The sequence below is a fragment of the Mustela nivalis genome, assembly GCF_964662115.1.
Source record: "Mustela nivalis genome assembly, chromosome: 6".
Classification (NCBI taxonomy): Eukaryota; Metazoa; Chordata; class Mammalia; order Carnivora; family Mustelidae; genus Mustela; species Mustela nivalis.
This window is the reverse complement of record NC_139025.1, coordinates 133,249,890-133,394,068: the sequence shown is the minus strand read 5'-3', so window position 1 is coordinate 133,394,068 and position 144,179 is coordinate 133,249,890. Positions and strand designations below refer to the sequence as shown.

The window sequence follows — 144,179 nt, the reverse complement described above, 5'->3', positions numbered from 1 at the left end:
TCTTAAAAAAAAAAAAAAAAGATCCCGGTCTTAATGCCAAATGTTGATTTGTGGAACATGTTTCATATTCCTGGTGGATATTTTAGGTACTTAATATCTTAAATAATAGTTAAAATAGATTTCAAGAGGTGGCTGGGTGGCTCATTTGGTTAAGCATTGAACTCTTGATTTTGGTTTAAGTCTTGATCTCAGGGTTCTGAGATTGAGCCCCTTGTTGGGCTCCATGCTGGGTGTGGACTCTGCTTGAGATTCTCTCTCTCCTTCTTCCCTTGCCTCCCCCACTCTCACACTCTTTCTCTCTCCCCCAAGAATATATGTGTGCATATATATATATATATATATATATATATATATATATATATATCAAAATAAATAAAAGGTAAGAAGTAACAGAGGGAAAGAGAGCAACAAAGATGGAGAAGTTTTGCTGATGATTCTAATGATCACTTACAGAGTTTACTACTGGACAGTCATTTTTATTTTTCTAATCCATCCCCATATTCACAATAGCCCTTTGAAATTAAGAAATATAGATGCAGAATGCTAATACAGAAGTAAAAATCTATTCACCTTAAATTGCTTCTGTGCAGTATGTGTGTGATGTGTGTGAGTGTGTGTATGTGGTGTGTTGATGGGGTCGGAGATGATACCTCTACTTAGGAAATTTCCTCTCTCAGCTAAGAATGTGCTGTTGTGGGTAGAAATAGCCTCCTTTCTTTATTCTTGTCTGTCATTGCTCTTCTGTTTCAACAGTAGAGCTCCCACATAGGTGGACACGTGAGCTACCAGTATTCCTTGAATTCTGCAACTCCTTTTATGCTTTCTGAGTATATCAGTAGGAAAATAAAGTGGAAAAATCAGAGTTCTTAGTTTTCTGTTCATAACCCAAACACAAACTCACTAGTTTTGAAGCAATCATTTTCTATTCTTTCTTAAGGTCTGCAGCGTACTAGACTTAAAACATGGTCACCAACATTAATTCATCACCCAGTGAAGACTTTCCTTTTTGTAATGTGACGGTGAAATTCCATAAAATTCTGGGTTGATAGGAAACCTGAAGGTCATCGGGATGAAACTTCCAATGGAGATTCTTAAGAATTCATGTGAAGAAGAGTTTACTATTTTGCAAGACACCCATCTCATCAACAGAAATTTAAATCAAATTCAAGAATGTGAGGAATCTGAAGGGATTACCATAATTTTCAAGTATTAATATCTGCCCTTTTCATAAGATTTCTGATATTCATGGTGTATTCTCTTTGAACTCTTTCAAAAATGTGAGATAAGCCCAATTCTTTGTTTGTTTGTTTTATGAGTCTCTCAAATCACTGAAAACCATTCTTTGGACCTCCTCTCATAACTAAAATATCATTTCTCTGTAGACTGTGTGTAACCAATTTCACTGTGTTACACATGTGATAGATTTCAAGATCTCTCACTATCAAAGTTGCCCTTCTCTGGATGATTCATGTAAGATACAGGAAAGGAAAAAAATAAAAAAAGAAAGACAGAGATACAATACTTCAGGTGTGACTGACAAATACCAAATAAGGACACAGAGCAGGGTCAGGGCTCATGTACTTATCAACTTTACATCTTTGAAAGCATTACTTAGTTACCCTCAAGTGCAGATAGTTCCTTGGGAGTTAGATGAACAATTTGCTAGGACCTCACTAAGCTAAAAAAAAAAAAAAAAGTTCTAGAAATTTACTAATAAATTTATTAATCTGGATACTCAAGATTTTAAAACAGACAAAATGCGTGTGGTTAGTTCGATTCTGCCATTTTGTGTGTTTGTTTTTGTTCTGTATCCATGGAAACTGTATATACATCTCTGGTTAACCGACAGTCTTGGATTTTTTTTTAATTGAAGCATAATTGAATACATTATATTATAGTTTCAAGTATACAACATAATGTAGATAACCTAGCTATTGTATATATTGAGAAATGATCACTACAATAATTCTGGTCAACATCTATCACCATACAGGGTTACAGACTTTTCTTGTGATGAGAAATTTTAAGATCTACTCTCTTAGCAACTTCTAAATATGCAATACTTTATTTTAACTATTGTTGCCAATGCTGTACATTCCATCCCATGATTTATCTATTTTATAACTGGAAGTTTGTACTTTATGACGTCCCCCACTCCCACCCCAGACTATGGCAACCACCAATCTATTCTCTGTATCTATGACCTTGTTGAACTTGGGATTTTTGGTTTTGTTTGTTGTAGATTCCATATGTACAGGCGATCATACAATTCTTACCTTTTTCTCTCTGACTTATTTCACTTAGCATAATGTCCTCAAGCTTTTTTCTTTTGTTTTTGTTTTTGGTTTTTGTGCTTGTTTTGGATAATTTTCCTGAAAACGTGATTCAGCAAAGAATCCTCTGCATGAATTGAACAGCTACATACATTATCTCTATGAGGGTTATGGAGATATAGATATAAAATATAGATATATAGATACAAATACTATAGTAGAAATTTAGACTATTTTCTGAACTGTCTCTCTCCTTGTCGACTTGTGTTTTAACTGAAGTTCCTACAGGAAAAAAAGAATGAAATCTTGGCCTTTGCAACAACATCAATAGAACTTGGATTTTTTTTTAATTCATTAAAATAAAATGTATGTAAATAAAAAATTTATTTACAGAAAATGTCCTCTTTGATATACAGTTCCATGAGTTTTCATAAATGTAAACAAGCAAGTAACTATCAATACAATGAAGATACAAAGTGATCTACCATCACAAGCATTCCCTTGTGCTGTGTGGTGATGAACACTCCACCCCCTCACTTCCATAGCCTCTGGAAAACTCTCCTGTAACTGTTCCTTTCCAGAATGTTGTATGAGCAGAGTCATGTCCAGTCTTAACAATTATGGATAAAGGAGCTATAAACATTGTGTATAGGGTTTGTGTGAACCAAAGTTTGCAGGTCTCTCTGGTAAATACTACAGAGCAGTGAGGGGTTGATGGGTCATATGGTAAATAGATGAATGGCTGATTAAGAAATTACCAAACTCATTTCCAAAGTGACAGTATCGTTTTTCATTTCTACCAGCAGCATATGGAAAGATAGTCCATATCTTTTTACTATCTTTTCAGTGTCCGTGGGATCAATTCTTATGACTCTCTTTTTATTCTGATGGTGGGGTACTTTATGTCTCCTCCATCTTTGTGTGGTTAACTTGGCTAGAAAGTAACACATTTGCTACTACTTTCAAGGAAATTGCTTTCAATTTGATTTCCCTTTTTGCTTTCTTGTTTTCAATTTCTTTCCAAATGAGTATTTCCTTTCTGATTAGTTTAGATATGGTTTGTTCTTTTTTCTCTAATTTCTTAAGAAGAAAGCTTCTCTCTTTAAGATTTATTTGTTTACTTGACAGAAAGATAGAGAGCACAAGTAGGCAGAGCAGCAGGCAGATGGAGAGAAAGATGCAGGAACCCCACAGAGCAGGGTCAGTCCTACGTGGACTTGTTCCCAGGACCCCGGGATCATGACCTGAGCTGAAGGCAGCTACTTAACAGACTGAGCCACCCAGGTGCCCCATCTTCTTTCTTGACATATCACTTGTATTTAATTTTTTGAGAAATTATTTTCTACTTGTAAGATATATTTTTTAATTAATTTAGGTCTACCTTAAATGACAATATATCATTTCACAGGGAGTACAGGTAATTTATAAAAGACTCTTCAAAATTCCTCTCTCCTATTCTTTCTGATATTGATGTTATTTATTTTAATTTTCCATATGATATGAATATCCAAATACATTGTTACTGCTACCGTATTAAACATCAGTTACCTTTTAAATCAGTTAAGAAGAAAAAAAGGAATATTCTTTTCAATCTGAAAAAATATATATTTTTTTACACTTCTTATGGGAGAGCTCTACTGATAAGGAATTCCCTGTTTTTGTTGCCTAAGAAAACCTTTAATTATCTTTCTTTTTTGAAGGATACTTTTTTGGGGTTTTCTTTCTCTTTCTTTCCCCTTTCAACGCTTGATAGATTTTACTGGAATTTCTTTCTGCTTGCATGGTTTCTGATGAGCATTAGCTCTAAATTGTATCTTTATTCCTCTGCAGGTAATGTTCCCAACACTGCCCCCTTCCCCCTTGGTCTGGCTTCTTTGGAGATTTGAACTTTATCTTTGGTTTTCTGAATTTAATACCCTATGCCTAGGCTATGGATTTTTGGTTGTCCTTCTTGGTGTTCTCTGAGCATCTTATATCTGTGGCTTGGTGTCTGTCATTAATCTTAGAAAGTTCTTGGCTATGATTTCAAGCATTTTTTCTTACCTACTGCTTTATTTCTTTTTGATATTCTAGTTGCATATATGTTATACTTTTTAATATTATTCCATAATTCTTAGATGTTCTGTAAAGTTTGTTTCATTTTTTAATTTTCTCTTTGTGTTTCAGATGGGAAGTTTCTATCAACTTATTTGCAGATTAGCTGGTTCTTTCTGTGGCTGTGTCCGTTGTATTCATGAGCCTCTTGATGGCATCTTCATTCCTGTTACTGTGTTGTTTTTTTTTTCCCCTTAATTTCCACATTGCTTTTGATTCTTTCTTAGAGTTGTTGTCTTACTACTTGCGTTACCCATCTGATCTTACATTTTGCCCATTTACTTTCATTAGCTCCTTTAACACACGAATTGCGCTTGTGTTAAATTACTTGCCAGACCATAGCAGTATCTGTGTCATACCTGAGACTTGTTCTTCTGATTACTCTGTCTCTTCACACTGAGTTTTTCTTTCTTTTAGTGATGTTTTGCAGCTGTTGTTGAAATTTGGGGGTAACAGAAACTTAGGTTTAAAAAAACAAAGCCTTTAGAGTGAAGATTTATATTAATCTAGCTAAGGAGTAGACTGTGTTTAATGATTGTAGCTACAAGCACAAAAGCTTCTACTACCTTCAGTGTCCTTGCTTTTATCTGCTCTCTTATCTTTCTAAAAAGGCTTCCTTTTTTACTGTTTCTCAGAAACAGTCAGTCTTGAAGAACTTTCTGTCATAACTACTTTTACTGGTGGTTTGGTAATGTGGTGGTAGGGTGTAGCAAAAGGAGTTAACATTTTTATGTTATGTTAAAAGTCTCAGTCTTTTAATGGGCTCATTTCTTTTTTTAAAGATTTATTTATTTGCTTTAGAGAGAGAGAGAGTGAGTATGCACAAAGGGAGAAGGGCAGAAGGGTTGAGAGAGAGAATCTTAAGCACACCACCCTGAGTGTGTGGAACCTGATGTAAGGGTTGATCTCACCACTTGAACCAAAACCAAGAATTGGCTGCTTAACCGATTATATGACCCAGCAGTCCCTACTGGATTCATTTCTTAGAAGTGTAGACTTCAGAGAAATTTCGTCCCTCCTCCAGGAATAGAGCTATTTCTCCATCTTTTCCCTCTTGTCCTTTTCCAAGCTACCCCAATCCCAATCTATTTCTTTCGAAGCCTTCTCCTCTGTTAATTATGGTTATTGTTTATTTATTGTTCCTGAGATATGACAGAACAGTTGGTGCGGGCTGGTGTAGGTCTCTTTCCCCAACTGGCCTAAAGTTTCAGAAGCACCCTTTGGAAATGTCCTACCCCATGGAGATCAAGCTTTTTAAGGTAGAAAAGTCTGGAAGGGTTTCATTATGGCTCCTCTTCCTCTTCTTTGACAGGGCAGCTTGGGGAACTTTTACCTATATTCACCATGAAAATGTGATGGGGTTCCTGGAGTGATTGTCCATAAAAGTTTGAAATTTCACCTGTGACTGTGACGCTGAAGATCTTCTCCCTTTCCTACTTGTCCGCACTCAAACTCCTCATTTTATCCAGTCCAATAAAACACCCTTGAGATATTAATTATTGTCAGCTCTATTGAGTTCAAGGACAAAGATGCTAGAGCAGAAAGACCCTAGAATGGAAATCTCTTTGCACAGAAAACTCCAGCTAATCCCTATTTCCCCTTTAACAACTCAAATGAAGTCTTACTCTCAGTCACTTCCAATAGTAGAAACTAACTCTACTGTAGTTAACCTATCTTATGTTGCTTTGAAGGAGTAGGAGAGGGAATGAGAGACTTTACAAGGCTATTTAACCCAGAATTTTCTTACTTTGTTGCTCTCCTAAAGAAGTTTATGGATTGTCATATTTTATTTTTGAAGATACCTTCACCAGAACTGGGGGGACAGGCATTGGTTGTCTCTAGCAATGTGGGGATGAAGCAGAAGCTGACTCTTAATTTTTTCCCCCTGTATTTTCCCACCACAGCTTTCCATGTGCCTCATGTATCATCTTCTATGCATAAAAAGTAAATCAGGGTTCTGTTTCTTCTCTGGTTTTGCATAGTTTCCATTCTGCTGTTTTGTCTCCATTTTTCCTCTGAGAGAAGGGAACCAACAATTTTAAGGACTATTTGGTTAAATAATAGTTGCCATGTTTACAGATGTATATCAAGAACTTTTGTGTGTTGGGCAGTCTTTTACGGTGTGAAGACAAAGGGAAAATGAAGACGTTGATCCACTCCAAACTCATAGAAAGTTTGCCACCTGTTGGAGAAAAGATATAGATAAATACATAATTGCTATAGTTACCAGCAAACATTTTTGAAAACTCAATACTGTCTTCTTCCAAGACAACAGTATTGCCTGGGAAAATTTGCTTTTGTCAAATCTCAGTGACACCTGCTTACTTTGCTATTGCTTATATTCTAAATATCAATACATAAATATCTGAGGTTGTTCTCATCCATAACTATAATTCAGTGGATCTCAACTTTGGCTTTACATTATAATCACCAGGAAGTCTTTAAAAGAAAAAAGAAAAAGAAAAAAACCAAAAAACACAAAAACACCACAACACTTTCCAATTTCAAATATTCTGCCTAGATAATTCATATTCTTAAAAGCTCCCCAAGTAGGGGGAGGAGTCAAGATGGCGGAGAAGTAGCAGGCTGAGACTACTTCAGCTAACCGGAGATCAGCTAGATAGCTTATCTAAAGATTGCAAACACCTGCAAATCCATCCGCAGATCGAAGAGAAGAAGAACAGCAATTCTGGAAACAGAAAAACAACCACTTTCTGAAAGGTAGGACCGGCGGAGAAGTGAATCCAAAGCGACGGGAAGATAGACCCCGGGGGGAGGGGTCGGCTCCCAGCAAGCGGCGGAGCAACCACGCACAAAATCAGGACTTTTAAAAGTCTGTTCCACTGAGGGACATCGCTCCAGAGGCTACCCGGGGCAAAGCCCACACGGGGTCAGCGTGGCCTCAGGTCCCACAGGGTCACAGAAGGATTGGGGGTGTCTGAGTGTCGCAGAGCTTGCGGGTATTGGAACGGGAAAGCCGGCTACAGAGACAGAGCCAACAGTAAACTCGCAGCTCGGGGTGACCTTGAACCCGTCGCAGGCTCAGTGAGCTTGGAGCACGGCCGAGGTCAGGCAGATGGGAGTAACTGGGCGCTGTTCTCTGAGGGAGCACTGAGGAGTGCGGCCCTGGGCTCTCGGCTCCTCCAGGCCGAAGACCAGGAGGCCGCCATTTGTATTCCCGTCCTCCGTAAGGAAAGCGCTCAGGGAACAAAAGCTCCTGAAAGCAAACCAGAGCGGATTACTCACCCCAGCCCTGGGTAAGGGCGGTGTAATTCCGCCTGGGGCAAAGACACTTGAGAATCACTACAACAGGCCCCTCCCCCAGAAGATCAACAACAAATCCAGCCGAGACCAAGCTCACCTACCAAGGAGTGCGGTTTCAATACCAAGGAGAGCAGCAGAATTCCAGAGGAGGAGAAAGCCAAGCACGGAACTCATGGCTTTTTCCCTGTGATTTTTTTTAGTCTTTCAGTTAATTTAATTTTTTTCTTTTTCAGTTTTTGTTTTTTTTTCTCGCCTTCGGGTAAATTTTTTTTTTAACTGTTACCTTTTTCTTTTTTAACGATTTTTTACTAGTTTATCTAATATATATATTTTTTATTTTTTATATTTTTCTTAGGTGTTTTCTTTTTTTAAATTCTTTTTTTTTCTTTTTTCTTTTTTTTTCTTTCTTCCTTTTTGAACCTCTTTTTATCCCCTTTCTCCCCCCTCATGATTTTGGATCTCTTCTAATTTGGTTAAAGCATATTTTCCTGGGGTTGTTGCCACCCTTTTAGTATTTTACTTGCCCCTTCATATACTCTTATCTGGACAAAATGACAAGACAGAAAAATTCAACACAAAAAAAAGAACAAGAGGCAGTACCGAAGCCTAGGGACCTAATCAATACAGACATTGGCAATATGTCAGGTCTAGAGTTCAGAATGGCAATTCTCAAGGTTCTAGCTGGGCTCGAAAAAGGCATGGAATATATTAGAGAAACCCTCTCGAGAGATATAAAAGCCCTTTCTGGAGAAATAAAAGAACTAAAATCTAACCAAGTTGAAATCAAAAAAGCTATTAATGAGGTGCAATCAAAAATGGAGGCTCTCACTGCTAGGATAAATGAGGCAGAAGAAAGAATTAGTGATATAGAAGACCAAATGACAGAGAATAAAGAAGCTGAGCAAAAGAGGGACAAACAGCTACTGGATCACGAGGGGAGAATTCGAGAGATAAGTGACACCATAAGACGAAACAACATTAGAATAATTGGGATTCCAGAAGAAGAAGAAAGAGAGAGGGGAGCAGAAGGTATACTGGAGAGAATTATTGGGGAGAATTTCCCCAATATGGCAAAGGGAACGAGCATCAAAATTCAGGAGGTTCAGAGAACGCCCCTCAAAATCAATAAGAATAGGCCCACACCCCGTCACCTAATAGTAAAATTTACAAGTCTCAGTGACAAAGAGAAAATCCTGAAAGCAGCCCGGGAAAAGAAGTCTGTAACATACAATGGTAAAAATATTAGATTGGCAGCTGACTTCTCCACAGAGACCTGGCAGGCCAGAAAGAGCTGGCATGATATTTTCAGAGCACTAAACGAGAAAAACATGCAGCCAAGAATACTATATCCAGCTAGGCTATCATTGAAAATAGAAGGAGAGATTAAAAGCTTCCAGAACAAGCAAAAACTGAAAGAATTTGCAAACACCAAACCAGCTCTACAGGAAATCTTGAAAGGGGTCCTCTAAGCAAAGAGAGAGCCTACAAGTGGCAGATCAGAAAGGAACAAAGACCATATACAGTAACAGTCACCTTACAGGCAATACAATTGCCCTAAATTCATATCTCTCAATAGTTACCCTGAATGTTAATGGGCTAAATGACCCTGTCAAAAGACACAGGGTATCAGAATGGATAAAAAAAACAAAACCCATCTATATGTTGCCTCCAAGAAACTCATTTTAAGCCCGAAGACACCTCCAGATTTAAAGTGAGGGGGTGGAAAAGAATTTACCATGCTAATGGACATCAGAAGAAAGCAGGAGTGGCAATCCTTATATCAGATGAATTAGATTTTAAGCCAAAGACTATAATAAGAGATGAGGAAGGACACTATATCATACTCAAAGGGTCTGTCCAAAAAGAAGATTTAACAATTTTAAATATCTATGCCCCCAACATGGGAGCAGCCAACTATATAAACCAATTAATAACAAAATCAAAGAAACACATCAACAATAATACAATAATAGTAGGGGATTTTAACACTCCCCTCACTGAAATGGACAGATCATCCAAGCAAAAGATCAGCAAGGAAATAAAGGCCTTAAATGACACACTGGACCAGATGGACATCACAGATATATTCAGAACATTTCATCCCAAAGCAACAGAATACACATTCTTCTCTAGTGCACATGGAACATTCTCCAGAATAGATCACATCCTCGGTCCTAAATCAGGACTCAACTGGTATCAAAAGATTGGGATCATTCCCTGCATATTTTCAGACCACAATGCTCTAAAGCTAGAACTCAACTACAAAAGGAAGTTTGAAAAGAACCCAAGTACATGGAGACTAAACAGCATCCTTCTAAAGAATGAATGGGTCAACCGGGAAATTAAAGAAGAATTGAAAAAAATCATGGAAACAAATGATAATGAAAATACAACGGTTCAAAATCTGTGGGACACAACAAAGGCAGTCCTGAGAGGAAAATATATAGCGGTACAAGCCTTTCTCAAGAAACAAGAAAGGTCTCAGGTACACAACCTAACCCTACACCTAAAGGAGCTGGAGAAAGAACAAGAAAGAAACCCTAAGCCTAGCAGGAGAAGAGAAATCATAAAGATCAGAGCAGAAATCAATGAAATAGAAACCAAAAAGAAACAATAGAACAAATCAACGAAAGTAGGAGCTGGTTCTTTGAAAGAATTAATAAAATTGATAAACCCCTGGCCCGACTTATCAAAAAGAAAAGAAAAAGGACCCAAATAAATAAAATCATGAATGAAAGAGGAGAGATCACAACTAACACCAAAGAAATACAAACTATTATAAGAACATACTATGAGCAACTCTACGGCAATAAACTTGACAATCTGGAAGAAATGGATGCCTTCCTAGAAACATATAAACTACCACAACTGAACCAGGAAGAAATAGAAAGCCTGAACAGACCCATAACCAGTAAGGAGATTGAAACAGTCATTAAAAATCTCCAAACAAACAAAAGCCCAGGGCCAGACAGCTTCCCGGGGGAATTCTACCAAACATTTAAAGAAGAACTAATTCCTATTCTCCTGAAACTGTTCCAAAAAATAGAAATGGAAGGAAAACTTCCAAACTCATTTTATGAGGCCAGCATCACCTTGATCCCAAAACCAGACAAGGATCCCACCAAAAAAGAGAGCTATAGACCAATATCCTTGATGAACACAGATGCGAAAATACTCAACAAAATACTAGCCAATAGGATTCAACAGTACATTAAAAAGATTATTCACCATGACCTAGTGGGATTTATTCCAGGGCTGCAAGGTTGGTTCAACATCCACAAATCAGTCAATGTGATACAACACATCAATAAAAGAAAGAACAAGAATCATATGATACTCTCAATAGATGCTGAAAAAGCATTTGACAAAGTACAGCATCCCTTCCTGATCAAAACTCTTCAAAGTGTAGGGATAGAGGGCACATACCTCAATATCATCAAAGCCATCTATGAAAAACCCACCACAAATATCATTCTCAATGGAGAAAAACTGAAAGCTTTTCCGCTAATGTCAGGAACACGGCAGGGATGTCCATTATCACCACTGCTATTCAACATAGTACTAGAGGTCCTAGCCTCAGCAATCAGACAACAAAAGGAAATTAAAGGCATCCAAATCGGCAAAGAAGAAGTCAAATTATCACTCTTCACAGATGATATGATACTATATGTGGAAAACCCAAAAGACTCCACTCCAAAACTGCTAGAACTTGTACAGGAATTCAGTAAAGTGTCAGGATATAAAATCAATGCACAGAAATCAGTTGCATTTCTCTACACCAACAGCAAGACAGAAGAAAGAGAAATTAAGGAGTCAATCCATTTATAATTGCACCCAAAACCATAAGATACCTAGGAATAAACCTAACCAAAGAGACACAGAATCTATACTCAGAAAACTATAAAGTACTCATGAAAGAAATTGAGGAAGACACAAAGAAATGGAAAAATGTTCCATGCTCCTGGATTGGAAGAATAAATATTGTGAAAATGTCTATGCTACCTATAGCAATCTACACATTTAATGCAATCCCTATCAAAGTACCATCCATCTTTTTCAAAGAAATGGAACAAATAATGCTAAAATTTATATGGAACCAGAAAAGACCTCGAATAGCCAAAGGGATATTGAAAAAGAAAGCCAACGTTGGTGGCATCACAATTCCGGACTTCAAGCTCTATTACAAAGCTGTCATCATCAAGACAGCATGGTACTGGAACAAAAACAGACACATAGATCTATGGAACGGAATAGAGAGCCCATAAATAGACTATCAACTCTATGATCAACTAATCTTCGACGAAGCAGGAAGGAATGTCCAATGGAAAAAAGACAGCCTCTTCAATAAATGGTGCTGGGAAAATTGGACAGCCACATGCAGAAAAATGAAATTGGACCATTTCCTTACACCACACACAAAAATAGACTCAAAATGGATGAAGGACCTCAATGTGAGAAAGGAATCCATCAAAATCCTTGAGGAGAACACAGGCAGCAACGTCTTCGACCTCAGCTGCAGCAACATCTTCCTAGGAACAACGCCAAAGGCAAGGGAAGCAAGGGCAAAAATGAACTATTGGGATTTCATCAAGATCAAAAGCTTTAGTACAGCAAAGGAAACAGTTAACAAAATCAAAAGACAACTGACAGAATGGGAGAAGATATTTGCAAACGACATATCAGATAAAGGACTAGTGTCCAGAATTTATAAAGAACTTAGCAAACTCAACACCCAAAGAACAAATAATCCAATCAAGAAATGGGCAGAGGACACATGAAAAAGTGCTCCATATCACTCGGCATCAGGGAATTACAAATCAAAACCACAATGAGATATCACCTCACACCAGTCAGAATGGCTAAAATAAACAAGTCAGGAAATGACAGATGCTGGCGAGGATGCGGAGAAAGGGGAACCCTCCTACACTGTTGGTGGGAATGCAAGCTGGTGCAGCCACTCTGGAAAACAGCATGGAGGTTCCTCAAAATGTTGAAAATAGAACTGCCCTATGACCCAGCAATTGCAGTACTGGGTATTTATCCTAAAGATACAAACGTAGTGATCCAAAGGGGCACGTGCACCCGAATGTTTATAGCAGCAATGTCCACAATAGCCAAACTATGGAAAGAACGTAGATGTCCATCAACAGATGAATGGATCAAGAAGAAGTGGTATATATACACAATGGAATACTATGCAGCCATCAAAAGAAATGAAATCTTGCCATTTGCGACAACATGGATGGAACTAGAGCGTATCATGCTTAGCGAAATAAGTCAAGCAGAGAAAGACAACTATCATATGATCTCCCTGATATGAGGAAGTGGTGATGCAACATGGGGGCTTAAGTGGGTAGGAGAAGAATAAATGAAAGAAGATGGGATTGGGAGGGAGACAAACCATAAGTGACTCTTAATCTCACAAAACAAACTGAGGGTTGCTGGGGGGAGGGGGTTTGGGAGAAGGGGGTGGGATTATGGACATTGGGGAGGGTATGTGCTTTGGTGAGTGCTGTGAAGTGTGTAAACCTGGTGATTCACAGACCTGTACCCCTGGGGATAAAAATATATGTTTATAAAAAATAAAAAATTAAATTAAAAAAAAAAAAAGCTCCCCAAGCAAATTTCTTTCCAGTTAAGAAACACAGTTACAGATCTTTTCATGTCTCACCTGTTATCTTTTCTAATATTAGGTTCTTCTATTTTATATAATGGTATTCTTTTTTTTTTTTTTCCAAATTTTATTGTAAAGTGTTCTTGCCCAACTTGGCAAATTACCTGCCAAGCGTCATCATTCTTGTTGGTTTTTTTGAGATATCCTCTATTTCCCTGTTCAGCAGTACTATCTATGGGTACAGAAAACAAATTTTTAACAAACCCACCAAATTTCAGTACAGAACTTTCTGAAGTATTTGACTATATCAGACTTCTGTCATCAAGAGAGTGTTTTAGTTCATCTTTTCAGTACATTATCAGAAGTATTATATGGGGAAATATCTGGGTGGCTCAATTGGTTAAGCATCTGACTCTTGATGTCCACTCAGGCCATGATCTCAGGGTGGTGTGATTGAGCCCTGCCTTGGTCTCCACGCTGGGGATGGACCCTGCTTAAGATTCTCTGTCTCCAGGGTGCCTGGGTGACTCAGTCGGTTGGGCACCGAACTATTGAATTTGGCTCAGGTCATGATTTCAGGGTCCTGGGATTTAGTCCTGTGCTAAGCTCTAGGCTCAGCAGGGTATCTGCTTAAGGATTTCTCTCACTCTCCCTTTGCCCCTCCCTTTTCTTGTGCCCTCTTTCTCTCAAATAAGTAAATATATCTTTAAAAATGTTTCTCTCTCTCCCTTTGCCCCTTCCCCCCTCACTTTGAGTGCTCGCTCTTTCTGAACAAAATTTTATGGGAACCCAGTTGACCTCTTAAGTTCTGTAATTTATACAAAAATCTCACACTGAATATGAGTGAGGAGAAATATTTAGTTTCTTGGGATTCTTAGAAAAAAAAAAAAGAAGGTCACAGTTCTCTTCACAGATAGTACATCATGGATGATCAGAAGATGTATGGACACAGATATTCACCAAAGTGTTCATTGCAGCCAAGAATAAATTTTACAACAACAAATCTTAGACATCTGTGCCACCTTGCTAATGGCATAAAAGCCTCAGTGAATTTATATATGTCCATCTGATACTCTCACTTGTGTTATTATAATTACAGCTACATTTCATAATGAGCACAGATTGGTTATGCAAATCATTGCTAGAAAAATCTTATAGAGAAAATATGTGCTGAAAAATAAACAAGAATTCAAAAGTAATAATAATAAATAATAATATATAAATCATATATAAATAATAATAAATAATTCAAAATGTGTAATAATATTTTTACTATTATAATACTATATGCATATTATAATAAAATTATATATTATCATAATATTATAATAAATAATATAGAAATAATAATAATAGTAAATAATTAAAAAGAATTCAAAATGTGTCCCTAATGAATGGACAATGAATAATAATGAATAATGAATCATAATGAACAATGAATAATAATATGATTATCTGTGTTGTACCAATATAGCTAGATAGATTCAAGAATAACTTCTTTTTAAAAAAATATATATATATATGATATTTGTTTTTGTGGGGAGAGATATACCCAAGTTTCATCTTAGTATATTTTGAGCTAGGCAACTATAAGAGCTCATCCAGCAAAGAATACAAGTCATATTAAATTTAACAGCTTGTAAAATCTTCAATGTAACACTCTAAGTAGTGTGTGAATATTTGTATATTTTGGCTTCTGGATTTCTCACTTGTTTTTATTCAGCTAATAGTAATAGTAATGGGAAATATCTTCTTTGAATTTATGACAACTTATTTGACTTTTCTTTCTGGAACAGGAAAGACTTCTATGTTTTATGACTATTAAAAAAAAAAGCAGTAGTCGTTCAGATGATAAGCCCTCTTTTTGTGATACAACAGGTCTGAACTAGCCATATACAATAAGGCAACAATATATTGGAAGTTCATGTATTTCCTGATGAGGTGAAGCAAGGTTTATTTGCAAGCTCTTTGGGCTCATTTACTTTCATTGCCTCTCCATCTGTTTCACTTGGTTTGTCATCTCTAGCACAATGGAATGGCAGCCTATCTAATTTAACCTGTGGTCCTCACTTCATTCAACTAGGTCAATGGCTGGTTATGAAAGATTTTATTCATTCTCTTATCTTTTTTTTTTTTTTTTTTAATGCTCACTGAGATACACTGGTCAACTAGTAAGAAGTAAATATGTCTCAGAGAAAAAGTGTTCTTTATAAATCCTTGGTAAGTTTCAAATGATTTAGTAGGGTTTAATTGGAAGTGTCTTTAGTATTAAGCTATGATAATGTTTTCTTAAGGCCCAGCCTAGATCCAGACTCTAGACTATCACTTTTCACTAAAGGTAATTAAAAAAAAAAAAGAAAAAAAAAAGATCATGGATAACTGTTAACAGCAGTTAATAGGAGTGGAAATGAAGGAATACTGTTTTATTATTTTATGCTGTACTATATTGTTTGAGCTCTTAAGCGATGAGACTTCTTATATTTGAATTATAAAATAAAGCAGAGGGGAACCTGGATGGCTCATTTGGTTAAGTGTCACTGTCTTCCACTGGGTCATTATCTCAGGGTCCTGAATTTGAACTCTGTATTGGGGGGGTCCAAGCTCAGTGGGGAATCTGCTTCTCCTCCTCCTTTGGCCCATCCCCCCATTTATGCACACACTTTCTCAAATAAATAAAATCTTAAAAAATTAAATTCAACAGAAAAGATAGTTCAGGATAGATATGGCTTTATGATGACTCTGTGTGATAAACAGGAAGCCAGTGCATATGACAGTAGAACTGAAGGGGGCCACATGCATATCACTTCCTTTGTGTTCCACCATTTTTGAACAGTTGTGAGAAACCCTGAACCCTTCATTTCCTGCCTTTTACTTATTTACCTTTCTCTCCTTTGTTACTCCTTCTGCTCACTAAGGAAGGAAAAGCCACAGAGTTAATCATTTCAAAATGAGCAGTTTAGCACCATATAGTACATTCACAATAGTGGGCAACCAACATCTCGATCAAGTTTCATAACATTTTCATCACCTCAAAAGTAAATCCTGTCTCAAATAAACAGTTACTCTCCATTTCTCCTCCTCAGCCCTTGGAAACCACCAATCTACTTCCTGTCTTGATGGATTTCCCTCTTGCAGAAATTTTCTACAAATCAAATTACTCCACATAGGGCCTTTTGTCACTGGCTTCTTTCACTTAACCTAATGTTTCCAAGGTTCATGCATGTTGTAACATGTATCAGTACTTCATTCTTTATATGGTGGAGTTACATTTCATCGTATGGATATACCACAATTTGTTTTATTGATTCTATCTTTCAACTATTATGAATAGTGCCCTATAAAAAATCAATGTACAAGTATTTGATGTTTTTTGTTTGTTTGTTTGTTTGTTTTTAGTTCCTTTGGGTATATACCAAATAGTGGAATTGCAGGCTCAGATAGTAATTGTATATTTAACTTTTGAGAAATCACCAGGCTCTTTTCTTACAGGATATTACTTATTTTGAAATTTTCATGTTTTTTCTTCCATTCCCTTTTCCTTAGCTGAGTAACACTGTTTTTGCTAAGGGAGGCAGTTGTAGAGAGGACACTTGACTTGTGCCTCAGGACTGCCTCTTACTCGGGCAAGTCGTATATTTCTCAAAGGCTCAGTTCCCTCACCCTATAATGAGGACACACTATAATTTAGGATAATGTTTCCTTCACAGGGTGTTAGAAAGAGTAAATGCTACAATGTAGGTAAAGCACTTGGACATTTAGGCATTCAGTACTTACCAAACATGAGTAGACTCAATTCTATAAGGTGTGGGAGAGCATTCTGCAATCTCTTGAACACCTCCCTCTCTACCCAACTCTTCAGTGGAAGTACACATCAGCAAAAACACAATCATGCAATTATAAGCATATTCAAATTTAGGTGAGAAAGATGTAAATGAAGAAGAATGTCTACATCAGTTCAGTAGTGATGCTTTATTCAACGTTATTGCTTATAGGACTAAAACATCAGTCTGTTAGGAAAGAAAGCTCAATCTTGAGATTTTGCAAGTTCTGAATGATGAAAATTTGCTTTCTAGGGATCCCACTCTGTATTCATATAAAATCATCATCACTCTCTGCTGACAATCCTCAAAGGGTACCCCATCTTTTGGGAAGAAAATAGAATCATAACAATGGTCTCAGAGGCCTCCGTGATTTAGTTGACACCCAATCTCTGACTTTACCCTCAACCACTGGCCTCCAAGGTCATCCTGCTTTCATGGCACTGCCCTTCCTACCCCATCTCCATGTACCTGCCAATACAGCCTTTGCATTTCTTCCTTCTGGAATATTCCATCTGTAGACAACAATATTACTAGTTCTTAAGTTCTTTCAAATCAACAGTCAATTAGTACCTTAAAAAGAGTTTTCTCTGAACATCTTATATAAAACCATTTCCTTACCCTACTGCTACTTTTATTTTCTTGAATTTATTTTGTTTCCCTTTGTCATAGCAGTGGCTATTGTCTGCAGTTTTATGTGTCCACTTATTTATTTGTTTTATTGTGTATCTTTACTTCCTAGTATATAAGTTTATGAGGAACCCCCCTGAACACATTTTCTTTTGTTCACTTCTTTTCACTCAGCGTCTAAAATAATGCCTGGTACAGAATGGATGTCTCAATAAATATTGTGCAAAATGACCATTTATATAATTAATAATACCACAAAATCTTAAATTGCTTTCTCTGAAAACTTACCATCATTCTGCAAAAATAAATTGCTCATTGATGCTAAATTAAAACTTTTGTCAAACTCTTCCCTTATTTTCAAGAAAATATAAGAGATTTAAAATGCAGAATATGTGTTTATGTAAGTTATAAACTCCCACATGGCTGAGATTCTGTCTTTTTACATTTATTATAGGAAATAGCCTATTATGAGTGCTGAATTAATATAGATCATGATTGATTTAAAATGCATGGTGTTTTGCCCTGGTATTCAGCCAACATCTATATTCAATTAAATAATCATTACCATTGCCTGTGTTTGTGTATCACACTAATGGTAAGAACTATACTTAGGCTGGATTGTATTCTGGGATGATGTAAATGCCACCCTAAGTTTGGGTAAGATGCAGAAATGTTCAATTCTGTCCTCAAATATTGGTCTGTGAAGAATAAGGATCAACTCACATGAGCACCTACTTTTAAAATCTTATACACATAAAAGAAAACAAAGAGATCCTCCGTTTCTATTGAGCTTGGGGGGATGATTTGGAGATCTGGTTTGCATTAAATTTAACTGTAAAATGTGTCACTCCTCCTCCTAGTTGAATCTGCAGGCAGCATATCGTTCTGTAGCTGACTCACCTGCTCTGCCAGGTGTCCTCACCCACCATATGTATAAATATTTGTCTAAATTCTTCCTTTTTTATCATTCTGTTTTTGTGTATATTAGAAGAACCAGAGCCAATTTGTTAGGGAAGAACAACTTTTCCAGTTTTCTTTGGCTGTTGATGACTTGGGACTCTCTGAATAGTCCCTCTTGTACTTGGCTGATATGAGACAAATTTCTCTGAGCTAAAAGGAGACTCAGGACATTAAAAAAATAAAATAAAAAGATAGCCTATTTTCCTTCCAAGTGTCTTAAGTTGGGCAGATGTGTGAGCTTCTTTTCCACATGTTTGTTTCTCTGAGAATCATTTCACACTTAACCATTTTTATGTGGTGACAAGGTTATTGGCTTTGAAGTCGGATGGACTTGGATTTGAATTTCACCTTTTTCACTCCATACTTTTGAGACCTTGAACAAATTGCTTGATCTCTCTAGACCTCGGCTTGCTCATCTATCAAATGTGAGAAAATGCAGTGCAGAGTTGCCGTGAAGCATTTCCTTCGGATCACAGGTTGGAGAGACCTTCCCTGATGACCCATTGCAAAAGCATAGCCCTGCTCCAGTTCCTGGGAAACATGTGACATGGTGTCTGCTCCCCAATGGTGGCTGAATTCATAAATCCAGCTTTATCTTGAGAAGCTTACAAAAGGGGATGCTGAGACCCTAGATCCTGATTGGTTAGTCATGTATTTTACTAGATTAATTCAAACAGCTGCAGGTCTAAAACGGACATCCATATTCTGGAAAATAAGATAGAGTTCTCCTTTTGGGCAGATTTTACTGAAAAAGTGGATCTCCCAAAACTTAATAAGCAAGCAAATGAACAAAAAAACGAAACAAAATCAAAACACAAACATACACACAAAGCAATCCTCTAATAATCAAATAAGATCACTAAATAGTTCCTGATTTCTGGTTTACTTTTTTGCAAGGAAGAAAGAATCTTACCTACAGCACTATTATTATTATTTTTAATCAGTGAATTTGGTTTTCATTTGGATTTTGTCTAGAAGCAGTTTGGCATGGTAAGCAGCCAAAAATGAGAAGTTCTGTTCCTTCTTCCACTAATTAGCCGGGTGAACTGAAGAGGATTTGCAAGTCCATGTCCTTGAAAAATAACCTTGTCTCATTTAATTTTTAGTCATTATTATTATTTGAGAGAGACAGATGGATGTTTGGACTGTTTCATCTTATAGGTCCCTAGCAATTTATGACTTCCCTGCTGATTTTGATCTTAAAACTTAGGGGGAAAAATTCAAAAAAAAAAAAAAAAGGGATATGGTTGTTTCTCAGCCATTTTGACCTCTCCTGTGTAAAGAGGATAGAAGAGTTCGGGTCTATTTTCTGAGGTCCTTATGGTAGCTCTTCTAACATTGAATTACATCTGCAAGTTAAGCAAAAATGTCCTCAGAGGCAGAGAGGACATTTCAAAAATCACTGGTTTAGGGGCGCCTGGGTGGTTCAGTGGGTTATGCGACTGCCTTCTCTCTGGTCATGATCCCAGAATCCCAGGATCGGGTCCCACATCGGACTTCCACCTCCATGGGGAGTCTGCTTCTCCCTCTGACCTTCTCCCCTCTCATGCTCGCTCTCTTTCTTTCAAGTAAATAAATAAAATCTTAAAAAAAAAATCATGGGTTTATTTGTACAGACTTGGAAGTCACTTCATATTTCTGAGTTTCGCCTTTCTTATCTGTAAAATAGGCACAAAAATGTCTGACTTTCAGATTACACATAGAATTAAGCTACTGTATGCCATGTATTCAGCTCAAAGTTCCCGGACTATTTCTACCTTATTCTTGCTTTTCTTTTGCTTTCTTTCTTTTTTTTTTTTTTTTTTTTTTTTTTAGTTTTTATTAACATATAATGTATTATTTGCTTCAGGGCTACAGGTTTGTGACTCTTCTGTCTTCCACAGTTCACAGCACTCACCAGAGCACCTACCCTGCCCAATGTCGATCACCCTGCCAGCCTCTCTCTCCCTCCCCATCCCTCAGTTTGTTTCTTGAGATTAAGAGTCTCCTATGGACAAACCACACCTTATCCTTTCTTAAAAGAAAGAAAGAAGCTGCTACAAGTATACATTACATTATATTGGAACTGTAACCTAGTAATTTGGTTTCCTGTAGACTTTTGGCTCTTGATTCCTAATAAGATACTATTTGATAGCTGTATTTAACCTTTACCACAAAATGCCCAATTATGCGCATGTGTTCAAGTCATAGAAACTTGATAGTAAAATAAGAAAAACATAATCTTGCAGGCAGGCCAAATGCTGAGGTGGAACTCTTCCTGTATACCTACCTAACTGCCAAGGGATTTGTTTGTATTTGCTAATATAAGGTGGATGATTTGATCTTTTTTTTTTTTTTAAGATTTTATTTATTTGACAGTGAGAAAGAGAACACAATCAGGGGAAGTAGCAGGCAGAGGGAGAGGGAGGGGCAGGCTCCCTGCCTAGCAGGGAGCCAGATGTGGGGCTTGATCCTGAAACCCCAGGATCATGACCTCAATCAAAGGCAGATGTCCAACCAACTGAGCAACCTGGGGGCCCCTGATTTGAACATCCTAATATTGCATATAGACTTGCCTTTTATTCTTTTGTGTAGTCTACTCAGTATTCTCAAGCTTCATGTGCATAAGAATGCTTCCTTAAATTGTATATAGGAATTTTGTAAGACTCTCTCATCAGTGCTCTTTATTATAGCTGGTTTTCACCCTTTATACAGATTTCAGAATTTAATGCAGTTCTAGGATGTAATGTTACATCCAAATAATGGCAGCAAATAATTCCTAGTAAATTAGCTCAAATGCCATGGGAATAAGTGTTTAGCATTTGTTAAAGAGTCTCACGGCATAGGCTTCAGTTAGCATAAGTCCTTTTTGAGGTTAGGCCTATCTGACTCCCCCCCCCCTCCGCCCATTTGGCCGAGATGACACTTTCTAGCATTAAGCCATTCTTCAATCTTGGCTACCCTTTCTTCTCAGCTCTTGCAAAGGTTTCCTCTTCTCTTCTCCTCGAATTTAATTCCTTATCTTAATACCCTTCACATATTCCTGGAGACTTGTCTTGATTTTGCAGCTACTCACTGGTCCAAGGACTATGCCCTCCACTGGTCCAAGGACTATGCCCTCCACTTCCTGCTGGTTCCTACCAGACAGGACTTACCTGCATCTTGTCAGTGAGGTTTTCTGGAACTCTGCATATTCTTGTTTCTGGATTCCCTGTTGATCCCATTAGCTCTGCGGGAATGTCTTTGAGGCTCTGCCAACCTCCTGCCTGGCCTACACAAATACTCACCTCTGTATCTGATACTTGAGAGAGGAAGATAGATCCTGGAGAATGTTTGAATTCTCTTGTAGGCTCATCTTTCCAGTAATTCTACTTACAAGTAGAATAAGGGAACCCTACTAGAGAGCTTTGCAAAAGAGTAAACATCTGACAACTTCAGTAGTGCAGCTCTTTCTGTAACAGTAACATGAGTGACTGAAGCAGCCAAATTCCAAAAAGAAATATATTTGACTTTGATTCTCTTAAATCCATCTGTTCAAACTGGCTATAATACAGCTAGCTGCATGGAGTTTTAAATTGGAGCACATTAGGAAATGCAGCTTTACAGCTAGAGATAGGCCTGATACTAATGAGAAAAAATATTCCCTGTTTCCCATAGCCCCTCTGATACAGTAATCTGGGCTCCTGGGGTAGGAGAGTCACAGTCTAAAAGCTCCTTGGGAAATCGCTTCTGGTTAGAAATGGAACAACACCTAAACAGGTCCATTTCTCAAAAGCCTCAAACAAGGTCTATATAGGCTGTTACCTTTATGATGACTAACCAAGATGCACTGGTTACAACTCCTTAGTTACTCTCAGTTTTCACATTTAGATGTCTTTCTTTGCCAAGTTTAAAAAGGAGGAAAAAATAAATTAATCCTCTGGAGCTGAAACAGAAACATTTGGTCTTCTGTAATCCTCAGTTCTTAACCTAATGTGGCAGCTCATAGGGAAACTGTCGGATCTGCAATCCTAATTAAGCAAAGTTGCCTCCCATGTGTACACATGTAACCGTGAGGAGTGAATGTACATCGACAACTCATCTTCTCTGTTGCATGGTTCCAAACATCCTTACTGTTTACGGGGCTTTATCTCTGTGAGTCTCCAGTAGGCTCCATATGGATGCTTAAGTCATTGTTGCCAGAGCAGAAACTAGCCTATTCTGAGAATGTCCCTAAAGGGTGTTGAGACAAGCATGAATCAACGGGATTAAAATATTTTGTGAAACATGGGTGGCATGAGCTTCGTTGACTGTTGTTTCTGTTAGGCCACATTTACTGAGATTATGAAAAGCAAAGGACTAAAAAACAAAGGACCCCACTATACACATTGCACCAAAAAACTCTATTGACTTCTTAAAGAAAAAAAAAAAAAAAACAACAACCAAGGAATGTTCACATTGACAACTTCTCCCGTAATAATTGAGTATGCTCTATTATTCTTACCTTGAAAAATTCATATGGTGTGTGTGTGTGTGTGTGTGTACAGGTGTATATACATATAGACATGTGTACATATACACACAAACACACCACAGGTACTACTACTAAATCATTGTGGGCAGATGGCAAGTCATCAATCAAAGCTTGCTGAACAGAAAATAATACCTCATATAACTGACCTGCTAAAACAAATATTTTCTCATTTTACTCTAATTATAATTGGTGGAAGGATTTTAATAAAATTGATGCAGTCAATCACACTGGGGAAGAAAACCTTCTGAATCCAGAGTATTGGTAATAGGTAAGGAATTTAACATTTATTGCAGAAGGATTTGGACTTTTTGTTCATGATATCCTTGAAAAATTGTGGTTTAGAAGACAGGGACATTTCATTTGCTAATCAACAGATGATTCCTTATTGTCCACAATAAACTTAGCAGGTGTCCTTCATAACATGGCAAAGTACTAATAAGGCTGCCAGCTCTGGAAGTGTTTAAAATTAGATGGAGAGGCGCCTGGGTGGCTCAGTGGGTTAAGTCTCTGCCTTCAGCTCAGGTCATGACCTCAGGGTCCTGGGATTGAGTCTTGCATCAGGCTTTCTGCTCAGTGGGAAATCTGCTATTCCTTCATGCTTGCTTTCTCTTGCTCTCTGTCAAATAAACAAAATCTTTCTTAAAAAATAAAAATAAAATCAAATGGAGAGGAAGCTTTTCCATCATTATTTCTGCTATTTTCCTCCCCACATCCCTCCTCAGTATTTAAATACTCAGTCCTTGCAGAAAGCAAATGTTCTTCCCAGGACCATCTCAATCTTTTCTACTAATTCCTCTAATAGCAGAGGAAACCAGTTTTGTTCTCTAGGAGGCAGGGGGGGTTTGGGCGTGTCCTGCACTCATCTTACCACAACAATAAAATTTATCTCAAGTCTTGTGTATCATTTTAATCATATAATTCATGTAATTTTAAAATTCAACTTTCTTATATATGTGTATACTTTTCTTTCTTTTTTTTTTAAGATTTTATTTACTTATTTGACAGAGATCACAAGTAGGCAGAGAGGCAGGCAGAGAGAGAGAGGAGGAAGCAGGCTCCCCGCTGAGCAGAGAGCCCAGTGTGCCTGAGATCATGACCTGAGCCGAAGGCAGAGGCTTAACCCTCTGAGCCACCCAGGTGCCCCTGTGTATACTTTTCTATGAGCTCCCTCTACCCAGCTGAGGGAAGTGGATTATTTATGACAGTTATTTGGTGAATTTTAATATGTTTTGGCAGTGGAATTAATATATGTTAATCTTAAACTTTGCCTAATTCTAGCTTCTCATCTTGCTAGGCACTCACCACAAATCAACTCTGTGATAAACACTGGGCTGTGGGTCCATCACCAAATATCCTTTGCTAACCAACCCAGTCTGGGGCTCAGTTCCTACTCTGCCTTACCACTGAACTCCAACTTATGACAAGGAAAAAGTAGACTCTAAAATCTTATTCAGATGCAAAGGAAGTTGTGCCCATTTGGCATGCTTTTTCTGTGGGTCAGCACCAAATGATCCTATACTATTGTCAGGCAAGAGCCCCTTGACAGTTTTGGTTCTATTTGATGAAAACTCCCCCTGTGGATCCCCATGGGGCCTGCTGTAGCTGAAGCCCTTTCTGGTCCCATCAGAAGCAGTGCATAGAGCCCGGGTGAGAAAACAGTAGGGCTGATCAACGCAGAATGAGTCTTTTCAGCTGTGATGCCATGTATTTCATCTACACTAACCAGCCTGTTGAACTGAAATGCATTCACCAATTAGTTCTCACTTAATAAATAACATTGACTGATTCATAGTGGGATTTATATGGCTTCCCACTTACCGAAAATTCTGGAGGACCCACTTTTGAAGATGGCCTGTATTACCTGTGCTTGATGGCGGGTATCTTGCAAAGTGAAGATAGAGTTGTTCAGAACAGAATGTCTGAATCATCTCTTTCTCTCAGTCCCATGGGCTCAGGGTATCCCAAATGAAGACCACCCTAGACATGTTGCTGTGTTTCCACATTTGATTCTATTTATTTGCCCCATACCCAGTCTAGCTGCTAACTTTAACTCCTCAGGTTGTTGCACTAAAAACCTACTTCACCAAGTCTTACTGAAGTTTTGACCTGGGCAGAGGTCTACCATGTACCTCATAGCTTTCTTGGGCAGTGGAAACAGAAAAGTTAAAAGTGCTGACTCTGGAACCAGAATTTGTAAACATTTTTTAAAAAGATTTTATTTATTTATTTGAGAGAGAGGGAAAGAGAAGAAGAGGAGCAGAGGGAGAGGGAGAAGGAGGTTCTGCACTGAGCAGAGAACCTGATGCAGGGCTCAATCCCATGACCCTGAGATCATGACCTGAGCTGAGAGAATCAGACACTTAACTGACTGAGCCACCCAGTTGCCCCCGGAAGCCGAATTCTTGCACTCCCACTTCCTATGTGATCTTAGAAAAATACTTAATCTCTCCCTTTAAAATACTTACTTTAAAATACTTAGAAAAATACTTAACTTCTCCCTTTAAAGTGGGGACGCAAGTAATTTCCATCTCAGAGTTGTTGTAAAATGAATTAATTATTAGATAGGAGGCATATGGACCACTCCTGATCCCAAATAAGGCTTCAGCGTCAGTCATTTTTATCATCTCATGGGTTTCTCTTTCTCTTCCTTCCATTCTTTTATTTCATTATCCTCCAAAATCAGGCATATGTTTTCTTTTTCTTCTGGGATACCCTCACACAAGGTTTTTCTTAAGTAACCATATCCTGAGGATCTCACCAGTTACCCAAGAAATTTATGAAAGTATTTATTCAGGTCCGTCAGGAAACTATTCTGGAAAGTAAGGTTGCCCCTATGAAAAAAAAAGGAAGTTCCTATGTCTGCAGAGGCTTCAAAGGCATGGTCATATTGTTTCGGGGTGTCTCAATCTCAGCATACGATAGTTACTTTTTTTCTTCTCAGTCTCTTCCCTGGATATACCTTACATATTCTGGCCTGTCTCTCCACACACATTCCAATATTCCTGTCTGAAAGGCCAATTCTGAAGTTTCCAAATGGCCAAGTTATACACATCCTTTATGACCCCTTCCATATATTAGCTTCCCACTCATAAATTATCCTCTATTCCCCAATTCAGTGGCATTGCATAAATCTAAAGCAGTGTTTTTACTTTGTTTTATAATCAGGTGTATATATACTTATTATGCTTTTTGAACTCCAGGCATCTTAATGGCAAGGACTTTGGGTGATCACCTTCATTTTACAACGTCAACTGTAGTGTACACACTCAATAAGTGTTTACTGAATGAATAAATACCTGTGTGTGAAAGGGAGTGTTTCAATTTCCCCTACTGGGCATTGGGAATAGCCAGTAATAAACAGCAATTAGAAATACATGGTTTGTGGTCAGTCTAACTTTTGCATTCTTCTGTCAGAACCTAGGTGATCAGATGGAGCAACTCTGCATGGCACACCAGTATACTGATTTCTCACTGTGCTTCCAACAAACCCACACTTCAGCTGAAGGAAACTCTTTCAGTGACCTGATTGCATCCAGTTATTTTGTGTCTCTGAGGAATAAATACCTGTCATTATCTAGCTCAGAAAGAGACAAGGACTTCACCTTTCTTCTCTATGGTCCCAGAATCTAACAGTGTCTGCTCTTACTCAATGCTCAATAACCACTTGTGGTTGGGAAAATGAATGGATCCACATTCCCAGTTGTTATATAAATACAAATTTGACAACACCATGACGAAAAGGTAGAGGAAGAGAGTTTGGAAGTGTGTCATGAAATGATTCTGCATTATAACTCAACTGACTACATCCAACTAGGTGGGGAGGAGATGTTGAATACTTTGGTATAACTTGTAGACACATGACATGGATGTACTTAGATGAGGAACATAGCCTTTTTTTCTCCTTGCTGGAAGGATCTAGAGCTGAGGAGACATCAGTATTCATATCTATTATTACCATTATTCTTAAATCATTTAACATAAATTTACAACTGAACTCACTAGACCTTATAAATATAAAAAAGAGAGAGAGAGAGAGAGAAAAGAAAGAAAGGTAACTCTGGCTAAAAGCAAGATTGATATCCAAAAAGACTTCAAGGATGTGCTGTCATACGTAGACTTTAGGTTTATCTAAGATGTGCACAGAGCATGGAACATCATATATCTCGTCTGAAAATATCTTAAATGCTATGACATTAGCCACTTGCTTATAATTAAAGTATGTTGCCATTTCACCAAGCTTTCATTTACAGAAGAAAGTGCAAATTCCATTCCCCTTGAACTTTAGCTACTTCCAACTTTTTTCTTTGTTCTTTTCTTTAAAGCTTTGCAACAAATGCATCCCCATATGCTTATATTAGTTCATCTAGTATTAAACATATTGGCTGTGCGAAATGTTGGCACCCATTAATAAATGTTTTCATTTTTTCATTCTCTCTCTTTTTTTAACTTTAGATTCTTCCTTTGACTACATAAGCAACAGCTGTCTAGCTGCCTGCACAAGACTGGATCTAATGCCTCTACAGAAATCTAGGTCAAAACACTTGGAATGCATGAATATCAAACAGAGTTTTCAAAACAGCAAATGAATACATCTTTAACTGGTGACATTTTCCTGTAGCATATGGCTGCAAGCTCAGGGGACTGGATGCTTTTTTGATGAATACGTTCCATCAAAAACTAGGGGATGGCAGTAGGCTTTTGCCACCTTCTGTTTTACCTTATGAAATGATAATACAAATGCATAGATAGATACAATGATCGCAAGGCTTTTACCTTCGGACCTATTCTCAAGATGTGTTTTCCCCATTTGGATGAGGATGCTTTGTCTTTGACTGGGCTTGGGTTTATCCATGACTGTCAAAGGTAACAACCAGTGGAAGCAGTTGTCTCTCTTGTGCAGAGTTTGATTGGTAGAAACCTTCATAAAATTGAACTAAAAAGCAAATATTTACCAAAGTAAGAAGTTGGGGAGCTTGATCACATGAGTAACTTATAGCCACTGTGGCAAAAATGTTGATCCGAATCCCTTGTCAAATGTCAATATTGAGAGGCTGGTTAATCATTTACCAATGAGGCACACAGAGAAAAAGCCCAAGGAAATTGGAGGCTGGCTCCCTAATCCTGAATCTGCCACCAATAATTCAATGTGACCCTGGACATATCCTTTCATCTCTCTGACTTCCCTGTTCTTCTATTTTGAGAAATGACAGGACAGGACCACATTATGTGTCTGATCTCTCCCAGCTCTAAACTTCCAGGTTTGTACGTTCATGAAGTTTATAAAGCTGTTTTATCGTTAAAGGCATCATGTTGATTGAAATAGCAGCGACAGAGAAGAATAGGCTTTGATTTCTTTCTTTAGTCGACTGAAGATTTGTTTTTTAAAGAGAAAAATTGTTTAGAATCCTCCCTCATCCCTATCAGTAAAAGAAGACCACAGGGGGGCTATGCTGGTTAAGCAGGGGAGGGAGGAGGGATGGGCCCTTGGCCTCTCTGACCGCCTCCCCTCCTTTTCAAGGCAGCATCTGAAACCTGGATGGGGAAGGGTTGGCTCCCCATCAACCTCACTGTGAAAACCAGTGGCTGGGAAAATGAGCATGTGGGGGTATTTAGTAAGTAACGGTGGCAATGGAAGAAGGAAGTGTTAGACACTGAATTTTTCTCTTAATACACTCAGCAAATTTGTATTGAGCAAACAAAGCATTTCAGCTGCAGGTTAAACTTGAAGCCTGATGTTCTGCTCCTGGTTTGGCTTTTGTTTACAAAACAACCGGAAGAACTTATAAGTATCCCAAGAATTTACAGATGAACCATTTTATTCACAAAGTTGACTGGTCACTTCTCTTGATTGAGGAGAAGATTGATGGTGTCCCAATAATATTCTGAAAACTGCCTTCAGAAAAATACTCATTACTTTCAAATAATTATAGATGATTTCTTCCTCCCTCCAGGCTCATCCTGTTCCCCACCTAACCTCGTTACAAGCCTTCCTGAGCTGTCTATGCATATAAACTTGCATGTGTACATATGTGAGTGTGTGTGTGTTTTTTTTTGGTGAGATGATAGTATATGGTACGTACTTAAAAGCACTTGGCTTTTTAAGTTTAATAATATTTCTTAAATACCATACTTCAACATTGATGTGTAATCTACATCTTTGTAAATGCTTCACAGTCTTTAATTGTGGATGTATAAAAATTTCTATACTGACTCATCTTAAAGGGCATTTATAGGGTTATACTTTTTTTCCCCCTATTTACTTACAAAGTAGCAATGAATGTCCATGTAGGTGAGTATGTATAAATATGTGTGATAGCATCTAAAGGCTAATCTCCCAGAAATAATCTTGTTGAAGGATATGTGCACACTTAATTTAGGCGCAGAGTGCCAAATAATATTTAGCTACAGTTATTATTTTCAGTTTGTTAAATTATGACTATAGTTGAACATCTTTTCATATGTTTAAAAATTACTTGTATGTAAAACTCTGTTCATATTCTTTGTCCATAAATGGAGTTAGGACAACTTAGTAGCCATCTGGAAAAAAAAAATAAAATTGTATTCCTACTTTATTTCCAACACCAAAATAAACTCCAGATGGACCAAAGATTTTACGCTAAAAATAAATGCATTAAAGTACTATTAGAAAACATGAGAAGATGTTTTTTGTAAGTAATCCCGAACTAAGGAAGGTCTTTCTAAGCATAATAGCAAACCTCAAGGAGCGATTCTAGACATGTGTAAATTAATAAGTCAATATATATTGAAAGAAATAAAAGATGAATAACAAAGTTAGGTAAATGACAGTAACACATCAACAATCAACAAAAGTTGATTGTTTTCAATGACTTGTAGCTTTAAAATGTTGTACCATTCAGGCTCAGGATGCAGAAAGTTGAAAGAAACTCCTGCTCTCCCCACAACAAGCAAAATAAACTGGATAGGCTACAAAGTCATAGCTTATTTTAAAAACATCAGAGGACCAGAACACAAAGAAAGTTAAATTAATTCTAGAAAGCAAAGATCCCTTGATAGATTACAATAGACCAACAGTGGCTGTCATCCCTGATGGAGCTCTGGAGGAAGAGGGCAGGCCATAGATAAGAGTAAGGAGAAACCAGCCTAACTTTTAATGGGCTTTTAATGGCTCTATGTGGGCTGGCATGACAGATTAGAATTCCACAGTGCATCAGCCTAATAGCGGGCCTGTCCCTATCTTCCAATTCTTCCTGCCTCTTCACTGACCACTTACAGGTGCTTCACTGAAAGCTGGTGACATCTTAAGGGAGCTGAGAATGATCTCTGCTGATCAGAAGAAACGAGAGTCACCCCTGAAGACATACAACCCTTCCCAGAGAAATCAAGGCAGCCACCCCACACACAGACCTACGTACGTGTCAATGAATAACATATTGTGGCATTTTGCTGGGTTTGAACTTTACAAAAGGAATATAGCATTCCATAGGTGGGCTTCTGGAATTTTCATTTAAATTGTACCAAGAGCCATTCCTAATATTAAGTGTGGCTGTGTTCCATTGCATTTTATTTCACCTCATTTATCCTCACTGCAATTCCTTTGTGCAACTATACCTCAGTGTTTTTATCCATTTGCCTGTTGATGAAGCCTTACATTGTTTCTGGATGACTAAAGTGATGCAGTAAGCATTCTTGTACGTGTGTGCAAAAGTTTCTCTTGGGTGTGTACCTAAGTGTGCAAATCCTGGGGTATGTAAGTATTCAACTTTATAAGATAATGCCAAATTATTTCCCACATTTGTCATAGCAGTTTACACAACCACAAGTGAAGTACGAGATTACATTGAGTCACTTCTTATCCAACTCTTGGTATTATCAAGAATTCTTAATTATTCCAAAATGAATAATTGTCAACAACTACCTTAATTAGTGCTGATTTATACCTCCCTCATGAGTGATGTTGATGTTGTGATGTTGAGGGTTTTATCATGTGTTTATTGGACACATAGGTTTCCTCTTCTGTGAAATGTCTCTTATGGCTTTTGCTTATTTTTCTACTGAACTTTCCTTTTTGTAATGATTTGTAAGAGTTTTAACCTCTTAAAATATATGTATTGCAGGGGCATCTGGGAGGCTCCATCTGTTATGTATCTGCCTTTGCTCATGATCTCCGGGTCCTGGGATGGAGAGCCCTATAAGGAGGGCTCCCTGCTCAGCTGGGAGTCTGGTTCTCTCTCTCCATCTGCCTGCCACTCCCCACTATGTGTGTGTGTGTGTGTGTGTGCTCAAGCAGATTCCCTCTGTCAAATGAATAAATAAAAACTTTAAACATATATATATATATATTGCAAATATCTTTCAGTATGTTATTTTGTATATTTTTAAATTTTCCATTTCTTGACTAACAGCTTCTATTTTCAATGATCTTACATTCATTGCAGTTACATATCAAAGTTCTATATATGCATGGGCTTTTGGGGTTTAATATTTATTCCATGGGTCAATTTCTCTTAATAGCTATGGTTCTACAATATGTTTTACAGCTGTATTATAGCTATAGAATATTTTTTGTATGTTTTGATATCTGATACAGAAAAATCTACCTTTCATCTTCCTTAGAAAATATTGGTGGTAGAAAATCCCTTCTTCTTCATATAAACTTTGGAAGAAACGTCAAATTTTTGAAGAAGTTTATTGGAAATTTGACTGGAACTGCATTAAAAATGATGATCAATTTGAGGAGATTTGATCTCTAAAAGACATTTTCTCTATTCATGATTATAAGCAAATTTTCCATTTATTTAATGAATTTCACTGAAGTTTTAAAATGTTCTGTGAATAGGTCTTTTCCCATTTTTGTTAGATTTATGACGTGAGTTTTATAATTTTGGCTTCTATAGCAAAAGATGTATTTTAAAAAATGTTTTGCAGTTAGTTGTTAGTGTACAGAATGAGATTGGCAATGCATATCCAGCCATTTTGCTAAACTCAAATTATTTCTAATACTTTGTTGATATTTTAAGATTCTACATAGACCACAATAACTGGAAAATGATCCAATTTTTTCTTTCCAATATCAATACCTTTTTCTTTTCTTTTCTTACTGTGCTGGCTAATATCTCAAAACGATGTTGTGTAAACGTGGTAATATTGAGCTGATATTTTCTTTTCAGCTGATATTATTTTCTTTTTCTTAATTTAGAAGTTATCCTCAATATTTCTCAAGAAGCTTCTCACTTTTTAGGTTAAGGAAGTGCTCTTCTATGTATATATCTTCATCTTTTTCAGTGGTTTTACCTCTGTTTTACATTGCTTATTATATTGTACTAGCAAAATAATAATTATTCATAGAGGTGACACTGGGAATTCCCCTAATATTTTAATTGTGATGATAGCTGTTGGTTGAGATAGAGATAAATTGTCTTCCATTTTTGTGGAGGAGGTTTTGTAATATGCAAATAGTTAAGAACGCTGAAAAATAAATTAATTTTTCATATTTTTTCTGCTTTAATAGTTTTTGTAGTGTACAACTTAGGTTTTTTCTTTTTTTAAGTTTCAAAAATTCACTTAGAATACTTTGTAGCCCAGCACCTATTTTATGAGGTTATTTTTAGTAATTTTTAAATCTTATATCTTTAGTTCTCTTAGGCAATTTCATAATTCTACTTTCTAGTAAATAATTTTCCTTCACTGATAGTTTTAAGTATTTTGACATAAATTTATATGTATTTCCTTTTAATATATTTTTTTGATAACTCATATTCTTTATGTATTTGTTAGGCTTTCTTTGTTCTACTTTTGAAATTATATTTCTCAACAATTGATTTTCCCTCTCAAAAAATTAACTATAGATTTTTTGGGGGGCATCAATATGCACTCTGCTTGTTCCATCAGTATTTTAATCTCTTTTACTGTATTTTCTTCTTCTTTTCTTTTTATCTTAGGCTTCTTTGGATCTTTGTTTTATTATGTATTTACCATAATGTAAATGTTTTATTTTTGTTCTCTCTTATTTACTAATGAAAATACCTTTGTAAGCATTTATAAACTTTGGATTGTATCTGATATCAGTGGCTTTCAACTGGAGGCAATTTAAATCCCCCAGGGACTTTTGGCCTCATCTGAATACACTTTGAAATGTTATGACTTGTGCTGGAGTGGGAGAGGGTACTGTTGCCATCTAGTTGCTGATACATCTAGATGCTGATACATACAAATGTTCCTGATAACAAAGAATTAGCCAGATGGAAATGTCAATCATGCTGAGATTGAGTAACCCTCCTACATACCTTTGAGACATATTCAGTTAGTTGTTGTTGTTGTCTATAATTGCTATGTCTATTTTTATTTTTATTAACATATAATGTATTATTTGCTTTAGGGGTACAGGTCTGTGAATCATCAGTCTTACACAATTCACAGCACTTACCATAGGACATACCCTCTCCAGTGTCCATAACCCATGCACTTTATCCCTGCCACCCACCCCCAGCAACCCTTAGTTTGTTTCCTGAGACTTAGAGTCTCTTATGGTTTGTCTTCCTCCCAAGTCCCATCTTGTTTCATTTCTTCCTTCCTTCCCCTCAAGACCCTCCACCCTGTCTCTCAAATTTCTCATATCATAGAGATCATATGATAATTGTCTTTCTCTGATTGACTTATTCTGTGTAGTATAATGCCCTCTAGTTCCATCCACACCATTGCAAATGGCAAGATTTCCTTTTTATCCATTCATCTTTTGATGGACATCTAGGTTCTTTCCATAGTTTGGCTATTGTGGACATTGCTCCTATAAACATTCAGGTGCACGTGCCCCTTTGGACCTTTGGGGTAAATACCCAGTAGTGCGATTCCTGCATTGTAGGGTAGCTCTATTTTCAACTTTTTGAGGAACCTCCATGTTGTTTTCCAGAGTGTTTGCACCAGCTTGCATTCACACCAACAGTGTAGGAGTGTTCCCTTTTCTCTGCATCCTTGCCAACACTTATCGTTTCCTGATTTGTTAATATTAGCCATTCTAACTGGTGTGAGTTGGTTTTGATTTGTATTTTCCTCTCGCTGAGTGACGTTGAGCATCTTTCCATGTGTCTGTTGGCCATTTGGATGTCTTCTTTGTAGAAATGTCTGTTCATGTCTTCTAACTATTTCTTGATTAGGTTTTTTGTTCTTTGGGTGTTGAGTTTGATAAGTTCTTTATAGATTTTGGATACTAGCCCTTTATCTCATATGTCATTTGCAAATATCTTCTCCCATTCTGTCTGCTGTCTTTTGGTTTTGTTGACTGTTTCCTTTTCTGGGAAAACACTTTTTTTTTTAATTTTATTTATTTATTTGACAGAGAGAGATCACAAGTAGGCATAGAGGCAGAGAGAGAGGGGGAAGCAGGCTCCCTGCTGAGCAGAAAGCCTGATGCGGGGCTCGATCCCAGGACCTTGAGATCATGACCTCATGGCAGAGGCTTTAACCCACTGAGCCACCCAGGTGCCCTGGGCAAACACTTTTGATCTTGATGAAGTTCCAATTATTCATTCTAGCACTTGCTTCCCTTGCTTTTGGTAATGTTTCTAGGAAGAAATTGCTGTGGCTGGGTCAAAGAGGTTTTGCCTGTGTTCCCCTCAAGGACTTTGATGGATTCCTGTCTCACATTGAGGTCTTTCATCCATTTTGAGTCTATTTTTGTGTGTGTTGTAAGGAAATGGTCCAGTTTCATTCTTCTGCATGTGGCTATCCAATTTTCCTAACACCATTTGTTGAAGAGACTATCTTTTTTCCACTGGACATTCTTCCCTTCTTTGTCAAAGATTATTTGACCATATTTGACCCATTTCTGGGCTGTCTACTCTGTTCCACTGGTCTGTGTGTCTGTTTTTGTGCCAGTACCATATTGTCTTGATGATTACAGCTTTGTAATAAAGCTTGAAGTCTGGAATTACGATGCCACCAACTTTGCTTTTCATTTTTCAACATTCCTCTGGCTATTTGGGGTCTTTTCTGGTTTCATAAAAATTTTAGGATCATTTGTTCCATTTATTTGAAAAAATTAATAGTATTTTGATAGGGATTACATTAAATGTGTAGATTGCTTTAGATACCATAGACATTTTCACAATATTTGTTCTTCCAATCCATGAGCATGGAATATTTTTCCATTTCTTTGTGTCTTCCTCAATTCCTTTCATGAGTACTTTATAGTTTTCTGAGTACAGATTCTTTGTCTCTTTAGTTAGGTTTACTCCTAGGTATCTTATGGTTTTAGGTGCAATTGTAAATGGGATTAACTCCTTAATTTCTCTTTCTTCTGTCTTGTTGTTGGTGTATAGAAATGCAACTGTGCATTGATTTTATATCCTAACACTTTACTGAATTCCTGTATGAGTTCTAGCAGTTTTGGAGTCAAGTCTTTTGGGTTTTCCACATAAAGTATCATATCATCTGCAAAGAGTGAGAGTTTGACTTCTTCTTTAGCAATTCAGATGCCTTTTATTTCTTTTTGTTGTCTGATTGCTAAGGCTATGACTTCTAGTATTATATTGAATAGCAGTGGTGATAGTAGACATCCCTGCTGTGTTCCTGACAAGGGAAAAGCTCTCAGTTTTTTTCCGATTGAGAATGATATTCACTGTGGGTTTTTCATAGGTAACTTTTATGATATTGAAGTATTTACCCTCTATACCTACACTTTGAGGAGTATTGATCAAGAAAGGATGCTGTACTTTGTCAAATGCTTTTTTCAGCACCTATTATCATATGGTTTTTATTCTTTCTTATATTAATGTATTGTATCACATTGGTTGATTTGCGAATGTTGAACCAGCCTTGCAGCCCAGGCATAAATTCCACTTCTCCGTGGTGAATAATCCTTTTACTGTGCTGTTGGATCCTATTGGCTAGTATTTTGGTGGGAATTTTTGCATCCATTCATCAGGGATCTTGGTCTGTACTTCTTCTTTTTGATGGGGTCTTTGTTTGGTTTTGGGATCAAGAAAATGCTGGCCTCATAAAGTGAGTTTGGAAGTTTTCCTTCCATTTCTATTTTTTGGCACAGTTTCAGAATTGGTATTAATTCGTCTTTAAATGGTCGGTGGAATTCCCCTGGGAAGCTATCTGGTCCTGGGCTTTTGTTTGTTGGGAGATGTTTGATGACTGCCTCAATCTCCTTACTGGTTATGGGTCTGTTCAGGTTTTTTATTTCTTTCTAGTTCAGTTTTGGTAGTTTATATGCCTCTAGGAGCATCCATTTCTTCCAGATTGTCAAATTTCCTGGTGTATAGTTGCTCATAATATGTTCTTATAATGTTTTTTTTTTTTTTTTGGTGTTGTTTGTGATGGAAAAATATGAATTTAGTGTCATTGTATTGTCTATAAGGTGGCTGTTACTGTATGTCATTTCTGTTCCTTTCTGGTCTGTTACTTTTAGGCTCTCTCTTGGCTTAGAGGACCTCTTTCCATATTCCCTGTAGGGTTGGTTTGGTGTTTGCAAATTCTTTTAGTTTTTGCTTATCCTGGAAGCTCTTTATCTTTCCTTCTATTTTCAATGACAGTGTAGCTGGACATAGTATTCTTGGGTGCATATTTTTCTCATTTAGTGCTCTGAATATATCATGCCAGTCCTTTCTGGCCATCTTTGTCTCTGTGGATAGGTCTCAGGGTAATCTAATATTTCTGTCATTGTATGTTACAGACCTTTTGTCCTGAGCTGCTTTCAAGATTTTCTTGGTAACTGAGACTTGTAAGTTTTACTCTTAGATGACGGGGTGTGGACCTATTTTTACTGATTTTTGAGGGGAGGTTCTCTGTGTCTCCTGGATTTTGATATTTTTTCCCTTTCCAAATTAGGGAAATTCTCTGCTATAATTTGCTCCAATATACCTTTTACCCCCTTTCTCTTTCTTCTTCTTCTGGGATCCCAATTTTTCTAATATTGTCTCATCTTATCTCATCTTATCTCATCTTTTATCTCTCGAATTCTCCCCTCATGGTCCAGTGGTTGTTTATCTCTCTTTTTCTCAGCTTCTTTATTCTCCATCATTTGGTCTTCTATATCACTAATTCTCTCTCCTGTCTCATTTAGCCTAACAGTAAGAGGCTCCATATTGTATTGCACTGCATTAATAGCTTTTTTTAAAGTTTCATCTTGCTTAGATTTCAGCTCTTTTATTTCTCTAGAAAGAGATTTTATTTCTCCATAAAGGGATTCTCTAATATCTTCCATGCTTTATTTGAGCCCAGCTAGCACCTTGATAATTGTCATTCTGAACTCTAGTTCTGACATCTTACTAATGCCTATATTGATTAGGACCCTAGCCATCGGTACTGCCTCTTGTTCTTTTTTTTTTTTTTTCCCTGAGATGAGCTTTCCCACCTTGACATTCTATAAGAACAGAGGAATGAGAGAACAAAACACTAAAAGGGTAGCAATGACCCCAGAAATATATATATAAAATTTTAGTGATGCCTGTGTGGCTTAGTTGTTAAGCATCTGCCTTTGACTCAGGTCATGATCCCAGGGTCCTGGGATCAAGCCCTGCATTGGTCTCCCTGCTCAGTGGGGAGCCTGCTTCTCCATCTGCCACTCTCCCTGCTTATGCGCCCTCTCTTGCTGTGTCTCTCTCTGTGAAATAAATAACTAAAATCTTTTAAAAACTTTATATATTAAATTACATATATATATATATATATATATATATATGACTGGTGAATAGAACAGAGCCATACATTTGATTTTGGGTGTATGTACTTTGGTCTGTTAGAAGAGACTGCCTCCCAAAATTTTAAAGAAAGAGAAACTTATATATATATATATACATATATATATATGTATATATATACACACACACAAAGAAGGATAACCATGATGAGGTTATGGAATATGTCTGTAAAGATGAAAATTAAAAAAGATTCTTAAAGAGGAATTGATAAGTTGGTTGAAAAAAAAAAAGAAAAAGAAAGAATATGATCAGGATGGAGACTAGAACAAAACTATGCACTATATTTAGGATATATTTTGATCTGTTAGAAGAAACTGTATCCCCAAAATTTAAAGAAATGAAAACCTATATGTATACAAAAAATAAGGTTAAATACAATGAAGGGATAGAATATGAGTATAACAATGAAAATTAGCAAAGATTTTTTAAAAAGGTATTGATAAGATAAAATAGTTAAAAAAGTTTAAAATAAGAATGAAGAAAACTTTAAAAAAATAGAATAAGATAAAAATTTTAAAAACATTAACTTTGAGAGACTAAAGAACAATGGGAAAAAGCCATGTATTCTCTGTGTTACATTCCCTTAGCTCTGGAGTTCTGCAGTTCTCACTGATCAGAGAACTTGATCTTGGCTGCATGTTCTTGCTGATCTTCTGGAGGAGAGACCTGTTGCCATGATTCTCAAATGGAATTGCACGCCCTTGCCAGGGTCCAGGCTAAGCAATCTGCTTGGGTTACTCTCAGGAGCTTTTGTTCCCTGAGCATTTTCTGTAGAGCTCTGGAGGATGGCAATGAAGATGGAAGCCTCCCAATCTCCAGCCTGGAGGAGCCGAGAGCTCAGGGCCTCACTCTTCAGAGGTCCTTCAGAGAAAAGCAGTCAATCCTTCCCATCTTTGTGGTCTCAGGCCATGTTCCATGCTCACCCAGCCTGTGACCAAGCATTTCTATCTCTAGTGTGTGGCCCCATTTGAGTCTCCAAATGCAGCAGATTTCTGCTGGGTGCTCCCATGCCACTCCTCCCAGAAGAGGAAGGTGAGTCTCCCCAGATCTTCTGCTTGTGGGGTCCCTGCTTGAAGAGTAATGGTCCGACTGTGCCTCAGATCATGGTTTAAGGTGACCCTGAGCTGACAGCCCCCTCCTTGGCTCTGTCTCTGCAGCTGGCTTCTCTATTCTGACACCTGGGAGGTCTGCCGCAGTCAGACAACCAGTCTTTCTGTGACCCTGAGGGACCTGAGACCACACTGTTACACTAAGGGCTCCAACCTCCACTTAGCCTCTGGAGCGATATCCCTCATTGGAGAAGACTTCTAAAAGTTCTGACTTTGTGCTTGATTGCTCTATCACTTGCTGGTAAGTGGCTAATGGACACTCCCTCCTCCCGCAGTATATTTTCCCATATATTACCTCATTTTCACTTCTCCGCATATCTTACCTTCCAGAAAGTGGTCACTTTTTTGTTCCTAGAATTGTTGCTCTTCCTCTCTCCTCAAGCTCCTACTGGGTTTGTAGGTGTTCAGAATGGTTTTACAACTATTTAGCTGAACTCCTGGGACCCCGCAATATTTAGGTCTCCTACTCTTCCACTATCTTGCCTATATCCATATTCAGTGTTTTTGATCAATATTATAAGCCATTCCAAGTAATACGGGTTCCCTCTCACTTTGATTATTTGTTAAAGATCAAAATCCAGCAGCACGCACCTGTGCTTTATTTGGCTAGTTCCATATTTAAAAACAAGCAATGAAAACAATTGCATATTCTTACATAGGATATGTACTCTATAGATTTCCACTGTCTGACTGCTGCATAGTATAATACTACTTCCCCTGGAAGTGTTACACTTTTATATTATCCATGTGACCATTGTAGAAATTAGAGCTTGCATTCCTGAACTCTATACTGAATGATCTTCAGTCTCTTTCTTTTTTATTATTTTTCCTTCCCCAAGGGGAACAATACATTTCCATTGGTAATAGTAGCTCCCTGAAGTATTACAATTGTTTCTCAAAGATATGCCAGTCCTAGGGTGGGCTGGTAACATCAAAACCATCAAAACATGGATGGGTGATTTTTATAAAACAGCACCTCCATCGGGTGGCATGATGTCTGTTCTACCATCTAACCAATAATAATAATAATAAATAAATTCTATTGTATTAAATTACCTAACTAATGTCTACATCTTATTTTATGTTCCAGTATGTAGACAAAGCCTCAGTTTTTTTCACATTGAAGATGCTGCTAATATACACACATTTATTTCAAAATAGGATATGACATGCCCTTGTGTAGTGTCAGGTTTACTAATCTGACTACTATGGTGATCCAGGAGCCTTTGCATTATGGACTTTTTTTCCTGAACTTACTTAATACTTGATGTATATAAATGTTTGATATTTATTCAAATACAGTTATGTATTTGAATATAACATGATTAAAGTTTCCTTTTGTGGAAGCAGCATCAATATCAAGATTTACTATTCATGAGTCATGAGATATTGAGTTCTCTCTTTTTTTTTATTAACAAATTCTTCCATGTAAGTAGGTTAATGAGCTTAATATAGAGATCATTCTAATTAACCACAAGTCAGGGATTAGAACTATTGAGAAGAAATGACACAGAGCCAGGAATATTCTCAAACACTTAGAATCAATCTTGTAAATTTTTGTTTTATTTTTCTTGAATTGGCAAGCTGCACTGTCTAAAATGTCCAACAAACAAGAGAATACAATTCACATTGTTTTATATGGAGGGAAAGTAGTATCAGGTCTTTTATAAGGTCTGAGAAATTCCTGAGCTTTAAGTTCAGGAAATACCTTATTCTTTTTCCCCCAATTTCTTTGAGTTACAATTGGCATATATTATGTGTAAGATTAAGGTATATAGCATGATAGTTTTATTTATATATATTGAGAAAAGATCACCACAATAGTTTCAGCTAATATTCATCCTCTCATATAAATATAATAAAACAGAAAAAAAGGGAAAAAATCTCTTGTAATAAGAAATCTTAGGATTTACTTGAGAGTAACAATATTCTTGTATATTATACAGCAGTGTTAACTATGGTCATCATGTATGTTATATCCTTAGTACTTATTTATCTTATAACTGGAAGTTTTAATACCTATTTTTTAAAAGATTTTATTTATTCCTTAGAGAGAGAGAGAGAATACACAAATAGGGGGAGAGACAGAGGAAGAGGGAGAGGCAGACCCCCAACTGAGCTGGGAGCCTGATGTGGGGCTCGATCCTTGGACATAGAGATTGTAACCTGACCTGCAGGCAGATGCTTAACCATCTGAGCCACACAGGTGCCCCTTTTAACTACTTTTATACACTTCTCTCTCCACCCCTGCCCACAATTTTCCATCTCTGGTAACAAGTCTAATCTCTTTTATAATGATTTTGTTTGTTTGATTTAAATCTCACATAGAAGTGAGATAATACAGTATTTGTCTTTCTCTGTCTATTTCACTTAGCATAATGCCCTCAAGGTCCAGCCATGTTTTTATAAATGGTCAGATTTTTTCATTTTTATTTTATGGCCAAAGCCTCTTTATCCATTTATCCATCAATAGATAGACTATTTCCATGTCTTGGCTATTGCAAATAATGCTGCTATGAACATAGGGATACAGATTTTTTTTTTTGAGTCAATGTTTTTGTTTTCACTGGGTGTATTCCCAGAAGTGGATCATATGATTGTTCTATTTTTAATTTTATTATTTTTCTAAATCCTCCACATTACTTTCCAATGTGTCAACACCAATTTATAATCCCACCAACAGTGTGCAAATGTTCCCTTTTCTCCACATCCACAGCAACACTGGCTACTTCTTGTGTTTTTGATGATGACCATTCTAACAGGTGTGAAGTGTTACCTCAAATTTACATATCTCTACTAACTAATGATGTTGAGTACCTTTCTTTGTACCTGTTGGTCTTCTTATATCTTCTTTAGAGAAATGATTGATTAGGTCATTTGCCCATTTTCTAATTAGGTTATTTGTTTTTTGCTATTGAGTTGTATACATTCTTTATATATTTTGGATGCTAACCCTTCATTGGGCATATAATTTACAAATATATTTTTTCCTATTCCATTGGTTGTATTTTCTTTTGCTGGAAGGTTTCTTTCATTGTGCAGAAGCTTTTTGGTTTGATGTTGTCTCACTTGTTTTATTTTTATTTTTTAAGATTTTATTTATTAATTTGTCAGAGAAAGAGCACAGCTGAGAGAATGGCAAGCAGAGGGAGAAGCAGGCTCCCCACTGAGCAAGGAGGTTGATGAAGGGACTCCCATCTTAGGACCCTGGGACCATGACTGGAGACAAAGGCAGACGTCCAACCAAATGAGCCATCCAGGTATCATCCCCTATTTTGTTGTTTGTGCTTTAAGTGTCATATCCAAAAAATTATTACTGAGACCCATGTCCAGCCATTTTATTTTTATGTTAACTTCTAGGAGTTTCATGGCTTCAGGTCTTAGATGTAAGTCTCATCCATTCTGAGTTAAATTTTGTGAGAGGTGTAACACATGAATCCTATTTCATTCTTTTACATGTGAATATACAATTATCTCAGCACATTTACTGAAAAGACTGTCTTTTTTACTTTGACTGTTCTTAGTTGCCTTATCAAATATTAGCTGACCACATAAGCTTGAGTTTATTTATGGGCTCTTGATTCTGTTCCATTGGTCCTTTTGTCTGTTTTTCTTCTAGCACTAAACTGTTTTGATGACTATAACGTTATAGTATAGCTTGAAATTAGGAATTGTGATATATCCCTGTTCTTCTATCTTAGGATTTCATTAATTATTCAGGGTCTGTTGGGTCCCCTATAAATTTTAGTAGTGGTCTTTTTTTACTTCTGTAAAGAATGTCACATAAATCTTGGTAAGGATGCATTATATGTGTAGACAACTTTTGGTAGTATTTGCTGGGGGGGCAATCAACTCTGCCCCCAACAGTCCTCTACTGGAGCACCACTGGTTTAGAACAGCTTTAGGAGTTTTCACCAGCCCTCTGGTCAAATGGAGCTAGAAGACATACTCCATAGAGGGTGGGGCTGTAAGTTAGCTCCTTGCCTGGTTGTGGGCAAGCCAAGTTCTAAGGCAGCAAAACTCATTTGAGGATATGAATTAGGCAGCTTTTCACCCCTTTAAATTCCCTGGTCAGAGTACATCTTCAACTTGATTCTGTCAATGAGCAATGCTGCTGTTTGGGATTACTACTTGAGCACTGCCGATACGAAGCTGGTACCAAGATCTGGGTGCTGGTGTTGCAAGCCCTTCCCCCTTTCTTGGTCACAGGCAGATTCCTAGTGGCGGAGCCCCACAGATTCCTCTTCAGTCCCTGTGGTGTGAGATCAGAGCAGGGACTCCCACAAATGCTGAGAGCAGTTGGATGTCACTCGAGTTTTCTTTTCCCACTGAAAGGAGCTAGAAGCTGAAGGGAGACCTCTCCACAAGGTACTGCACTGACCTGAGGAAAGGGCAGTTTGGTTAATGTGTCACAACTCTTATCCTTCGAATGGAGTCTGTTTTGGTTTCTGTGGTTTCTGCAGGTCTTCAGCTCCACCCCTGCATTCTAGGATTCTCTCAGTGGTATCTCAACTTATGTTGCCTTCTTAGTGACCTAACTCACTCTTCTGACACTGTTCTCCTTTCTATAAAATGGATATAATTATTTCCACCCATGGACTCGAATAAGAACATTTGAAAAATTATAAGGTAATCCAAGAATCTCCATTTACCTCGTATCCTCCTTTCTTTATCATTGCAGCAACCACCCTTATACATTTTGGCTCATGGAGAGTAAAAGAGATATTTGCAAAGAAGTTGATTTCTCACGAATAGTGGCAATAAAGGCCCAAATAGTAAATTCAAGAATTTTGAGATGGAAAATGAATTAGCTGCCTAAAGATAATTATAAGTAACAGCCTGAATAATATACTCAAAAGCAAATGAACTTTTCTCTTTTTTCCTTTTTCATTTTCTTTCTTTTCCTTTTCATTCTTTCTTTTCTTTTTTTCTTTCTTCTTCCTTTTACTTTACTTTTCTTTTCTCTTCTTTCCTTTTATTTTCTTTTCCTGGCCATTTGTTTAATGATTATAACTGTAAGTATAGAAGAGAAGGCAGATATGAGAACCTGATAGATCAAAATATCAAATTAAGAATTTTTCTTTTCTTCTGAGCAAACATGCCAGCAATGTGAACCTATAAATCACTAAGTAATTAAACAATAGTCTCCTCTGGAAGAAACCTCAGAAATTATTTGCACTCATTTTACAGATGAAGTTGTAGCTTTTCAGGGTCATACATTCACTAGCAAAATCCAAGTGGAGTCACAGTTCCTGAATCTCAGTTCTGTAGTCAAGTAACTCTCCAGAAGCAGAAGTCTAATTGTTGGATCATTGGTATTAATTTTTCAGTTATGATTGATGCCATTCACTTGGGATGTTATTAGATTTCTTTAGTATATTTGAGAATGTTGGTGACAAAGAGTCACCAGAATAAAGCCAATAAATATGTATAGATTGTGTGTGTGTGTGTGTTTAGAGGAGGTAGAAATAAGGTTTTATTATTATTTCATGTCTAAAAATTTGTTATTTTTGGAAAATACTAAACTAAATCCTCTTCTGAAATGCACAAATTAACAGCATGGCAAAAATTTCCTGTTTATGTAAGAAAATACAGAACAAGAAAACAAACAAGCAAAAGGCATGATGCTTCAGTAAATTGATAGATGAATAATAAGCCAACAATAAAGTGTAGTTATCAGAAAGATAAAGGGATACAATGGCATTCTCATTGTATAAGTGATAGCTAAGGTAAAAAATGCAAATATCTGTCTAAATATGCATTCTATTAAACTGGGCATTTTGCACATACTATTTTAAATCCCTACTTTGAAGATAACTGTCCTCACAGATGAGAAAAGGTAAGGATCTAACACAAGGTCACTCAGTTCAATTTAGAGTCTAAGCTGGCATTTGTTCCAGGTCTGCCTGGCTCCCAAACTCATGCCCATTTCATTATGCTTCTCTGGGTTTAACTATTTATGTTGAGTCTCATGGGGAACATAAAGTAGACTAAAGTAGGTTCAGAGGAAGGATTCTAGGATGACAAAGCATCAAGAAACCATGCCACATGAAGAACAGTTGAAGTAGTGAGGAAACTTTGCCAGGTGAATACTAGCATTAAGACAGTATAAGCAAAAATCTAGTGAGCACTTTGTCATATTGAAAAGTTTCAATGTTGTGTTATTTGGTTAAAAGAGCAAAGTGTGGTAACATAGACTCACTGAGACTATAAAGTTAGAAAAAGAGTTTGGTGGCAGATATGCCAGAGGCCATACCACATGTCTTTCTTTCTTTTTTTTTTCTTTATTTATTTGACATAGAGACAGACAGACAGAGAGAGCATAAGCAGGGGGAACAGCAGAGAGGGATGGAAAAGCAGGCTTTCTGCTGAGCAGGAAACCCAGTGAGGGGCTTGATCCAAGGACCCTGGGATCATGACCTGAGCTGAAGGCAGACGTTTAACTGATTGAGTCTTCCCAAGAGTCCCCCCCACCAAATTTCTTTACATTCAGTATCACATCTTAATTTGGAAAGACATGTAAATGCTGAAAGGAACTCAAAAGCTCATGAAGCTAAACAGTGACTGGGGGGAATGGAAATGCTCCAAAATACATGGTTAGGAAGAAATAGACACTGGGTGTGGGACTATTGGGTTGGTGATGGGCACCTGTGAAGAAGAACAGCTGTGCAAGGAGGCAGGTACCAAGAACAGAGATGGGTTAGAGAAGCTAGAGGGTTATCAGAACTGAAGACAGAGAGGGTGAAGGAGACAGAGAACTGGCTAATTTTGATTCCTGCCTCTTGATTTGGGTCACATGAAGGATGGTCTGAGCACCAATCTTGGATCTCACAGATGCTGTCAGTTTGGTAGCAAGTAAGATGTGCTCCTAGAGTTCTTAGGAGGGTTCTCTGGTATGGCCTTCCAAGAGAGAGAGAGAGAGAGAGTGCTGCAAGAGGAGAAGAAAGTTCATCAGATTGGTCTCTGTAAAATAAAGCATGGCCTTTGTTTCTGGTTCCTGAGAGAAGGACTCTAAGCCCTTGGAGTTTATTAAGTGATAGAGGAGTGTTTGTTATTCTTGGTGAGCCCCTTAGATCATTACTGAATTTATGCTAGTAAGTTGACACATGGTAGGGTCGCAGATATGTCAGGTAGGGGGCTAGTGATACCAGAAAGACCAACTATAAGACTGGAGGGTTGACTTTGAGCCATGTGACGTTGGCTTTACTTCCCAAAATCCAGAGAGAGGAGGGAGTTTGATGATTGAGTTCAATGATGTATCCAGGGCAAGGTGCAGAATTCTAGGTTTCTGGTTTTCCTCTCATTATTTTAAGTATTTCCCTCTACTTTTCTTGCTTGCATGGTTTCTGAGAAGTTATTATCCTAAAGTAACAATTATGTATGTGGATGCAACAAAATCTCTGGACACTAGAGTAAAGAGTCTGGGCACCAAAGCTTAGATTTACTTCCCTGGTTGGTAATTGTAAATCAATGTGTTGGGAAAGCGACACGTCCTGAGGACATGGAAACTTAACATTTGGGACAATTTCAGGCCTCACATTATGTACTTTTTTCATTTGTATCCACTATAATAAAATTGTCATCTTAATGTAGTGCTTTTCTGACCTAAGACATCCCAGGAAATTATCAAATATGAAGGGATAGTGGGGACCCCGAAATTCTTAGCCAGTTGGTCACCTGGGAACCCTTCAGTTTGTGGCTGGTGTCCAAAGTGAGAACAGTCTTACGGCGGACCATGCCCTTAACCAGAGACATTCACCCTAACTCCCAGTACTTAGTGTTCAGAATTATTGCACCAAGCAGTAGAACTGCTCTGATGTATAGCTGCAGGAGTGAGTTGATACTGTGGGGGAAATGGGGACCCTGGTGCGGGAGTCAGGTTCTGAGGCTTTGGTGAAACCCACCCCTGTATTTGATCTTAGCTCTGCCACTTCCCAGCTTGGACAAACAGCTGCCCTTCTCTTAATAGTCTGAACATCCATTAACATAACACTCTTCTAAGGTTATAGTGAAACTTCAATGAATTAGTGTGTCTAAAGCATTTACAGCACTGTGTAGCACACATAGATGATCCTCTTCTGATACTTTAAAGAAACATTTTATTGTTCTTACCAAAATCAGAACATGGAGAAAGTACAGCTTAGAGAATGATGTTTTAGTTTCTTAATTATCCTTTTCCAGTGGAGAAGACAGTTATAGTGGAAATAGTATATTAAATATAGTATAGTATAGTATAGTATAGTATATATAGTATATTAAATATAGTATAGAATAATATATTAAATTGAAGGTGCCATATTTGTCCATTACTTATATATTTAGAATAGAAAAAAATCTAATAATTAATAGATTTTATCATGTCACTAAAGTTTCAGTTGCCACCTCCACAATGACGTCAACTTTTGTCTGGTGTGCACCGTTCTCTCTCAGGTCTAGGCAGTACTCCAAAACGGAAGAATGCACTCCAGAGAAAGTAGGATAAACAGGGGATGGGCAATCACATCTAATCTGGGATAGCTATGCTGATTTATGTTCTGTGCTTATTTAATTTTATTTTTTAAATCAACATTGAGAAGGAAAAGTTGAGATATTAATTACCCGTTTACTGTCAATGTAGCGGAAAATGTAATTTATAGCCTACTTGCAAAAAAAAAAAAAAAAGAAGCAGCGTGCCTAATTTAAGAACTCAAATTATTCAAATAACATTTTGAATTTGATTATTCGTTTAATTGAAATGTTGCTCTTTCAGTCAGAATTGCTTTGGAGATTCCAATTTCAGCAATAGTTAACTAAGGGCTCTCTGTGGAAAGGATAGAAAGGGAATCCACAGATAAAAATGCATAGAGAAATCACTGCACTTGGTGACTTATATTTACCTGAAGGAAATGGTCAGTCGTCAGCAGCGTTCAGTTTTTTTGGTTTTGTTTTTTTTTTTTTTTTCCCCCAACATGGTTATTGCTTTGGTATAAAAAGCAGTGATTGAGATAATCTAGGCCAACAGAATACCTGAAATTGTAAGTTTAACACAGAGTTCAGAAGCAAAGCCTATCCAAGCAGTTGTGAAGGATTCATGGGCTATATTGATGGAAGTGGCCTTCACATTAAGTTTAGGACAAAAGAAGTGAGTGCCCCAGGGACAGGCGACTCTGCCTCAGAAGGAAGGTCTCTCTCTTCTTCCTGCTAGGGTGGTGTCTCACAGCTGTGGCTCCAAGCCAGAGAGATCCTCAACTCTGCAGACTTCTACACTAAGAAAAGGACAGCAGGGTATACCCTGAAAGACATTTAGAGCTTTAATAATCGGCTAAAGGGCTGGAGAATTTATCAATTTTTATCATTATTAAAGTACAATTTGCATACAACAAAACATGCAGTTTTAAAGTATGTATTTGATGAATTTTGGTAATTGTACACTATCAGGTGACTATCACCTCCATCAGGAAACAGGACGTTTCCAGGGCCCTAGAGTTTCCTCATGGTTTTTTGCCCTTGACTGTCTCCCCTGTGTTCAGGCGTGGGCAACCACTGACCTCTTTTCGGTCATTATAGTTCTACCCTTCCTACACCTTCACAGGAGACAATCATACAATATTTTGCCATTGGTTTGATTTCTTTGGCTTAACATAGTATTTTTGAGATTCATTCATGAATAATATTGCTTTGAGCCTACACACGAAAGTCATTCTTTGAAATTATGCCTTCACTTCCTCTGGGTAAATACTTAGGAGTCAGATCACTGGGTCCTTTGAAAAGTGTTAAGTGTAACTTTATGAGAGACTTCAATATCATTTTCTGAAGGGGTTATTCCCGTTTGGCATCCCCCTGACAACATGTGAGAACTCCAGCATTTTTTATATTAACAGACTTTTGAATTTTAGCCATTCGTGTGGATGTGCAATGGTATTTCATTATGGTTTTAAGTTCCTTCAAGTTTGAGATATAATTGACATACTCTACTGCCTTAAGGTGTACAGCATCATGGTTTGACTTGCATGTATTGTGAAGTAATTACCATGATAATTTTAGCTAGCATTCATTATCACATAGAGATACAATAACAAGAAAAAAGCAAACAAAAAAGAAAAATTTTCTTCTTGTGAAGAGAACTCTTAGGATTGCTCTCTAAACAACTTCCCTTTATAACCCACAGCAGTGTTAACTCTAGTCTCATGTTAGACTTCATATCCCCAGTTCTTACTTAATCTTATAACTGAAAGTTTGTACCTTTTGGCCACCTGCCTCCAATTCTGCCTCTCCCACGACTCACCTCTAATAACCATAAATCTGGTCTATTTTTTTCCCCTAAATTTGGCTTTTTGTTTTTGTGGGATTTTTTTTTTTTTTGGTTCCACATATAAGTAATCTATCTGTCTGATCTATTTCACTTAACATAATGCCTTGTTTTTATAAATGGTAGGACTTACTCATTTTTATGCCTGAATAATATTTCAGTGTATATATATGTATACACATATATATACACACACATATATATAAACACACATATACACACACACACAATTTAACTGTATCACCCTGATGACTAGTGATGTTGCATGTATTATCATGTTTATTGTCATTCTTGTATCTTCTATTGTAACTGAAACAACTATTTGCCCACTTTTTAATTGGGTTGCCTGCTTTATTACTTGGTCCTAAGAGTTCTTAATAAGTTCTTGATTTCATAAGTCCTTTTTTTTTTTTAATTTATTTATTTGACAGACAGAGATCACAAGTAGGCAGAGAGGCAGATAGAGAGAAAGGGGAGGAAGCAGTCTCCCTGTGGAGTGGAGAGCCCGACACGGGGCTCAGCCCCAGAACTCTGGGATCATGACCTGAGCTGAAGGCAGAGGCTTCAACCCACTGAGCCACCCAGGCGCACCTCATAAAGTCCTTTTTAGATACATGTTTTGCAAACCTTTTCACCCTATCTGGGGTTTTCCTTACTTTTTTTTTTTTTTTTAAGATTTTATTTATTTAATTGACAGAGAGACACAGAAGGAGAGGGAACACCAGCAGAGGGAGTGAGGTTTAGAGAAGTAGGCTTCCTATTGATCAGGGAGCCTGATGCAGAGTTTGATCCCAGAACCCTGGGATCATGACCTGAGCTGAAGGCAGAGGCTTAAGGAATGAGCCACCCAGGCACCCCCTCCCTTTTGCTTTTTAACTGCATTAAAAAAAAAAAAATGTTTTTAATTATATTGTTGTTATTATTACTATTACTATTATTGTTATTGTCATTACTATTTTCACTTTTTGGAATTGTGTTTATTTGTGTCTTATTTGAGAAATATAGCCCTAACCCCAAATCATAATTTTTTTCTGTATGTTCTGGTTTATACTTAATAGTTTTATCATATCTGATCCATTTTATTTATAATGTGAAGAAATTGCCAGTTGATGTTTTTCCCATGCAGATAATTCATTTGTTCCGCCATCATTTCTTGAAAAACAAAAAACAAACAAAACAAAACAAAACAAAACAAAAAACCTCTTTTCACCATTGAATTACATGGACACTTTTGTCAAAAAATATTTCAATTCAAGTCTTATAACCCATGGATCTGGTATACTTTTCCATTCTCTAAGGTCTTTAAAAATTTCCTTTTGCTATGTTACACAGTTTTCAGTGTAGATATCTTGCTTATCCTTTGTTATTTCAAAGTACTTTTTCAATGCTATTGTAAATGTAGTCAATTTTATTTTCTAATTTTCCATTATTAGCATGTAGACATACAATTTACTTTGTCTTTTTTAATATAGATCTTGTATCCTTCAAGCTAAGTTTACCTTTATTTCTAGAAGACTTCCCTTTACTCCTTAGGATTTTCCCCACAAACTATTATGTTACCTGCAAATAAAGACACTTTCATTTCTTTCATTCCAAACTATATACCTTTTTCTTTTCCTTACCTTGGTGCTTTGTCTAAGAAGTTGGATAATGTTGCAAATTAGTGGTGAGAAGAGACATCCTTGCCTATTCTTGCTTCTAGATAGAAAGCCTTGATCTGCTCACTGTAGAGGATGATTTGACTGTAGGTTTCCCACATCTTTTCACTCAGATTGAAGAAATCTCCAACTATGTTTCATTTGCTAAAAACTGGAAAAGTTCTCTTTTCTCAGTTTGTTTCTTTTTTTCTTTTTTCTTTTTTTCTTTATGAATGGGTGTCAACTTATGTGAAACTGATGTGGTTTTGGGATATAGGTGAGGTTTGGTGGGGAGAGGTCCAGAGCCCATGATCAAGAAAGAATTCTTGAGATGTCTTTGGTTCAAAATGGTAGTTTTTATTAAAGCACCAGGACCAATAGAGCTGTAGCACCAGGGGTCTTGAGGAGTGGTGATTATATACTGTGGAGTTGGGGGAAGTAAGGAAAAGGGAAGTTTCAAAAGAATTTTTCTATGCTAAAAAAGACCAACCTACAAGATACCTACAAGATATTGGAGGCCATGTCATTGTCAAGTTACTAGCAAGGTACTAACATTTTCACTTCTAGCAAGGTACCAACATTAAGACAGTTGGGAGATTCCTGGAAGAATGTCACACATGTACCTCCCAGGAGTGAGGGGTTGGGGGAGGTTTTCAGGGGATCAGCTAGCTTTCTGCTCCTTCACCAAAATGTTTTTTTTTCTTCATCTACTTCAGTGATCATATGGCTTTCTCCTTTATTCTGTCCACTTGGGTAGTTATACTGTTTGGTTTTCCAAATGTGGAAATGACATTGAAATTCTGGGACAAACACTTCTTGGGTATGATGTCTATCCTTTCATATCTTGATAGACTTCACTTGATAATACTTCACTAAGTAGTTTTGTGTCTATATTCAAAATTGATGCTTTTACCTGATTTTAAGATCGCTGTTCTCCTGCCCTCAAAAAATGACAAAATAAATATCTCCTTCTCCTCCATCTTCTGAAGGAACTTTTGTAGCCTGAATGTTATTTCTTCCTTAAGTGTTTGATAGAATTTATTAAGGAGGAGAGCAGGATCTGGACTTTTCCTCATGGGTGTGTAGAAAAGAATTTGCCTATCCAAAGGTCTGGCCTTTCATCTTAGCTCCTGGGAAGTGATTTCTAAACCTTGGAATGTCCTGCCTGATAAGAGTGCCATTGTTTACCTGGAAGCCTTGGGCCACACCATGAAGTCTAACAATGTAATTTATGGTGGGGCTTTGGGTCACATTGTAAGAACCCCACCTCTATTAGTGCTAGAGATGGAGGTCAGCTACATGACCATTTATGTGGTCAATCATATCTGTAGGAGAGACTAAGTTCAATAAAATTAGATTATCAAGGCTCAGGTGAGCTGCTCTGGTGGGCAGTGCTCCATTTATATCAGTACATATAGTTGCTAGGAAAAATTAGCACTCCTTGTGACTCCCCTGGCACAGGACATTTTAAAACTTTGTTTTTCAAAATTTCCCATACTATGTAACATAAGCCTCCCCCTTTGGCTGATTTTTTAAAAAAATATTTTATTTATTTATTTGACAGAGATCACAAGTAGGCAGAGAGGAGCCCGATGTGGGGCTCGAACCCAAGACCCTGAGATCATGACCTGAGCCAAAGGCAGAGGCATAATCCACTGAGCCACATTTGGCTGACTTTTAATTTCTCTCCTTTTACTGTAATAAACCATATCTTGATATATAACAGCTTCCGTGAGTTTCATGAGTCCTTCTAGCAAATTATCAAATCTGAGGGTGGGAGCAGAGACCCCCCAATATTATAAGTGGTTTCAGAATCAGGGTTGTCATAGGGCCCTCTCTCTCTAAACTGCAGTGGGAAAGATTCTTCATTTAGAATTAATATATATTTATGATTGGAGCTATTTAACTTTTATATCTTCATGACTTAGTTGATAGTCTTTGTTTTTAAAGAAATTTGCCTATTTCACAATCATTCTCACCTTTATTGGCACAAAAGTTTTCATGGTATTTTTTTGTAACATGTACATGATCTGTAGTGATGTCCCTTACTTCATTTCTAATTTTGATCATTCTATTCATATTTTTACCTCTTTGGTCAATGTTTTAAAAAATATATTTAAAAAAATTTTTTTCAAAGAAATAACAACCTATTATTTTTTCACTTTCTCTTTCATTGATTTCTGCTTTCATAATTTTTTAAAAATTCATTTGAGTTTAATTTGTTCTTCCCTTACTAATTTCTTAAGATGAAAACTTAGATGCCTGGATTTATGTTTTTCTTTCTAATATGAACACTTAAAGCTAATATGAACACTTAAAGCAATAAAATTTCCCTAAGTACTGTATTAACCAAAGCCCTGAAATCTTGGTACACTGTATACTCATTCAAAATATTTTCTCATGACCTCTTGTAATTTCTTCTCTATATTATAGAGAATCATGTAATTTTTTTGATTCATATATTCTTGGAATTGTGTTCTTTAATTTTAATGCATGTTGTTTTTTCTTGCTTTGTTATTACTGTTACTATTGTGATTATTATAGTATGAATCCTGTTTGGTCAAAAATGGGTTCTGAATTATTTCAATCTTCTCTTGTTTATTAAGACTTGTTTTATGGTATGGCACATGGTCTTTCCTGGTAAACATACCATGTGCCCTGGAAAAAAAAATGGATATTCTGTATGTTTTTGGTGTCTTATTAAAATTATGCAAGTCAAACTGGTTGATAGCATTGTTCAGATCCTTTGATCTTTTGCATAGTTGTTTCCTCAGTTTCTTCTTTTTTAATTTTCTTCATTTATTTTTAAAAATTTTAAAGACTTTATTTATTCATTTGACAGAGATAGAGATCACAAATAAGCAAAGAGGCAGGCAGAGAGAGAGGGAAGCAAGATCCCCGCTGAGCAGAGAGCCCAGTGTGGGCCTCGATCCCAGGACCCTGAGATCATGACCTGAGCTGAAGGCAGAGGCTTAACACATTGAGCCACCCAGGCACCCTGTTTCTTCAGTTTCTAAGGGAATGATATTAACATCTTAAATTATGATGGAGTAATTCTCTATTTTTCTTTTTGGTTCTGTGAATTTTTGCTAAATTATTCTTAGTTGTGTTATTTGATCCATGTACATTTATAATTGTTATGTCTTCTTGATTCATTGATACTTTCATCATTAGGAAGTCTCCCTCTGATCTCTGATCTCTGATAATAGTTTTTTTCTTGAAATCTATTATATCTGATATTAGTAGAGTCATTTATTTCCTTTTTATACATACTATTTTCATGTTTTATCTATTCATTTGCTTTCAGCCTATCTATACCCTTATACTTGCAGTGCATCTCTTGTGGGCAGCTTCTGTTTCTATTTTGGTTCTTATATATCATTTGCCTTTTTTTTTTTAAAGCTATTTCTTATTATTTTCTTTCTTTCTTTTTTTTTTTTTTCATTCATAGCAAACATGTAGAGGTCTACTGAAGTGAGGAATCTTACACATGTTACTTCAAAATCCTTGCCTGGTGGTTCTAACATGTGGGCCATCTCTAGACCAGTTTCAGCTGATTTTCTTTTGTCTTAGAGACAGGTTCTTATTTCTGTGGTTCTCCATATGTCAGATAACTTTAGATCAACACTGTGAGTGTTAAACTCTGGTGATTTTGAGTTCTTTACTATTATCTGATGCATGTTTTGTTTTGTTTTGTTTTAGCAAGGAATTATCTTGGTGGGCTTAAATTACAAATACCATCTTGGGCATTAAATTTGGTCTCTTCTCACATCTTTGACTTCATCTTGCATTGCTTTCAGTCTCTTCCACGGATGCATGGTGGAGAATCAGTTGGAAATATTGGTAGACAGAATTTGGGGATCACATTTCTGGCCGTTTCCATTTCACAATTCTCCCAGTACCTTCAGAAATCATGGATTCACTGGTTTCAAATTTCTGGCTCACCACATAGCAACCTCTTTTGCTTTATTTCCCTATAAGTTGAAAAAATGGGAACTAACTTCATTCATTCCCCCCCTCCTCCTAGTGGATGCACAATTCACTAAGGTCTGTTTGCTGCCTTTTACCTTATATGAAGAGTTAACACTCATTCTCTGACTATGAGTCTGTCTGGTGGTCACTTACTCCATAGTCACCGGAAGTGGAATACAACGGTAGTGATTTTCATTTAACGTTTTCCTTATTGCCATCCAAAGTTGGAGACTGTCTAATGTCACTTTTTCTACATACAAAGGATTATTCAATTCTTGCACTCAGGGGGTGTACTGTTAATTTTTCCTTCCTCTCATGTCCCATAATACTTCATCCATCATGTCTATTATAGAATTCAGTGCGTGATATTTTCTTACACACCTGTATCCTCCCTGAGACTATAAGCAATGACTTTTATTTTTCACTCTATTCAGCCAGAAGTTGAGACAGTCCTAGCATGAAACACTTGTCCGATGAATGTTTTTTGAATGAAAGATGAATGAATCCCCATACTATGTATAGTAATGTGAATGGTTCAGGAGTTGTCATTTCAAGGTTTTCTTAAATTCCTGTATGTTGGATCTACTGCAAAAAAGATCTCTTTATACAATAAGCAATGGCATTTCTCCTGCAAAAAAAAAAAAAAAAAAAAAAAAGGAGGGGGGGGCAGAATACCAAAAGGCTAGTTGAATATTTACCAGTATTGCCTCTAGGTGAGATTGGTGTGATTTCACCTGGGTTCCCCTCTGCTTTGCTGTCCCCAACATCTAACCCACCCCTTTCCTTTTGCTTCTATCTGTTGCACTCGGGGTTGGTTTATTGTGGCAAAGATGTGAACTCTTAGAAATCTACATTTAATTTACTATAAATGCTGTTTAGGGGCTTCTATCCATTTTAATAGTGTAGAAATCTATATTTCTACATTAGAAATCTACATTTAATCTACTATAAATGCTGTTTAGGGACTTATATCTGTGGAAATGTTCCCTATATGCATATATTGTTGATTTTGGAGAATAAGCATCTTCTGTACATAAGACAAAAGGAGGCATGGTTATATTTGCTTTCATGAATATATTTTCCCTTATAGAAGATGAAACTTAATATATAAAGCAAAATTTGGCTTAAATTTAGGATGCTATTCTAAACAGTTGGGTAATGTTTTTTTTCCTTCCTCCAATTTTGTGTGTGTGTGTGTGTGTGTGTGTATTTTTTTTTTCTTCTTCTAAAGTTGAATTGAAGATCTTGGTTTTAAATTGAACACATGCACGCACAAATAACAAAATGTTCACAATTTATCTAATTCAACTTTTAAATCAAATTAAGTCACTATCTTTCTATATTTTTATGTCTACTGATATATACTTTATTTTTTATTTTAAAATGTGTATTATAAAAATTTTACCTGTTATTTTAGTGTTTTAAATGGAATTCTAGAAATCTCATATTTTTATCTTTTCATAAATTTTACTTCTTGAACGTCTGCATATTTTGTCCATGAGACCCACTGAACAACACTATAAGCTTAACGTAAGCAAAGAGAACCAAAACTTCTTCTGTTATTCAAAACAAATGAATTCCCTTAAGATGAACCTGAAAGGGTCTTACTCTTTCTACTTATCTAAGATAACTCCAGCAAAAATCTTCATCCTTGGTTGCTGAAGACATCAAATGTTACCACGGCACTTGTCATAATAGTTTTACATGTTCTTCTCTTAAGGACCCTGACATTTTCGTATAGAGCTCACACTATTGTCCATTCTAAGTTCCTTTTTGTGCTGTAATTTCTTATCCTAATGTCCCTTTCAGTGGAGAAGGTTTAAAAAGGTCTGATTATGCTGTAAATGGCCAACATTTAGTGATGAAATATGAACTTGCACTAACGATATTGGAGCAAACCAGTTTCAGTGTCCGCTTTTTTTAAATATGGAATATGTCTGGCTCTCATTCCTCCCCTTCTTCCACCTCAGCACTGATGGGTCCTTAATCAAAGGAGCGAGACTGATACAAAGCGGAGGTCAAGCAAAGCTTTATTTCGTGCCAAACATCAAGGATCAAACCGACCAGTTGGGGCCACCTTTTACAGAAAGGGCAACCCCTCCCTGCCTTACAGACTAACTTTAAAAGGGCAAACGCCATGTGGTTGGGCCTGGCCACACATAGGTGGCCAATGAGATTGCAACACACAGAGAAAGCTGCACAGTCATGCTAGGTCACATACAGGTGGCCAAATGAATTACAATTCACCCTATAGTAGCTATTTGAACTAGCCTATCACCTTGGTCAGAACTGGTGCCCAAAAGGCGGGGCGCACACTCCTTGGTAGCTAGGGAGACAGTATGCACCCCCACTGATTGGATGTCTCCACCTGGCCTGACCCACCCTTGCATTTGGGCTCTGTTACCTGGGACTGGTTTCCTGGACTTGCTTTAAGTAAGTCCCTTGGGGGGAGGGAGGCTGGGTCAGTTTAAGTTTTACTGCATAAACAACAAAATGGCTGTTCAACCGAGATGAAATCTCTCTGGCTAAATAGGCTCTTACAAGCACTTCACAGTGTATGGGGATAAACTGCAGTCCTTCCTTTCCTGTCTGTTCAGATCCCACTGAGAACGAGGATTTTAGGAGTGGTTTTCATTTTGATGCTAAAAGTCCCTGATATTTCACCTGACAAATTAAAGGTGAAATTAAAGAGAAGAGAGTGGCTTATCTGTGAAGTGTTTCTACCTCATGACTGTGCAGCCAGAGACAGAAAAGCCAGAGAAGCAGAGCCAGCCCAGCCTAGGGAACCCATTAACAATTCTAGAGCCTGAGTGGCAGCTGGAAACAAGGCGCTGCCTGTTTGCCTACTGTCCATTCTGGCATTATTAGGTAAAATAGAAGTCTTGTTCTTTGAGAAACTTTTTACAATGGGACAATTCTTAGTCATTCACAAGTCAAAGGCAAAGAAGAAAGAGCCTCAGTGTAAAATGCTGTAAACTAGCACATGGTCTACAGTCATTTCCTCACTGTTCCCAGCTGAGAGGGGACGAAGGTGAGAAGAGAAGGAGCAAGTCAGGGCATCTTTCCCCAGGAAGGTCTGATCCGTCCATTGAGGGCCCTGGGTCCCCATTCATGTTCCACACTTGAGCGGTACACTCTGTTCCCAAATTCTCCAACGCCCTTCCTTCAGATCCAGTTCTACTCTCTGCCACCTCAGCAATCTTTCTGTTCCTCAACTCCTTTCCTAGTATCTGAGGAGACAGTGCAAATGTCTAGTCTGTTACCTTGTTTGAGGCATTCTAGCTAATTTGCAGTCTGGTTTTACAGACCATAATACATCTTGTGATTTGAGATGCTATTTTAAAAAGTCTAGTTTCATATGCTACCCTCCTCATTTCCATGAAGCATTATTTTGGTTTTGTAGATGGTGATGTTACATCTAGAAAATTTAAGAAATTTGTGAAGTATCTAAAAACAGTGGAAATGACCATAAATGTTTCCGTTCAGCTTATGGCTTTGTCTAAATTTCTGTCTTGGTCAATGCAAGTTGTTTTTGTCCATAGCAATACATTCCCTTTTACCAGGAGGGAGCTGGATTACAGAAGATGGCCACGATGATGAGGAGTCATAGGCTTTTCCCCAGGCTCCAGATCTGGGCTCCTAGTCTGATTTAGGCCATGATCTTGGACTTCTAGGGTCCTTATCATCAAGTCAGAGCATCAGGACTTACCTGGTATAGTGAGCTGGAGCTAGTTTATGACTGTGAGTTGGTTGTGAAACCAATGGCAGTTTGAAATCCACTAGGTATAAATATCTATACCACAGACATTGGCAAAAGCTACAAATCAGGACATTTACTTATTTGCTTATTATTAATTACATCCCCCCCACCCCCGGTGGGCTGGCTTACTAGCACATACCCTACTGCTTAAAATGTATCACATTCGGGACAGGGCCACAAAGAAGACACTTGAGGTTCTAAGGATGAGAAAATAGTTATTTATCTCTGATATAGTAAGCCTTCTAGAAATTCTTTCAAATGTTGTGCTCTGCTTAAGCTTTAAATGTCTTTGACCAAATGGTTAATCCTGGATTGGCATACAGCTATCGCATGTTATGTGTAATTATGTGGAGCCTGTGTGAGCCTGAATGCTGTCCCTAGCTGGCTGCCATCTTATAATATCACAAAGTTTTCAAGTCTACCAGGTGAACCACTGCCCTAAACAAGACTGGAAATTCACTGAGTACTTCCACTGAACAAAGGATATCATCCAAGTATACTTCCCTATCATTGTTTTTAGGCTAAACACGACAGACTTAAAATTGAACTTTTCTCCACCGAATTAAATACCAAGAAGATTCAATTCAGCAAATGGTTGAGTACCTATTATTTATAACATAGTAAATACATAAAAAAAAGAATTTTTTAATTACCCAGGAACTCTACTGAAGAGTAATAGAGATGTTTAATGAATATTTATTAAGGATATGGATAGAGATCATATCATAGTCTCAGAGTAAATCATTTTTTAAGATACATTTTCTAATTCCTTATTTATAGTCAAATACTCAACTTATTGTCACTTTCCCACTATTTTTTCTTTCTCCATCTTTTTTCAAGCATTCTTACTCCCTGGGTCTCTGAATTAATTATCCTTGTCTTCCTTTTGCTTCCTTACTCTTCCAACTAGTTGTCTTTGCTCTTCCTCATTCTTTCTCATTAAGTGACTTAACCTCTTTGGTTTCTCCAGTTGAACAGATGTTTCCATTGCACTGCTCAGCTCAAAGTTGATAGCCCATCAATTCAGCTATAAGAGAATTTCTTTTCAGTAGCAGGAACATGAGTTATTATAAATTCTCATAATTTTGTTTTCAGAGATACAATTTTTTTATCTGTGAATTTCTTCTATGTTTATTATAATAATATGTGTTAACTTCTTCATGACAGGATTGTTAATTTATCAGGAGCCAATGGAATTAATATCTCATTTTACTGGCCTAGTAGATGACCTTTTATGTATTGCATCCTTGATATATGTTTGTTAAGTAGAAGGATGTAGAAATATCCCCAAAGCCAGCCACCTTTGTTGGACCTATGAAATAAATTTCATAATATTTACACCATACTTAACTAAGAACAATTTCCCAAAGACACAGAGAACTATACTCTACAGAACAAAACAAAAATGAGGTCAGCTTTTTTACATTGAAAATGATGAAATTATCATATTGTCATAGTAAGGGTGATTGTGCATATATATGCCTAATATAATTAGCATAAGAAAAAAGAAAATGTAACTATAAAATGGTTTACTACAGAAGAAGCTCACAATAAAATGCAGTATTACTGTGGGACTGACTGGTTATGTGCGGGAGATTGTCCTAGTTAAGTGGCCTTTGCTCAAGCCTACTGTTTACCGGTTGAGTTGCTGTGAGATTTTAATTCACTAGAGGGAGCTTATGGGTAAGAGTGATGCAGTTCCCACACAAGGAAGATTGATTGCATTCATTCAATCCCCCACAGCCTGAAAAATACTTCCTATTTATTTTATTCAGGAGCTTGTTGTAACATATCCCAGAGTTGCTTAGTCATTTTTTTCCACTAGTGAGAAGTCTAATTTCCTTTTCCATTTTTTATTCCTCTATGCAATTCGCTCAATCCCCATAATGGTCTAACATTCCACTGTATTTACCTCTCTTAGTTCTTATCTGGTTTCATCACCAATGCTCTTTTTATCCCAGAGAATGGCCAATAAGGGAGTTAATATAGTTGTGGTGACTCCCTGTTCCGCATTTGAGTGATACATATTTTTCCTGATTGTTCAACACTATATGTACAGTAAAAAATGTACTTACCTTCTGTTTTTTAACAAATCTGACATACCTGAGTTATGATTTCACTGGTATGTATCAAGCATAGGGGACATATCCCTGGCATCGTGTTTTTTACTTGATTTGTCTTCAGGTCAGATTCCAAATAAGAAGAAATATTTGCCACCTTACCAGTCAGCACAAACCAGAGTAGTAAATAGTAATTCAGGTATCAATCATTAAAGGCTTCATTATGTATATGTGTTTCATCAATTGGTGAAAAATGTGTGGAAAAAAATATCTGTTTGTAAGTGTAGGTCTATGTTGCATATGCATGTATGCTGATTCAAAATCAGATATCTCTGTTGGGTCCCCCAATAATGGGTCCATAGTCAAAGGAGTGAGACTGATACAAAGCAAAGGTCAATCAAAGCTTTATTTTGCACCAAGCATCGAGAATCAAACCAATCATCAAACAGACCGGTGGGGGCCACCCCTTACAGAAAGGGGGAACCTTCCTTGCCTCACAGACTAACTTTTATAGAGAAAAGGCAATGTGGTTGGGCCTGGCCACACACAGGTGGCCAGTGAGATTGTAACACACAGAGAAAGCTGCACAGTCATGCTAGGTCACACAGGGGTGGCCAATTGAATTACAATTCAACCCATAATAGCTATTTGAACAAGCCTATCACCTTGGTCAGAACCTGCACCCAAAAGGCGGGGCCCACACTCCTTGGTAGCTAGAGAGACAGTATGCGTGCTTTACTGATTGGATGTCTCCACTTAACTGGACTCATCCTTGCATTCGGGCTGTTATCTTTACCTGAACTGACCCACCCTTGCATTTGGGCTTTGTTACCTGGGACTGGTTTCCAGGACTTGCTTTTAAAAAAGTTCCCCGGGGGGTGGGGGGGGTGGGGGGGGTTGGGGGGGCCAGGTCAGTTTAAGTTTTACTGCATAAACATCAAAATGGTTGTTCAACCAAGGTGGGGCCACTCTGGCTAAGTAGGCCCTTACAATCTGTATCTTTTCCTTTAATGAATAGAATATCCACAGGCCCCATCAAAGTTACCAAAGACAGCTTGCTTATCCATACCGTCTGATAGTTGTATGTTTTATTTCTTCTCCTAAATTTGCATCAGAGGGAACTCAATGTTACCATGATCACCAGTCTTTTAAAAAAAATTGTTTTCTAAGTTCAGTTGGTGGCAAATAGCTCCAACACTTTCCCCCCCAAATTCCTTTCTGTTCAGTATTAATAAGTAGGTATGTCAAAGGTCCTAAAGACCACACAGGGGCTTGACAAATTTCTGGAAGAACTCAGAGAACTAAGAAAACTTGCTATACCCATGGTACAGCTGTAATAAATTATCACAGCAAAAGGATACAGGTCAAAATCAACAAAGGGAGAAGACACTATCTTCCTCTATTCAGGTTGCTAGAGCAAAATACCACAGACTAGGTGGCTTATAAAGAACAGAAATGTATTTCTCATGGTTGTGGAGACTGGAAATCTAAGATCAAGATACCCAGTCTCATGGGATAAAAGCCCTTTTCCAAGTGCAAAGTTCTCATTGCATCCCCATGTGGAAGAGGAATAAGGGATCTCACTAGGACCTCCTTTATAAGGACTCTGCCCTCATGATTCACTCACTTCCCTCATCACCTCGGGCATTAGGATTTCAACAAATAATTTGTGAAAACTACAAACATTCCGCCAACAGCTGGAATATAGAACAGAGTCCAAGAGTCCAGGAGAAGCCAAAGGCAAAGCTCCAGGTATTCCCTCCCAGAAGAGTCAAAGATATGCTTAATTCTTTCAGCAGTGATGCATGATGACATGTGAAGTGCTGCCAACCAGGGAAGCTCTCTCAAGCCTTGATGTCCAGGGTTTTTTTGGGGGGGGGGAACCTTGGTACTCAGTCCATAGCCTCACCAGGGGAATATAGGCCTTCATCATAAATCACATTGATAGGATAAATGTATGAGATCCAACTGGAACAGTATGGTCCAAGGCCTCAGGCACACACTTTTATCATGCAGAATATTCTCAGAACTCGAGCTTATCTCCCAGGAGCCAGCCAAGGGCCTGGCCTGAAGAAAGTTTTTTCTCACGAATATTCAGGATTTGAGTAACCTTTTCCTGTCCAGTAAGTGTTACTGAAAATTGGATTTCCTTGACCAAATATTTGGGATACACTGAGTTAAGAGATAGTAAGCAACTTCCACTGCTCTTAACACGCTAATAATCATTGCAATACTCCAAGGGTGGGAGAATATGTATTTACCATCACTTAATGGATTTCAAAATCTTTTCCTTCCTTAGAGAACTTATTTTAGAAAATGTCATTCTAAATGACTCTTTGCACTTGAGCAAAGTGTCTCTGTCCAATCAAAGAAAATGTTAGTTAAAATGGCAAATGGAAAAACAACTTGAAGTCTAAGAGTAATTAATAAAGAACCCATAGTCAAGTATTTGTCATAAAAAATTGGTCTTGTCTTTTATTACTATCTGGTACCTCAACCATGTTTTAATTAGTAACTTACTTTCAAATATTTCATGGATCTTCATCTTTATCCTTATAAAGTGTTTCAGGAATAAAATCAATGTGCTTTCTTAACCTTTGTCACTTGTGTCATGAAAAGGGATATGAGGGGTTAAATTATTTATTGGAATAACTGTCCTGCTGTTAACACACGGAAGGTATTTAACTGTTGAAAATACAGCAAGGGACGCCTGGGTGGCTCAGTTGGTTAAGCAGCTGCCTTTGGCTCAGGTCATGATCCCAGCGTCCTGGGATCGAGTCCCACATCGGGCTCCTTGCTCTGCAGGGAGCCTGCTTCTCCCTCTGACTCTGCCTTCCACTCTGTCTGCCTGTGCTCGCTCTCACTTGCTCTCTCTCTGACAAATAAATAAATAAAATCTTAAAAAAAAAAAAAGAAAATACAGCAAAATGTTTTAGAAAATCAGGAGTTCATGTTGATTGAATAATGAATACACATAATCTAAGCTTTGGAATAAATGATTTCTCCCATTTTAACTTGCTGATTTTATTTATAATTGCCCCCATACCCACTAGAATTGACTGAAGCTACTACTGGGTCATTAAAATTCTTCTTATTGTAGTTCTTTCTACTCTTCTTATTCTGTGAAATCTGCAACAGAGCCACAAATGAGAAAAATGGACAATATGAAAGGCAATTTGAAATTAGAAAGCACTCATTTGAAAACTTGGCTTAAAAAAAATCTTATGGTCTCATTAATGCAACGTCGTGTGAAAAGAATCTCCCAAGCATTTTGCCTCAAATAAAACCATGCAGCACACACAGGGAATTTGCACAGACAAAAGGATAAGTGAAATCAAGCCACTTTTTTACAGAGAAATGTCTCTGGGTTCAAGGATGATGAATCATTTATTCATTTCTGAAATCTAATAAAATATCTTTATTAAAATGAAAGCATGTTTCATTACCAAGGATAGTTTTGATCTGATAGAAAACATGTTTTCTCTTGTTTATTTAGCATATGTGTTACATATGCTTTTAACATAAATATCAATGTATAACAAAATAAATATTATCCAACCAAGCATATTTAATATCTGCTGTGTTGTATATCAGATGGCTACGCTTTTAACACATAAGAAGTCTATTGTAGTGTATTTAGTATGAGGCACATTTTGAGCTCTGTCTTATAAAACTGGTATTCGTGACATCAAGTGTAAAGTGCATAAGTATCTTGTGATGGTATCCTCTCATAATAGAGGGCATGACATGTTTAATCAACAGATAAGCTTTGAAATTCAGTAATTTCAGAGTTATAGATATACATATGATCAGCAAGAACAAAAACCTAAAGTGCAGAACATTTCTTTATGTAAAACAATAGGGGAAAGTGTTTAAGCTGGTACCAATGAACAAGGCATCATATGAACAAGGTCAACAAGGTGTGTTTCTCATAGTAGGCAAAAATGCAAGAGTTCATGAATGGTACTCAGGCTGCTACAGGCTCTCTGGGACCTTCAGCAGCTCATACAGTCCTCCAAATATTTGAAGAGGCTCAAAGATTAGATCTCCTTTATCTTCAAACTCCAGCTTGCCGCAGGATTTAACCTCAAATTAAGTCTACTGCAGACAAGAGAGACCCAGGAGGTCTTCTGCAAATGGCGACCACTCAGGATCTCGGAATTTCATTAAACAATGGTACCTGTGGGAGGCTTGAACGAAGGTTTGCAAAGAGTCAGTCCTTGGTTGAAGCCAGTCGCCAAACTGATTTATTTTGTCTTTGCCTGTATAATACAATTTTTAAAAAAAATAGAATACTTCAGATAAATATGATTTGAGGCTTTAAAATTCCATACCCGTGGCAGCAGTTGGATGTACAGAGAAACAAGTCAGTCTGAAAAGACATGCCTGCTCAAATTTCACCATATTCAGATCTGTTACCTGCCAGATTCCTATTAATATGTGTACTTGCAACTCCTGGATTAAGTTCACTCAGTTGCACTTTGAGAAAGAAAAAAAAAAGAAAAAAAGAAAAAACATTAAAATGTGTTGCATACATATTTTTGGAACAAATAAAATTGTGGTCTTATTTTGGGCAACTGAATATAGACTATAATCTATATTCTTTTACAGGATACATGTCTGATTTCTCCCTTAATATGGCTTCATATGCCCATCGGAGAACTGCCATTAATAAAAGCTCTTCTAATGGGAAGTAAAAAATGTAACATGAGAAAAATAAATTACTGAACTTGGTCTTTTGAAATATGCCTCGCCTGGCTTAAAGGTTGAGAGTTAAAACTGCTCTTGTTTTAAGGCTAGAGAAATTTGGAGCATGAGAGAAGCTACTTAAAGGTAGAACAAGAAAAGTTTCTACAGCCCAAGGACTCCAGGGTGGGAGACAAAAATGTAAGGAGGAAACTGATGCATTTCCTGAGCAGCAATGCCTCGGAAAAACTGGAGAGATCTAACATGCAAATTGAAATTGTTTCTCAGTCTGTATTCTGCCAAAATATTCCTCCGTCATTCCTTGTCCTTCAGTAAAGTATATTATACTTGATAGACTTTCGATAGTAGTGTGCTTTGCAAATGAATGGAAAGAAGCTGAACCTCTTTAAAGAAAAGTGGGGACAGGAGGGAATAAGAGTCCAAAAATTGAGCCCAGAAACTGCTGATGTATTCTTCTTACTTGGGTCAGAGCTTCTCAGTGCTTGGAGCTGGATTCTCCAGGAGGCAGAAGTTTATGCGGCTCTCCTGCTTATTGGGGGAATAATATGTTTATAATATTGTGGGAGCACATTGCATTCAAGATTAAGAGAGCTGACATACTTATTTTGTAAATGTGGAAAATGAGGTTAAAACGTGAACTGACTTGCCTAAGGTCAACAGGCTAGCAAGAGGTAGACGTTAGATTATATCCAGATTCAACTATTCAGGTACTGGATATCCGTCATGTTTTATTCCTAGAGGTTGGTTTTTAATGATCACTATGTCATCTACATACATATAGAAATGATTGAACTTGATATCAGAGAGAGACTTGTATATGGGGACCTACTGCTCAATTTCAACATTTTAATAAAATATATCTTCAGGGCAATGTTTAGAAGTTACCTCAATATATGTATATGGATGCATAAAATATAAAAACACAAATAAGTTACATAAGTTTATTTTTTATTTTTATTTTTAAAGTTATTTCTAGCACCAGTGTGGAGTTTAAACTCAGGACCCTGACATCAAAAGTCACATGAGCCAGCCAGCCAGGTGCCCTGTGTTGTTTTTTTTTGTTGTTGTTGTTGTTATTGATTTTTTTTTAGATAGACACGTACTATTTTTAGTACTGACAGTGTGCACACACACATAACGTTGAAAAAATAGTGATATTTGTTCTTTTGTCATTCAGAGATGTATGACATCATTATTTCAGCCCAAAGTTTATTAATGGCTATGGACAAAGTTCTCATACTGCACCATGTACATTTAACTCAAATCATGACCTACAGGTTGTTTGATGTGTGGCAAATTCCTACGATGCTTATATGTCTAAAATTCCTACTTCCTGACTGATTACAGTGTCTTACAATTCAGAGTTGGCCTCAATATTGACCATTTCAGGGTTTTCAAGTTCTCTTCAAGGAGATTCTACAAGCTTACTGACCAAAGAGAAGGCATCCAAAATATGTCTTGATCTACATTTCCAAGATTTTTTTTCCTGTAGGCACTTTTTGATAGTGTGGCTGCCCTGTGTCATGTGTTCTAAACTCTACACATTTGTTCTAAACTCAACTATGCAGTGGAACATTTGAAATATATTAATGCCAATTTCTGAAATTCTTCTAAAATCCCTCAGAAACAGAGAACTATAAGGACGACACACCTCATTGCTGAATCTGTCTGTATCTCCCCAGTGCTGTATTTCTCCATAAGCTTTTAATAAAATTCTCAGGATATGTTGTTCCTTTAGCTTGGAGAGAACTAGCCAGTTTGCTTACTGCCTAAGCAACTTAGACTTCAGCTCCTGCCAGCTTCACGTTGTACAAACACATTAAAAAGGAGCCTGTTTTCAGGGGCCCTTAATTCTTGATGTGCCTTTTTACTTGCAAAAGCTTAGGGGTTTTGTAATCACCCCAACTCTAGCACGAGGCAGAGAAACTTAGTGACATGTTGAGTGAAATGCTACACTGTGTTAATAACGGTTTTGAAAGAAATCAGGAAAGTTAATCATGTGTGGACACAGGGTTAAGAAGCAATGTAACAGACTATTAAGCTTAATATAGATATGTGATATAAGCATATGCAGACATCCATTAGCATAAATTCATGTTACAGAAGAGCAGTGTGGCATGCCACTTGGTGGATTTATAATGTACGCAAGGGGCAGGATGGAGATCGATAGGAGAAAGAAGTGGGTCAGAGAATCCATACACAGGTCCTGGATCAGGTTGATCAAACCACTGCAAATTATAACCACATTATTTTTGAATGGTGTTATTGCTGGCACTTGATGACACAGACATATGAAGTGAAGGGACGGGAAACAGCGAAAACTACCATATTTTCTCGTGGGTTTGGAATGAGAAATATCCATCTCTCTTGGCTTCCCTTAATGTGTGCAATCATTATGCTCCTGATGAATAACGTTTAAAGATATTACAATAGAATATTTAGCTAATTATTTGGGGGAAATTTGGTATCTCAGAAGGTCTGGAGATAGTTGTATCTCCCCCCTCTTGCCTTTCTCATGACACATCATGACATAAAAATTACACATGACCATCAAGGAAATCTATTTCCAACACTATTTAGAAACAATTCTTCTGGGGCTCTGCCCTTCAGCTTAAAATAAGCAAAGGAGTTCTTGCCTCTGGTTCAATCAAAAGCCCCCTAAACAACTTTCTGAATTATTTCTAGGAATTCCTATTTTACAGACACTTTGCTTTTCTAGTTTTCATCATATAATGGATAATTTTCTACTTTAGGAAGCTTTAATAGACCTGGAAAATGAAAATATCTTCAAGAACAGAAAAAAAAGAAGCAGTTATCATTGATTACCACGGGAGAAAATTTTACTTGGATTAGGTCATAGCCTATCTTAACTGACACCTTTCTTTGGTGTTTCCCCTAATTTCTTGGAATTGGGAATCTTCTGAGAAACTCTTTTTAGCTGACATTTTCTTAGGCTCAGATATTCAGAGTAAGAATAAACTGCTTGTAAAGTTTTTAAAAAACATTATCTTACCAATTTTTCTAAGAGAAGAAAGCTTGCAGTGGATGAATTTTTCTCCCTCCCTCCCTCTCTCTTTCTTTCTTTTTCCCTTTCCCTTTCTCCCTTCTTCCCCCATTTTCCATTCCCTCTCACTTCCTCTCCCACATCCTTCCTTCTTCCCTCCCTCCCTTCCTTTCCCTCTCTCTCTCCTTTTCTTTTCTTTTTTTTTTTTTTAAAGATTTTATTTATTTATTTGACAGAGAGAGATCACAAGTAGACAGAGAGGCAGGCAGAGAGAGAGAGAGGGAAGCAGGCTCCCTGCTGAGTAGAGAGCCCGATGTGGGACTCGATCCCAGGACCCTGAGATCATGACCTGAGCCGAAGGCAGCGGCTTAACCCACTGAGCCACCCAGGTGCCCCTCTCTCTCCTTTTCTTTCCACCCCTTCCCCCCACCTCAGCATAAGACTCTCATGCTTATAACTGGTGTCATGGTGTCCTGGAGAAGACCATCATCAATTGCTTTCAGGAAAAGCTCCAAATACCCTGTAAGTTTCAACTCTGTACTGGCCAGCTGCTATTTCATATTCCACAGCCTAAACTCTATCCCTTTGTCTTATAGTTCATATCTTAGTAAACTAAATAGTGCACTGAAAAGGCCATCACTGAAAGTTTTTGCCAGTGTTTTATTTCTCAGGTTAAAATAGGAATGTGAGAGGAAATGATAATAAAAATGGAAAGCCAGTGAAGCCAAAGTCAAACCCATGAGAAAAAAACAGAGAATTGAAGGGAATCCATAGACATCAAAGAGAAAGAATCATGGAACTCCAGGATGACTTAAGAGAAAGATTGCAACAGAAAAAAAAAAAAAAAAGTAACCATGGCACTGATGTGTCTCATGATGACCATGATGATGGTTCTTGAGAGACAGCTAAGCATTTGGCTGTTGCCTGTACCATACCACTCAGTCCTCAAAACAGTATTCCTCATCACAAATTTACTGATGATGAAAACAAAGTTTAAGAAACATTCTTCACTAATACCTTATCTCATTTCTTCAGTTTTACTTATTCCCAGGAATGTATAAAGAAGTCCAAAATCACAGTTCTAGATGCCATGTAAATCTCCACCTCTCCAGCTGCCATCACAGAAAGATACCAGAACAAAAAGGAGAGTAACAAGTCCTTTAAGATGAGAGTGAGCTTCTAATGTAAAGGGTAGCTGGACAGAGAGAAGTTGGGACTGGCTTCAGGATGAAGGGTAAGGTTCATTCATCTCTAGAGAGTCTTTAAGAAGTTTAAATATTCAGTGTAAGTTTGTCTTTTGATTCTTCACAAAAGGAGTCTTATAAATGTAACAGTCTTTACCTAAAACCTAAACTGTCAAGTATTTAAGACATTCTCGGATTTTAAATAAACAAAATAAGTAGCATGGATTCAAGCTATGCATTATATGATTCTTCAGCTGGAATTACAGTGTGTGTGTGTGTGTGTGTGTGTGTGTGTGTGTGTGTGTGTGTGTGAGTTGTGTAAAAGCATGAGACTTAGCTAGAATGAATTTAGTACTGTTGCTCATGCCTACCACTGTTAAAATTACAAATAGATTTATTGAAGGGTTTCAAGATTTTTCCAAAACTTTGGGGTTTCTGTGACAACTTTTATTCCCCCTAGATCTGGGAAGGGGAGGCATGGTTAAAAGAGAGAATGGTTGTTTCTTTCATTTCTAAGCTTCTATAAGAATTTAAGTTCTGTAAGATTTGGACTACCATGTATTAGTGGTGACATTATGAATGCTTCATGGCTTCCCCTCTCCATCAAGCATTTTTAACTCTAAATTTTCAAATGGATCTTTTCCTAACTCAGTGACTGGCAGGGCTAAAAGCTGTGTGGCTGAGCACCCCTGGCTTCCTGGTGCTGGGAAAGGATGTATTGAAGGAAATTCTTCAGTGATTATGCCAGTGGGCAACGTGTGAGGACTTCACCTTGACTAGCTTCTTTTAGATTGTTTTTGAAATTCACTTTCTTTCACTTTCTAGCTTTCTGCTAGGCATCCTGGATTTGCTTAATGCCTTTTACAGCTCCAATGATGGTTTTCCTTTCCAAACAATAGCTATATGGCACACCTCTGGCAACTGGTAAGCAACAGGATGAGGAAAAGCAATAAACATTGCCCTTAGCTTGCAATGTGAATCTATCTCTTAAGTGAGACCTCTTCAAAGTAAATGAGAAATAATACACAAATTGTAGAAGACATTGAGAATTGTACGGTAATCTCCACTAACCTTCACAATGAAAAATGTTGGTGAGTGACATCCAGTTACACTGGACCATGGGAAGAGGTGAGTGGCATCCCCTAAGGAGAGCAAAGAAATGTTCTGATCTCAGGTTTCAGCATCTTTGTTCCAGAGCATTCGCCTGAATACTACAGATGTTTTATGGGGAATTTAAGAACATGATATAGGAGGTCCAGAAGAAATTCTGTCCAGGCAGGATCATATCACAATTTTCCATCAGACCCCGTTGTCACTTTTAATTATCTCTTGAAAAGGAGACTCCTTAATTCTCTTTAAAGAGAAAGCCAAGGCCAGGATCATTAATTCACTAGTAAGAGCTAAAGCATCAACATTAATGTAGGCTGAACTAGAGAAGTGGCAATAAGTGTACCCTAAGTTTACAGCACTATAGTGTTATGATCAAATGGTATATTTCCCTACTTGATTATAAAAGTCATTCAGCTGGGATGGGAGAAAGAGGAGGAAGAGGGAGAGGAGAGAGGGAGGAGGAAGAGAAAAAGAGAAATTTTCCCATATGAAAAATTGGCAATTATCTGTGGACTGAGTTGGATTTTTGAAGATTTCACTGTGATGTCAAACAGCAATATGTGTGATTTGCATTGCTTTTACATACAAGATCAATACCCAAGAGACTCTGGGGGCAGCCCCAGGTTGCCAGCTAGAATATAATATGCTCTAGACAGCCAAATCACAACCTGGGGATTCTTCTTTGCCAGGAATACACTGAAATTCTTGAGGAAGTCAGGGGAATAGAAGAGTAAGGTGTTGCTCAAATCAAAATCATGCATTCAGTGACCTTCTAATAATAGACTGCAACAAATCTTAGTTAACAGAGTAACTGTGTCCATAGCTGGATGAAAACTAAGCTGGTTGTTTTATAGGACATACAGACATAGAGTAATACCAAAAAAGTACTACACCCACCCTACAACTGTCTTACTGACATCGCTTGGCCATTACTTATGGGAATCACGACTCTTTAAAAAAAAAAAAAAGGAAGAAAAAAATAACTTTCTTTTGGTGCTGTTGGAAATTATTTGCATGCTACAGTTTAATCAAGTCCTGCCCTGGTCCTTTGTGGCCAGGCAATCAATGGGTTAAGTTAGATCACTAACGTGTGTTCCCTGACCCTGGAATGCTTCATCAAATGTACTCATTACTGATTGAGCAAGAGAATGAATAGTTGTGAGTTTCAGCTTAAGCGCTGATGGGATTGTGTGTGAGCCCTAATGTGGTCGAGGTATTTAAATTTTGATTTTTGTAATGGGCTCTGACATGTTTCATTTCCTCCGAGGGAACACTCGAGACCTCTGAAAGTAAATGTTGCTAAAAAGTCATCAAGGCAGAATATTAAAATGCCATCAAATGAAAATTTCACTAATGCAATCCGGCTAGAGCTCCAGGTACTGGAGCGAGAAGGGGAGTGTCAAAGGTCCCGGTTCTTTTAGCGAAACATGATTTGTTCCTCTTCACTGACTGTTTCTCCAAATAAATTATTTAAAGTCTTATTTCTTCTTTCTCCTGGGCCTCTTAAAGTTCAGCTGTACTGAGAGGTGGCAGGAGAAGCAGTAGAAGGAGGAAGAAATGGCACAGTCAGAAATCCAGAAGTACTTGTACGGTGATCATCTTTACCTCTGCACGCAGTTCCCTCCATTCCAGGTGTGTGATCAGATGAGAGGGTAAGAATCCTCAGTGATCACCTGGGGGCTGAAACTGCCCTTACAAAAAATACTCAAAATTTTAATAGCAAGGTGTTTGGAGTATATAATATCATCCAAAAATGTTCATTTAGTGATGCATGGAGAACATTAGTTTGGGCGAAGACATAATCATTTCCTCAATAGTTCTATCCAAACATCTCTGCTTTTTTTTTTTTTTTTTTGGTAATACCTGAGTTTCAGGTAAATTTTATATTTATGGATTTGTGGCAGAAGGAAATCTAAATTAAACTCTCTTGATCTCTTCTATCCAAATGGTGTTTAGTAAGAAATGACTGGCCTTGTGAGATCATGCATTCTTCTAGATTTATTTGGCAGTATTTTCTTTTTTTTTATGGTGAAAAAATTTATACTTAGATTTAGCCATCTGGACTCAGTTTAGATGATCCCAATTTTGTTGGCAACATCCAAAGCATCATAGTCAGGAGCCAGTCGAACATGTGTCTTCTTCTCTCCATCGGGCCTGATCAAGGGTTGACCTTGGCCACATCAATGTTATAGAGCTTCTTCACAGCCTGTTTGATCTGGTGACATCCACAGTGAACACAAGTGTGTTGTTGTCTTCTATTTTCTTCATGGCTGACTCAGTAGTCAGGGGAACTTGATGATGGCATAGTGGTCAAGCTTGTTTCTCCGGGGGTAACTCTTTTGAGGGTATTTAGGCTGCCTTCACAGACAGTGTCATGAATCGTCAGAATGTAAGTGGTGTGTGGATCTTCTGCTTGCTTTCTTTTTTTTTTTTTTTTTTTTTTTTTTGTGACTGTGGATGCCTTTCAGACCTGCTTTCTTGGCCTTCAAAGTCTTTGTTTTGGTTTTGGCTTTGGAAGGGGCAGGGGCTTTTTTTCTCAGCCTTTGAGGCTTCTTCATGAAAGGGGTAATTGGCAGTACTTTCTTAATGGAGATTGTGTTAAAATATATATTTTTCCTTGATTGTTCATTTTCTGATATATGTATTTTTTTCATTCTGAGTTAACTACTTGAAATATTGGATATTTCCTGGAAATGTAAAAACATGGATTTCCCTAAACTTCATTTATGATGGAGATTTCCTCAAGTCTAAGAGATTCTGTTCACTTATTTTGAGACTAATGTTCCTATGGAACCTATAATTTCCTCATTTCTCCTGCTGGCTGGCAGGGTTTGTGCCAACCAACATCTGGTCTTCTATTAACTCAGCTTGACACCATCAGTTCTGTCCGTCTAACCCATGAGGACAAATAAATTACTTTATTGAAGTAAAGTACACACAACAGGGCATGAAATAGCAGGTTGCCTTTGAGAATCAAATTTCTACTGTGTATTGGTGAAACATCATAGTTTTAAGTCTCCAGATTCAGAACTATCTGTATTCCATAAGGCTAGGATCTTGAGTTGGGTTTCCAGTCTTGTTGAAAAATAGGGCTTTAAGCAATGAGAGTTATACACTAAAAGGTAGTATATTTTCATGGTTAAGAATGTGATCTCTATCCTCAGATTGTCTGCGGTCATTTCTCAGTTCATCTGTTTGTAACTGTGGGGCCCTGAACATGCTAGTTAATCTCTAAGTGTCATGTTCTATAAAATAGTACAGTGTCATTCGCTTCATTGGCTTGTAGTGAGAATTAAATGAGATACATATAATGCTTAGCACAGTAGTGGACAGATAGTAAGCCACTTAATAAATGTTATCTGGTTTTGAGTTCTTTTTATATCTGAAGACAAAATGCCATGAATGTCATTCCACATATCTGAAAAGTTCTTTTTTTTAAATTCCAAGGAAAGACCTCAATTAAATTTTTGTAATCCTAATGCAATAGTTTTCACTGGAGAAAAGAAAGTGTTTACTGGGGAGATCTCCAGACATAAGTAGTCCGCTTAAAATCACTCAGATGCACCCCAGAAAAGGCAGACGAATCGACAAGACATTGTGGTTAATATTTTTGAGATGTCACATGGCCAAAGATCTTCTGTACATAAGACAGAGATCTTCTGATATGCACCCCCTCTCTGTGTTTTTAGATAAGAGAACTTTATCTCTGAGATAATTCCTCAAGCAACTAAGGCATACAAATTACCAGTCATAGCATAGCTAGGATATAGCGCTTATCCACCAAACTTTATAGAAAACTCTCTGAAAACTTCAGTTCAGAATAATTTACCAAATATGATACGATTTTAAGAATCTTTGAGAAACTCTAAGAATAGTATCATGGTGCAGAATCTACACATTTGCTACTTTAAAAATTGCTTTAACATAAAGTCAACTACTTACCTATTATTTTTAAAGAAAACCAAACATTTATTTAATTATATGTGTCCATATAATTGTGTTAGCTAGAAATTCTTTCAATGAACACTTACCCAAAACCTACCATGTTCAAACAACATTGTGTCATCAAAGCTTAGGAAGATTTCTAAGTGTCTTACTGTATAAGCCTGGGAGTGATTTGTGGGATTTCCTTTCAAATGACCTCACATGTCCATTTCTTTATTATTCTGACTGGTTTTTGCCCCTTAATGAGGATTTGTTACTTGTATAGACCAGTTTAGCACATAGGAGGTTAATTTATTATGAACAACATCTTAATTATCAGAAAACATGAAGATTTTTAATTATTTATTTGAATTTCATGACAATCCATATGGCAATTCTTTTCCTGTATGACATCAAGGGAGCATTTTCATTTTTTAAGTTAGATTCAAAATGGAAGGGATACAAGAGAATTAAAGCAATGGGTATAAATTTTCCAGAAACTTCTGGTATCTAGAAACAGAACATAAAATAGTCTATGCTGTCTCATTAGTCAGCTACTCAAAGTTCTCAAGAGCTCATTATATGAGGTGCCCTGTAAGAAAAGGAACTGAGGAGTGGTATCTCTAAATTAGTTACTTTAAACAAAATCAGATGTTTCTCAGGTGGGATGGGGACATGAGTCTTTTTATAAACATACCTAAAGAAAGTCTGTCATTGGGGATGTTGGTACCTGGGAAAGTTAAGAGAAAAAGTAAGTTAGAGAAGCAATCTTTGGCTTCTCCAATCTCAACAGGACACAAGAGAGGGTATCCAGACTCTTGAAACCAAGTGTCAATATAGAGGCACAAGAATATCAAATTGTGTGACACCAGCCATTAGAATCAAATAGTTAACTCCTTCAGTTCTAATCTCATGATCTCCAGGCAATAACCCTCTGATTAAAGCTTCCTATGTAAATCTTTTCACTGAAAGAGAATATTCTAATTCTGTTTGGTAGTTGTGATTCTTCCTGGGAATTAACAAATTGGCTTTCTGATTTTTATCCATCAGTCTTCTTTTTTTTTTTTAAGATTTTATTTATTTATTTGATGGACAGAGAGAGAGACAGTGAGAGAGGGAATACAAGCAGGGTAAGCGGGAGAGGGAGAAGCAGGCTTCCTGCAGAGCAGGGAGCCCAGTGTGGGACCCAGATGACTAAGCTGAAGGCAGATGCTTAACGGCTGAGCCACCCAGGCACCCCTACCCATGTCTTTAATGCATTTGGTTACCGTAACTTAGTATCCTGAAGTCCAGTCACTCCTCAGGCTACTAAGAAAATCTAATTGTCACAACTATAAAGCTGATAACTAAAGTTGAAGTGGGCAGCCATATTAAAATACTGTAACTGATTCCAACCCAACCACTGTCTCTCTGGACTAAGCAATGAATGAATTCTCTGCTACACTTCATTTGTAGTATACAGTATCAGCATTGCCAAATACACAGCAATGTCCACTAATTATTAATTCTAATTAGAATGTAAAGAGATAAAGAATAAACTTTGGCTTTTTTGGTTATATCAACATTATTCTTTTTATTGAACATGGAGTTGTGGGTAGTTAAATTATATATATATATATATAACATAATTTATATATATATAATATATATAAAAGTTTAATATTAACAAATATAGGGGTGCCTGGGTGGCTCAGTGGGTTAAGCTGCTGCCTTCAGCTCAGGTCATGATCTCGGGGTCCTGGGATCAAGCCCCACATCGGGCTCTCTGCTCAGCAAGGAGCCTGCTTCCTCCTCTCTCTCTGCCTGCCTCTCTGTCTACTTGTGATCTCTCTCTGTCAAATAAATAAATAAATAAATCTTAAAAAAATAAACAAATATAAAATATATATTTATATAGTTTCATATTTATATTTATAGATATAATAAAACATAATAATTATAAAATTATATATTATATAATACATATTCATATTTTATTATATATTTATATATTTATATAATGTAAAATGTATATTTATATATGTATATATATATATGTATTTGTGTGTGTGTGTGTGTGTGTGTGTGTGTGTGTGTGTTTGTGTGGCTATGGAGAGAGAAAGAGAGAGAGAGAGGTTTGAGGCAATGAATCCAATAACCTAAAAATTCATTTTGGTGTCCTAATATTCTGGCTTCTGCCAAGAACCAAAGGGAACTATTTGCAGAACAGTATTTTCTAAAAATGCATCTCAGATGGATATAGAACAAGCTAGAATTTTTCTCTAGTATGGTAGTTTTTCTTGTTGGGTTTAGCAGATTATTTTTTTTTCCAATTTTATGATAACTGACTCCTCACCTCTAGATAAAACTTCTAGGAAAAGATGGAATAAATGAAACTGAACCTTTAGCTTGTGAGAAATCATGTATTCTATGACATGGAAATTTTGCTGTGCTGATTGTCTGTAACAATTTAGGAGCTTATCACATTCCTTGGGGCAAAAGAAAGTTTACTGAATAAGATGCATTTGTTTGATTAAATATCAAAATGTATAGGCATCTAATATACTTTTATGGGTAGCAAGAAGTACAGTCCTGAGTCAGCAGTGGTTGGCTAAATGAAATTGCTGAGGAGAAAAATCTTTCTGAATAGCAGGAAATAGAAACAGTGAAGTAGCAGGTGATCCTCAGTAGCTCACAGGTTCAAAATCTTATCTGAATTGCTTCAGTTAGGGGTCTGGTGTGGGGAATTTCGTATGATTTTCTGTATTTCTTTAGTCTGAGGGAAAAAAAACAAAACAAAACTAGAGCAGCACTTCTTGTTATATGCGAATATTTCTGATCTACTCTAACCCAGGCATGCAAAACTTAGTGTATCCGCTACACTTAAAGGAATATTTGTTTCAGATTCTTATTCACATTGAGCTTAACTGGGGACTTAAACTATGTCAGACAAAATTCTTTCCTCCAAACCAACATAAATTCACGTCTTCCTTTTTTCTCTAATAGACAACCAATCCTTTAATCTCTTAGCAAATGTTTTAATGGGCTTGATAAATTTCACAACACGTTTATCTATTTTTAGTAAGTTATTTATTTTTTAGATCTTTTTTGAAAACCTTCTTATTGCAATATATATTTTCATAGCTTATATGTTGTGTTTCCATCAATGGTAGAGTTAAGTTGTGAACTTGAAGCAAAAATCTATGTTGATCATAACAAAAGTTATGTCAGCCATTAATTTGATAACAGTTAAATGTACTTCAATGATATTAAGTATAGAAATATTAATGCTTAGTGATATAGACATTTTTCTACATTACAAAAGTCTATCAATCTACTACTGCTTTCTTTTTCTACCATTACTGTTTCCCCCTCTTTTAACCTCACAAGGGCACTCTCCCAAACACACATATATGGTCCACAAGTGCTACTTACTTCCTAGATTCCCCAATTCACAGGTAATCTAATTATATGTAGTTATTTGTCAACATTAGGGACAGTTTTGTTAGTTTTCATTGGATTCTTTTAAAGATTTTCTTTTTTTTTTTTTTTAAGATTTTATTTATTTATTTGACAGAGATCACAAGTAGGCAGAGAGGCAGACAGAGAGAGAGGAAAGGAAGCAGGCTCTTTGCTGGGCAGAGAGCCCAAAGTGGGGCTCAATCCCAGGATCCTGGGATCATGACCTGAGCTGCAGACAGAGGCTTTAACCCACTGAGCCACCCAGGTGCCCCCTTTGAAGATTTTCTAAAGACAGGTTTGATGAAATATTATCTACATAGAGCAAAATTTACCATTTCCAGGTGTGCAGTTCAATGAACTTTGAGAAATAGATGCAGTCACGTAAGTATTGAAGCAATCCAAATAGAGACTCCATCAGTCATTCCAAAAAGTTCTTTCATGGCTCATTGTAGCCAATTCCTTCCTTCTACCCTGAGTTTCAGGCAGCCATGAATCTGGTTTCTGGTCCTAGAGACTTTCCTTTAATTAACACAATGCTATGTAGATGGAATATTACAATCATGTAGCCTTAGTAGAATGTTCTGGAGACACCCATGTTCTTGTTTCCTTTTAATTGTTGAATTCATCATGTAGATATGCCCCAATTTATTATATTATTTCTAAGCTCATGGATATTTGGGATGTTTACAGTTTGATGTATTGTGAATAAGCTGTCAGGAACATTCACGTAGAAATCTTTGCATGGACGTATATTTTCATTGCTCTAAGGAATACTGAAAAGCAAGATTATTGGGACTGTGATACGTACACATTTAACTTTATGCCAAACTGCCAAACTATTTTTCAAGGTGAATATGTGACTTCTCATCCCACCTAGTCACGTATGAAAATTCTAGGTGTTTGGCATCCTTGTTGGCACTTGTTATTGTCAGTTTTTTTAAAGTTATTTTCATAAGTATGTGGAAATATCACATATGATTTTGATTTACATTTTCCTAATGACTAATGGTATGGAGAATTTTTCCATGTGTTTATTTGCCACTCACTTGGAGACTGAGCTAATCTTTTCTCCACTTAAATTTTTTTCTTATATGAGTCGTGAAAATTCCTATCTCTATTTCTATCTCTAGCTCTATCTACCTCTATCTATCATCTATCTATCTACCTATCATCTATCTATCTATCTATCTATCTATCATCTATCTATCTATCTATCTATCTATCTAACTGTCTGTCTAATCTTTCTACATATTCATCTATCTATCATCTATCTATGTACCTATCTATTCTATCAATCTATCAATCCATAGATTGATAGAATATCTATCATCTATCTCCTTAATAGGCTTTACCTTCAGGGATACCTTTACAGATACCTTCAGGGATAACTTTAAGACTGAAGAAAGCTATCCTGATGGATTTGGTGTGGAGAAGTGAGAGTCATGATTATGAAATACACAAAGAATCTTCAGGAGAAAGACTATGCCAAAGCCTTATCTCAGCTGGGGAAGAGAGTTCCTCCCATACCAATTCCCTCTTCATTATACAGATTAAGAAATACAGATTAAGAAATTATACAGATTAAGAGAACATAATCCAGTTTGAAATTTTATACTGATAATTCCAAAATACATATAAATCTATAGCTAAGACTATAGTTATTATTACTGCTGCATTTTAAATAAATACAAAGCTGTTTAGTAGCTAAATTCTATGTGTCCCTGAAATTGTCAGAAGATCATACTGTTATCCACATTATCTCTAGGAATTTGTAATTTAGTTTATTTCACAAAACCCAACATGCAGAAAAGCAATTATTGATCAAACAAAACAGAATCATTTTAATTCAGCTCAATTCAATAAGGGTAGGAATTAATATCCTGGTTTTGGAGTTAGTCACTTCTGATTTTGGCAAAAGAATAGTAAATATTTTTCTCCCCTGTCTAACCTAAATATTACCAGTATTTTGTTCTGTGCTATGATTTTTCATTAGTTCACACCCATTAGTGTGAATCTAGACAATGCTACATTGTTTTATATATTTTATCAAATTAAACTTTCACAGAAGTAAAAGAAAGCTTAATACCTATTGCAATCTAAAAAATAAAGTTTCAGGTTATAAATCTTATTTTTATAATCACGTAGATATAATACTGGGATTGATCCACATTGTCTGCGTCAATTGAAATTAATTTCTTTTGATTTTGAGATACAGAGATTCTCTTGCCAATGTTTCTTTAGTATTATAATTTTCCATTTCATCACCTTCAAAATAGAAATCATGATTACTTGTAATGCAGGCCTTTTTTAAATGATGATTTGAACTCTAACTCTGAGGTCCATGATGTTTAGGTAATGCTCTGAAACCAATGGGGTTAGAGGTCACCATATATACAAGCTTTATGCTGTCAAGGAAAGATAGAGAGGAAAGGAATGGGAAAATTTTATAGTGTTTTGTTACAGAGTTTAGAAATGTAATATTAAATATTTAAAGACAAAGTGAAGAGGGTTTGGCCATTCAGTGATTTATGCTCATTATTGGTTCATTTATGTTTATTGTGAAATACTTCACTGATACACAATAACTTGTATAAGAATATAAAATTGTAATGAATAAAAGACACATTAACATATTTCCCAATCAACTCAAGAAATAGACCATTTTAATGTCTTTGATGATCCTTTATTTTCCCAATGCCCTCCTCTCTTTAATCTCCTCCATCCTTGTGTCCCTATCTTTCTTTCTTTTTCTTCCTTTCCCACATTGTCATATATTCTCGACCCCCTGCCAAAGAGGTTTTTATAAATATCATATTTATCATTTATTTGTTTTTTTAGTTTTTATTTCATTTCTATAATAGTTACTTTTATTTATAAATGATATATAATAAGCTGTACATTTAAAGTATAGAATTTGATAAGTTCTGGCAAACGCATGCATGCGTATGTTTGTGAAACTATACACAAATACACAGACTTACCACCACAATCAAGAAAATAAACATATCGGGGCACCTGGGTAGCTCAGTGGGTTAAAGCCTCTGCCTTCGCCTCAGTTCATGATCCCAGGGTCCTGGGATCAAGCCCCACATCGGGCTCTCTGCTCAGCAGGGAGCCTGCTTCCTCCTCTCTCTCTGCATGCCTCTCTGCCTACTTGTGGTCTCTGTCTGTCAAATAAATAAATAAAATCTTTAAAAAAAATAAAGAAAGAAAATAAACATATCCATCACACTTCAAATTTCCTCTGTCCCTTTACTTTCTTCTACTCTCACCCCCAGAAAACAATTGATCTCTTTTCTGTCATTTTAGATTTGGTTGTATTTTCTAGAATTTTATATGAATGGAATGATTTGGTATATATTCTTGCATGTGTTTATTTTGTTTTGTTTTATCTCTTTCAGCAGGATAATTATTTTGAAATTCATCTGTGTTTTTATATACATTTCAATTTTAATTAATGTACGTTTTTACATACATTTTAATTTTAATTTCTAAGAAGCATTACCTTTTATGGATAGGACATATTTTTTTCTGGATGATGTATTGTTTCTTATTTTTTATTTATAAATATTATGAACAAAAGTGCTATGAATATTTGTGTACAAGTCTTGGAGTACTTTTAAAAAATTATTTTTATTTATTTCAGGGAGAGAAATAGGAATGCAGGAATAGGGGAGGGGCAGATGGAGAGGGAGAGGCAGAGAATCTTGAGCAGTTTCCTCACAGAGCACTGAGTTAGGAGCATTAGGAGGGACTCTATCTCACAATCTTGAGATCATAACCTGAGTCAAAACCAAGAGTTGGATGCTTAACCAACTGAGCCACCCAGTTGCCCCAAGTCTTAGAGTACTTTTATGATGTGTTTGATTTCATTGAAAAATTAAATTTCATTGGCAAATATCTAGGAATAGAATTGATAGCTAGTATGGTAAAAAACTGCTAATCTTCCGAGAGGTGATTGCGCTTGTATACATCCCCATTGGTACTGTATGAGAGTTGCAATTATTCCACAGACTAAACACAACTTCAGATGGTATGTTTTTACATTTTAGATATTCTAATAGGTATGTGGAGATATTTCATTGGGACTTCAATTTGTATTTTCTGAAGACTAATGATTTGAAAATCTGTTAATGTGTTCATTTGCTATCCATATATCTTCATTGGTGAAATGTCTGTTTGAATATTTTGTCTATTTTTTTTTCATTGAATTTTGAAGACCTTTAAAAATTATATTCTGGAGAGAAGTAATTTTTCAGATATTACAAATATTTTTCCTCGTTTGTGATTTTTTTTTTAAGGACTGTCTTTCAAAGATCAGAGATTCCTAATTTTTTTTAATAATTTATTTTTATTTTTTATAAACATATAATGTATTATTAGCCCTAAGGGTAAAGGTCTGTGAATCACCAGGTTTACACACTTCACAGCACTCACCATAGCACATACTGTCCCCAGAGTCCGTAACCCCACCATCTTCTCCCTCCCCCGCTCCCTCCAGCCACCCTCAGTTTGTTTTGTAAGATTAAGAGTGTTTTATGGTATGTCTCCCTCCTGATCCCATCTTGTTTCATTTATTCTTTTCCTACCCCCCAAACCCCCCACGTTGCATCTCCACTTCTTCATATCAGGGAGATAATATGATAGTTGTCTTTCTCTGATTGACTTATTTCGCTAAGCATAATACCCTCTAGTTCCATCCACGTTGTCACAAATGACAAGATTTCATTTCTTTTGATGGCTGCATAGTATTCCATTGTATATATATACCACATCTTCTTTATCCATTCATCTGTTGATGGACATCTAGGTTCTTTCCATAATTTGGCTATTGTGGACATTGCTGCTATATGCATTCGGGTGCACATGCCCCTTTGGATCACTACATATATATCTTTAAGGTAAATACCCAGTAGTGCAATTGCTGGGTCATAGGGTAGCTTTATTTTCAACTTTTTGAGGAACCTCCATGCTGTTTTCCAGAGTGGTTACACCAGCTTGCCTTCCCACCAACAGTGTAGGAGGGTTCCCCTTTCTCTGCATCCTCACCTGCATCTGTCATTTCCTAACTTGTTAATTTTAGCGTTCTGACTGGTGTGAGGTGGTATCTCGTTGTGGTTTTGATTTGTATTTCCCTGATGCTGAGTGATGTGGAGCACTTTTTCATGTGTCTGTTGTCCATCTGGAAATCTTCTTTGCAGATATGTCTGTTCATGTCCTCTGCCCATTTCTTGATTGGATTATTTTTTCACTTTGGGTCTTGGGTTTGATAAGTTCTTCATAGATTTTGGATACTAGCCCTTTATCTGATATGTCATTTGCAGATATCTTCTCCCATTCTGTCAGCTGTCTTTTGGTTTTGTTAACTGTTTCCTTTACTATGTGAAAGCTTTTGATTTTGATGAAGTCCCAATAGTTCATTTTTGCCCTTGCTTCCCTTGTCTTTGGCAATGTTCCTAGGAAGAAGTTGCTGCGGCTGAGGTCGAAGAGGTTGCTGCCTGTGTTTCCTCAAGGATTTTAATGGATTCCTTTCTCACATTGAGGTCCTTCATCCATTTTGAGTCTATTTTCATGTGTGGTGTAAGGAAATGGTCCAATTTTCTTTTTCTGCATGTGGCTGTCCAATTTTCTCAACACCATTTGTGGAAGAGGCTGTCTTTTTTCCATTGGACATTCTTTCCTGCTTTGTCGAAGATTAGTAGACCATAGAGTTGAGGGTCTATTTCTGGGTTCTCTATTCTGTTCCATTGATCTATGTGTCTGTTTTTGTTCCAGTACCATACTGTCTTGATGATGACAGCTTTGTAATCTAGCTTGAAGTCTGGAATTGTGATGCCACCAACTTTGGCTTTCTATTTCAATATTCCTTTGACTATTCGAGGTCTTTTCTGGTTCCATATAAATGTTAGGATTATTTGTTCCATTTCCTTGAAAAAAAATGGGTGGGAATTTGATAGGGATTGCATTAAATGTGTAGATTGCTATAGGTAGCATAGACATTTTCACAATATTTGTTCTTCCAATCCATGAGCATGGAACATTCTTCTATTTCTTTGTGTCTTCCTCAATTTCTTTCATGAGTGCCTTATATTTTTTGAGTATAGACTGCCTCTTTGGTTAGGTTTATTCCTATGTATTTTATGGTTTTGGGTGCAATTGTAAATGGGATTGACTGCTTAATTCATAGATTCCTAATTTTTACAAACTCCACCTTACCAATTTTGGCTTTTATGGATTATACTTTATCTGTTATATCTAAGAAATCTGTGCATAATCTATGGTTACAACAAATCCCTCTCTATTTTCTTTTATCAGTTTTACAGTTTTTACATTTGGATCAATGAGCAATGTTAACTTAAATTTTGATCAGCTTTTTTTCTTCCTATGAATATCCAACTTTTAAAGAACTAAAAAACAATTATTCTTTTACTGCTGAATTTTCCTTATACTTTTATCAAAATAAAATAAACATAAATGTGTGGGTACATTTCTAGGTCTTCTTTCTTACTCCACTTATTTAGATGTCTATATATATTTTTTTAAGATTTTATTTATTTATTTGACAGATGGAGATCACAGAGAAGCACGCAGAGAGAGAGGAGGAAGCAGGATCCCTGCCGAGCAGAGAGCCTGATGCGGGGCTCGATCCCAGGACCCTGGGATCATGACCTGAGCTGAAGGCAGAGGCTTTAACCCACTGAGCCACCCAGGCACCCCTAGATGTCTATATTTTTGCTTGTACCACACTGTCTTGATTGATATAGCAAAATAAATCTTGAGGTTAAGTAGTGTAGGCCCTCCGACTTTGCTCTTTTTCAAAGTTTTGTCTACTTTAGATCATATTATTTTTATAATTAATTTATCAATAACTATGAAAAAAAGATTTTAGGATTTTAATTGGGTGTGGATTAAATCTATAAGTGACTTTGTGAAGGGTTGGTATATTGAGTCTTACAATTCATGAACATGGTATATCTCTCTAGTTATTTAAATCTTAATTTCTCTCAACAATGTCTTTGGCTTTCATTATTTGAGTTTTATCCATCTTTTGGCAGATGTATTCTTGAGTATTTAATTTTTTATGTTAGTGTAAGTAAAACTGTTGTTTTAATTTCAATTTTGAATTTTTTGTTACTAACATGCAGAAATGCATTAGATTTTTGTGTTTGCATCTTTGAGTCTACCAACTTGATAACATAATTTATTAGTTCTAGTGGCTTTTCTAAAGGTTCAATGGTTTTTCTAAGTAGGCAGTTATGCCATCTAAAAAATAAAAAAGAATTGTACTTTTTTCCTTATACTCTTATAGTTTTATTTCTTTTTCTGTTTGGCATACATTTCCAGTATAATGTAGAACAGAAATGATGAGAGCAAACATATGTATTATAGGGAAAATATTCTGTTGCTTAACATTCAATATGGGATATTAACTGTAGATTTTTCATGGATATCTTTCACCAGCTTAAAAAAGATACTTTTTATCCTCGTTTGTTGACAGTTTCTTAACTGGACTGGAAAGAAAATTATCTCTTTAATTATTTTCTCTTAGAGAATCATCCTTTGGTTTCCTTTCTTTTTCCTTAATTTCCACTCTAAACTCGATTATTTCCTTTCATAGGCTTATGTTTATTTGAATTTACTCTTCATTTTCCAATCTCTTATGGTGGAAAAAGAAGTCATTGATTTTGAGATATTTCTTCTTTTTTAATATATTTATTAGTTCTATAAAAATCCTTGAGTACTGCTGTTGGTACATCCCACAAATGATTGGCTGTGTTCAAACTTTATACAGTTTAAATTCTTTCTTATTTCCCTTTTGATTTAGTCCTTGAGTTATGTGCTTTTTATAATAGTCTACTTATCAGTTCTGTTTAAAAGCAATTGGATTATTCCCAGTATACTGCTAGGAAGTAATGCTACTAAAACTGTTCTTACATACAGTTCATGGTCTATAAATTTAAGACTTCTCCTGGGATATATCAGCTCTTAAAACACACACACACACACACACACACACACACACACACACATACACACACAATCCACCTTATCAGATGAAGATAAATTGTTTACTAATTCCAGAATGTACATTTATAACACCCAAGCAATGTCTATTGTTCTACATTCTCATCAACATATTCCAATTATAACAATCTTTTTGGCATAAAAATATTTCTTTTTCTGATAACATGATTGATTATCTATTTACATGTTTAGTCTCCTTCCATATGTTATTTACTTTTATTGTTCACTAAAAAAATAAATTGTCTCTTTCCTTTTCTTCTCCTTCTTCCTCTTCTACCTCTTCTCTCTCGTCTTCCTTTTTGTGAGTCTTATGCTACTTTATATTCTTTTAGGGAACTAAGCCTATGCCATCTACACTTGTTGCAAATATTTTCTCTAGTTCGTGGCTTGTTCTCCTCTCCATTTTTTTCTAGTTTGTTTTAAACTTTGTTTTAGTTAGTCTTTTAAGAAATTTATGTTTTGCATTCTTATATAGTGAAATGTGTCAATAATTTTTTGTCATTAGTACTTTTTGTGTGTTGTTTAAATATTCTTTCCTTGGAGTGTGTGGGGGGCTCAGTCAATCAAGTGCCTGACTTTGGATTTTGACTCACAAGACTGAGATTGTGGTGTGTAGTCTGTTGAAAATTCTCTCTCTCCCTCTCCCTCTGCTCTTCCCCCAACTGTTTCTGCACATGCATCCTCTCTCTTAAAAAAAAAAAAAAATATATATATATATATATATATATATATATAAATATTCCCTTAGCCCAACGTCATAAAGATATTTTTTTATATTGTCTTCTAGATTTTTAATTTTGGATTTTTTGCATTCACATTTATAATCCACATGGGATTGAAGTTTTATATATTAACATAAATGAGATCCAAATTTTTTTCCCATTGCTTATGAATTTTCCAGAATCGTATATGTAATTGTCTTATTTATTTCCTATGGTAGATAAAGTTTACTTTGTTATTTATCAAGTTTCCTTTATGCATGACTCTGTTGTTAGCATAAACACTGGTCCAAATCTGTCTACTCTACCATTCTTGTAAGTCTTATTATTTTATATCTTCCCTTTACCATTATTTTTAACCTCAATATTTGCTTTATTGCAATGTTGCTCTATATATATGTGTAAATAGTTAATAAGGCTTCATGCTTGATTTAGTATTTGTTTACTATTTGTTTAATGATGTATTTTCCTATTTGTCCTTTTTCTTAAAACTTCTTTCTAGAATAAATTTTATTCTTCCTGAAGTACATCTTTTAGAATATTTTTTAGGAACAATCTGGTGATAGCAAACTCTTTGTTTTATTTTAGCTTACAGTGAATTTATTTTACTCTTGATCTTCGAATATACTTTTATTGAAAGTTTTAAGTTGACCACTATTGTCTCTTAGTATGTGAATGTCTTTCTTTCTTTCATTGTTGACTGTTAAGAAGTCTGCTGTCAGTTTAAATATGTAATAATTAGTCTTTTCTCTTACTGTCTTTAAGTTCTTTTCATGTTACTGTTCTACATTTTATTTTATTTTTTTTAAAAGATTTTTTATTTATTTGTTAGAGAGAGAGAGAGAGAGATACAGAGCGCAAGCACAGGCAGACAGAGTGGCAGGCTAGAGGCAGAGGGAGAAGCAGGCTCCCTGCCGAGCAAGGAGCCCGATGCGGGACTCGATCTCAGGGCGCTGGGATCATGACCTGAGCCAAAGGCAGCCGCTTAAACAACTGAGCCACCCAGGCGTCCCTACATTTTATTTTAATGTCCTGGAAATTTCTTACTCACTGCATTTCCCAAATTTTCTCTCCCATGTCCAATCCTTCAGAAACGGCTAATAAACATATGACACACATCTTTGTATTCTTCATATGTTAACCTACCTTTAATAATTTTCATATCATTATTTTCTGAACTATATTTTGAGTTTCTTTTTCTTTTTTTTTTAAGATTTTATTTATTTATTTGACAGAGAGAAATCACAAGTAGATAGAGAGGCAGGCAGAGAGAGAGAGAGGGAAGCAGGCTCCCTGCTGAGCAGAGAGCCCGATGCGGGACTCGATCCCAGGACCCTGAGATCATGACCTGAGCCGAAGGCTGTGGCTTAACCCACTGAGCCACCCAGGCGCCCTTGAGTTTATTTTTCATCTTTATCTTCCAGTTCACTGGTTTTTTCATCTGTGCCAAATATTGTTTGTTTCTTTTGTATTTTTGATTTTCAACACTTTTTTTTATTTTCAAAAGTTATATTTGACTTCTATTTAATTCTTCCTGATCATTTTGATATTTCCTTAGGTATTTGTTCATGTTTTCAATAAAATATGTTATTCTGATATAATTTGACATATTTTTTACACCTTTACTTGGAAATTTCAAATTCTGAAGTCTTTTTAGAAATCATAAATCTCTTGTTTTTCTAAATCTATAATTTAAAAAAGAATCTTGCTAATTGTCATATATGATTGTTCGTTTCCTTGTGTATTTGCCAGTTTTGTTATATCTATTATTTCCATATATTTTACTGAATTTAGTCTAGGGGTATGACCAAGATTCTAGTTTGGAGATGTTTTTCCCTTTTCTGTAAAGAGGGTTGGCATTTTTTCCTCTGTTAGGTGCAATGTTGACATTAAAAGGAATCACTTTAACTTATCACCCTTGGGGTTTTCTGAAGCTTGGTGATAGTAAAACTATGTTATACTTCCCAGTATCTGTGTTTTTAGCTTACTGTCAATTCTTCAACTTTTCTTGTCAGTTCAGGAATACATTTAAAATTTTATCATTTAAACTCCATTCACCATCTTCATGTTTTGCAGGGGTGGAGGACTAATCCCCATGTTGCAGGAGACATGGGTCCAATGATTCATTTATTCATTTAAACCTGTATTCAAGGAACTCACACCTACTTTGTGCCTGCCCCGACAGAGGGCTAAAAATATAGTGGGTAAGAAGGGGTCCATATTCCTGCTTTCATGAAGCTTGGATTCCAATAGGCCCACAGAGAGAGATTTTGTGTGTATAAGTCATGCTTAATTTTGTGAAAACAAATAGAGTTAAGAAGTGAAATTAGGAGGATATGATGATGATGATGATGATGGTAAAGGTGTGTGTATATTTGTACAGTGAGAAGGGGAATATTTGGGGACTATTATAGTCAACAAAGTCTTCGGGAGAAAACATTTAATCAGAGACTGCAATAAACTAAGGAAAGAATCATGTGAAAATGATTTTTCTAAAATATCAAACAGGAAGTATAAAGGGTTAGAGATCCCATGGAGGGGAGTTGGAGTGTCCCAGGGACAGATATAAACCCAGTGTGGCTGAAGCACAGTGAAAAAGAGTGTACATGATAGAAAATGAGGATCTTGTTGACCATAGCACGTAGCTTGACTCCTGTTTTGATCATAGTGGGAGTTTTGCACAAATCCATGGCATTATGTGAATTTTCTCTCATAAAAAATAACATTCCAGCTGCTGAATTGTGATTAGTGGGGGACCAATTAGGTTTTTTTCTTTAATAATTCAGTCCAGGGGTAATGATGGCTTGGGGATGAGTCTTGAAACTACAGCTTCCAGGATTTATTTATTAGTTAGATATGGGTGGGAAGGAAAGAAGTGACTCAGTGATGACTTCTGAGTTTTGGGGCTGAGTAGCTCCATTTAGGTCAGGACATTTCTGAAGGCTCAGAGCAGTTTTACGGTGGCAGAGCTTTTGACTTTTGTAGCCTTAGAATACCTTAGTTAGAAACAGTGCATTCAATAAATTTAGTGTGTCTAGTGGTGCTGCTGTGTCCACTGGATATTTAGGAAAACTCAACTTAATGAAAGTAAAAGTATTTGGAAATCCACAAATAGTAATACAACCAGCAGTTTTAAAACTGTAAATAGCACTTGACATTTTTTTGCCTATGAAATTTAGTAGAGTTAAAAAGTACATTCAGTTGAGGCTAAGAAATTAAAATATATTCAACAATGACCTGTGTGGAGTACAGCTTTCTCAAATTGCTTTAGTTATTGCATATCCAAAGCCTTAAAAACATAAATGCCTAAAGACATGCTTATTTTCTATACGGACAGTTATCCTAAGAAAATAATTACGGAAAAGCTCAAATACTTAATTGCAAGATAAATGTGAGAACAGTTTCATAGCAAAACAAAGAGGGGATTGATCTATCAGTCATCTATCTATATAATGGAATACTATAAAATCATGAAAAAATGGTACTATATATTTAGATATTTCCCATTCTTAAACTCCGGATACATGGAAAAATTATATTACCTGAGTTTTTTTTTTTTTACCAATTGGATATGTCTGTGTAATGAGTTCTGTCTAGTGAATGGTGAGGACAGTGATGTATTTCATTTCTGGAATAGAAATTTAATTGCAAATGTAAGTCCCTATAGTGCTCTATTTTCTATCTGGTACAACCTTGAGCATTTGAATGGCTACAATGAGCTTTCCCTCTCAGAATAATCATGTAGCATGAACCAGAAAAGAAGCTTTGTTGTTGTATGTTCTTCATATTTTGATTCTGGTTGCTGCTACACATAATCCAGTTTAATTTGGTGGATACATGTATTTACTAATATGAAAAAGTGTTCATGGCATATTGTTCCACTGAAGAACATTTTGGGGAAAAAAAGCACAGTATGATCTTATTTCTGCTCACCTGTGTGTGTGCATGTGTGTGTGTGTGTGTGTGTAAGAGAGTTTGGAAGTATTGAAAGTAGCTGGAATGGATAAAATTGTGTTTCATATCTTTTTATGCTTATATGTATTGTTTTATGATTTTTTATAGTGAACTTAATTTTATAATAAGAAAAGATGCATTTCAGAACAAGTACACCAAATATATCCATCAGACAAGTTTTTGCACATCAGAGCAAAAGGAGCCTATATTGGTCATTCATTGGTACCTCTGACTCATGGTGTTTCTTTTCATTACAAGGCCCTGGAAAAGCTTTTGGCAAAAGGAGTGGTAATAATCACTCATCCTGGCAATATTTGTGACACATTTTTTTGTTGTTCTCTTCTTCAGTAAATATCAGAGTCAGAGACACTTTTTCTTTTTTCTTTTTTTTTTTTTTTAATAATCAAATGTAAGTTCCTTTCATCAATTAACTTCAACTAATTTGCCCACACTTCTTCCACTAGGGTCAGTTTATAAATAAATACCCAGAAAGTGATCATGAGTAACTCTTGTAGTAGAAGGACCTGGCCCCAGGCAGAAAAGCTAATCTTGGTGGAGTTGTTGACACCCTGTGTGACCTTGAGCGAATCCTTTGATCTGTGTGTGTGTGTGTGTGTGTGTGTGTGAGTAGTGTGTGTGTGTTCATCAATACTCTTTAAAAAAATGGGATGCATAAGCAGAGGTTGACTCAGTTACTAAGCTTGAGCAGGAAAAGTAATTTATGTTACCCTTAGCAAATGCAAATGAATAAACTCAAGAAACAGAAAAAAATGTACTTTACCTTAGAAGAATTATTTACAAATGAAATGTTACATTAACTTTACCTAGAAATTTTAGAGGTTTTCAGAAAATATTAATGTGGCATGAGATAGTTATTTTAAATAGAATCTATTTTGAGGAAATTTATTCTATTCATACACAGAGTAAAAACCTAGAGAAATCTTTTGATTGTTTTGATTAAATTATTCTCAAAAGACATTGGACACTGAGGTTTTTGTTCAACTTTTTTAACCTGTTTCTGATATTGAGATACCAATGGGAAATTTATTGCTTAACATTATATAACTGATTTTATTTTGTGTATTGACCATATGTACTTGTCTTCCAAGTCTTCTGTTCATCTTGTCATACATTTATTTTTGTTTGTTGATTCATCTCCTCCTTTGACATTGCCCTTTATCTTTTCTCAATAAAATGTTTTCCTTCAGGGACATCAGGTGGTGCAGTCAGTTAAATATCCGACTCTTAGTTTCAGCTCAGGTCGTAATCTCAGGGTCATGAGATGGAGCCCTGTGTTGGGCTCCATGCTCTACATGGATTCTGCTTAAGTCTCCCTCTCTCTCTGCCCCTCCCCTCTGCTCATGCACACACACACTCTCTCTCTCTTAAATAAATAAATACATCTTAAAAAAAAAGTCTTCCATTAATTAAGAGAGGTACCACTTTTCAAATACTAAGATGCATATTTGTAACTGAACTTTTATTGTGTTGTGAAAACCTTGTACACTGTTGTTTTTTTCGTTTTTGTTTTTTGGCATATTGTCACATGTGCATTGATGAATGTCCCAAGGTTCTATGGGAAATGTGGATTCAACACTCTGTGCCACTATATAGACCATTATGAGGGCTAAGATAATATAATATAAGTATGGGAGTACTGTGCCGATAGGAAAATGGCAAAATAAAAAACTGTCAAAATAAGCTGTTGGTAGTTTTTTTTTTTAATTTTATATGTCAAAATTGCTTTAATTCCAATTAGTTATACAGTAAAAATGTTTGCTGCAAAGATGCTCACAGAGAAACTTACCTGAAACCAACAGAGTGATCAGTATGTGTCATGGACTGTGGTAGATCCATTTATTTAATGATCTGGCAAATAGTTGCTGGGTACCAACTATGTGTCATCTACTCTGCTTTTGTGGTGTTATCCCCTTCTGAAAACCAGTTTGTGTTGTGATATGGTGATGGTCTTTGCACTGACGGGATTCCCTATCTAAGTAAGGGAAGGAGACATGAGAAAAGAAGCCATTAAAATTCAGGGCTAAGATCGAAGTTTCCTTGGTGTATTGGGAGGGATAGAAGAGGAATGTCTAAAAGAATGAAAAGCCAGAAACTGCATCAAATTCATTTTCAAGGAAGAAGATTCCTGATGGGGAATGTAAGAACCACAATGCACGCTCGGATAACAGTGGGTTGCGGAAAGCAGGGTGTGTATACTGGAGGGTGTCAGCTGATCAAATAAAAGGAATCGTACAGATTATGAGCCTCTGTGTTTCTATAAGGCTAAAATATTGGAAAGTCACCTTAGAAGTGGTGAACAAAGTTTTGGATGAATGATTTGAACATGACCCAGATGACTTAATGTTTTTATTTTCTCCAGGAAAAGAAAACATGTAAAAGGGGGTAAGATGAGAAGCAGGGTGATGCAGGTGACCTGTGAGATTCAGAAGAAGGTGTAAATTCACATCACTTTTAGATGTTGGAACTCTCTAGAGTGGGTGATCAAAGGGAATTTGAGGGGAGGAAAGAACAGAGAGTTTCTGTCCTAAATATTCTTGATTCGTGAAGATTACGAATGAAAATATCAGGAAGTTGAGGAGATGATAAAATTAATTTAGGATACTTTAAGCCTAAGACACATATCAAATACTCTAAGAGGCAATGTTTATGAAGCCGAGTATGGGATTCTGAAGGCACAAAGTTATGGTCTTTCCTAGATAAACATGTACTTGAGTATGAATACATGCTGGAAATTTCTATAATTTATTTCCCATATTTGGCTGTACAGGGTTGCTTGCTTATGAATACAGAGGCAAAGCAGAGAGTCATAGGTGACATTCTGTTGCCAATTCTTAATGTTTTCATGCTGTTTAGGTAGGATAAGCCACGGGTTTGGAGTAGCAAGGTTAAATTCAAATGAACCTTCACCTAAGAGTCGAATGACCTTGAGAAAATACATTTCTCAGAGGTTTAGATTCTGTGTTGATGAAATGCATTTAAGACTCTCCAATATTCTTTCTATAGCTCATCTTCCTTGCTTAGAATGAAATCTTAACCAAGAATTTGTTTTTTGGGTCGCCTTGGTGGCTCGGTGGTTTAAGCCTCTGCCTTTGACTCAGGTCATGATCTCAGGGTCCTGGGATCTAGCCCAGCATTGGGCTCCCTTCTCAGCAGGGAGCCTGCTTCCCCCTCTCTCCCTGCCTTTCTCTTTGACTACTGTGACCTCTTTCTCTCTGTCAAATAAATAAATAAAATCTTGAAAAAATTTTTTTTCAAATTCATAACCTACCAATGGTCTTGGCTTTTGGTTAACAGTTTTGTAATCTGCATATGTAATTTAAAGTAAAAGGGAGAATCAACATTATTACTTATATACTGAAATCCACTATTATTCATTTCACTGTCGAGCCAAATTGTTCTGTGATTCCAGGGGTCTAGAGTTTATTTACTCAATCTGAATCTGCCTTAATTCTCTTGAATGTCACAAAGATATCCTTGGTGTTCTCCATTGTGTAAGACTGAAAAGGCGATCACTCAAGGAAACAAGGTCTAGAACCACATCCTGGAGCAGGTGTAGTTCCACAGAATTCCCTTCAGTTTAGAGGTCACAGGGAAACCCGCAATTCACCAGTTAAAGTCATTTACATCAATGACTTTACAGTGATCTTCAGAGTCCCTTTTTGTTATTTGTAGAATCTCTTAATATTTTCTTGTTCTTAACCTTTCCTCCTGATTATTTTTCCTTCTTTGATCCTACCCATTTACAAAGTAATGGGAAAATGTCACTTTCTCCCCATTCTAACACTTTTTAACTCCTCCAGTATTTTATTAGGCTTGTACTAACAGTAAAGCTGCTATATCTTTATATGTTCTCATTAACTCATTTATTCAACAAGTATTTATTGACTATTTATTAAGTATTATTTATCAACAGTGCCAACACACTATGGTGGTATTGAAGATTTAATGATGATAGAGAATGACATAGCTCTGTTCCTCCACCCCCATGACATTTTTACTCCTAAAAAATCCTAAAGTGTAGTTTAAATTGTAATTTACATAGCTGAATGATCAATACTCAGGACAGGGAAGAAAAGCTACATGGACCATCTGTTCTGAATACCACAGGGGAATTTTGAAGAAGTCAAATGTAATCTCACATTATATTTGGGGTAAGATTTAGAGAATGTTAATTTAAGGTCATCACATAAGTTGCAGGCATTTCTTTCCTGTCATATATGACTTTATTGAAGTATTTGTAACAGAATGACAGACAACATGGAGAATTGGCCTTATAAGCTTAGAAATTAAATAGAAAAAAACATGTAAAGTGGCATGGTATTTCTAGGTATGGAATTTCTGATAGTTTTCATTTTATGAGGCTACATCAAATAAAGGGAAAGATTTTAACCCAAATAGTGATACAATATTCCAGATGTTTTGAATAAATACTAAAATCTAATAAATATTAATAAAATGACAAATGTCTAAATTTAAAATATTTGGAATCATTCTTATTTGTATAATACAATGAAATACAGGACAATAATATTATAATAATACATTTTTTAACCATTAAAAATAACAGTTTGCCATACCTCTAATTTCTGGAGACAGGGTGGTATTATTTGACATGGGAAGTTAGATAAAAATAAAATCTTTAAGACAAATTAAAATGGTTAGGTCTGTTAACAGTGAATAAGGCAACTTGATTGGTGAAGTAATCATTTTCTGAATGAGCAAATTACAGTGTGCAAACAATTAGTTCTAGAATTGGGAAGGCGAGGAAGCTGGACCTCATGGAATGCCTGGTTCCCATTTCTTATGGAAGATTCTGGGGAAGCTTGCAGATATGGTCTTTATTATTAATTCTAATATTTTACTTTATACCTAAATTTACAAATTAAGTTTTAAAATCAATTAAGATGCCATTGCACCACATCTGTTGTTTCAGAAATAAGAGGCATACCTAGATGGTATGAATGGCCATTTTCAGAAGATGAATCCCCGTAGCATCAAAAGCTGTTTTGCAGAATTCACAGATTATTTTGCATTTCAATAGAAAGAAAAATTAGAGATATACATTGAAAAGTTCCTAATAACCTGTATTTATTGCTCATAATAAATACATGAGAAGATATGTTTCATTTCCTGACGTTCTTCTCAATGCCCCATCATGATGTCCACATGGATTAAGTTTTTAGAAGGAAGAAGGCAGGGACACCCAGGAGGCTCATTTGATTAAGCATCTGTCTTCGGCTCAGGTCATGATCCCAGGGTTCTGGGATCAGGCTCCCTGCTCAGCGGGGGTCCTGCTTCTCCCTCTCCCCCTGCTTGTGCTCTCTCTCTCTTTCTCTGTGAGATAAATACATAAAATCTTAAGAGAAATAAAAAGAAAAAAGAAAAAAAGGAAAAGAAAAGAAAGGAGAAGGCATACAGCTTGCAGCAATTAGGCTATCAGGCCTGGCCTGGAAGGGGACATCATGGCAGAGAGAAGGTGACCATTTTGTTTCCAGAGGTGGACTTTTTAGGTGCTAATGTGACAGATCTAGCGGGGAGTGGGTGAGACTTTCGCATCAGATATGCAACTGTGAGATTGGCGAGATGTCTAGCAAAATTTAGACAGTCTCTTTTTCCAGATGTGGCAATGTGACATCTCATTAAAGCATGAGAAGACAGCGACAAGGATGTTTTCAAGGATATGTTTGATTTTCTTAACGTAAAGCAAACAATTTTATAACACTCTTTTTAGGGTCCTTTGAATAGTATTCCAATATTTCTGAGTTCTATATTGAACCATACAGGCATGTGTGTATGTAAGTATTTTTGTGGTTATGGCTTATAAAAGTTATGCATATAAATATAAAAAATATATATATTATATATATATATAATATGTGTGTATATTATTATCTGTGTACATACAATCATGCACACATTCAATTTATTCAATATCATGAGAGCAAGAACCCCAAATAAAAAACACATTCAGGGAGTGTGAGGCTCATTTTTTATTCATTTGTAGTAACTCAAGTTTGAACCCAGGTTTCTAAAATCAAAAGGCTCAGTGCACAAACCCAGTGGACCATGGGTAGGGTAGGGGGCAGGTGGGGGATGTTCTGATCATCCTGATCTGGGTGGGGGTGGGGTGGGGGGCTGCCCAGCATGTGTCAGAGAGATCAGTTTCAATGGAGCTGAAATCCACCTCAAGCAAGCCGGAGCCTTCGAATCCCAAAAAGTCTGCATGTTCCTAAATCACAACTTGAAACTCCCTGGGAAAGCTCTCTCACTCACCCCTCATCCCAGGATAGGCCATTCTAAGGCTGAAATGTCTGAACAAGTGAAGAGGAAGAACATTTGAAGAAATAAAAAACAAGGGTATCAATTCCTGCAGTTTTTCACGGAATTTTAATGTATGTCTGTGAAGAAGTAATAAACGGGCTATAGTCCATTAGGCAAGAACAAATTTCCCCCCATAATTTTATCTTTGTTTAATTGAATATTTAATTAGTATAAATATGAAACTAATTTTTTAATGTGTTCAGTACATTTAGCAGGAAGCGCTGGTGCTGGGCTCCGTCTTGAGAAGCACTTGTACAGATGGGGACAGCCACCGTGCCCTCCTTGTCCTCCTCAGTGTGCTGATAGAAGTGAGTGGGTCATTTGGCATTAGCAAAGGAGTAAGTTAGCATTTGCACTGAGCTGGATCTTGCCAGGCTGTGCATATTGGAAGCCGCAGACAGAGGCTCCTTTCACGTTGATGAATGGGTTTTTTCAAGCGTTCTGCTCCCTAGTTATGAGAAGGGTGACCCGGTCAGGAGACGACTTTATGAAGCTATAAAAAATGTATGTCACTTCGGACTCTCTAATGTCACGGGGAAGGAAGGGAAAAAAAAAAAAACCTGTGCAAAAATGGCACAGTAATAAGGCTGTTTTCTATGCTTGAAATAGCTTTCTGTCTACAGTCATACGTGGTTCTGAAACTGGGGCAGCCAAGAGTGCCCACCAAGCACCGGAACTGGGTAAATCAGAAAAAAAATATATATTTTTTGGCTTTGTTTGGCTTTGCAGGTCTTCACAGAAATAGTTATGGTGACGACAAGAAGACATTTCTGAATGCAAGTCGGTAGCTCTGTGTCAGAACTGGGGAAGGTGCAAATGTCTATTTAAAAGCCAGCAATGTACTCAAGGTGATGAAGACTTTTAAGTATGCAGAAGGGACAGAAAAGGAGTCACTACAAAGCAAACGCATTTTAAAAGGAGTCTTTTCATCTAATATTTTATAAAGTCCTTCTTCTGTATCACAAAGAATTAAAAAAAAAAAAAAAAGAGGTTGCCAGGTACATTGGCCCCTCTGCTTTCTGGTGAATACTCTGGAGTTTACAGATAGTGACATGTAGATTTTAACAAAGGCCGTCCCCTGTAGACCCATAATTTAGCATTCATTGAATTCTCTCAATTCTCTCATCAATATGCATATTTCACAGTATCAGGTGCTTTCCTTTTTGATATGTCACACATTTCATAATTCATGTTCAAATGTTAATTTACACAAAGAAGGGAACCTCAAGGACCAAGGTTAGAGGTTTTTGCCTTTATTAGGGCTTCAATTAGTCATAGGTGAACTTTAGAGCATCTGCACTGGATTCATACACTGGCTTTGTCAGGGTTGAGTGGTACAACCCTGGAGCATCCCGTTCTAAACCCGAGTACCCTTTGTTATTTCTTTTCTGGGGCCTGTAAACCTCTTCCATCAACATGCCTGGAGGAGAATAAAACATTATGTAAAAAGCGGTGAGTTCAAAGCTCTAGGTATAACAAGTATCAAACTTATCTGTTGTTTTGAAGGAGGAGGCAAAGAACTGTGGTTTTCACCCATAGAACACTGGTTTGGCCCTTCCTTCCTTCCTTCCTTCCTTCCTTCCTTCCTTCCTTCCTTCCTTCCTTCCTTCCTCCCTCCCTCCCTTCCTTCCTTCCTTCTTTTTTGCTTTCTTTCTTTCCTTCTTCTCTTTTAAGATTCTATTTATTTATTTGAGAGAACGAGTGGGGGGAGGCGTAGAGGGAGAAGCAGGCTCCCTGATGAGCAGGGAGCCCGGTGAGGGACTCCATCCCAGGACCCTGGGATCATGACCTGATTTGAAGGCAGATGCTTAGCAAACTGAGCCACCCAGGCTCTTGTGGTTTAGCATCTCTCACCTCTTCTTCTTCATGAAGATGTCTACACAGATAAGGCTGGCATCCTAGGGCCTTTCTGAAGAAAGTTGGTCATGGTTGGTTCTCTGTGTACTGCTCATTAGGTTTTGTACCATGCAGGCTCTCCCGTCCAGCCACAAGCAGCCAAAAGCCCATGGAACGTCTTGACCTAAGTTTCCTCTCCAGCAGATATCAACTATTTTCTAGAGCCACTGAACCACTCAATCAAGTGTAGACTTTTGAAGGAATTTGGATGTTAGACACACAGAAAGAGTTGGTACTAACAGAAGTAGATAAGGTGCGGGAGAGACAGGAAGATCTGGACCACAGGAAGGACAGAGACTACTGATGTGGTTGCCATGTACCACAAAGTCTGTGCCCTCAGACATGTTCAAGAACCCCCTGGAGACCTGACCGGTTGAAAAACCCCATGACCTGGAAAGTCTTGAGCTGATTTCTCTTTGTAGCCTGAGTGAGCCAGCCCTCATACAACAGCATCCATTCATTTCAAAAGAGGCCTCATCTTACTAAAAAGTGTTTTTAAACTTTACATAAGAAGCTCCTGAGGAATAACAGAGAAATAAGTGATTGCCTTTAAAGCATTAGAAAGAACAGAGTGAGGCAGATTCATGAAAAGCATACTGAGCACCGGACGAAAGAGGGAGAATCAGGGCAGCTCATAGGACCCGATCTCTGGGTAGTTCTTCATACTCCCATCATGGAATCTCTATGAAGGACGAGAGGGCAGGGAGCACGCTCTAACCCCAGAACAGGCAAAAAGGGGTGCACAGGCTGTAAATAATCTCAAAACAATAATAGAACTGATAAAAAGTACATCTGTTTGTTTGTTTTTCATTATCACCACCATTTTCTCCTCACCTCCAACCCTTAGAATGCTGGTGCCATCTTGTATACTAGAGAATATAGATCTTCACAAGAGAAAACTAAGAAGTTCTTGAGTAGAAAACACAAGCCACTTTCCCGCATCAAGGGATAAGAACCCTGATTTGTCACAAGGGCTGGGCACTGAAGACAGCTCCGAAGACAGATATTTACACCTAAGTTTTCATGATTTCTGAGTACCCATGCTCTCCAAGTATTGGAGCCCGATAGCGTAAAACTCATATTTTTTCAAGAAAAATTCCACATCACTTAAGAATTTATTAACAATTTACATAATTGCTTAAGTAATCTGCATAATTGACAGAAAGTTTAATTTGACCCTGGTTCAACTGTAACACTTATGGTTTTAAATTGAAATTGATATAATTCATTTATGAGAGTAATTAAGCCATGGTGTCTAACAAATACAGCGTATGCTGCCTGAGGCCTCCAAGGCCAGAACATGCTATTAGAATGTTTTATTTAAATGTGTCAAATCTGTTCATCTCTATAGTCACCCATGTTAAACTAGAGCAAATGGCTTATTTGACCTTGAGCGCTGTGCTTCTGAGAGCGGGTATCTGAAGCCCACTATTCAGCTATCTTTCATAGGCTCAAGTGTTTAAAGAAAACCTAAACTTTGCTTCATTTTTACCTTGAGAATATGAGTATATCTGAGTACATGATGATCACAAAAGTTATTAAACAGATTTTCAGAATAACAGGACTGAAAAAAAATGCCTCCAGAATAATGGAATGTTCGCTTATGACAATATGACTAATATTCATGAGTGAGGAAAATGGGGAATCCATCCACCCTCCTCGAAATGCATGCTATTTTTATTTAAATGCAAACTTTGCAACTATCTGAAAGGCAGTTATCCCAAACAGAACATAATTACGCTGAAAAGAGGCCCTGCACACACATAGGGAAGAGCAGAGATTAACTAGATCAAGAGCTCATGGCAAGCCACATCTCCTCATTTAGACAACTTCAGATCTCATGGTTTTACTTTGTCACTGCCACTTGGGCAGCCTTGGGGACCCCGGGAATATGGATAAGGGTCAGATACAAATGATGTAGTTACATAAACAAAGTCTCTCTTGGGCACAATCAATATCCCTCCTTTTGCAACCCTCCTATGAGGAATTCCAAAGAAAATCCTATAATGCATCAACAGGCATAACACCAGAATCCAGCTCTCCGGGCACCTCCGTTCTTCCCCTTGGTCAGCTCTTAGGAAGTTTTTATTCTATTCATTTTTCTCATTGATCTTTTTCTTGATCAATTTCTCTATTGGTCTCAATTGTCATTTTCTCTGACATTATTTGCTTCTTCCCGAATCCAGAGTCCCCACACTGCCTTGAGTTTTGCACCAATGAGCTGATAGTAGTAGTTATTGTTCAGGAACGCTGCAGTGCCAAACACCAGACCAGGTTATGACACACTTTATCTCATTCATCATCGTCATCGTGAGAGTTGTCTTCCATATGCAGGTGACAGTATGGTGACCTTAGAGGAGCTAAATGACCTGCCCAAGGTCCCAAAACAGCCTGGTTTGCACTCATGCCACTGTGACCATGTACATGCACACCTGGAGAGTTCTACTCTGTAAAATAACCTCTGGGATTTTGACATTTACCTTCTTTTTAGTTAATTAATAATAAGAACAACAACAATAACACAAAGGAGAGGGAAAACCACATCAAACAAACTTATAGCTTAATAACTTATTATAGGATCTACAGCCTTATCATCACCAACCTGGTCAAAACATAGAACTTTATCAGCCACATTTGAACCCGTCATGTAGATCCAACCCCCCGCACCCTCTTTCCCCATCACAGTCCTCCTTCTACCACCATATCATCCCTGCTAACTGATAATCATCACTTCCTGGCATTTCTTTAGAGTTTTATCATCCAAGCGAGCATTTCCAGAGGTTATTGTTTAATCCATTTTAAATCTGATTTATTTTAGTTGATAGGTTCTCTTTGTCCCTTTCTTTTTTTTATGGTATAAATATTAAAGGCTTAGAGAATGTCCCACAGTCTGGATTTTGCAGCTGCACACCTACAGTGCAGGTTTTCTGTTTTGTTTTGTTTTTTCTTTCTTGGTTTTGGGGTGTTTGGTGTTGTTTTTGTTTTTTGTTTTTTTTTTCCCCGCTCACAATTCCTCTATGTTTCCTGAAATTTGGCAAGAGGAAACAGGCTTGATGAGACTCAGGTTGATTCCTCTGCCAAGGGTAAAGCTGAAACTATTCTTTCAACAAAGGTTCATAGTCCCTGCTTATCTTTGTGTGGAGTTACCAATCATTGATGCTTCATGCTTAGATTCATTGATTGATTAGAAGGTAACAAATATGGGATTTAGTCTAATTCTCTTATTTCTTTTTCATGTATTATCTGGAATACGTTTATAAAGAGATGCTTTTCCTCTTTGGTCATATAATAGAACTCTTAATATAAAAAGGCATGTTGTATACTTGATTCTTTCTCTTTAGTCATGAGTTTTCATGATAATGAATATGGTCCTACCATACTCTGAAGATGACCAATTATGGAGTTTTAATATAGATATGAACTAATTGATTTTTCAAAAGGTTTACTTATTTATTTTAGAGAAAGTGAGCATTTGCACACATGTGAATGGAAGGAGGGGCTCAGGGAAAAAAACCTTAAGCAGACTCCCTGCTTAATGTGGAATCCAAAGCCAGGATTAATTTCATGATCCATGAAGTCACGAGTCGAGCTGACACCAAAAGATTTGGTTGCTTAGCTGACTGAGATGCTTAACTGACTCTGATGTCCCTGAACAAACTTATTTTTTAACAAATATTGATGGGCTTCAAACCATTGCAGTTATTACCCTTGCTGATGTTCATATTGTCACATCTTTGGCAATGGAAAGCACACAAGTTGACTTCTGAGTCCCTTTGACAAAATTTTAATTCTTTGTAATTTTAGTAACTCCAGTGACACAATTCTAGTAATCTTTGCTAGCTTCCTTGTTGATTAGTATAGCAAAATCTCTAAGGCTTATCTTCTATATTCTCTGCCTTAAATCTAGAATCAGTCATCTCTCCTTTAGTTGGTGTTATGGGCCGAAATATATCTTTCCAAAATTTATATGTGGAAGCCCTAAACCCTTAATGTGTCTGTATTTGGAAGCATGGCCTTTGGGAATGTAATTAAGGTTAAATGAGATCATAAAGGCAAGGCTCTAATCTGGTAAGACTAGTGCCCTTATCAGAAGAGGAAGAAACACTAGCATTCCCTTTTCTCTCTGTGTGCACAGAGGAAAATCTATCATGTGGACACTGTGAGGGTGGCTATCAGCAAGCCAAGAAGAATCCTCACCAGGAACTGAATTGCTGGCACATTGATCTGGGACTTCTAGACTTGAGAACTATGAGAAAATAAATTTCTGTTGTTAATTTTTTTAGTGTTTTTGTTTGTTTGTTTGTTTGTTTGTTGGTGGCAGCCTTAGCTGACTAATATAGTAGGAAAAGGCATTTCAACCTTGCATTAGAGATAATTATTGTTACTGAGATGATCACTGTTTCTATACCTTTTCAGTGGACAGAATTAGGCTAGATAGATGATAGATAGACAGGTAGTTAGAGAACTAATATTTTTTCTGCATTCTGTCACAGTAATTTTTTAGGTTTTTTAAAAAATCTCATCCCTATTTTTTTTCTACTATCGAACATCTATGACCCTGCAATTGCACTTCTGGGTATTTACCCCAAAGATACAGATGTAGTGAAAAGAAGGGTTATCTGTACCCCATGTTTATAGCAGCAATGGCCACAGTCGCCAAACTATGGAAAGAACCAAGATGACCTTCAACAGACGAATGGATAAGGAAGATGTGGTCCATATACACTATGGAGTATTATGCCTCCATCAGAAAGGATGAATACCCAACTTTTGTAGCAACATGGACGGGACTGGAAGAGATTATGCTGAGTGAAATAAGTCAAGCAGAGAGAGTCAATTATCATATGGTTTCACTTATTTGTGGAGCATAACAAATAGCATGGAGGACAAGGGGTGTTAGAGAGGAGAAGGGAGTTGGGGTAAATTGGAAGGGGAGGTGAATCACGAGAGACTATGGACTCTGAAAAACAATCTGAGGGGTTTGAAGTGGCAAGGGGGTGGGAGGTTGGGGTACAAGGTGGTGGGTGTTATAGAGGGCACGGATTGCATGGAGCACTGGGTGTGGTGAAAAAATAATGAATACTGTTATGATGAAAATAAATAAATTTAATTAAAAAACAAAACAAAAAAAATCATTTAAAATATTTTTGTGTTCCTTTGAGTTGCTTGGCTATAAATGGAATCTTTCTTGTGATCATGTCTTTCCGGTATGCTTTCACTGTCTCTAGGAATATTATTCTGTTTATTACTCTTTTTCCCTGGAACTTTGTGTGGCATTTGAACTACATACTTTTGTGTTATTTATTTTTATGTGAAATTTATTTTCCCGAGCTTTCAAAAGGAAGCATGGAACCATACCTCTGTTAAGTCTGGTATGGAAAATGTATCCCTTACAACTCAACATAAAAATAAACAATTCAATTTAAAAATGAACAATGGAGTTGAAGAACCTTTCCTTTTTTCCTCCATAGAAGAATGTACGAATGGCCAGCAAGCACATGGGAAGGTGTTCAACATCATTAGTCATTAGCAAAGTGCAAATCGAGCTACAATCCGATACCTCTTCATACCCATGGGGATTGCTAAAAATAGAGAACAAGTGGTGGCCACAATGTCTGGATATTCTACAAAATTTTTCTGGTACATGTTCTTCATAAGTTTTGCTTTTGCTATGTAGTTGTCCTATTTTTTCTATCTGCTATCTAGTTGTTCCAGTGGTTCTATTCTTTCTATGAAGGCATTTGGGGCATTCAAAAACCATGTGTCTTAAAAATAAGTTAAACTCTCTTTAGTTTTGGGGTTCAGTAGCATCTTTTCTTCCTAAGGTTTTTCTCACTTCAAGCATTTTCACTGACTGCTGTTTTCCTCTCATCTTAAATATCGGTGTTCACCAACACATACTAAGCATTCGGAAATGTTCAGCATCTCTATCATTCCTTCCCCTCTGTAGATTATCACACCCACCTTCCCAGTCTACTTCTTCCTTTCTCACAACCACCTTCTTGCCTCACTTGTAATTTTCTGACTATAACATGCTCCTTAATTATACATGAAACCATCCAGCTATGACCTGCAGTTTAATATTTTAGTCCTCAAAACGTTTTGAAAAAGAAGTAAAAGTTAGCAGCAAATTGAAACATTGATTTTCACCTTTAATTCAAAGTTCTGACATTTCTTTCTGGTATCCTTGGGCTAGCTACTTAAACTTTGTCTCTATTTAATCAGCAAAATGAGAGGACTTTCCCATAAACAAAATCTATATAAATACTTGATGTGATAGAGCAGAATTTCCTTTCCCTTTCACTTGACTTTAAATTTTTAATTGTTGTTGCTTTAAAACCAGCTGTGCTGGATCATCTATTGACAATTTTCCACCACTTTTTACCTTCTATACTGTCCTGTGCATTATTGGGGTTAAAAACACGAGAACTACATTTCCCAGAATCCCTGAAAGCAGTTCTGCTTTTAGATTCTGTCATCTATATTTATATCTGTACCTTTCCAAAGAGATTTGAAATGAATACGTGAAACAGAGATCTAAACATACATCTTATGGAGTTATTTAACAGACTCTGGTATGTAAGGGACATTTGTAAGAAGCAGCAAATGTTGGGAATTGGTGTTGGTTTCCAGAAATTCTCCTACTAATCACCCACTTTAGTGCAGCAGGGAGCTGAAATCAGTGATGACTATCTCTTATAATTCCACTAACTGGTAGTCCTAAAACCCAGCAGATCTTTCCTTAAAATTTGTTGCCTCAGATTTTCTAATGGCTTTGTAAGTAACTACTTCCGTCTTTTTAATCCCCTCCTGTTCGGAATACATCGGGCACTTTGTGTTTTTGACAGAACTCTGACTGCTTCACTGGGGTATGTTGCTTTCCTTCTGCAGCTACATTTCTATGAGCCTGTGTTTTTCCAAAAAGAACACTGGAAAATCCACTGGAACATGCATCCCCCTCCTTGTGTGAACCCCACAGTCGTTATCAGGAACGCCTTAATAGCTGCAGTTTCCCCAGTTGGCACTTTTATCAAAGCACTTTCCTATTTAAAAGGGCTTTGAACCTGTAAAACTTTTACTATGTTAATCTTTACCTCCTCAAATAAAGTTTAAGCCTTCTCCAAAATTATCATCAGACCAGCAGACATCCAGTGTTTGAGACAATATTCTTCTCCCACACTTTGAAGGTTTTCTTTTTACATTTTAGCAATCCATTATTTGTTTCATCTTGATTGTCATCAATGGCACAAATGAACAGTTTTTATGTGTTTTATGGATGGTTTTGTGTCTGTCAGGATTTCTTTCACCACTTTTCAGTTTCAAGTTCTATCCTGAAAGATTTCCACTTAAGATGGAATAGATGTACATTTTTTTTCTAGTTCTCCCACTAAGTACAGATAAAAGCCCTAGGTATTACAGGTGAAATGAAAGTAAGAAGACCCTGAAAAATAAAAGAAAAAGATGAGCTAGGAAACTTAAGACTTAAGAAACAGGACAACGACCAGTTTTCTGAGTTTGCTTTTTGCCTTGAAGTTGTAGAAGCCAGCAACCCAGAAATACCAAAAACCCGGGGCGGGGGGGGGGGGATTTCCCATAAAAGACTTATCTCTTTAGCCAAAGAACCACAAAAGGGGACAGCCTAGAAAGACAGAAAAATCATTAAGACAATAACCATTTTACTTTAGCCAAACACACACACACACACACACACACACAAACATACACACACACACACAATCTATGACTTCATACCTACTCATATTAGCAAAGGCCAACAGTGTACTCCTAAGACTTCAAAGAGGTGGTCCACATTCTTGCAGAAGGGATGTCAAAGAAGGCTGAATGTGGAGCTAGGACTTTCATCCCCATCAATTGGTAACAATGTCTCCTCTTACAGCATTAGCGAGAATACTTAGGGATCCTCACATTCTATCCCCATTCAGTAGCAGTGAGGCACCCTTTCTCCTCCCTACCGTGGTGGTATCAAAGGAGGTCTAACAGAGAGCCAGGATTTTCATAATTATCCTGAGATAACAAGACTGTCATTACTCTGTGTCAGTGGAGACCTTGTGGACAGCCAGACCTCTCACTCCTGCTAAACAGTAACAAAGACTTCTGCCCTAGGATATCAATGGAAGCTGAGAGGCGAATCTGGAATCTACCTCTGTCTATCAATAATAAGATAGTGCCCCCTTTTTCCCTGCGGGAGCAGCGCCAGAGACAGCCACTCAAAGCAGATGTTTAAGAAAGATCCAGTCTCTTATAATGTAATACAGATGTCAAGTTTTGTGCTATGATGTAAAGGGTTGCCCTTGCCCCAAGAAAGTTTTGGCTTTTGCCTCTTGTTCCTGGGAGATAGCTTCTAAGCTCTTGGACTGTCCTGTTGGATTAGAATGTTTTTATCTCATAGAAGATTTGGATGGTGCAGGATAGTCTACTAAAACAATGTGATTTATCGTGGGGCCTTGAGCTATGGGGTATCATCTTAATCTCTTAAAGGGCTGAAGACTGACATCAGCCATGTAGGCAGTCAGCATAACTATGTGATCAATACCCAGTGAAAACTCTGAACTCAGGTTGAAGTTTTCTAAAACTCCATGCATTATCACTCATGATTACTGGGAGAAGAGGGCTATATACACAACTCCACTGGGGAAAAGACAATTAGAAGCTTTGTGACTTGTGTCTCCTGGCCCTGCCCCATACACATTTTCCTATTACTAATTTTAATCTATACTCTTTCTCTATAATAAATCACAACTGTGAGTTACTGTGAGACCATGAGAAAGGTCTTTGCTCAGCTCTGTGAATCTCTCCAGTGAATTGTTGAAGCTGGGGGTGGTTTTCAGGACCTCCTGAATTTACATATTTGATAACCTCTCATTCTGTAAACAAGGAGGTCTCAAACTGAAGAAAGAAAGAAAAAAAAAAGACAACTGATAGATGCCAACAATGAAATCAAAGGCTTGAGACAAATAAGAAAATAGAAAACCTTAGCAAAGAAATAAGAAGTTCCAAAAAAGATATAGAAGGCATACAGAAGAACCAAGTCTTGAAAACTTTAGGTTTTAAAATTTTAAAACTGAAAAATATAGTAACCTACATAAAAAAATTTAGTAGATAAGCTCAACTACAGACTATAGAAGACAGAGGAAAGAAAGTGAATTAAAAGACAAAACAATAGAAATTACCTTATCTGAACAAAAGACAGAAAATACGAATTTCTTAAAAGATTTATTTATTTCTTTTAGAGAGAAAAAGAGCAGGCATGTGAGTGAGGGAGAGGGGCAGAGAGAGAGGAAGAGAGAAAAACACAAGCAGACTCATGCTGAGCACGGGACCTGACTCAGACCTTGATCTCAAGACCCCAAAAATCATCACCTGAGCCAAAATCAACAGTCGGATGTTTAATCAACCACACCAACCAGGCACCCCTAGAAATTATGAATTAAAACAAAAATAAACAAAATGTCAAAGACCTCTATGTCCATGATAAAAGATCAAACACTTGTGTCACTGGAGTTTCAGAAGAGGATGAAAAAAAAGCAAAAGTGAAAAAAAATTGTCAAAAAAATATTGGTCAAAAACTTTCCAGATTTGACAATACAGAAACCTACTGATTCAAAAAACTGAGGGATTCACAAACAAGATTAACTCTAACAATAACAACAACAACAACAACAACAACAACAACAAAAACATGCTAAGGCTGATCATAATTAAATTTCTGAAACAGAAAAAAAAAATAGCAAGGGGAAAAAAAAACCACTTTATTTATAGGGGAGTAATTAAATAATAGTGGATTTCTCAACAGAAATGATAGAAGCCAGAAGGAAGTAGTGCAGTATTTTTTTAAGCATTGAAAGAAAAGAAGAGCAACTTAGAATCATATACCTAAGAAAATTAGCCTTTAGTAATGAAGAGGAAATTAAGACATTCTCAGAAAAAGAAAACTAAGAGAATTTGTTGCCAGCAGACCCATTATAAAAAGATTAGTTACAAACATAAGAGAAACAATAAAAAAGGAATATTAAAGTATTAGGAAAGAAAGAGCATAAGAAAGAATATGGGTAAGTTCAATATGCTTTTATTTTCCATTTGAATTTTTTAAAATTATTATTATTATTATTATTAACTTAGTACTATGCTCAACATGGGGCTTAAACTCATCACTCCAAGATCAAAGCCACATGTTCTACCAACTGAGCCAGAAAGGTGCCCCAGTTTTTTTAAATTACTTTTAACTCCTTAATGTGGTTCTACATGTATGTGGAGAAGTATTTAAGATAATTATATTATAAATGAGGGAAGGTAAAAAAGTCAAAGAAGATAAGATTTCTTTTTTAATCTTTTTTTATTATTTATTTGAGAGAGGGAGAGGGAGTGCCTGCATGTTGTGAGTTGGGGAAGGGGAAAAAGAAAGGAAGAAGGAGAGAAGCAGATAGCCCATTGAGTGTGAAGCCCATCTCGGGGCTCCATCTCAGGACCCTGAGATCATGACTTTAGCAGAAATCAAGAGTTGCTCGCAGAACTGAATGAACACTCAGGAGCCCTAAGGTAGGTAAGATTTCTATATTTCACTCAAACTGGTTAAATGACTACACTAGTACATTGTGATAAGTTACATATATATAATGTAATACCTAGAGAAAATAGTAAAATCATTGTCAAAGAGATACACTCAAAACACTATATTTAAATCAAAATGGAATTCTAAATATGTTCAAGTCACTCACCAGAATACAAGAAAAACAAAACACACAAAAAACAAGGAATGGAAAACGAAAAACAAAATGTTAGCGCTAACTCTAAGATGTCAACAATTACATTAGATGTAAATGGTCCAGTTAAGAGATTGGCAAAAAGGATAAAAAAATATGGCTCAACTAGATGCTATTGCTGTCTACAGGAGACTCACTTTATATATAACAGTATTGACAGGTTGAAAGAAATGGGAGGAAAAAATATATTAATTACAGTGAAACAGTAGTGGTTGTATTAATATAATATAGATTTCAGAATGAAGAAACTTAGATACAAAGAGAGACAGTATATCATAATAAAAGGATCAATAAAATAAAGAATATATAATAATCCTAAATGGCAATGCTATGAAATATATGAAGCAAAAAAATGATAGATTTAAAAAGACAAATAAATTCACAGTGTTAGAAAATTCAACACCTCTATTTTAACAACTGATGGACTACCTACACATCAAATCCATAGTGATATAGAAGTCAATAACACCGTAAACCATCAGAATCCAAGTAACATTTACAGATCACTCCACGAAACAGCATATCAGACATTCTTTTCAAGCATCCACAGAATATGTAACAAGATAAACCATATCCTTTGCTGTAAACAAGCCTGAAGAAAGTTAAAAGTACTGAAATCGTGTAAGTGTGATGTCATCACACCATAGTGAATGCAAACTAGAAATCAATAAAAGAAAGATAATAAGAAAATCTTCAAATACTTGAAAGCTACTTTTAAATAATGCATGAATCAAAGAAGTCTCAAGGGAATGAAAACTACAATGAACTTGAAAGAAAATGAAAATACCACATATCAAAATCAGTGGGATGCAAATAATGCAGCACTGAGAGGAAAATTATAGCTCTTAATGCATATATTAGTAAACAAGAAAAATCTCGAAGTAATACTCTCATTTCCCACCTAAAGAACTTTTAAAAAGTAGAGAGAAGATAAAAAAGAAAATAGAAAGAAGAAAGTAATAAATGCAAAAAAGCAGAAATAAATGAAACTGAAAACAGAAAAATAACGAAGAAAATCAACATAATGAAGAACAAGTTCTTTGGGATATACAATAAAATTGGCAAACCTCTCATACAACGAGAGAAGATGCAAATTCGTAATATTACTAATATCACGAACAAAAGAAGAGATATCACTACAGATCCTGCAGACAGGAATATGAAGAGATAAAAATAAGAATAATAAAAGGAGTGTCTCGGGGGGTCTGTCAGTTAGGTGGTAACTCTTTATCCCAGCTCAGGTCATGATCTCAGGGTCTTGACAGAGAGCCCCACCTTTGGATCCATACCTGTACTCAACGGAGTCTACTTAATTCTCTCCTTCTCCCTCTTCCCCTCCCCCTGCTCATGTGCACTCTTTCTCTAAAATAAATGAATGACTAAATAAATAAATAAACAAAATCTTAAAACTAAAGTAAAATGTAAGCCTATGAAACTTTTAGAAAAAAATGAAGAGAGAGAATATTTGAAATCTAGGTTTTCAGAGAGCTCTTAGATTTGATATCATATCAAATGCATGATCCATAAAAGAAAAAATGATAAATTGGATTTCACCAAAATTAAAAACTTTTACTCTGCAAAACACATTGTTATGAGAATGAAAAGATGAGCTTCAGACTGGGAGAAAATACTTACCAATGAAAAAATGTTTTGTAACTACAATATATAAAGTATTCTCCAAACACAAAAAATTAATAATAGCAATTATCATCATTAAAAAAATGGGAAAAAATGTGAAGAAACATTTCACTAAAGAGGTTACATAGAAAACAAATTAGCATATGAAAAAAATTAATGCCATTAGTCCTTAGGGAAATTCAAATCTAAACACAATGGAATATACTGTATATATATATATATATATATATATATATATATATATTACACACTATACACATACATCTCAGAATGGCTAAATTAACCAAAAAGATGGCATTATATACTGGCAATGATGCAGAGAAATTGGATTACTTATACATTGCTGGTGACCACGTAGAATGCTATGAATACATTGGGAATACAGTTTGGCAATTTCTTAAATCAAAATGCAATTAACATACAACCCAACAGTTGTAATCCTAAGTATTTATGCCAGACATATGAAGACATAAATTCCTGCATAAACCTGTACACAAATATTTGTAGCAGCTTTATTTGCAATAGCCAAAAATTGGAAACAACCCAGATTGTTTTTCAATGACCGAATGGTTTAACTAACTGTGGTACATCCACACAGTAGAATATCACAATAAACACATAAAAAGAAGGAAATAGGGGAACCTGGGTGGCTCAGTGGGTTAAGCCTCTGCCTTCTGCCCAGGTCATGATCTCAGGGTCCTGGGATCAAGCCCCACATTGGGTTCTCTCCTCGGGCTGAGCCTGCTTTCCCCCACCCCCTGCCTGCCTCTCTGCCTACTTGTGATTTCTCTCCCTCTGTCAAATAAATACATAAAATCTTAAAAAAAAAAAAAGAAGCAGCAAATTATTGATACAGTCAAGAACCTGAATGAATCTTCAGAAAATTACACTGAATAAAAAAATTCCAGTCCCCAGAGTTTACATAATATGTGATTCTATTCATGAAACATTCTTGAAAGGACAAAATTATAGAAAAGTAGAGCAGATTAGAGGTTGCCAGAAGATAAGAGGAGGAGACAGCTAAGTGTGGTTATGAAAGGAAATATTAGAGATCTTGTGTTGATGGTGATGGAATATTCTGTATCTTCATTGCATCAATGTTGATACTCTAGTTGTGATATTATATTATGGTTTTGCAATATGTTACCATTAAGGGAGACCAGGTATAGGGTTCAAGGGACCTTCCTGTCTTACTTCTTACAACAGCATGTGAATCCACATTTATCTCAAATAAAAAAGCTTAATTAAAAAATTAGAGAGTTCTATTTTTGCTTCCATCATAATAGTATAGCTTTTCTTACCCTTAGGGATTTTGCACTTATCACAGGAGATCAGCTTGGTAATGATGATAAAATGCTTCAGATCGAAGCACAAATAGAATAGGCATGCTATAAACTAGAGGACACAATGGCTCTGAATAAAATAGTTGATGTTAGGGCACCTGGGTGGCTCAGTAGGTTGAGCCGCTGCCTTCAGCTCAGGTCATGATCTCAGGGTACTGGGATCGAGCCCCGCATCGGGCTCTCTGCTCAGAAGGGAGCCTGATTCCTCCCTATCTCTGCCTGCCTCTCTGCCTACTTGTGATCTCTCTCTGTCAAATAAATAAATAAAATCTTAAAAAAAAAATAGTTGATGTTACTTGTGAATGGCAGCCAGATGTGACAAGCCATTGTTCTGCAGTGGAGTTTGATTTACATAATGTTCTGTTTCAGTTTTTAAGGGCCTACTGGCCTCTTGGGCCCCTTGGTAGAGCAATTTTTTGTTCCCTTGGCAGATCTTTCAAGTCTTAGGCCAGTTTCCTTTTCAGTTCTCTTTTCTTTGCTGACTTTGGTTTCTGCGGTGGTGTGCTCTCTTCCTTAATTTGTTCTGCTTAGAATATCACCCATCCCTCCTAACCACCACCACCACCACCACCACCACCAATACACACACACACACACACACACACACACATCCCCAAAGTACGAACCCTCTGTAAGTGACTAGCTCTCACTTGTATTTCAGGGCTGAGTATCTACCTTCAAAACGTGCCCCCCTTCTCTACCAGACTAGTGTCCCTGATATTGTTTTAACTATTGGTTTAATCGTCAGTCTCTTCTGCTGTATTATAAACTCTGAGAGGGTAGATTCCATGGTTTTCTCTTCCACTGCTATGTTCCAAGTTCCTAAGTCAATGCCTGTCACTGAAAATGCAGTCAATGAGAGAGTACCAAGTGGCTTATCACGCAGATAAAAAGGGGGGGGCAGACAATAAGGTTTGTGTGATGCAGTAGTGCTAGGGGTTGAGAGGTGGTCCTCTCATAATTTGATAATTTGAAGTTTTCAAAGGAAAAAACAAACAATCAAATAATCTTGTTCATGCATGTTTTGCATTTGAAATGTACACTTTATTGTGATTTTTATAGAAATCATGTTGCTTTATTGATACTGATCAGTTGCTTCAAGATAATCCATATTACACAAGACTGATGGTTTTTAGTAATGTTACCTTCACAGGGTATAAGTAATCCCTGCTGGCATTTCTCAGATCATCAGGGGTTTTATTGATTTATTTTTACATTTGGTAGTTCTTCACTTTTGCCATCCCTACTATGTGACCTCATACCTTCAACTCACCAAAACAGAGAGGTGGCTAGCACCTCGAGATGTATAATCCATAAGCTGCTACAACCTAGAGGGTCACTGTAAATGGAAACAATGCCCAGGGATCCTGTGTGAGTACAAATGGTGTATCTATAAGTTCTATGACAAGTAAATTTGGTCTGGTGGCCAAAAAGGAGAAGTACAATCAGAGGTATTACAGCAAGTATCTGAAATTGAATCTTATTGCACAAATTAACCTTTACTAGTCCTTAGTGTGTTGACTAGTATGGCATGGTGTCAAAGCGTGACAAGAAATAGAAACTTAGAGGCACCTGGGTGGCTCAGTCATTTAAGCAACCTGCTCTTGATTTCAGCTCAGGTCGGGATCCCAGGGTTCTGGGATCAAGCCTCATGTCAGGCTCCCCACTCAGTAGCAAGTCAGCATCAGGATTCTTTCTCTCTCTCTCTGTCCTTTCCCCTTCTCACACTTGCTCACATTCTCTCTCTATAAAATAAATACATAAATCTTAAAAAAAAAAGAAACATAGGAACTTGTGTGCTCTTGTATATAAAAGAATGTAGTCTCCTTTCTGATAATCAATTTAAATGTGCATAGTTTCCTTCCCCACATAAGCAAAAAATAATGCTTTCTTCAAAACAAAACAAACAAACAAAATAAAAAAGTCCTGGAGCAGACTGGGACTGTTGATTACACAACTTTTACCTTCAGTAGCTACTGATTACACAAAAGATTTGTGGAAATAATCTCAAGTAAAAGAATATTATTGGAGAAAAAGTGTAACATTACCACTTGACTGAATTCTTCTGTCAAATGATAGTGTTGTGTGTTAGGTAGTAGCAGTTGCAATGTGAGAGCTACAGTTCTAACCCAAGAGTGCCCTTGTCGGTCTGGCATACACATCTAATTTACAGGGGACTGATAAGAAAATACTTTATTCTCCTCCACTCTCCTCCAATCCCTCATCACCCATCCAAACCCATTCAGTGACGTTGCTACAACTCACTTTATGAATCGGAAATCTTTAAATCACAGTGCCTGGGTGGTTCAGTGGGTGAAAGCCTCTGTCTTTGGCTCAGGTTATGATCTCAGGGTCCTGGGATTGAGCCCCGAATTGGGCTCTTTGCTCAGCGGGGACCCTGCTTCCCTCTCACTCTCTGCCTGCCTCTCTGCCTACTTGTGATCTCTCTCTCTCTCTCTGAGTCAAAAAAATAAATAAAATCTTAAAAAAAAAAAAGAAAATCTTTAAACCTTTAATATTCAAATAATCTTTGTTGAGTAATTAATGTGGCTAATCTAGCTAATAAAACCACATTTCAGATGTAAGCTTCTCGGTTCTTCAGTTCAAGATATCTTTGGCAATCTGAAGTGGAAGTGACAATGTGGTCACCACTTTCTTTATTCCTTTGTTTTGAAATTTTCTTTTTTGTTCTCCTAATTGAGAGCCAAGTGGTAGTGATTTTTAGTGACAGGTACTAGTGTGATGTGACTGGTTTTCTTTGGCCATAATGGATAGTTTGAACTAACTCTTCCTGGTGTTTGAGAGTGGACAAAGCTGACTCTTGTTTTAGAAAGTAGTTTGGACTCTAATATTACCTCCAGCTAGACATTAGACTCTACTTCATGATAGGAACAATTTATTTTCACTTAAATAGTCACTTAGGTATCTGTTGGCTATCCTGAGTTTCAGCCTATGTTGGTTCACTACTTCCCACAGGCACTTCTGGGATTATTATTAATACCTCCAGGCTTACTCTCTTCCAACTTGGTGCTTATCTAGTCTATGAGAAATCCTCCATCCTTGTCCTCTCATGACTGTAGAAGTAGTCAACTCCTAACTTGTACTATCCTCCTCTGCCCAGTAACCACACCCTTTTCCCTTCAGATTGGCTGCTTGATTAATATTCTATGGAGGTTCATACTTTTAGATCTAATGCACTGTGCCCCTAAACTTGAAGAATCACACATCAAACTCTCCAAAGAGATTTTGTTTTGAAGGTCATCTTACTGGGCTTGAGATAAGGGAAAAGCCTATCCCAACCTCCTGTCCTTTAGGGAAAGGGGTGAGCAAAAGTCTTTGATATTTTAAGAAATTCTCCAAAGATATTCTCCAATTTTCAACACATTTAGCTGAATTCCTGGACTTGGTCTTATAATCTGGAGGTAGGTGATGGGGGAGGATTGCAAAACCAGTTTTTATACATATCCTTTGTAAATCCTGAAAAGTAGATGGATGTCTTTTTTTCTTTCCTTTTCTTTCTTTTTTGAATGTAGGTTTGGTGGATGCTGTTATGGTAGAAGAGGGGTTCAGCAAAAACAGAGACACAAAGAACCTCATTTTAATACACGATTACCAATAGTCCATGCATGAAGAGGGCTATTTGATAAAACTGTGTTTATCATTGAAAACCTCTGCTCCAGAAGATGTGAGTATTTAATTAATTATTGATCATTTTGTAAGAAGTGAAGATTAGAAAAGTCACATTGGAACTAAAATCACATACCACCTTCTTAGTGTACAGCTGTAAAGATCCTTGCTATGAGAGTAATGTAGGTTGTGTAACAATAAAAGTTGGTCAAGAACAATTTTACTCCCATCTGGATTCAGTGGTAAAGGTGCTACAAAAAAGTATCTATTATGGTAATATGGAGGCTACTACAGGCCTCTTCAACACCCTGCAGGAAGATATTTTTAATGAGACTAAGAATTTGATTTTCCAAAGAAGAAAATATTATATCTGTGCAAATAAACAAAATTTTACTTGGTTTTATTAATTGAGAAATTGAAAAATTACCAAAAAAATGCTTTTTCATGACATCGATAAAGCCAGAAAAGACTCTTTATATGATACCAAGTGATATGTTCAAGTGAGACATCTTAGTTATTCGTTATTTTGAAAGATAGTAATAACGTAATTGTTAATTTAAAAAGTACGTTTTACTTAAGCTAAGATATCCAGATTATTGTCATTTCAACATATAATCAGTATAAAATAATCAGTATCCTTTTTATTGAGGTATGATTGACACATAGCATATCAGTTTCATGTGTTCAGCATAATGATTCAATATTTGTATATATGGCAAAGTAACCACCAAAATAAATCTAGTTAAGGTCTGTCATCATACATAGTTATGAATTTTTTTGACCATGATCATTAACTTTGCAAATAAAAACAAAATATAAGAATCACTTCAAGGAACCAGATACCTTTTACTTTGAGAAAAATGAACTGAAGATGTATTATAGGGATACTAAAAGAAAATATCTTCAAATTCTACAAGACCTATGAAAGCATTTTCCAGAACTGAGTACAGCCTATTCCAGCTTTTGAATGTCAGGCAAGATTTATTATGGTGTCTGATGTCATTTTGAAGGGAGCAGTTAGTGAGAAATACCTTCATAATTTGGAACACATATTAGATTGAAATATCTATAATAATCTGATAGAAACTACCAAACATTTGCTGCCATTAACTGAAAAACTGTAATTGTGACATTGTGTTTTCTAATTTAGTAAAAAGAAAGAGAAAGGCAAACAAAATTCTAAGCAAACAAATAATAGTTGAGGCAACTGTATAGTTTTTCAAGAAAAATCTTCTCCGGAGCTGACTCCTCACATCCCTTTTTTTGTTATATGTGAGATCACTATTTTTTTATAAAGATTTTATTTATTTTTTTGACAGACAGATATCACAAGCTGGCAGAGAAGGAAGGCAGAGAGAGAGAGAGGAGGAAGCAGGTTCTCCACTGAGCAGAGAGCCCGATGTGGGGCTCGAGCCCAGGACCCTGAGATCATGACCTGAGCTGAAGGCAGAGGTTTAACCCACTGAGCCACCCAGGTGCCCCAGATCACTATTTTTAAAAATTGTTTTTGAAAATTAGATCATCATACCATTTATTTTATACAGTTGCCTAAAGTTTGTGACTAATACCAAATATCTATTATATGACATGGACCCTTGGTGCTTTTTGAAGTCTTTGTACATGTTCCACTTAGCACTCTGTGTAACATGGAATTACTACAAAACTGTGTCAAATCAATGAGAAGCAGAATGAAAAACTGGTAAGTGCTATGGACTGAATTTTGTCTCCTTCCAGTTCGTATGATGAAGCCCTAACCCCCAGTGTGACTATATTTGGAAATAGGGATTTTAGGAATAATTAAGTTAAATGAGCTCATGAGGGTAGCCCCAAACCCAATAGATTGCAAGTTATATAAGAAAAGGGAGATCTCCCTACTACCATTCTCTCTTTTTCCCCCTCTCTCTCGCATCCTCTCTCTCTCTCTCTTCTTCTCTACCTTCAGTATGAAGACACAGAGAAAGGGTAGCCATCTATAAGCTGGAAAGAGAACTCTCAGCAGAAATGAGGTGAGCTAGCACACTTATCTTGGAATTCCCAGCCTTCAGAACAGTGAGAAAATAAATTCTATTGTTCAAACCACGTAATCAGTGGTATTTGTTAGAGCAGTCCAAGCTGACAAACTCAGTGAGAATACTAAATGGTGTAGCCACTATGAAAAAATGGTATGGCAGTTCCTCAAAGGATTAAAAATAGAATTACTATACAATCTAGTAATTCCACTTTCATATATATACCCTGAAGAATTGAATATTGGGTCCCAAAGAGATATATTCTTAGGAATATATTCTTAGGAGCATTATTCACAATACTCAAAAGGTGAAAGTCACCCCAGGGACCATCAATGAAAAAATAGATAAAGAAAACAAATAATGTATCTAGAGTAGTTGAATTCATAGAAATGGAAAATCAAATGGTGGTTGCTGGAGGCTGAGGGGAAGGGAGATGGGGAGTTGTTTAACAGATACAGAGTTTCAGTTTTGTAAGATGAAAAAAATTCTGGAGATTGCACAACAGTATGAACGTATTTACAACTTCTTGAACTATACACTTAAAAAATTGTTAAAATTGAAATTTTATGTTCTGGGTATTTTACCAAAATCTAAGAAAAAAAAAAAAAAAGAAAAACTTAAAAAAAATTGACAAGATTTACTATGAGAATCTGCCATGAGCTTGGTCCTTGACTATAACAAGTTATTTTTCTAATAGTCAGAAACATCAATTGTTAAACACAGTCCCCCATTATTCCAAAGGTCTTATGAGTTTATATATTTATCTACATTGCGATTCCAAATGGTCTAGAATAATGGCTTTGCCTCTCTATATTCTGCTTGTCTAGGAAAATTGTGTTTATTCTTTACCTTGACAGAACTGGGAGTTTGAGGAAGAAAATAATGGAAAGTCTTTCCACCAGGAAATTAAATGCTGCCTTGTGCATTATTTGTGGGTCTGAGATATTCAGGTTTATAGCATGGCCATATGTTTTCAATATGTGTACATCAGCAGACACTTTGCTCTTTGTATCCTGTTGTGCCGAAGATTTCAAAGCACTTTATGAATAACAATTTCCTGAGATATAAGCTTCTGGAAGCCACAGTTAGTTTTTCTGAGAAGAGAGCATAAGCTTCATCTTGAAAGGTGTAGGGCAATGTGGGAAAAGGGCCTTATTCATGTGCAGAGGCAAGATTAGAGAGCAGGGTGTGAAGCACCAGGAGAAGAATGCCTCTGTTTGGCCTCTTAAAGTTTATAAAAACAACATAATAATAATGATAATGCTATTTATAATGACACTTAAAATGATGAATCAGTATTACTTTCCTTGAATTCCAGTATTACTTTCCTTGAATACATAAATGAGTCAAAGGAAGGACAAAGGTCTAAGCACTGAGCACTTTAAAAGGTGTTGTGGATGGTGAGGAAAGCTTAGGGACAAAAATGACAAAAACTTAGATCTTGACATTGAAGAGCTTCTCATGTGTGTTAGTTTTCTATCACTGTATTAAACACACACACACACACACACACACACACACACACACACAAAACAAACAAACAAACAGAAACAAAATCATAAAGGTGGCAGCTTACACTGGTAAAGGTCATAAGTTCACGTGGGAGGTTGAAAGAATCCTCTGCTCAGGGTCACATAAAGCCACTATCACAGGGACTGTTGGAGCTGCCATTCACATCCAGGGCTGGGGGCCTTGTCCTAGCTCACTGGATGCTGGTAGAATTCACCTCCTGGGGCTGTGGGGCTGAGGTCCTGTGTTTTGCTGACTGTTGACCAGGTGAAGCTCCCAGCTTCTTTAAGTCACTCGCAAGTCCTTGCCTTGAGAATGTCCAATACTGACCTTCTGCTGGAAGTCGAGGGCCAGGGCTGGCTACCTACTGAATTTTCAGGACATGGTACAAAGTAAAAATATGGAACCCCATGTTCAAATATCAGGAAAAGGGTTTCCCTTCCTTCCACAGCCTCTCTCCTTTCCTCTCATAGTACTTTTCCTTGGCTATTTAATGTCACCGTGCTCCCTCTGGCTCCAGGCTATCTGTGGGGTGAAAGCAGGTGTTCATGGGCCCTCAGGGCCCCACTCCAGGACTTGGGGTACAGGGAGTATGTGTCAATTCCCTCCCCTATCCATTATCCAGGACCCTCTGGAGAGAAGGGCAGCAGTAGTTGTCGGACAGGGGATGGTAAACTGGCAGGTGGGAGGTTATATACCAGCGAAGTGAGGAGGTAGGTATAGGGGGGTCCACACAGGAGCAGAGCCTCCAAACACCTGACACGTGCTTCATTGTCCCGTTGGACTTCACCGACAAAACACAAATGCCAAGGTTGACTATTAGCTTTTCAAGATGGCAACTGGAGAACAATAAAACCCAAGTGAAGGACCACTTTCTGAACATGTAGTCTTGTGTGACTGCACCGGTCCCACACCCAGGAAACCTGCCACAGCTGTAACAGAAGGTGGAGAGGGTACAGCGATGGGCAATGTGGGTTCAGTGATGGCCTGGGGAAAAATCTCCGTAGAATTCTAGGTTGAGTGTGGTTCTGATGAACAGAGTTAGTGCAGGAGTCAGGTATTAGATGTCTCGGTGAAGATGAAACATGGGTGGGGGTCTAGAGGAAGAAAGAGCTGAAAAGATAGGAAACTGTGATCTAAGAATAAGAAGTGAGAGTGTGACACTTCTGAGGCCATAGTAGAGGAGGCTGAGATGAAAAAAAAAAAAAAAAGCATTCTGTTTGTGGCAGTGAAGATGCCATGAGGGTGAGTGTTAATATGGAGACCTGTCTTCTTCCTCCTTTCTTGTTTTCCCAGTCCCCATCCTTCTCTCACGTCCCGAGATCTCTAGAAAGTCAAAGGGAAAATTGAGCCAAGGGGTTCTAACTTAAGAGCATTATTATTTCTAATCATTTCATAAGGGTCCCAAAACGTACATACACAAATCATCAATTTGTATGAGTGGGACACGTGAAGACCTCCCCTGGAGCTAAGATACCACAGAAATTTCTTTATCTTCTTCTAAAAAGAAACCACACAGGTGATGCTGGAGACACATAAATATAACCATTTGTTATTTGTGTGACCTTTTTTGTATCTCTAAAGGCAAAAATGGAAATTTAAACATGCATAGTCAATGTAGCCTGTGTATTTAAGAAAACAGAAAAAAATGCCTTAAAATATTTAAACTGTGTAGTAGAATATCATGCATTCCTATAAACACCTTTTGTATTGAAAGGGAGGTGAGAGCATAAGGCAGTATTATTTTCTCCTGTGATGTTTTGCATTAAATTTATTTTAGGCATATTTGATTGATATCACATAACAAATGACTGTAGCTAGGGATGAGGCCACTGAGCAAAAGTTGTTTACAATCCTTGAAGGATGTTTTCTTATTGTCAAGGTTCATAAAATCAGCAAAGTGCTGGAAAAAAGTATCTGAGAAAGAATATGAAATGCAGGGCATATCATCACACAACTATAAGAAAGACAGGAATATTAAGGAACTAGAATTCCCTTATAGTTTTGCATTTGAAAAAAATAGTGCCCACTATCAATTCCCAATTGAAACCTACATTTTACAGTACATCTTGAGCTGTAGATGAAAATATTTTATGTAAAGAAAAGCCAGGAGACCAATTGGAAATTCCAGTATATAGAAGCTAAAGGTTGAAGCAGATCTGTTAAAAGAAGTCCTGAGATTCTACTTTTTTCTTAGCCCAGATAGGCTGAAAGTGCCATATTGGAAGACCAAGTAACTGGAAGACCAAGGAAAGTAAGTAAGTAAGGCCAAGGAAAAACACTGAAAAGTTCTGTAAGAAAGTTTCATTTTATTGCCATAAACATGTGAGTTGCATCTGGCTGGACTCTCTCCCTTCAACTTCCTGTGAAGTAGAGTTAGATATTTCAAGAAGGCATTTTGATGATAGGAAGAAGAAAGAGGAGAGTAGCAAATGATGACAGAGTTCCTGGGCCATTTGAATGCCATCTGGATTTTTAAGTGTGACCTTGTGGGTATGCCTCTCAGATGATATAAGAAACCAGTAGAGACCCACTAGCAATCTCTGGTCTAGAAGAGGATTAATTTCACAGCCTCCCCTAATGCTCTGGCTGAATTCCTGGTAAATTTTAATTATTAAATTGTGCCTGGTATTTCAAAATAGATGTAGTAATGCACAACCCACTTGATACAGGGAGGGAAAAAAGGACCCTGTTTCATGGAAGATTCTCAATGGCAACTTTTTCTGGATCTCTGTTCTGCTGAATGGTAAGGTTCTTATACAGGAAAAGAAAATCCCATTAGAATTTTATTTTGTTACATATTTATTCATTTATTAGAGAGAGAGAGAAAGGGAGAGAGTGGGACAGAGAGAAAGGGCTCACAACCCTGAGATCCTGACTTGAGCCAAACCAAGAGTCAGTCACTTAACTGACTGACCCACCCAAGTGCCCCTCAAATTTTAAATCAAAGTGCAATTCTCATTGTATTTGGGTGATAAAAATCTTTGACTCAGGGAAAATGTGCATTTATGTATTTGTATAATTAAAACAGGATTTAGAAACAGGTTTAAAAAAGGATGTGTCCCAAAGAGTTGGTATCTTCTTAAAAGAAGCTCGGGCTTCTGTAGCATTTCTGTATCATTTCAGCTTCCAGCAATATGCCTGCTGCTCACCTAACAGGAGAGGGAAAGATCCATCAAATCACTGGACATCAGGGGTATAAGTGCAAGTGAATTCCTTTCAGCTCATTCTGGTGGCTCCAACCGGGCATCGAATTTGCATCTCGGCACCATTAGATGGCCTGGAGTTCTTAATTACCAAACAAATGGAAACTTGCTGCCTGATGCTGTCAGCTCCTTTGTGTATCATTCTTCACAGAACATGAATGATTAATGGAATTTTCCCAACACAGTCAAAGTTGTTTGCTGATGGAATTAAAGCTGAAATTGGCAAGGTCCTAGTGGGAAGACTTTTGCTATAGTGTCACGAACCTGCCAAGCTCTCCAGATGAAAAATAGGAACAATTAGTGATAGCTCTGAGTAGTTCTCGATATTCTTAGGGTCTGGTCTTACATGAAAGTCATCTTTATTTGAATGTTGTATTGGGGGAAGATAGTGACATCCTGTCTTTTCTGTGGATTATAAACATCAGTGACAAGGTCTGTGTCCTGAAGTAAGGACTGTGCCCAGGTAGGTAGTAAGAAAGCGGCATCTTTCCAAAGCCTGAGCCAGAGGGAATGAACAAGGTCCGGTTCTGTTCATTTCAGCCCTGTCATGCCCCAAGTCCTAACACATTTCTGCTTACACTCAAGGAAGGTGGACTGGGCATCAGGGGATGACCTTACCCTGGAAAGGGTTGATTGTTAATGTCTAGCTTTATGAAGAGTTGTGGCTGTGGGGACAGAATCCTCTTAATGATTTAGATAAGGAAAACAAAGGGTTAACTGAAAGCATAACTAACCAGGCATAATTAAGAACCCTCCATCTATTCCAGGGTTTTCTCTCAAACTCTGCCTGGCCATACAGAGTTACATACTTTAAATTCTGCCTCTTGTAATACCCTGCCAAAATTCTGCAAAACCAACATTCAGTTTAACCCAACCCTGTTACCCCCCACACCCCCATGTTATCTGTTCTGCCTCCCTAACAAAGATCACTGTAGCATGCTTTTTCTCTGCCAAGAGTAGCTTGCAAATAATCTTCCCTGTTTAATTATTTCCAAAATTGACAGTGACCTCTGTATCATGGTGATAAATATGGAATCAAGAGTCCAAAATTCCAGGCACTTGGCTGTGACCATGCAGATGGCATTGATGCCTGGGCATTAAGGCCAGGAATCTGCCTCCCTCATTATTAGAAAGTGGCTTGTGAACTCTTGGACATTATTTCTGTGATACTGATCACACCAAATACACCTACAGCTGACATACTTACACAGTCTTTTGGTGATTAATCAATGCCGCCTTGTTACAATGAAGACAAAATAGGTTTGGCAAAGCATGTAACTTCTTAATGCCCATGCCAATGAAAATTTCAGATGTCCCTGTTACTGGGTTTTACTGGATGTTATTGGCCCTCTCACTTGTAAATTTTAGCTTCCCTCAGCCAAATCAATGTGTAGTGTTAGGATTAAAATTTACAGGTTAGAATGAAGTCTGTGGTTATTCTCCTCAATGATGCACAGTTGAAACTGTACCCTTTTAAGGTGACTTTTCTCACTAGCTTCTGGAGTGAATACTGGTTTCTGAAACTTACATATGAGCCATCATGTGAAATGCTGAATCAGTATGGATTCAGGTCTCTGGGGGTAGTCAACTTGCTTAGATTTTCCAAGCACTGTTGGAAATCAGCGTCTTTGTAGCACTTAAGCTTGGAAGATGGAGCAAGCTCATTTGCAAACATAAATAATATATTGGTATCCACATACTAAGGGATTTGGCATCCCTGTGTTGAGTCTGGGAAAGACAGTGAAAAACTCTCAGAAGATAATAGTTCCTTTGTATGTGGTGACACCAGCCATGTGCCAGGTAAGATTCAGGCTTGGTAAATGTTATTGATGCAGGTGTTAGTGTAACAACAGGATGTCAAAGACTGTTTTGTTAATTTCAATTGGCAATAAGCCCTGCCAGTTATAAAGGGGATGCCTTCTGTGTTGTTTTCCCCTTGCCTCTTGAAATCAGCTCCAAGTGCATAAAGTAAGGACACATTTTGATCTTTTGAAGAGCTCACTGTGAAAGTCCTAGAGTCTGTGCTTTGCAGATCTTTCTACATCTCAGTGAGATGGCAGATTTTCACAGCTTCACTGATTCCACCAAAAGCACTGAAGCCTTGCAAGCAGGCAAATGCAAGGTGATTAGCTAAAGAGCCACATAGATTAATCTATTCTATTAGCATGTGGTTCCAGTTTGGAAAAGGATGTGTGATTTCTCTCAGTTTGTTTCCAACACCATCAGGGACATACAGTCATCCCCCTGGGAGAGCAGAAGGAACAACAGATCGCCAGTGTCTTTAATCACCAGGGGAGTAGTTATTTTATAATACCCACATTCTTCCTTTGCACTATCCTGCTATTGGTTTATAACAAATGACTTGAGCAAAACGGGGAGCAAAGCCCACAATATTTCAGAAAGAAAACACTCTACATTCTTTCGTAACTCAAAATTCAGTTGGGTTTTAGTATAGCCTTTAAAATCTGGCTTTTAGGGAAGCGTGGGTGGCTTAGTCAGTTAAGCATCTGCCTTTGTCTTAGGTCATGATACTGGGGTTCTGGGATTGAGCCCCGCATTGGGCTCCCTGCTCAGAGGGTGCCTGCTTCTTCCTCTGCCTGCTGCTTTCCCTACTTGTACACTCTCTCTCTCTGACAAATACATAAAATCTTCAAAAAAGAAAAATAAAATAAATAAATAGATAGATAGATAAATAAAACCTGGCTCCTGACTGAAATGAGGTGAATATACACAATCAGGCAGAAATTGGGTGAGCAGGAGAGGTAATTTCTTTACCTTGGATTTATAGATTCTAGTAAGTAATAATTTTTAAAATGAAGGTAAGAATCAGAGAATATCTAACAGAGCACAAAGTGAGGTCCTCAGATAACATGCCTATCCTTCCTTTGAGGTACACGTGATATCAAGGCATACTAATGTCTAAAGACCTTGATAAGGTACATACCAGTCTGGTCTCTGACAGAACCAAACACAGCTCTGTCACTTGTTAGCTCTGTGACTTGAGCAAATTCATTTACCACTTTGGGTAAATGATTTCCTCATTAGTGAAATGGAGTCAAAATACATGATATACAAGGATGGTAGTAACTCAAAGAGGTAAGCTAAGTAACTGGAAAGCACAGTGCCTGAAACCTAATCAGCAATCAGTTGGCAATACTACTGCCATTTGGATTGCCTTGTCGATCATTTTCATTATTATGGGATGAGCATTCTGGTTCTTCAATGATGATTCAGTATGGGATGGCCTGAAGTTTTTTGGTGCACAAATAGCTGAGTTGACTTAATATTACAGTGAGAATGTGTACGTGCGGGTATGTGAGTGAGTGAGCGCCATGTCTGAGACTAGAGCTCAGCACTCTCCATGGTTCGGTTAACTTGATGATAGAGAGTGGAGGCCTCCGGAATAAAAAGCCAATGGGTTATTGCACCCAGTGATTCCATAAAACTTATGAGTCAGAAAGAGATGGGAATGAGCCTTTCTTTAAACTTGTCCTCCCTGAGATAATTGCTTACAATTAACTCCCATGTTTTACTTTTCTCGTCCTGCCACAACCAAGTTTTTTTTTTTTCAGATATTCTGTAACTGTGAGTTTTCTGTCTTGTTTGATTGCTTGTTTGCAAACCTAGAAAATTCATAGAATATCTACAATAAGAAATCAAGACTGTTGGGGTGCCTGGCTGCCTCAGTTGGTTAAGCATCTTACTTTGGTTCAGGTCATGATCTTGTGGTCCTGGGATTGACCCCTGCTTCCGGCTCCCTGATCAACAGGTAGTCTGCTTATCCTTTTCCCTTTGCCCCTCCCCTTGCTTGTGCTCTTTCTCTCTCTTGCTCTCACTCAAATAAATACATAAAATCTTTCACAAAAAAAGAAAGAAAGAAAAAACTAGCCATCCTGCAGGACAAAGGTAGCTTGATAGGAAGAACTACCTTCTACCCCAGGCCCAGAGGAAGGGGCCTGACAGAAGTAATCGAGTTTGTAGATGTGATTAGATAAAGAGAAGGGGTTGAGCAATTTTGTTGTGTATCAGATTTGAAGAAGACGCTCTTCAAAACACAAATATTACTAGCTCTGTGGACTTGGACAAGTTATGTAACCTCTTTGTGACTCAGCCTTTCTCATGCCTAAAATAGAGACAAGAATTGTATCCAATATACCAAGCCATTGTGAGGATTGTGAGCCCATTTCTGCAACACACTTAGGACCATACCTGGCACAAGGTAAAAGCCAAATGATAGATTAATGGATAAAGCAGGAGAGTAGAATTATTTTATGTTATTGTTTTTCTTCTTAAAAAATACATGCATTTAATGTGTATATATATGTATACATACATATATATGCATGCATTTAATGTGTATATATACACATTAAATATACACATTAATTTCATGTATTTATATATAAATATATATATCTTATAAATATATTTCTTATACATATAAATATATATAAATATATTCATATATATATTTACATGTATATATACGTGTATATATATATGAGGATTCTCAAGGAATGTGCATTAAAATGGGTTGTATTGATTTTTCACAGAAATATGAACCATAGTTTAATTGACTTTGTTTTTATCAAAATGTTTCAATGTTCTGAATTTGGTAAACATTCCCAAAATTCTCTTTAGAATCATAAGACAGTTGTGTCTCCTCTCCAAGCTAATTTTACTCCTCTTTGAAGCTCTCCAGGCCTCTTAGAATTCTGAGGGTATAAGGTTGTAACAACATTTTCTACCATACAGATTAATTTGGGGGTACTATGTTCTATTAAGTGATTGGTTATGACTCTTTTCACTAGGGTCTATGATGGCAATAATCCCTACTCTCACACAACGGCACTCATGCTTTATTTGTTTCTATTATTATGTTCCATGAAGGGATTGGTCATGACTCCTGTCTGGTGAGTGAGTATCATCTTCTCCTTTTTGACTCTTCACTTCATCAGAAATTGGGCTGGTGGTTTCCCAAACCCAAATGACATGGGGATTTTTCTTTTATTCTTTACAATGAAACTAATCAACAAAAAGTCCATCAGATAATCACTCGAGGAATTGCGGCTAGTCTCCTCTTTCTTTGGTTCCTGTTTCTCAGACAATTTCATCATAGGCCTGTAGAGCTGCACCCCAGGTTGATGTATCATCGTCAAATTCTGATAAAAAGCATTCAGGACTCCATCTGCATGGATTTCAGAAAAGAGCCAGATAGAACATCTGAGGCCTTTTATTTGAACCACCAGTCACTAGGGACTCACTTCAGTTGTTAAAAGTCAGAGGAAGGATAAGAAGGTGGAGAAAGAAGGAACAGAGGCAGAGGGTACTCTCAATCTTACCATTTTTGACTCATCGAAATATCTTTTCAACCTGAGAGCTTTTATAATAGCTATGTGATCTACTCCCAGAACATTGCCATATTGTATTAAACATTTAGAAAGTGCATCACAAATACAACCATGAAAATAAGGGAACAGCACATTGAAGAGACATTCACTGCGAACCTGACCACCTAATTCTTTTTTGTTTTTGTTGTTTGATTTCTTTTAGAAGAAAAACTGAAAGAAAATGGAGACAATTGGTTATAAGAAAAACACAAAGAAAGACAACCCCATCAAGACCAGACTTTCTACCAGGACAGGAAAGCCTTCCAAAGGAGAAAGAATCACGAGCCAAGTGAATAATCCAGAACTGAGCCAATGGTTTCATTCTACTGTAACGCTTGCCCTGATAATCATTTCCAGCTCTCAGTGTTACAAGGAAAGCACAGTCACAACAGCTGTCACATTCTTGATTCTGTTCTCCCAGCAAAGGCTTTCCTACCACTCTGGAGATGTAAGACGCCATATCAATGAGCCACATGTATGACTGCCCTGTTAACACTTGCTTCTGGGACACTGGGGAGAGGCTGAGTGGTCAGAAACCTCCTTTTAAGTACTTAGAAGAGAGACCTCCTGCTGTACCCCTAGACAACATAATGCACACATTCTACAGGAGTACAAAAATGTGTTTCTTTCCAAATTATGGCAGGCTAGCCCTTTAGAGCCATGCTCTCAAGTTCCTAGCTTGGAACTATTTTTGAAATGTAGCTACTAAGACTTCTGTTGGTTCTGTGCTTTCTAACAACACATTGTACTGAAGTTCTTTGCTGGTGATGAATACATAGATATTCTATCAGAGGATTTTTCTGCACTCTTTGGAAAGTAGTCAAATGTTTGCTGCTGAAATGGTGGGAAGAAGATTGTGATAATATTTGGGATGATTAGATTCGTTGCTCAAGGGCTTAACACAAAATGCATTGGTACCCAGTTTTCTTGAGCTCTGCATTATTGTGGAATTTGGCTATCTGTGGCTGCCCATGTTTGACCAATCAAAACTTGTATTATAGTAAAAAAAAAAAAACCCACAACTTTAGGTTAGTACTTAGGAGATTAAAGCTAATAGTGTTTGGCACTAACTATTTGACATCGGATTAGTGTTTTTCACCTCTGTGTTCAACTGTCTTATCCCATGAGAAGGAAATGTTGGGCTGAGTTATTTCAAAGTTCCTTTCTAACTGTGAAAATCAATGGTTATCAACCTAATATATGTGCTAATAAAATAAAATAATCAGACCACATTCATGAACTTCTAATAACAATTAGGCATTTCAGACTCAACTTTTTAAAGATGGATTTATTTTATTTTGAGAGGGGAGGTGGAGCAAAGGGAGGGAATCTTCAAGCAGACACTCTGCTGAACATGGAACCCCATGTGGGACTTGAACCCATGACCCATGAGATCACGACCTAAGCTGAAACCAAAAGTCAGATGCCTAACTGACTGAACCACTCAGGCACTCCCAGACTAAATTTTTTAAATTCAAGAACAATGCACACACACACACGCACACGCATGCGCACGCGTGAAAGAAGAAAGGGAAGAAAAAAGAAAAGGAAAGGAAAAAAGGAGAAGAAAAGAAGAAATCTTAGCAGTAGCATCACAGGGGAGGATAAAAGATCAATGGATGCATACTTGTGCCAGATGCTTACAGAGTGGGACTAAAGATTAGATTCAAAAAGAAGAGTGCTTAGGTCCACATCTAACCTCAACTACCTACATGCTGAGTGACTTTCATCAAACTGCACATTTACCTGTGAGCTTCAGTTTTCTCATCTACAAAATGCTAAGAGTAATCATAACTAACTTAGGGGGGGTTAGATCATCTGTGTATGTTCAAGACAAAATAATCCACTCTGCAACTTCAAAAAATTTTCAAGATTTTATTTATTTATTTGTCAGAGAGAGAGAGAGTGAACAAACAAGGAGAGTGGTAGGGCAGAGGGAGAAGCAGGTTCCTTGCTGATTAAGGAGACTGATGTGGGGCATGATCCCAGGACCCTATGATCATGATCTGAGCCAAAAGGCAGACACTTAACCATCTGAGCCACCCAGGCATCCCTCAGGAAATATTTTTAGATGAAAAAGTAAAAACAAACAATACTCTTAAAAAAATATATATATATTTATCTGAGAGAAAGCACCTATGAGCAGAGGGTAGGGGAAGAGAGAAACAGAGGGATAAAATCTCAGGCAGACTCCACACTAATATGGAACCCAATGTGGGGCTCATTCCTAGAATCCTGAGATCATGACTTGAGCTGAAATCAAGAGTCAGATGCTTAACTGACTGAGCCACCCAGTGCCCTCAAATTATATTCTTAACAAGAAATAACAAGAGGCATATGTGTTTGCTTATTTTTCCAAAGAGCAGTATTTAAAGGATAATCAGAAATGATTTAAGAAGGTTCTCAGAAGGCAGTGTGTGGGAAATAGGGTGGAGAAGATATGGATGAAAGATTTGACGCTTACATCTTTTATTTATTTTTTTTTTTTTCATTTTTCAAAGATTTTATTTATTTATTTGACAGAGAGAAATCACAAGTAGATGGAGAGGCAGGCAGAGAGAGAGAGAGAGGGAAGCGGGCTCCCTGCTGAGCAGAGAGCCCGATGCGGGACTCGATCCCAGGACCCTGAGATCATGACCTGAGCCGAAGGCAGTGGCTTAACCCACTGAGCCACCCAGGCGCCCGACGCTTACATCTTTTAGATTTGACTTTCAGTGATGCAAATATTTACATATTTAAAGAATGACACTGAACTTATAAATGCAGATGAAACTAGAACATGGAGAAAATACTTATTTCAAGTAAATTTGGACACTACTCTGATACACCTTTTGTTCATGTGTGAAATGTGTTCTAGGAGCAAAAAAACACTGCAAGCAAATTTTAAATTCATACAGAAGGAATATTGCTGCTAGTAATTTTTATTATAATTTTGAATCTCTATTTTTTCTATATTGTAGGAGCGGGATCCAAGAATTTCACTGTGAGGAAAATGTTAGAATTAAAAACAAAATTTAAGTAAAAGTCTATAGTGTTAAGTTTGTATTGGAAATATCAAAACAAACTCACAATTTATATATGTCTGTGTTTTTATTTTTATCTATGTATGTATCCATATGTGTATCTATCTGTCTATCAAGCCTATCATTATATCCTAGAAACAAGATGTTCCACTAGCACTCAGATCTTGGTTTCTAAGTACCACTGCTATCTTTGAATAAAGTGATGAGGGAGAGTCCTCTTAGAGAAATAGCTATTTTTAGTTTTTGTTCAGAAAAAGTACAAGGTAAGACTATATGTTGTTGCACGTGTTTATGAAAGAAAATAAAGAAATACATTAAAAAGACATAAAATCTGGAGTTAAGGAACTCCCAGTGGCCCAATTTGGTACATCAAAAAGAAAAATGATGGTGATTTTTATACTTTATTATAATACATTAAAAACCTGAGCCCGTAGGAGCATTAAAAATGAATAGCAAGTATATAAGGGAGGAAGTACGCAGCTCTTCTTTAGAGAAAAATGTTAGCTAATAATGGTAGGAAGAATAATATAACTAGAAGATCACCAATTTGCATCCCCCAATGTTTGCATCCACAGTTACTGATATCCCCAAGGATTATCAATGGAGGTTAAAATCATAAAATAAAAGACCGTTTGAGAATAAGTATTTTAGCAAATACCAAAGTATTACTATTATAGAATAGTGGCTACTTCAAGAATATCTATGTCCGAATCCCTGCAGTGTGTAAATATGTTAGGTTATACAGCAAAAGCCAATAATGGTTGCTGGTAGAATTAAAGTTGCTATTCATATGACTTTACAGTATCAGAATTACATTGGGCTATGTGAATAACCCCAGTTTTATCCTAGGTCCTTAAAAATAGAACAGGGAGGGGCGCCTCAGCGGCTCAGCGGGTTAAGCCTCTGCCTTCAGCTCAGGTCATGATCTCAGGGTCCTGAGGTCCAACCCCGCATCGGGCTCTCTGCACAAGAGGAGCCTACTTTTCCCCCTCTCTCTATTTGCCTCTCTGCCTACTTGTGGTCTCTGTCTAATAAATAAATAAAATCTTAAAAAAAAAAAAGATAGGGAGGTAGAGGGAAGGTAAGAGAAATGTGCCTTGAGAAGGCTGGGTATGAAGATGGGGGAGAGGGTGATGAGGCAGGAAACACGGGTGCCTTCTGGATGATGGAAGATTCAAGGAAAGAGGCTCTCCCTTGAAACCTCTAGAGAGGAAGCCCTATCCACACACTGATTTTTGTCCAGTGAGATCCATGTTGGACTTCTAACTACAGAACTGTAAATAACACTTTGTGTTGTTTTTTGGGGACTAAACCTGTGATAAATTGTTACAGGCACCATAGAAACAAAAACAATTATCCTAGAGAGTACTTATTAATTATATAAGGAAAAATGTACTGCTGGGATGGATACCCAGCAGTTACCACATTAACAAAATTAACACATGAAACACCTTCCCCAGTAAAAGGACCACTTGACATTATGAGGTTCCTATGTGATCCATAACAAAACACCCATTATCTATGGAGTGATCTTTCAAAAACCCTTAACATAAACCTAATCAGTCTGTATCTCATTTCTAGCTTTAAAAAAATACAGGGGATAGGAGAGAAAGATAAACAATACCTTGTGAAAGCAATAAAACAAACCTAAAACAAAGCACAATCTATAATCAGCTGGCCTACTGTCTTTTATAAAGTCAATTTTTAAAAAGATTTTATTTATTTGATAGAGAGAGAGCACAAGCAGGGGGAGCAGCAGGCAGAGGAAGAGGGAGAAGCAGGCTTCCAGCTGAGCAGGGACCCCTGTGTGGGGCTGGATCTCACCACCCTGGGATCATGACCTGAGCTGAAGGCAGACACTTAGCCAACTGAGCCCCCCAGGTGCCCTATCATGAAACTTTATTATTCTTCCATGTCATGATGGCACTGTGGCTATGTTTTTCTTCCTAGAAGGTACATAGGGAAGGACTTTTTAGTAAAGTCTCATTCTGTCTCACATTTAACTTTAAACGATTCATCAAATCACACATGCACAAATGAAATATATCAAAATGTTTACAATTGTTTAAGTGATTACTATATGTAGGTTTACTGTACTATTTCATTAACTTATATTCAATGATGTTCAAAACAAATGTAGGGGGGAAAATAAGTAAACCATTTTAAGTTACAGAATGTTTTAAAAATTCAGTTGATCTAAAAGGATCAGATGGGTCTGAGGAACAAAAATACAATTATCTAGAGTTTAAAGTGCTTAGAAGATTTTCCGGGTATGAATGAGTCTTAATAAATCTTAGCTTTGTGTCTCCACCCTTCACCTGTGGGCCTGTGCTTTGTCAAGGCAGCAAGGGGTTCCCAAGATACGTGGGCAAGCAGCACCCCAGTAATAGCAGCCAAAATAGTAAAGCAAAGCAATTATCCACGAAGGTAGCAATCAACATAAGTAAAATATTAATACAAACTTAATAGCAATTAAAAACCAAGGACAACTCAATAAGACACTAATGATACACGGATAACTAAGCTTACTTCCTGGAAACTCTGGGAATTCTAACCATCTGCTTGCAGACCTAAATGGTAGAGGTTTCACAGCCTTGCAAAGCTTTTTGTAGCAGCCAGACTTCCTGGCACCATACTGGATTAAAGTCTGAGAGGAAGCTCCCTTAGCATGCTAATTTTAGTTTATCAATATCACATAGTAGTGGCTCTTTGTAACTCATTTAATAGCTAGCTACCTACATCCAGTGGGATTTCATGTCATCTGCATATAAACAGCACACAATAAATTTCAAAATTTTGAGGGAGTTCTTGGACCTTCTGGAAGACCCTACACTTTATAACCTACCAGCAGACCAAAAACTTCACTTTGAGAACTCCTTCTTTAGAGCCCCAACACTGCAACAAAATCCAGGTGACTCTGTGCATTTAAAACATAGAGGTGTCTGGACTGGAGTGAGACATATATACCCCGTAAGGGGCCTCACTCCTCTTTCCCAAAAGTTTCGTTGGTTGAGGCATTTTTTCTCACTTTTGCTAATTTTCTCTTTTACTCTTTCACATGGCTTCTGACATTAAACAGATTGAAAGTCATCCAATCAGTGCTGACATGGAAAGCATCAATATGGGGGAATTCATCTGCCTAGAAACAAAGGTCCACCCTTATTTTAGCTTTACCTCATGTAGAGGGCAACTGGGCCAAACTGGTATCAACTTTCTTGAGTTTTAATAAATATGTGTAGTTGTGGTAAGGATCTCTCTTGACCCCCCCTCCCCCTAATAAGCTTTCCAAGGTTGGAAGTTCCATCTTGAGAACCTCCCACCAAGTGACTACCACATCCTTTCCCTTTTAAAGCATAGCATTGCTACACTTGAGGGATCATAACAGACTCAGCGTCTCTGAGAGTCATGGGATTGCATCAACGTTCACTGGCTAGCCTCATTTTGGAAAATTCATCTTTCTTAATGTTGTTATAGTAAGGTGAGGCAGGCCTAGCTTATGAGAAGTGAGTTCTGATATTCCACAAGAGTGAGAGGCTTAGGGTAGCCCAAGAAAATATGTGTGAATGAGCTTGGAGAAGCAGCCACGTAGAAGAATCTGAGATTTCCCGGTAGGCCCAGAGGAGTCAGATCTTTCAGTTACATGTCATCGTCACTGAAAACAAGTAAGAAACTGTGATGCTGAGAGAGAAAGAGCCTGGTGACAGTGTGCATTGTGGGAGCTGCAGACATTCACACCTGTTCACCTCTGGGCCTGGTCAATGGGGAGATGAGGACATCCTTTACCTCAGAGCTGGTTGTTCGGCAGCCATTCACTCTGCATCTACTTTGAAACATTTGTTGCAGCAAATCAAGAAATGTATTGTGGACTACAATGGTTCATTGACTGCTAGGAAAGGAAATTCAAGGGAATATACAGAAATTGTTAACCAAGTGTAGCATCACAGTACGCTACAAGGGTTTGGGGAGGAGGAAGGGAAGGGTTTGGGGAGCAAGGGTTTGGGGAGGAGGAAGGGAAAGAGACATATAACTCTGGAGGGGGCAGATATCAGGTAAAATTTCTGTGAAGATGTGATGCTTAAGTGGGGTTTTGAAGGATGGGTCCAGGCAAAGGAAACAGGCTGAGCAGGTGTGGTGCTGTCTGGAAATGTTATGGGATTTGAGGTGGCCTGGGGAAGTGGGTAGTGGGAATTGATGTTAAGTTCCTAAAGAGCTGTGTAGAAGGTAGCACCACGCTGGCAAGGGCAAATTGGCATTTTAGACACATCCCCGGGGCAGCAGTGTGGTAGCAAATGGGCAGAAGGATGGTATTGGAGGCCAGGGATATTAATTAGTTGGCTATTATGGTAATCCAAGAGAAGCCTCAAGAAGGACTGAATTAAAACAAGGCTTGTGCTAAAGATGTGGAGATGCTGGTAGAAACAAGTAGGAAGAAGGAAGTTAAAGCACATACTCATGGGGCACCTGGGTGGCTCAGTTGGTTAAGCAGCTGCCTTCGGCTCAGGTCATGATCCCAGGGTCCTGGGATTGAGTCCTGGATCAGGCTCTCTGCTGAATAGGGAGCCTGCTTCTCTCTCCCTCTGCTTGCTGCTCTGCCTACTTGTGCTGTTTATCTCTCTGTTGAATAAATAATAAAAATATTTTATATATATATATATATATATATATATATATATATATATATATATATTCATGAGTCTTTTGTCCTGAACAGGATGGAGGGAGTCTGGGATGGGGCTATGCACATTCGCTGTGCTGGTATGTAACAGCTACGATGAAGGAAGTAGATGTCTCAAATTTGTATGTTTATTAAGAGAATATTCAGTAAGCTATTGTTTTTCAAACACCAGTGTGTATACAATTTTCTGAAAGAAAAAATTGATTCACAAAAGGGTGCCTTTTAAAATTTGTATAAGGATCATATGGGTTGGGGGATCCCAAGGGATGGGGGATTTTAGGTAACCAATAAACTCCTGAGCTGTTAGGTAAGTGTCGTTGAGGGATATGAGTTCCACACCCATCTTGAAGATGGTGCTGTGATATTTGAGGATATGATTTGATTCTCAGTGCAACCAAATGTATACTAACCAAGGCCAGGCTAAAGCGTGGTTATACTAAGTAACTGCAAATAAACTTGTGGGTCTATGGATATCCATGGATATGCATGTAACATGGATACACTTGCGGTTCTCACTGAAGGGCAAGAGCGATGCTCTCGGCACATGTCCAAGAAAGGATGATAGATATCCTTAGGGTCCTGATTATATTATCAAGACCACAAACACAATACACAAGGGAGAAAGGGGAAGGGCCAGTTTGGGCATTAAATAGATCCTAGCTTGTAGGACAATTTTCCACAGAAAATGTACATATGGGGTCACAGATATCTGAACAAGGCTGTTCATTTCATCATTGGTAAAGTAATGAAAAACTGAAAGCACGCTAAATATTCATCCAGGTAGCTGTCCAATTTTCCCAGCACCATTTATTGAAGAGGCTGTCTTTTTTCCATTGGACATTCTTTCCTGCTTTGTCGAAGATTAGTTGACCATAGAGTTGAGAGTCTATTTCTGGGCTCTCTATTCTGTTCCATTGATCTATGGGTCTGTTTTTGTGCCAGTACCATGCTGTCTTGATGATGACAGCTTTGTAATAGAGCTTGAAGTCCGGGATTGTGATGCCACCAACGTTGGCTTTCTTTTTCAATATCCCTTTAGCTATTCGAGGTCTTTTCTGGTTCCATATAAATTTTAGAATTATTTGTTCCATTTCTTTGAAAAAGATGGATGGTACTTTGATAGGAATTGCATCCAGGTAAAACATGTTTAAATAAAGCCTGGTACCATGTGCTGTGGAATACTATGAAGCTGTTTAAAGAATGTCATAAATCCACAAGACCTTCTGAAATTAATGACGTACTGTGTGTTGGCTAATTGAATTTAAATTTAAAAAAATGTTCAGTACAAAACACACAAACAAAAACAAAATAAAACATAAGACGTGTAATGGAAAGACATCCGAAAGATATTTTTTCAAGAAAAAGACAGGCTACTGATTAGAATGCAAAGCATGGTAAAATAGGAAAACATCTGAAGAATCTACACCAAACCTTAACTGATACATTCAGTGGGGAATGGCATTGAGAGCTCTGGGCTGTAGGTGAGAGGGAAATTCATTATAGACCAATGCTATCTAAGAGAACCATCCATGATGATGAACATTTGAAATGCAGCCAGTGCCATGAGGGAACTGAATATTTTTGACTTTATGGAATGTTGATTACTTTAAGGACTGATTGCATTTCTTTTGTAATTATTAAAAAAAAATCACAGCAATAAAATAAAGGAGCAGAGCAGGAAGACACAATGCAATTTTTTTGTTTTGTTTTTTATTTATATTTATATTTTTATTTTTTTACATTTTTTCTTATGTTAAGTTAGCCACCATACAGTACACCATTGGTTTTTGATGTAGTGTTCAATGATTCATCAGTTGTGTGTAACACCCAGGCCTCATCACAACACATGCCCTCCTCAATACGCATCCCCCGGCTACCCCATCTCTCCTACCCCGTACCCTTCTGAAACCCTTAGTTTGTTTCCTGGGGTCCACAGAAATGGACACAAACCATAAGAGACTATGGACTTTAATTTTTAAATTTCTAAGTTCAGATTCCTTTATTTTTGCTTCTAGAAAACATAGGTCATATTGCTTAGAAAATTCATGAATAGGTTAAGATGCTGAGAATACATATAAATGAATCAGAGAAACATACAAATGCTCCTCTAGAGAAAAAAAAGAAAAGAAAAGAAAAGAAAAGATGCAAATTCCAGAGTTTATTGTCTTAATTACTATCCCTGAGCCACAGTGTTTTTCTGGGGTCACAGCCTCACATCCCTGATTTCTACCTAACCAGCTAATGAGGTTGACGGATGGATAGAGCCAGGACTGGAGCCACGTTAGTTGGAGTAGAAGGACAGAATTTCTCTGGTGACAAATAAGGCTACGTTAACCCCCAGGTCCTAGAAAGCTGACTTTCTCAGGTGGGAATTTCAGATGGAAGTTAAATGTCAGAGAGACGAGGAAAGGCATTCTGAAGGTCCGCTGTTTCTGAACATTATGTTAAGCTCAATAGCATCAATATCCATGTGTGGCTCTTTGAGGGGGGCAAGCTATTTATCTTCTGATGTAGTTTCCAAAAGTGAGCAGCTCACCACTGCTTAGTGACCAGTGGACTGATTAGAAAGGAAAAGAGAAGAATCATCAGGATGCCTTTATCAGGTGCTTGCTATAAGCAATGCCACAGCTCAGACTGTGCTAAGTGGGTTCCCATGAAGCCCTGAGTCAGAAAAGTGGACCATTTGTTTAATTTAGAGATGCTTCTTAGAGCCATTGGATGTCCCACCACCTTCCAGGTTACCTTAAGAAGGAATACTTGAATATTGAAACATGACATAATTTAAAAGTTCATCAGTGGAAATGAAAATACAAAGTGTGTTTTCATCTGGAAAGGGCTACACAGGGTTGATCTCAAGCCAGTGTTTCTAGAAGCTGGTTGTGCCCACATTACTTAAAAACTCAAAAGAGACACAACCCTGATTTTATAGTGTAACTACTCCAAGCTTTCCTTACTTCTAAGTACAATAATTCAGCAGGAGACAATTAGCCTTTTAAGGAGCTAGTCATAGTCTACATTTTCAGAACCTAATAATGTCACCTAAGTAAGTCTACTTGTGATAACAAAATTCAGATTTGTTTGGCATATTGCACTGTGCTATTTGAAATTGCTAATACGCCTCTAAAGCTGCTTTATACAGGAAAACAAATTAAAGCTGCCAATTGTGAAGAAATTGCATCAATATATGAGATATTAAAACATATGATGTTTCTTTTTAAGTACGTTCTTAAGGCAGGCCTTAAGGAATAGATGATAAAGAATGTGAAGTTTGTTGCTTATTTTAGCCTTCCCAAAGCCATTTATATTTACACATGCCATCCTGAGTGGGCTCTGGAGTAGAAGCGATACCTTCATCGTGTGTTTAAACACCAGCCTGCATCGATGGATTGGAACAGGGCATAATGCTGAGAGTTTCTGATCTAACATAGTAGTTTCTGGGGAAAATAAACCTTTTTCCATATTAGGCCTCAGAGAACATAGCCATTAAAAATTCCATTCGATGGAAGTCACCATTTGTATAATTGATCAATTTAGCCCATTTGAAACGTTTTGTCATCTTAAAAAGGAAAATCCTTACAAACCTGGAATTGTAAATGTTTTTGAAAAATTCCCAGGTTTCATCAGTCATTGAAATGATGCATTGAATTTGAATCTCCTTTAACGGCTGTGACATCATGGCCCACGGGAGAGTGCTGAAATTAATCAAGGTAATTCTGTTGTATGACCTACTTTGGCATTTTCATCTGATGGAGCCAGGAAATGGGCTGGCTAATAGTCCATTTTGGAGTATTCTAAGATCTTAGCAATTCCATATTTAAGGAGGTTAATAGGATACTAATTGGGGCCTAGGTGAAAAGTTCACAAGAAAAATGAACTCACCTGGATATGAGGACTCTGCATAGCCCAGTGGCCTCCCCTTTACACGGACTCGTCCCAACGGCTTCACCTTGGAGCTCAGAGGGGAGGAAAGCTCACACCTTTGGGGAGATTTGCACAGCCAGCATTCTGTCTCCTGGCCCCTGAGTGACAATGGCTGGCCAAATGCCACGGTCACAGGCCACCAGCAAGAACAGCATTCTGCTCCTCATGAAACGGAAGTAAAGGAAAAATTCCAAAGGAGGAAAATTCATATCGAAAATAAGGCCTATCTAGGGGCTATTATGAACTTTTAGAAAAAAGCACATGTTTTGTTAAGATTTAAGAAGTGCCCATTTAAAAAAAAAATCAACTGATATCCATCACCTCTGCAGAAGTAAAATTAAACATTTGTTTTAAACAAACATGAAAATCCTAGGCTTAGGTCATTATTGTTGTCTAGCTAGTGGCTCTATTCATCGAGACTAGTATGGAAGGTGTGATAGTATTCTTTCTCAATTTTCTCCCCTGTAAATATTTGCAATAACTCCTGGGTGACTTGGGAAATTTGTTAATAGAAAAGGCAGGTCTCTGAAATATTTCAGCCTCTCCCTATTGCCTTGTGGCCCCTCCGACATTGCTAGACGATCCCAATGCTGCCTCAAAAATGTTATCACTTCTCCCTTTGTTTTCATTATAGTTTATCCTCAGTAACATGCAGTGCTTTCCTTAATATTTCCTTAGCTTTTGATGTATAGAAAGAGTTAATAATTTTTCTACCATAAAGGCTTATGACATGTCTTTCTGTCTCCTTCTCAACGTGCAATTCATCTTCCAAGTTTCCATGAGCACCTGAGATTTTTAAAAACAGCTGTAATCTGCGGTCATTGATGGTGGAGTGGATTGTTTGCCAAACTATTACCATAACTGTCAACCGAAATCAGAAAAATAATCTCATTGTGCTGGACAGATGCGTTTCCTGCATTATTGATATAGTCACTCCAGAGTAATAGAGAAATATAAAGCATTGTTCTATTTACAAAAGGAGATTGGCCAAGTCCTTGAAAGTGAGCATGAGGGACAGGCACTTACAGGAAGTGAGACATAGTCAACTCGGTGAAAGTTCTGTGTTAGGGCCACGTGAGCTCCAGAGTCAGCTTCCCCTCCCCTCACTTTCAGGCCACTTCTGTGATTTGCCCTCAGGATTGTTAGGTAGAGCCCTGTGGAATTCATTGGGCACTCTTTACCTCAATGGTTTTCCTGACTATGCACACCGTCCTAACATGTTCACGACACGTCTCCAGGCATTGAACGAGTCGCTCCAGAACACTACATTACAGAGTGACTGGATTGATTTCAAGCGATGATCCCAACATTCCATGGGAGCAATGAGTTAAATATACCTTATGCCTGTTGACTCTGTGGGAAGGCTCATTCGTCTTAGATGTTCATCAACTGCTCCACTATTGTCCGAGCTGTGAATAATGCTGAGTGGTTCTATTTGTTGAGCACACAAACCGTGAAGTACCAGGTACCTCACATTTATTATCTCTAATCCACAGAACACACTGACCAAAGTAGGGGTATCTCTCTCAATCTCCATTTTACGATGTGAGAAATCAATGGGCAAAGAGGTTCCAGAGATTGCCTGAGATCACACAGCTCTTAAATAATTGATCTGGAATTTGAATCCAGGCCTACCTTCCAAACACAGTCCCATGCCATCATGCTCCCTACCATTTTATTGAGATATAGGCAAAAAATATAAGGCTTTGGAGTATTTTTCTCTGTCCAATTCACCCTTCTCAAATATTTATAATCACACACACACACACACACGCACATGCGCATGTGTATGCATGCACACACACACACAGCCATTTTCCTTACAGGAGGAAAAAAAAAAAAATGTCAACACTACCCCGTTAGGCACTAACCTGCATTTGACAAGATGGGACTTTCAAGTCCATAAACAAGGCCAGTACAAGCACCTAGACTCTTCTGAGTAACATATTTCCAGATATTTCTTGGCACAAGTCTATGAATGCTGACAGTTCCAACCAGAGTCCAAGGCAGATAGCCCAGAAGTCTGAAATCTAACCTGGTCCACTCAGAGGCTCTATGGCTTAGTTTCCTCTTTTTATGAAAGATATAAACCTGACATACATTATAGAAACAACGTGAGAGTCTATTTATTAACAACCCAAACTATATTGTAAGGAGAAATTCCTATGAAAATGTTGTATAGTGTCCTTCATAGAAACTTAAATTAATATTAAAATTAAAGGCCGTATGATAAATTAATTCACAGCCTTCTCCCAAAGTTCACTGTTATTGCTGTGTTTCCTTTTGTTGATTATTATTTCCAGGGAAGTGTGTTTGTGTTTTGAGATTCTGAGAGAAAAGTGGGCATGAGTATTGAAGTGAGTGAGAAAGGTCTGTTATATGACTATCTCAAATTATTTATTTAGCTTCAACCAGGGTGTGATGGCTTTAACCCAAATACATTCTTGCCTTACTTGAACCCTTCTCTTGTCATGGGAAGACACTGGGGAGTAGAGCACATGGACTGGCCCTCTGACCTGCAGTCTCAATCTTGTAGCCAAAAGCAGCTGACTGAATTACCCACTGCAATGCAGTGGGGCCTCCGGCATCATTTGGGAATGAATCAACCACAGAAATAGGAGCACAGGCCATAGGTCTCTGGAAAACTGTTTAACAGGTTAAACTCTGTCTGATCTGGCTGTCTTTGCTCATCCAATGTCCCTCAAGTTGAGAATTGGTTCTCTTAAGATAGGACAGGAAAGCAGATCCCACAAGTTTGAAAGGCAAAGGATGGTGACAGGCCACAAGTAGGGAAGGAAATGAAATGGAGAAAAAAAAATAGTCTTGTTTTTGTAAAAAAAAAAAAATAGTATTCTACACATACCACACATACAGATACTTTCTTCACATTCACATGACGATATCTTGCCCTCCCCAAAACATCTTCTTAAAACAACATATGGAGGAAGGACCCATTATTTGATATAGCCCATTTCCAAAAGGTGATGTTTCTCCTTGGATACACAAGAAAAATGAAAATATTACACAAGTAAGCAATGAGATGATGGTCTGCTATATTTTCCCCTATCTGTTGTATCATTTATGTGGAAAGTATTTGACAATTATGTTAAAACCTCCAAATATTATTTTTTCTTTTGGGTGTGTTAATGTTTGTTTCATATATTTTGAAGCTGTTCTTCTGTGGATATACATTTAAGACTCAGGTTTCCTTGGTTATTTCACCTTTATGAAATATCTGTATCTCTAGTAATGTGCTCTGTCTTAAAGTCCATTTTGTCTGATACTGATATAGTTGCATTAATTTTCTTAAGCTTATTGATTGAATGGTATATGTTATTTTTTTCTCCTTTTATTCCATCTGCAAGTGTTTTTATATTTTTGTATTTTATATTTAAAGTGCTTCCTGTAAACAGCACAAATCTGTCTTGCCTTTTTTTAATCCAGTTGACAATCTCTGCCTTTAATCAAAGTGATTAGTCTATTTACATTTGCTATAATAATTGATACTTTTTTTTGTCTTATTTTGAGCCACCCTTCTTTGTATTTGTTCCTTTACCCCACATGGTCTTGGTCCTTTGTCTTTTCGTGACTTCTTTGGGTACGTCCCACATTTCTTAATATTTCATTTATTTTGTTGGCTCTTTAGCTATTCTAGTGTTTGCTCTAGAGATTATAGGATTAGCTATAAGTCATTATGGTCTGCAAATCGCATTACACTCTCTTATGTACAGTGTATGTTACGAAAGTATCATTTAGCCTAGCTTTTTCTTTCTTCCTTTTTTTTTTTTTTTTTTTTTTACATTTTTCTTGGGTTTCAGGTACAAATCATATAGATTAACAATTCTCAGCCTTCATTTTGGATCATGAAAACCTTTGGAGAAGTAGAGGAAACTCTGGATACCCACCCATATATGTGCACACACATCATTTTGCCGGCAACTGAAGGAAGTTTGCAGCCACACGGAAGCCCAGGTTAACAGCCTGCTTTCTAGATGACATTTACCTTTCAGCCAGCCTTTGTCTGGAATCTGAAGTAGAAGTTCCTTGATCATACTTGAGAAACAAGTCAGAAAGAATGGGAATATTATCAGAGGAT

General features: G+C 37.2%; 1 long non-coding RNA gene across 1 annotated transcript; it reads left to right on the top strand.

Moving 5' to 3' along the window:
• Positions 1–42,157: 42,157 nt before the first annotated feature.
• Positions 42,158–97,864, top strand: LOC309867503. Its single transcript, XR_014313214.1, has 3 exons — positions 42,158–42,198; positions 69,418–69,600; positions 97,795–97,864. It is a non-coding gene; the product is annotated as an uncharacterized lncRNA (long non-coding RNA).
• The last annotated feature ends 46,315 nt before the right edge of the window (positions 97,865–144,179 follow it).